We start from the raw sequence: 121896 nt of genomic DNA on the forward strand, positions 1-121896 counted from the left end.
ACCATTTGATTTGTATAGAATTTTCTTTTTCTTTTTGCCAAGATTCATTAAAGCAATTACATGAGATTCTTTAACTAGGTTTGATAATGGACAGTAGAATCCCAAAAGGTATAGTCTATTTCTCCCTCCTACTCTCTTTCTCACTCTCTCTCTCTTTTTTTTTTTCCCTCTAGTGAGCCACCTTAAACTATGCCCTTGAAGTTTGAATTTCTTCCAATTCTTAGTTAGGAAAACTGGCAGGACAGAAAGTAGTGATGACTATTAACTAGCCAGTGCTATTCTTTATTTAGCTGGCATGGAATCAGTATGCTAGCATTATTCCATTTCTCTGGTGCTTCATTTGCAGCATTAAAATGGAGATGCCAAGTATACAGCCTTTGATACTACTCTTCCTAACAGTTTTTAGCTTGATTTTCTGACCTAGCTACTTAGACAATTTTATTTGGAACTGCCCCTATAGTTTTACTTTTAAGACACAGTCTTAAGATATTTAAATGAGAAAAAAGTAAGTTGCTATTGTTTATGCTAGAGATTGTTGCCTTTAGGTAGTGGAAATTCTATATTATTGGTAACTAATCATGGGATGGGACATTGATACATACATACTATACTAGGGATATCAATTTGGTATGTAGCTTTATTTTTTTCTTGTAACCAAGGGATTGATTTATGGTTGGAGGTTGATGTATTTAGAACAGTAAATTATTCAAAGAACTATGTTTTACATCCTGACTTAAAAAAAGAATTCATGCTGGGAAATTTTGAAACTGAAAGTGGCATTAGCTAAATATTTATAACAAGAAATTGTAAGAGGACAATTATTATGTATCAATTAAAAATAAAACTTGAGGCCCTGGGGTTGTGGCTCAGTGGTAGAGTACTCACCTAGCACATGTGAGACTCTGGGCTCGATCCTCAGCACCACATAAAAATAAATAAAATAAAGGTATGGTGTCCAACTACAATGAACTAACTAAATAAATAAAACTTGATCCAGACATGGTGGCAAAGCCCTGTAATCCCAGTGATTTCAGAGGCTGAGATAGGAGGACCACAAGTTTAAGGTCAGCCTAGGAAATTTAGTGAGGCCCTAAGCAATTTAATAAGATCCTTGTCTCAAAATTAAAAATAAATAAATAAATAAAAAAGACTGGGGATGTAGCTCAGTGGTTAAGCACCCCTGGGTTCAATCCCTGTTACAAGTAAGTAAGTAAGTAAATAAGTAAATAAATGAATAAAAACTTGAAACACCCAATCAGGATAAAAAAATTATAAAAGGTAACACTTCAATGGTTTATTATAGACCAGATTCAACTTAAGTTTGGAGAGAAAATACATCAATAAAAGTTTTTTCATAATTAAAAGAGTGCACTGGAATTTAAATTGTTAAAGAGCATGGCAAAGTAAAGCCTATTGATTTATTCAGTAGAGTGACTTCATTGTGAAAATAATTATTAATAAAAATTAATTATTAATAACAAGTAAAATAATTATTCCTATAACTCTTTCTTAGTGTTGATTACTTTATAAAATATCTAATATGAAATAGTAACTACATGGTAATTGATTGCCAAGAAGTCAAATAGCAAAAGTATAAATGACAGGTTTTTGTATAACTTAATGATTCAAGTTATGATATGGGGGTATAAATTAATATATTTGTTATACCAAAGAGATATTTCTTTCAAGATTTGAGTAATCAGCCTGTAATCCCAGCAACTCTGGAGGCTGAGGAAGGAGGATCCCAATTTTGAGGACAGCCTGGACAACTTACTGAGACCCTGTCTCAAAAAGTATAAAGATCTGGGATGTAGCTCAGTGGTAGAATGCTCCAAGTTCATTCCACAGAACCAAAACAAAAATACAAAACAAGATTTGAGTTATGTTTTAACTTAAGAGATAAAAACCATGTGTTTGAACTGCTACAAAATGCCTTCCCATGGGTTCATAAAGATTTAATCACATATAAAAATAACTAAATCCAAATAACTCTGATTATGTAAAAACTCAGTCTTATAAATTGCCATGCTGATAATATACATGAATTTGTGCAAAAAACAACTTTGTGCATCTGTCAGCTAAAATGCCTATATAGTTTCAGAAATGTTATAAAAAGGAATACTTTGAAATCTGATTAATCTTTATTTTTGTAACAAAATATGACACTAAATAGAACACTTCATTGTGAGAATTTTCTTTTTTCTTTTGTTGTGCTAGGGATTGAACCCTGGGACCTTGAGCATGCTAGACAAGTGCTCTATCACTGAGCTACTCCCCTGGCCCTAGTTTTCACGTTTTAATCACTTTTGCTTGAAAACATTGAAGTAAATAGTGATTTTAATATGAAATAATTTTGTATGTTACAAATAATTGCTTAGGAGATTATCAATTTAAGTTAGTCATATGAATTATGCCTAAATTCATAGTAATGGAGAATATTGAAAAATGTATATGTTTGATATATTAAGTTTGATGCCCACAAATCTAACTTTTTTGAAGAGAAATAAATTGTTTTAAGTGTGGAATATGTTTAGAAAATTTGGAAGAAAAATGCTTATCTTGGAGGTAAGACTTTATATTCTACTGGGGAATTATGTAGTGCAAGGATCCGGATTAAAGCAGAAGAATCTGGTTCACCAGTGTTGTCGGGGGAGGAGTTTCAAATGCTGACACAGAACCTGTTGGGAGGACACCCAGCTGTCATTACTCACTGAGTACGCTACTAGTTGACTGGATTGAAAAATGTTTTAGGAGACAACCAATTATAAGCGTAAGTACTTGATATCTAGAAGCACTTGCCAAACTGCTGACTGCCTAATTGTGGAGTTAGGAAAACAATTCTACAGAGGGGGAAAAAAGTGATGGACCTGTCTCCAAGGTTTGTATATTCTGAGATAGATGATATTAGAAGTTCTTAATAGGTTGTTTGCACGATCAGGGAGACACCTGGCCTCTCCTGCCACTGAACCCCCACCCACAGGTGCCCATCCTAGAAATCAGGCAAACTTCTTCGTGTCTCATCTTCTGCAGGTGACCACCTGCATAGGAGATAAGAGAAATGGACTCCTATCTCATGCCGTGACAACTTCCCCAAATAATTTTCGATTTGTCTCTTTTCATGATTTTCTGAAATAACTTATAATACTTTATTAAAAAGAGAATCGGAGGCATGCTGTATTCGCATTTGACGTTCAGCATTCCACGTTTCAATGATTCCCAAGAATCTTAAGATCGAAGCATCAGGCCTGAAATGAGAGATCTCCTTAACCAACAAGATTTTTAATTAACACCGCGCCCCACACACCCACCCACCACACCTCCTCAATCTAAACCCGAGGATTTGGACGAGGTTTCTTTGTCAGGGTGTTCCGAAGACGAGGAAACCACATGCGGGAAATGCGGGTGTCTGCAGTTGCCTCAGTTAAGGGGGCTCCGGGCAAAGAAGGGGCAGTGGGCGTCTTTTCCTCCCTCCCTTTCCATCTTGGAGGCAGGAATCCGAGTGGCGACAGGAGTGGGGCGGTCTGCCTACCAAGGGACACAGAGAACAGACCTCGTGCGTGAGAGGCGCAAGTGGGGAGGACACCCTCGAGGGGACCCCGCGGGTCTCAGCCAAGCGAGCGCGGGTCCGCCCCGATCCCAGGGTGCACCGCGCCCCGCCCCCTCCCCGCTCCACGTCCCGCCTTCCCTTGGCCCAGGCCCCCTCCCTCCCGGCTCCGGGAGGCGGGGACGCGGCGGCGGCTTCTCCAGTCGCGTCTCTCTCACTCACTGGGGAACCCGGCGGTGGCGGCACCTTTCGAGGCAAAGGCGTTCAGACGCGAGCCTGCCGGCTAGCCAGAGGAAGAAGTCGGACACACTGACTGCGAAGCCGACGGACGCACAGACAGCGGATCAGCCAGACGATCTGAGTCGCCTCAAGTTCCGCCATGAGCTGGGGCACGGAGCTGTGGGTGAGTGCGAAAGAGGGGCGCCCCGCACGGTTCCCCAGCTCCCTGGAGGCGCGGGCTGGCGGGCGCCGCTGACCGTCGGCAGCCAGAGCGCGTCGGGCGGTCCCGCTTCAGCGTTGTCGGATGGTGGGAGTCCCGCTCCTCTTTGTGTGTGGCGCTTTCTTCCTTCCTCTGCTGGGGGGTCGAAGGGACGGCCAGACCACTCTCCCGCCTCCGCCGCCGCGGAGGGGCAGCGCCCTGGACGGCCCCGGAGAGGCCCGCGGGCTCCGGCGTCCGCCGCGTTCTTCTCGCGTCCTCTTTCCCTTCCCCGCCTTCACTTTCCGGACGCTTGGCTCCGCGCCTGCTGCTCTCCTCTCCCTTTGTATCTGCCCGCCTGGAGGCGGGGGAGGGGGCCCATTGTCCGGAAGGGGCGCAGTTCGCTGGCGGGGAGGGCGTCCTCTGCGACCCCCAGCCCGGGCTGGTGACTGTGGGGCTGGGGCGGCTCCCTGCGGGGCGGCGCCGCCCAAGCCCCAGGTAGGGGGAGCTGGGCGGCTTTGTTCGGAGCCCGGCCACCGGCCAGCCAGGCCCAGTCCACACACCCATTTTCCCTCTCCGTGCCTTAGTTCTCCTGATCGGCGTACCTTTGGGGGACTCCTACTGGGTTACCCCGGCTTCAGCCCTTGGGCTGCAGCATTGGCTTTTGTGATCTGAATTAGATTGAGTGATCCTTGGGGAATCTAATTTTGTCAAAAGGAGCGCGCGGCCGCTGGGTTGCTTTATTTCCCTTCCGTTCTTTATCCTCTCTCGTCCTCTCTCCTTTTCTTTCTCTTTTCTCCTTGCCTTTCTTGGGCTCTGGAAGCTCCAGACTATGCCCAGTATCTGGCCAAGGTGCAGGTGGAGGGTAATAGGTCTGAGAATTTGTTCCCGACGCTGCCACGGGAGGGTGGAGGTGTGGAGGGCAGTGATTTCTCAGGTGCGGCAGGAGAAACCCACAGCGTGGGGGCGCTGTCCCGAGAGCCGCGCGGCCTCGGCCACTCCCCTTTTTATCCCACCTGTGCATATTTTCCGTGCCTTTTGTTTGCGAAAGTCTCGTGAAATCTCTGCACAGAAAGGGGAGAAATAACTTTCGAGTTATGTAGGTGAACTGTTAGAATGGGAGTGAAAGCAAATCCGATTAATTGAAGAACAAAATGTTTTCTTATTTTTCACGTCTTACAGATAGGGAATTTTTTAACTGAAAGACTTTAGAATGCATCTAATTGAACCCCAATTTAGCGAGCCCAGGAATCTCCTGCAACATGAACTAGTACCTGCCCTGTCTGCAAACACACCACCCAAGAGAAAAATATCGCAGGAGCCTATCTATTCCGTTTCTAAGATAACATTAATTGTTCTAATAATAGGGAGGAATGTACATAAATGAATTATGTAAAATTCAGCTTTTTACATTGATTAGGATCTTAATTATTAATACCTTTTTACTTAGTACGTTCTGATTGATTGCAGTGTCATGAACAGAACTGGATATAGTTTTGTTTCCCATTTTCATAATTAGAAGAGCACCAAGTTACATCCCCAGCCCTTGTTGATTTTTATTTTGAGATATAGTCTCACTAACTTGTCAAGGCTGGTCTGGAATTTGCGATTATCCTGTTTCAGCCTCCCAAGTCATCGTGATCACCCTATGAATTTTTTTTTTTAAAGAATCATTTTTTTTGAGAGAGAGAGAGAGAGAGAGAGAATGAATGAATGAATTTTTAATATTTATTTTTTAGTTCTCGGCAGACACAACATCTTTGTTGGTATGTGGTGCTGAGGATCGAACCCGGGCCGCTCGCATGCCAGGCGAGCGTGCTACCGCTTGAGCCACATCCCCAGCCCACCCTATGAAATTTTTATTTCTACATCCCTTTTTTTTTTTTTTTTGGTACCGGGAGTTGAACCACCCAGGGATGCTTAATCATTGAGCCATATCCCCCAGTCCTTTTCACTTTCTGTGGAGAGAGGGTCTTGCTAAGTTGTTGAGGACCTCCGTAAGTTGCTGAGCCTGGTATAGAACTTGTCATACTTCTGCTTAAGCCTCCTGAGTTGCTGCGATTACAGCCATCATGCCTGGCTCTCTATCATTTTTTCAAAGACATGAAACTGCTGTTGGAATTTAGTTTTGTTCAAAAAATAAAGCAATTATTGTGTGTGGCATACAGAAAGTACAGTGTGTGTATGGTGATATTTATTTCGAAGACTTATGATATTGGCTCTACCTTGATAAAATTTAGTCATTTTGAGGTGATAGCTAAAATGCTTGGCACCAGAACAGATTTCCAGTTTTTTTTTTTTTTTTTAAGAGTTTGGAATACTTGCATTTACATAATGAGGTATTTTTGAAATCTAAACACAAAATTCATTTGTTTCACATACATCTTACACACATAACCTGAAGATAATTTTATACAGTATTTTTACTGTGCCTGTGTTTTGACTGTGACCATCATAGGAAGTCAGGTGTAGAATTTTCCACTTGTGCCAGCACGTTGCAAAAATTTGGGATTTTCAAATTAGCTGTTCTCAACCTGTATTACTTTTGTAACTCCAAAATAGTAACCTACATTGATATGACATTACTATCTGGAATGCCTTCTCTTGACCAATTCCTATTAACTCCCTCTCTCTAGCCTATGCTTTCTGGGTGTATTCTCTTTGTTATGGGACTATCACATTATATTATTATTTTTTTGAAACAGGTCTTGTTATATGCTATGTTGCCTAGCGTGGGTTTTTTTTTTTTTCTTTTGGTAGCCGTTGTTGCACTCAGGGTCATTCAACCACTGAGCCACACTCCCAGCCCTGTTTTGTATTTTATTTAGAGACAGGGTGTTGCTGAGTTCCTTAGGGCCATGGTTGCTGAGTATAGTTTTGAACTCCAGGTCCTCTTGCCTCAGCCTCCTAAACTGCTGGGATTACAGACTCGGGCCACTGCTCCAGGTCCAAGTGGTTTTGAACTACATACAGCCCTGGCTTATTACTTCTTGTATATTCAAAGCTTAGGAAAATAGTCATAGGATAAATATATATATATATATCCTGGGGAGTGATCTCCAGTGCTTTACCATTGAGTCATGCCCCAGCCCTTTCTACTTTTTTTTTTTTTTTGGTGAAACAGGGTCTCACTAAGTTGTTTAGGGCCTTGTTAGATTGCTGAGGTTTGCCTCAAACTTGTGATCTATCTGCTTCAGCATTCTGAGTCCTTGGGATTATAGGCATGCACCACTGTGCCTGTCAATATTTGTTTATATCTTATTTTCCCTTCTGTTGGTTAAAAAAAAAATTGTCCTGTTCAGCATTGTATTGCAGGTAGTGTTGGTATCAATGAAGGAGGGTGAGACTTATCAAGGTACCTGTTTTATATCACCATTCCATTTTGATGAAAATAAGATGGAAACTGGAGAGCTGCCTCTAACAGGTGTTTCCTTTTCTTTGCTTCTTCCAGGGCCACTCGTTTCCACTCCTCTTCCTTGCCTTTCTCTCCTCGCTTCCTTCTTTCTCTCCCTCCTTACCTTTCTTCCTTCTTTCCTTCCTTCTTTCTTGGGGATTGAACCCAGGGATGCTTAACCATTGAGTCACATCTCCAGCCCTTTTTTAAAATGTTTTATTTAGAGACAGGGTGTCACTGAGTTACTAAGCACCTCACTGAATTGCTGAGGCTGGCTTTGAACTCATCCTTCTGTCAGCCTCCTGAGCTGCTGAGATTATAGCCTCCCAAACTGCTGGGATTATAGGCATGTGCCACCTCACCTGGCTGCCTTTTTCTTAAAATACTTGCTCTCTTTTCTCCTTTTTCCAATCTATAAAATGTGTTTGGCTGGAAACTTCAACAACAACAACAAAAACCAAAAAATTGGGTTGGGGATATAGCTCAGTTTGTAGAGTGCTTGCCTTGCATGCACAAGGCAATGGGTTCAATCCCCAGCATCACAAAAACAAAAAAATCAAAAAAATTTTCTACCTGTTTATTTCTGTTTATCAGCCCTTGTTTGTAGATAGAAAACATGGCAAGAGAATAGTATTGGTTTATTAACTGAGTATCTTCTGTATCAGTAGGTAGTATCTAGTAATCTTCAATCTTTAAATTCAGTTTAAGAGCAAAAAAAGATACTTTGGGGTGAATGTAATCATACCTGCAGCATATTAACTGATAGGAAAAAATACATTAAAGTTTTGTTTTATAGGATGCAAAAATTGCCTTATATTTCAGTTCAACTATGTATATCTGACATACCACAAAGATAAAAAAGACCAATGCTTGATTGTTTAACAGATGTTTATTTCTTGCTCATCATAGCCTATGCACTAAACTAGGCTTTGTGGGGGGCATGCTAAAAGATCAGTTGGCTAGCAAGTATGAGCCTCGAATAGCATATAAAGTGAAATAAGACTTTAGAAGTAACCCTGAAACAAGTAGAGAGTGACTAATGGAATTTAAAGCTGTGAAAAATTACTCCATTCTTTGTATGGAAAGCTTTAGGAAGGCTGTATCATTTCACCTGGGTTTGGAAATAAGGAGGGTTATGCATGTGAGAGTTCCTGAGAAGTTCCTAGAGGGCAGAGAGCATGTATTATTCATTGCTTATTCATTGTCTGATTCATTGCTTTCTCCTCAGCTATCAGCATACTGCCTGGCATAAAGCCTGACATTGGTAGGATCTTTAGTACATGTTGGCTGCGCTGACCTCGGTGTAATAGTTAGATTTGACTTGAATTTAAGTGTAGAATGTCTGAAAAGTGATGAAGGGTAGATTGATCTGGCTGAATGCTTGTCTCATGAACCTAGTGTGTGAGAGAGAGAGTGTGTGTAATTAGGTATTAGAATATAATTAACCCGATTTTCAGACCATTTAGACTATTTAAAAATCCACCAAAGGAAATCTTAGTTTGTGTTAGTAGAAGGGATTACCTCTTTCTTCTAATTTCTTTGTTGGAAGGGGAATTCTCTGAGTTTTAGAAGATGTAAGTTGTATTGATATTATCATTTCTGCAAAAATACTGGAAGTATGTTGGTTCTTTTAATAATATGATATGGTTCTGAAATCAGTTGTATTTTTAAAAAAATTTTTCAGAGTTGTAGAGTGACAGAATGCCTTTATTTTATTTGTTTATTTTTTTGTGGTGCTAAGGATCCAACCCCGTGTTTCACATGTGCTCTACCACTGAGCTATAGTCCCAGCCCCCAGTTGTATTTTTTTTTTACTTACATTATTACTGCAACTTGTTTGTATTGTCCTCCCCTCTTATCTGTGACTTATTTTTACTTTTACGTCAATTTAGTTACTAGAATTGTTTCTGAAGATAAAGGGGGTGTATACTGGGAAAAAGCAGTGAGTTTTAATACCCCAGTTTCTTCTTTAATTATTAGTTTGTGAGTTTTCTCATGTAACAAAATGATTCCCAAAGAGAATCTAAATTTCTCATTCCTGCCGCTCAATCCCAAACTACCTCTCCTCCCATCTGTTGCCCACTGCTCTTATAAACTAAATGCTTCAGCTCCATCAATATCTTCCAACCCTCCTTTTATCTCCTCACATCTCTACTTATTCCTGTTTCTCCCTCTGCTTGGTGTACCCCTTCATGATAGAAGGAAAAATGCTTTAAAAACTGGAAATTATGGTCTGGGGATGTGGCTCAAGTGATAATGTGCTTGCTTGGCATGTGTGGGGCACTGGGTTCGATCCTCAGGACCACATATAAATAAAATAAAGATGTTGTGTCCACCGAAAACTAAAAAATAAATAAACTGGAAATTATACTTTGATCATAGACTGTTGGGGTCACAGATAATATAATATTGTAATCTGTACCTTTCATTGTTTTTCTTTTTTTCCTAAAATAAGTTGTGGTAAAACCTATGATTGCTTTTGCATAATTTTCATTGTCTAGTGATTTGAAACTTCTTTCACAGCATAAGGGATGCTGTCAAGCATTGTAAGATAGTATCTGACTGCTTTGTTAATGTGGGATTCAGCACTTAGAATTTGTATGGAAACTAAGAGAAGAATAAGAAGAAAAAATATATTCCTATTATAACCAAAATAAGCAAATTATTTATTAATATTTGTTGTTTAGAGGCAGTTTTTCTTGGGAACTAATTAGGAGATTTAAAAAAATCTCATGGAGGGGCTGGGGTTGTGGCTCAGTGGATAAATAAAATCAAAGTATTGTATCCAGCTACAACAACAAAAAAATCTCATGAGGGATGTGAAATTCTATACTTGTTATAGTTTTAAAAGCATAAATATATGGAGGTAGATTCTCCTACTTTTGGCACACTATTATTTTGTTGTTTTTAGAAGTAAAAGGTATCTGTTGTGTTCCAGCTGTATCCCTACTGTATACTCAATTTTTAGGAAAGGAATTGGCATTCAATCAGCTCTCAAATATTTGTTGACTCAGTGGAAGAATTCAGTGGATCGCTATAACTTTATACTCTTTATGTTTTGAATACTAGGGTAGTTTAGTTTTTTTTCCCTCAAGGTGTACATAGTTAGTCCTCTATGGGTTCTACACATGTGGATTCAACCAACTGTGGATTGAAAATATTCAGGAAAGAAAATTACACTATACAGGAAATATAAAAATTTTTTCTTGTTATTCCTGAAACAATTCAGTATAATAGCTATTTACCTAGCATTTATATTGTATTAGGTATTAATAATAATAATCTAGAGATGAATGAAAGTTTTTGGGAAGATGTGCAGGAGGACATGAATAGGTTATATGCAAATATTAGGCCATTTTATTGGAGGAACTTTAGCATCTGCAGATAGTATCTGTGGGAGGTTCTGGAGCCAGTCTCCTGTGGATTCTGGAAAGGACTGTACCTTTCATGTCTTTGACCTTAGGAGTCATTTTTGTAATCTGGAAATATAACTAGTGACTTTTCATATGAAAAATTTCTCTATTTAGGTCTGGGATTCTCATTTCCTTGACTTATTTTGAGTATAATTTATTAGCTTAAGGAATAACATTTATGGCCCTCTAGATTCTAAAAATTAGAACAGTGAACACCCAGTTGTTTGTTACATACTTTGACTATTGATGGTCAGTATTGATGGTCATGTATAAAAAGGTCAGTGTAAATTGTCTGAGGCTATTAATTGATGAAAGATTGATTTTCAGAGTAAAATATTAAGGTGTCACTGAAATTTTTGGTAAATGTGAATGGTTAGAGGTTATCTTTTTCTAGTATAAATTATAAAAATAAAAATCATTGAAGTAGAATAGCTGTGGTAAATAGCTTAAAAAAAAAAGCCACAGAAACCATTGCTTTCGGGGCAGGGGCGGGTGTGGGCATGGGTTGTACTCCATGTATATATGGCTGGGGTTGTGGCTCAGTGGCAGAGCACTTGCCTAGCCTGTGTGAGGCACTGGGTTCGATTCTCAGCACCACGTATCAGTAAATAAAATAAAGGTCCATTGACAACTAAAAAAAAAAAAAAAAAAAAAGAAAAAAAGAAACGATTGCTTTTGAATCAATCTTCTGGACCAACCTAGATTATAAACTAAATTAACATTCTTTACTATTTGCCAAGGCTGAAAATGATTAATAATAGTTTTCTTTTTTATCTGAAAATTTCTTTATTTTACTGTCATTTTTAAGGTTTCATTAAGGTGTAACATTCCTAAATATGCAAATCTAATATGTACAGCTTACGGATTTTTTTTGAGATCATGTAATTTTATTTTTTTTCTTTTGACATTTTTAATTGATGCATAACTGTACATATTTATGGTAAAATGTTTTCTAACTGTAAAATGACCTTTAGTTTAAGTACTTTTTTTTCAACTTTTCTATTTGTTATTTTTAGATATATATGACCATAAAGCGTATTTTGACATATATACATGAAGTACAACCAATGCCCACACCCGCCCCCTCCCCGAAAGCAATGGTTTCTGTGGATCAATTAAGATCCCATTTTTGTGGTTGTACATAATGTAGAGTTACACTTGTATTTCATATATGAATAAAGGAAAGTTATGTGGGCTGGGGATGTGGCTCAAGCGGTAGCACGCTCGCCTGGCATGCGTGCGACCCGGGTTCGATCCTCAGCACCACATACCAACAAAGACGTTGTGTCCGCCGAGAACTAAAAAATAAATATTAAAAAAAAAATGTGACTCCCAATATTTAAAAAAAAAAAAAAAGGAAAGTTATGTCTGATTTATTCCACTGTCTTTCCCATTCTTATCCCCCCTTATTTCCTTTCATTCTCCTTTGTCTAATCCAATGAAATTCTATTTTTTCTTTGCCTACTCTCCTTAATTGTGGATTAGCATCCACATATCAGAGACAACATTTGGTCTTTGGTTTTTTTGAGATTGGCTTATTTCACTTAGCATGATGTTCTGAGTCTCATCCATTTACTGGCAAATGCCATAATTTCATTCTTTAAAAATATGGAATGCTTCATGAATTTATGTGTTATCTTTGCTCCAGGGCCATGCTAGTTTTCTCTGTGTCGTTCCAATTTTAGTGTACCTGCTATTGAAGTGACCACTTAAGGACTTTTTTTTTTTTTGGTGGTGGTGTTGGGGATTGAATCCAAGGCTTTATGTCTGCGAGGCAAGCACTGTACCAACTGAGCTATATCCCTAGCCCATGGGTTTCTTTTTTCATGTAACTCCCACCAAGATCAAGATACAGAAATTTCCATAGGCTATCTCAATTAAATACCTTTCTCAAAGGTAACAACTATTCTGATTTATATCAGGATGGACTAGATTTTAACTTCATATAAATTATATCACACAATACAAACTCCTGTATGTGACTTCTTCCATTTAACATGATGTTTGTTAGAATCATCTCTCTGATCAGTTGTATATTTTATTGTATTTATAGTGTTTATATTTTCTTTTGCTTGTACTTGGGGTCACTACTAGTCTGGGACTACCTTAAACCAAGTTTAAGACTTGAAATTCTGTTATGTGAATTCTGATTTAATAACCACATAACAGAATTCTATCCCCTTATCTCCTGCTGTGTTATTAAAACTAAGATCTAGTTTTTTGGGATTGGCAAACATCCTAGGAAAGAAGCAGTTTGTGTGCTTTTATATCTTTGTGGATTCTCTCTTTTATTTTACTGTGACCTTGCAATTCCTTATTATTTTGGCTTGTCTTTGCTTTACCTTTTTTGAAGTATATTTTATATAGATTATATTCCAAATTTAATAAAGTGAAATAGTGGTAACTGATCCAAATAACCTAGCTTGCTATGACTGGGAACGGGAAATTCTTATGTTGAATTCAAGATTTTTGCTATTATATTTGTAACATCTAAGCTGATTTTGTTATTTTGTTTTCTGAATGAACGTTTAAAGTACTATCTTCTGCTTGCATTTTGGAGCAATAATATTGCCTTAGTTTGTTATTTAGATCAAAGAAAGTTTTTTTGGGGAAAATGGATATTCATTTGTAAAGGAATAAAATTAGCTCTTCATCTCACACCTTATAGGTTGATTAAAAAAAAATCAACTCAAAATGGATTAAAGACTTAAGTGTAAGACCTGAAACTGAAAAATACTAGAGGAAAACCAGGGGAGAGTGTCATGACATTGGGCCTGGAAAAGATTTTTGTTGCTCAAAAGCACAGGCAACAAAACCAAAAATAGATAAATGGATTTATATCAAAATAACAAGCTTATGCACAGCAAATGAAACATCAAAGTGAAGTAAAAAGCTATGGAATAAGAGAATGTTTGCAAGACAGTTTACTGATATTCAAAATATATAAGAAACTCAACTCAATATCAAATAACCTGATTACAAAATGGGCAAAGGACATGAATAGACATTATTCAAAAGAAGACATACAGGGACTGGGGTATAGCTTAGTGTGGTATAGCACTTGCCTAGCATGTACAAGGCCCTGGGCTCAATCCCAGCACCATTAAAAACAAACATGAGTGGCCAACAGGTATGTGAAAATATTCAACCTCACTAATCATAAGAGAAATGCAAATTAAAACCCAAGAAGATGTCACCTCACATCTGTTAGAATGGCTATTATCAAAAAAAAAAAAAAAAAAAAAAAGAAAGATAAATTTTGATGAAAACTCCAGTACACTATTGTTTGGAATGTAAATTAGTATAGCCATTATGTAAAACAATGTAGAAGTGCCTTAAAGAATTAAAACTAGAACTGCCATATGATCCAACAATCCCACTGCTGGATGTATATTTAAAGCAAATGAAATCAGTATGTTGAAGAGATGTCAATCCTCCCGTGATTATTGTGCATTATTGACAGTAGCTAAGATATGGAATTGCCGTGGTTTCAATGTGTGTGTACCCTCCAGAATTCATGCTGAAACTTCATCCCCTGATGCACCAGTATTAAGTGGGGCCTTCAGAACATGATTTGGCCCTGAAAACTCTGCCTTCGTGGATATGATTAGAACCCTTATAAAAGGGTTTATGGGAGAGAGTTCACCCCTTCCATCCCTTTTTCCCCTTTTACCAAGTGAAGACACAGCAACAAGGTGCCATATTGGAAGCAGAAAACAGTACTCTGCAGATGCTAGTTCTGCTGATTCCTTAATCTTGGATTTCCCAACCTCAGAACTATGAAAAATAAATTTGTTTTTTAATAAATTATCTGGTCTCAGGTATTTTGTTGTAGGGGCACAAGTAGACTAAAACAAGAATCAGCCTAGGTTAAGTATTCATCAATGGATGAACAAATAAAGAAAAATGTATAAATGCAATGGAATACTGTTTAGCCGCCTTTTGAAAAAGGAAATCCTATCATTTGGGTCAGCATGGATGAACCCAGAGGACATTATATAAGCCAGGCACAGAAAATCAAATTCCACATGGTCTCACTTGTGTGTGGAGTGTAAAAAAGTATTAACCTGTAGAAACAGAGAATAAAATGATAGTTACCAGAATCACTGGTGGAGTGGAGAGGTGTTTGTTAAAGGACACAAAATTTCAATTAGGTAGTGTTACAGAAAGCTCCATCCTTATCCCAGATGCCAATCCAACATCAAGGACACAGGTTTTGAGAAAAAGGAAGTTTTATTGCTTTGCTACGAAAGGAGAAATACAGGGGACTTCTCTCCCAGAGGCTGCTATTCTGCCCATCAGGGAAAACGGGGCTTTTAAAGAAGCTATTCAAAGGCTACATTCCATGTGTGGCCTGGCTGGTGGTCCCAGATACACCCTGGTGATGTGTTGAAATTCACTTGTTAATTTGGGGGATAGTCGCTTCCTAGTTCTTCTGGTGACATCTTCCTGTGGATTTTTTTTTCCTTCCCCATACTGGGTATTGAACTCTGGGGCACTTGACCACTGAGCTACATCCCCAGCCCAATTTTGTATTTTTTATTTAGAGACAGGGTCTCACTGAGTTGCTTAGCACCTTGCCATCGCTGAGGCTGGCTTTGAACTTGCAGTCCTCTTGTCTCAGCTTTTCAAGCAGCTGGGATTACAGGTGTGTGCTACCACATCCAGCTTCAAGGTAATCTTGTTTCCTGCCCCCAGGTTATGGAAGGGAGAGAGGTAGAAAAGGAAAAGAAAAATATGTTCCTTTTAAAATAAGTAGCAAGGGCAATTTTTTTTTTTTTTTTGAGTTGCTTAGTGCCTTGCTTTTTGTTGAGGCTGGCTTTGAACTCTGATTTTCCTGTCTCAGCCTGCTGAGCTGCTGGGGTTACAGGCATGGGCCACTGTCCTGGGCAAGGACTATGTTCAAAAGGTAAAGTGGACCACTGTTATAGTAGGAGGGATGAATTTGGGAGATCTATTGTACATCTTGATGACCACAGTTATTAATGTTGTATACTTGAAAAGTGCTCAAAGTAGGTTTTTAAGTGTTCTCACATACAAAAAAATGATATGCGAAGTAATCCATACATTCAATAGTTTAATTTAGCCATCCTACAGTGTTTATATATATTAACATGTTGTAAACCATAAATACACAGATTTTACTTGTCAATTAAGAATAAAAAAAAGTTTCTTGTTTTGTTTAGTTTTCTTACCTTTGCATAATATTCATAACCTCCAAGTTTGCTTTTTTTCTTTATTTTGGTTTCTTTGTTTCTGGTTTGATATTGTTAGATGCTTTCCTTTGATATTTTGTCATTCCCAAACCATGGAAAGACGTCTATCAAGATTAAGGCATACTGAGTTCTGATATGCTCTGCCTATAAGTTTAAGGATTTGGACTGTTTGAAGTTTTTTGATCCCTTTAAGGGATTTGCATGATATTTCTTCCCTACTTCTCTTGCAGTTCTTTTGTGAAAGCCAAGGAGGAGTACATATTCTTTTTGAGGTAAAAGCAAGTTCAGCTGTTGAGATCACATATACCATTGCTGTTTATGGTATTGAGAGCCAAAACTTGATTGTTCTTTTTTCTCCCTCTGATTTCCCTCCTGCTTCCTCTTAGAACTTAGCAGTTTGTTTTATGTAAGAAGTTTGGAAGCATGCTGTCATTGGCGGGAGTTCATGACTCAACACCAGTGCAGTTTGTTTTCAGGTTTGCCTTAGGGTTGCAAGGTGGTAACTGTAGCTCTAACCATGATGTCTATATTTAAGGTGGAGGGGGGAAGAAAAAGGATTATTGACTGTGCCTGTCTCATTATCAGAAGTGCAAAAAGCTCTCCCAGAAACTCCATGATAACCTTCCACTTAGGCCTCATTGTCCAGAGCTGGACTCATTGACACCTGAACAAAATTAGAATTCTGTTAGGAAGAAGGGAAATAGGTGTAAGGTAGTCCAGGGCATAAAATTTATGGTCTCTGTTCTTAAAGAGTTAATGATAGCTTTCTAGAGACATGCGTTATGTTTGAATAATATCATAAATAGGCCGTAAATATAAGTGACAACATGTTTTAGTAGAGATAGGATCTTCAAGTATCTTAGCCCACCTTTGTTTTAAGAAGTCTGTTGATAAGGGCTTGTGTACCATAGTTGGAATCTTTGGACTGCTGGTTTTTTTCTATACTATTCCTTGCTGACATCACCTGCCAGAATGTTTGGGTATTTTGAGCTAGTAAAATCCAGAATTAATGGAGACTTGATTGATCCCAGACCAATAAGGCACTTCAGAAACTGAGGAAAGAGTCTGAAACAAGTCCAGGAATTTATTTTGTATCTATAAAGTTTCCCTAGATATTGAGAACAATAAAGATTTTCTATTATTTAGTCTGGGTTCCTTATTCACCTAGGTATAATTCCAAGCTATAAATTTATCTATAGAGAGTAAGAGGCCATCAGTGTGGAGTTACTGTGACTTGCTTTTCTTTTTTTCTTTAAGTTGATTTTCTGTTTAGAATGGTTTTAGATTTACGTAGAAACTGAGAAGATAGTACAGAGATAAGAGTTTTCTAATGACTTACCTCTGCCCTCTATTATTAATCTTACATTAAAATGGTATATTTGATATAGTTAATCAACAAATATTGATACATTATTAACTAAAAGTTCCAAGTTTATTTAGATTTTCTTAGTTTTTACCTAATTCCCTTTTTCTGTTATACTTTACATATAGTTATTATGTCATCTTAGGTACTTCTTGTCTGGCATTTTCTCAGTTTCCTCGTTTTGATGACCTTGAGAATTTTGAGGAATATTAGGTATATTGTAGGATGTCCTTCCATTGGAATGTATTTGTTTCTTCATGAACATGGGTTATGGGTTTTGAGGAGGAAGACTGAGTACTATTTTTATCACATTATTTTAGGGTATATAATATCATAATTTATCACTGTTGATTTTGATCTTGGTTAACTGACTGAAGTAATGTTTGTCAAGTTTCCACTGTATTCTCTACTGAGATCTTTCTCCTCTCTCCTCCTTCCCCTCTCTTCCCCTCTTCCTCTCTTACCCCTCCACCCTTCTCTTTTCTTTTTCTTCCTCCTTCTGTCCTTCCTTTTCTATACCCTACCTTTATCTTTCCAGGGATACTTTACTACTGAGCTCCATCCCCAGTTCTTCCCACTCCAGTTTTTATACTGTATTCTTTCTTAGGAAGTAACTATGTGAAGACCACATTGGATGAGGGATGTTATTCTGCCCTCCTTTAGGGTAGAGTATGTTTATAATTTGTTTGGAATTTTGCACAAGAGATTTGCCTTTTCTGCTACATTTATTAATTTAATCAATCTTTTTTATACCAGTATGATCTTGTAGATGTTTATTTTTTTATTTTTTTTTATTGGTTGTTCACAACATTACAAAGATCTTGACATATCATATTTCATACATTAGATTGAAGTGGGTTATGAACTCCCAATTTTACCCCAAATGCAGATTGCAGAATCACGTCGGTTACACATCCACAATTTTACATAATGCCCAATTAGTAATTGTTGTATTCTGCTACCTTTCCTATCCCCTACTATCCCCCCTCCCCTCCCCTCCCATCTTCTCTCTCTACCCCATCTACTGTAATTCATTACTCTTCTTGTTTATTTTCCCATTCCCCTCACAACCTCTTATATGTAATTTTGTATAGCAATGAGGGTCTCCCTTCATTTCCATGCAATTTCCCTTTACTTTTCCTTTCCCTCCCATCTCATGACTCTGCTTAATGTTAGTCTTTTCTTCCTGCTCTTCCTCCTTGCTCTGTTCATAGTTGCTCTCATTATATCAAAGAAGACATTAATGTTTATTTTTTGATAATCTTTTATTATTATTTTTTAGTTGTAGTTGGACATAATACCTTTATTTTATTATTTTTATGTGGTATTGAGGATCGAACTCGGTGCCTTGCACGTGCTAGGCAAGTGCTCTGCCTTTGAGGCACAACTCCAGTCCCATTTATTTTTTAAGTTTTGATTTAGTATTTCATTAGTTTTTACATATTTATATTTTAGTTATAAGTGGACACAATATCTTCATTTTTATTTTTATGTGGTGCTGATGATTGAATCTAGTGCCTCATGCATGGTAGGCAAGCGTTCTACCTTTGAGCCACAACCCCAGCCCAATATTTCATTAGTCTTGAGGCTCATGTTGTTTCACACTTGGCTTTTGGAGCTCTTTCAGTTGTCTCCTCTGCCCCTTTAACATACTTTAACGTGTTGTGTGTGTTTAGCATTTTTTTACTTTCTGGGATTACAAGATGCTCCAGATTCTTCTTGTGTATTTCCTGCCTCAGTCCTAGAATTAGCCATTTCTCCATAGAGTCCTGGTTCATTTTATTGGAGAATGGTATTAGAAACCAAGATCTGGGACTCATTACTGCTAGGATGTCATTGCTTTTAGGCCCTTTCTGCTAAAACAAAGAAATATAGTGTATACTTAAGCCTGTGTTTATATACATTTCTATAAATATTTATATATGTAACCATCTGTATCTATATTAAACCTGAGTTCTTACTGATGTCTCTAAATCTAATCTATTACCTCATATTTCCTTCTGACCTTGCTCCTTGATCTGTAAATTTCCTCTCCAACAACTTCCTCTAGCTGTCATCTTTTGTTTATTCATTTCCAGTATACATGTATAGTGATATCAGAGTTGTTAAAGCATACCTCTGTGTTAAACAACTTTATCAGTTAGAATATAGAGATTATGTACATTTCTTTTTATCTTTGGTTTTAGATTCTTCATTAGATCAGCCCCTTTTTTCCATCTCCTTTAGTGAGGTTTTGTATATTTGTGAAATAATTAGATTTTTCTATCAGTTTGCATACTTTTTTTTTTAGGATCCTCTGATTGCCTATATGATTCTTAAAAAATTGCACACATTAAGGTTTATTCTTTATTCTGTGACGTTTTGTAAGTTTTGGCAAATGAATGTAATGTTTCCAACATTCTAATATATATAGAGAGTAGTTTCATCACCTTAAAAAATTCCCTGTGCATCACCTTATACTTACTTTTATGGCCACTATGAAAACAACAAGATATAACACATATTGTTAAGGGTGTGAGGAAGTTGGAATCCTTGTATATTCTTGGTAGGATATAAAATGGTGTAGTGCTGTGGAATACAGTATGGTGGGTTCTCAAAAAATTAAACATATGATCCATCAATACGCTTTTGGTTGTATACCAAAATAATAGATTACGGCTTTTTAAAGAGATATTTGGGCTGGAGTTGTGGCTCAGTGGTAGATCCCTTACTTAGCACGCGTGAGGTACTGGGTTCTGTCCTTAGCACCATATAAAAAATAACAAATTATTATGTCCATCTACAACTAAAAATATTTTAAAAGATAGATCTTTGTATATCCATGTTCATAGCAGCATTCTTCACAATAGCCAGAAGGTAGAGAAGCAACCTAAATATCCCTAGACAAATATGTGAATATGCAAAATGTGTTATATATATCTGTATACACATACACACACACATGTGCACACATACACAATATTATTCAGCCTTAAAAAAGAAGGAAAGTCAGGCTGGGGATGTGGCTCAAGCGTACCTGGCATGCGTGCGGCCGGGTTTGATCCTCAGCACCACATACAAAGATGTTGTGTCTGCTGAGAACTAAAAAATAAATATTAAAATTAAAAAAAGGGAAAGTCTTTTAATATGCTGCAAAACATGATTACACTTAAATGAGGCCTGTAGAGTAGCAATGGGACTTTAATGGGTGTAGAGTTTCAGTTTTGCAAGGTGAAGAGAGTTCTGGAGATGGGTGGTGTGATAGCTGTAGAACAATATGAATGTACCTAATGCCACTGAACTGTATATACATTTAAAAGTGGTTAAGATGGTAAATCTTACGTTTTATGTATTTTACCACAATAAAACCTCCCCTTTTTTTTGCCTTCAAATTCTCTGTGCTTCACCTGTTCATTTCTGTGTTCCCACTGATCTCTTACTGTGACTTGAATCATCCTAGAAAAGATGATATCCATTAGGAGTTATTTCCTATTTCCTCCTCTGCCTTGAGTACAGCCTCAGAAACTGCTAATCTTTTAGTCTCTGTAGATTTACCTGCTTTGGTCATTTCATATTAATGTAATTATAACAATGTGTGGTCTTTGGTGACAGGCATGTTTCAGTTAGTAAACTGTTTTCATGGTTTATCCATGTTGTAGCATTTTACAAGTACTTCATTCTTTTTTTTAAAATTGTTTTTAGTTGTATATGACACAATACCTTTATTTTACGCAGTGCAAAGGATTGAACCAGTGCCTCACATAAGCTAGGCAAACACTCTGCCACTGAGCTACAGCCCCAGCCCCTCATTCTTTTTTAATTACTGAATATTTCATTGTATGCATGTGCACATTTTGTTAATCCATTTATTCAGGTTGTTTTCACCTTTGTTATATGAATAATGCCACTATGAACACCTTTTCCTTGTGTTATCCAGCTTTTTGATTATAGCCATCATAGTTATGAAGTGTTGCCTGATTGTGTTTTGATTTGCATTTAACTGATGACACATGATACTGAGAATTATTTCATGTGCATATTGTCTACTTGTGTCTCTTTAGGTACATGTCTCTTTACTTCTCTGAATTTTTAAATATCAATGTTCACCTTAAATTCTTATGATAGTACCCATATGTGTTAGTAAGATAAAGGCTAATATTGATGGTAGTGGTATTGTATCAAGAAAAAGAAAAATATAATGGGGATGTTAAGTACAGTATTTATATTAGATATTTTCCCTAGACTTGTCAGCCACTCTTTTATGAAGAAGTGTTTCATGTTGGCATAATTTAAGAGATGTTAATTATGCTCTCTTATTTTTTTTTTTTTTTATTTTTGGTACCAGGGATTGAACTCGGGGTCACTTGACCTCTGAGTCACTATTTTGTATTTTATTTAGAGGCAGCGTCTCACTGAGTTGCTTAGCACCTCACAGTTGCTTAGACTCGCTTTGAACTCGTGGTCCTCCTTCCTCAGCCTGAACTGGCCTGGCTGCTTTTACTTTTTTTAAAGAAACCTTTCAGGTAATTGGCGTTCTATTTGGTTTATCTTCTTTGCTTCTGTGTATGATGGCAGCCATTGCTATTGTCTAGGTAGAAAGCTTTCATACTTTGTTAGGTTCAATATGTTGTTTCAGCTGTAGAAAGCCAGGAAAGGTGGAGTTTAGGAAATATTTAAAAATAATAAAAACCTTCAGCATAATTCAAACATCAATTTTATTGTAGATTTTTGTTAATTCTCATAACATATTTTGGCTGTTCTTTGTTCCTATTATTTTAAAATTTTTATTGTAAATATTATTTATTTTTCTTTAAATTTTTTTTTTCAGTTGTACATGGACGCAATGTTTTTATTTTGTTGATTTACTTTTTTTTTTTTTTTTTAATGTGCTGAGGATCGAACTCAGTGCCTCACACAGTGGGAAGCAAGCCCTTTACCGCTGAGCCACACCCCAGCCACCTTGTTTATGATCCAGCAGAATAAAAATAAATAAAAAGCTGACCAAAAGATATACTTGAAATTTAAGAAAAGAAAAAACAAATTAAAAAGCAAAATAATTACAAACACAAATAAAAAATATAGAAAAGGAACTCAAAGTAGATAAAATATATCTAAAAGCTGAAATTAATTAAAGCAATCAACGATAAAGACATTTAAAACATTATAATTAAAATTTTTTTTTCTTTGGTACCAGATTGACCGGGGTGCCCAACCGCTGGGCCACATACCACATCCACAGCCCTTTTTTTTTTTTTTTTTTTTTAATCCTGTTTTTTTGGTTCTAGACTAAGAATAATGACAGTACTATTATTCTTTTTTAGTAATGCAATATTACAAATGCTGCACTGTTATTTTTTCATATATATTGTAAATAGGATGTTAGTTGTTCTGTTAATCAAAGTCATATTATTGTTTTATCTCAATTTTTAAAAAATTTTTTAATATTTATTTTTTTTAGTTCTTGGCGGACACAACATCTTTGTTTGTATGTGGTGCTGAGGATTGAACCCGGGCCGCACGCATGCCAGGCGACCACACATGCCAGGCGAGCTCACTACCACTTGAGCCACATCCCCAGTCCTCAATTTTTTGACTATATTAGTTTTAAGCAACTAGTTCTTTTTTATTTGTTGTAATTCTTTTTTGCTTGGGTGAATTGTTGATTGATTCCTTCTTTTAACTTTGGGTAGTTCAGAAGTTATGATTTATCATGTGGGTTTTATATACTTTAAACAACAGCTCCCTCTCATTTCAGTTGCCTTTGGGTATTTGGCCTGTTTGGCTTGGATATTCTGATTCATTAAGTAGTGGGTATAGGATGAGCAGCTATTTGTAGTTTTGTAAACTTCATTGCTAATTGAAGGTTTGAGAACCATTGTTTGTTTTTTGTGGTCCTAGAGATTGAACCTAGGGCCTTTTGCATGCAAGGCAAGCACTCTACCAACTGAACTATATCCCCAGCCCAAGAGAACCATTGTTTTATATACTTTAGAATCTTTACTAATGTCAAGCTAGCATATCAGAAAACTCCTTAGACTGAGCCAAATTCCATTTCATCTCCTAATAAGTTGATTTTATTAATGCTGATAATAATCTAACAAATTTTTAATACAGTTGATTTTAGTAATACCAATAATAACCTAGTAATTATTGAATATAGTTGATTTTTAGTAATACTAATAATTAATAGTTATTGAAAACTGTATCTGAAACAGTGTATCTCATTTTTGGGGAGTATCTCATTGGTTTTGATAGGTTAAGTATGTTGTCCAAAATTACTTCATATTAAGTGGCAGAGCTTATAAATGCAGAGCCTTTGTTTTTATTATGTCCATTACAGCACGTCGTTGAGTTATTTTCGTTGAGAAGCCAGCCATTAATATATATGCAAAGAGGTCATTAAAAGGTGGCACACATCTATAATCCCAGAGGCTTGGGAGGCTGAGACAGGAGGATGGTGCATTCAAAGCCAGCCTCAGCAAAAGTGACCCTAAGCAACTCAGTGAGACCCTGTCTCTAAATAAAATACAAGATAGGGCTGGGGATGTGGCTCACTGGTTGAGTGCCCTGAGTTTAATCCTGGTAACTCCCCACCCCCATTTTTTTTAATTGGTAAAAGTTCTTAATAATTTGTAAGTTTTACCATAAAGAAGATGCTGAGACTATTGCTCATTGCATTTGTGTTCTCTATGAAACCTGTGAGAGAAATTTCAGCTTTTTTTTTGTACTGGGGATTGAACCCAGAGGTGCTTAACCACTAAGCCACATCCCTAGCCCTTTTTATTTTTTGAAACAGGTTCTTAAGTTGTGGAGGCTGTCCTGGAACTTGAGATCCTTTTGTTTCAGCCTGTCCAGTCTTTGAGATTACAGGCATGTGCCACCATGCCTGGCTTCTTTACATCTTTCTTGTTGTACGGAAATGGTGTTTCTTATGACTGTTTACATTTGCTATTTTGTAGATTCTGGTTCACTGTTAGCAGGTGCATAAGGTTTTTTAAAATCTCCATTTCATTTTTGGATAATCTTAGATGTCTGTGTCTTTTTTCATTTTGCTTGTCTCAAAAATTATTTTATCTTGTTTTTTTCTTTTTTTTTTTTTTTAATATTGACGGGCCTTTATTGTATTTATTTGTATGTGGTGCTGAGAATCAAACCCACTGCCTCACACATACTAGATAAGCGCTCTTCCACTGAGCTATAACCCCAGCCCTTGTTTTATTCTTTATAAGTCAATTTAAAGGAAAATTTTATGTAATTGAGAAGTGATTTTTGAGCCATTTTATGATTCTTGCCAGAAAATTGAAAATTGAATTCAGGGAACAGAGGTGACTATAATTTAGAACATTGTCTACTAAATGTTCTTTTATTTATTTTTATGCCAACTCTGCAAATGATGGTATATGTAAAATGGTATTACAGAAGACAAAACTAATACAGGTTAACTTTTGTTATGCAAAGCTAAACTCGACAAAGTTTTGTGTGATTCCCAAGATGTTTTTTATTTTTGTTTTTGGATCCATATTACCCAGCAATTCTTAACCCTTCTTGGGGGTCATTCATATGTTCAAAACATTTATAGAAAACTTACTTTTGTAGGAAGCACTGTACTTAACACAGGGTATACATTACCAACTCTTGAAGTAATTGCCACGTTGTCTACAATCTTTTACGGAGCTTAGCATATCTTTGAACAGACTAATTGAAGGATGGTTAATGAAGAGACTTTTAAAAATAAATGTGTGAGTCTGATTAATGGAATCAGCAGTACATGGTGTATTATTACCCTCAGAGATACTTAACAGGTGGGGTTGCTGTTACTTAGGCTTTAAGGTCAAGGAAAGGAAACAGTTACTAGGCTCTTAAGAGTAGCTTTGAGAGAGGAAGCCTGGTAGTTTCTATAGTTATCTGACAGAGCCAGAGAAATAAAAACAGTGTCCTCACTTTCATCTTTCTTGTGCTTCCCATTTACCCAACCCAAGGAGTTGTTAGAGGGCAAAGAACCCACTGATGTAGTCAGTATGGGGTCAAGAGAAGTGTTGATGAAAAGTAGAGTGTGATTTTGGAGAAACAGACAGTAAGGACCACAGGCATGGTCTTGCTCAGAAGGAACTTCCCATTCTGCAGAGAAGATAGGTACTGAGTTAAACTATAACAAGTGTGATGAGGGAGGGCTAAGTCCAGAGTGCTAACTGTGGAAACTTAATAATAGATGTACCTAGTTGGAGTCAGAGAATGCGGAACCTTGGGAGGATTCTTCACATATCCTGATTCTTTTGGACACCACCACCACCACCACCACCACTACAACAACAACCAGATTGCTGGTCCCTTCCCCAGAGATTCTGATTTAGGAGGCCTGGGGTTGAGGTGGAGAATATGAATTTTAAAAATCCAAATTGATGATGAAATCATTTCTTAGAATTAATGAGAGGTCGCTATGCCTAGAACATAATGTGCGATGTGAAATGAAGCTAGAGGTATAGTGGGCAGGCCCTTGTAGCGTATTCTTAAAGATTTTAGACTTCATTCTTAGGGGACAAAAGGTCTACATATTACCTAACTACCTCATTCCAGTTCCAGCTTTATCTGCCTCTCCCCACAGCAGTTCACTTTTTCTTTTCTTGCCTTCTTTGTTCTTTTTCTTTTTGCAGTATTTTGGGTTAAACCCAGGGCTGTGCTCTTGCTAGACAATAGCTCTATCACTTCACTACATCCGTAGCACACCACAACAGTTAACATTCTCATTCATAGCTTCTCTTTGATGTCTTGCTCTGAACCTTCTGTTTCCAAGTAGGAGATACATATCTTGGAGGCTGGAGAAGTAAAAGTTAAAAAGTAATGGGCTGGGGTTGTGGTTTGGTGGTAGAATGCTTGCCTAGCATGTGTGAGTTTGATCCTCAGCACCACATAAAGATAAATAAAGATATTGTTAAAAAGTTAAAAAATAGCGATAACAGCACATATGTCTCCTCTGAGGCATAGAATGGTGATTGCATTCTAAGGCTTGGTAATTTCCAGTAGAGGACTAGAGAGTTTCTGCTATTTTGTATTTTCTTAAATGAACATAATATGAAGTAACTTCTACCCATTTAAACTTCTCTAGATACCTAGAATGATATACGTAAAGCCATATATAAGATGTGCAATATATATAGAGTTACAGTTTGAAATAAAAAAAGTAAAACATAACATTTAGAAGCCCTTAAGATTCATCATGCCTATATGTTCTGGTGGTGGTGGTGGGGAGGAACAGTTTTATTATGCAAAATACAATATTACAACAAGTCTATCTTCACTACTCGTGTACATATCACATACATGCAATAAAGAAATACTCTGGGCCAGTCATCACATTAGAAGAAATACTCTGCATAAATTGAAATGTTAGATAAATAAGCAGAAGGCATTATAATTCAAAGTTATTTCTAAAAGATGCAATTTGCGATACATAAAAAATTTTATATAAGAATACTTTCAAAATAACAAAGTAAGCATTATTAACAGCTTTAAGTATTTGAATTATTCTGTTTGTTTATTAAATTATTCTGTTTATTAAATTCTGTTTCATAAGGTTTCCTGCTATTAACTTTAGTTTCTAAGCTGTGAAAATAATTGCTAAATCAGAAACTCTAATTGGTAGTCTTACACATGGAAATGATTAGTTTCTACCTATTAATTCTGTCTTGCTTCCTTACTGAATTCTGTTTGTTCATTTGTTCTTTTTTCACTGGGGATTGAACCCACAGGTGCTTTACCACTGAGCTACATCCCCAGTTTATATATATATATTATTTTTAAAAATATTTATTTTATTTGTTTAAATTGGACACAATAGCTTTATTTATTTATTTTTATGTGGTGCTGAGGATCGAACCCAGGGCCTTGCACGTGCTAGGTGAGTGCTCTGCCACTGAGCCACAAACCCAGCCCCCCAGTTATATTTTAATTTTTCATTTTGAGACATGGTCTTGCTAAGTTGCCCAGGCTGGCCTTGAATTTATGATCTCCCAGCCTGGTTCTGGGTTGCCTGCGGTGGTCTTGAACTCATGGCTCAAATAATCTCCTTTTCAACCTCGAAAGTAGCCAGGACTATAGGCACAGGATACTATTCCTGGCTAAAAATGTATTATTGAAGGTGAATATGAATGTTAGACCATCAATCATAGAACACTTACTATGTTAGTTCATATAATTCTTAAAGTAATTTAAGATACATCTCCATTTTACAGATGAGAAAACTGAGGTAGAAAGGTTAAGTGGAGGTTAAGTGGTTTTCCAAGGTGACACAGGTAATAAATGGTAGGGTTTAGATTTAAATCTAAGAAACCTGAATCCAGAATCACTCTGAATTAGTCACAGTTAAGAAAATTGTACTGTATTGCCTGACATCATTTTGAATTGAAAAGAGCAATCTTTTTTCAACGTGACTAGAGGATGACTAGAAAAGGCATGGAGAGATCAGTTAAGGGGCTACTGCAGTATTCCAAAATAAGTTAATTGTTGCTTGGAAGTAAAGTGATGGCAGGGAGATTCAGACGTAGATGGCTTATTATTATACAGGGTGAGTGTATCCTGGGTGAATAAAAGGAAAATAGATGAATGAATGACTCATGTATAAATGGGACAGTATGCTGTCTCACTACACAGTATTTATAGGGGAAAAACTGCAGAATTATCTGTTGAAATATAAACCAAGAGGCAAATGTCAACCTATTTAGATGTATTTATATTAGTACTAACCAAGGTTTTTATCTTAAATACATGGTAGAAAAAGATGTTAATCTACAAAACAATAGGTTCTGTATGTTCATTCTGCAAACTTCTTGTGCATTTGATGCTGTAAAGCTCTTCTAGCTCTAATTAGGCCTTTTTAAGTATACAAAAAGATATTATAGTATTGTTCCTCACATGGAAGTAAAGGAAGAATGCTCTCTATGTAAGTGAATTAAAAGGAGGAGAACACTCTAAAATTGAGAATCATATTCTTGAACAACAAAGGCAGTTAGGCAGAGAGTAAATATTTTGGTTCTTTTGAACAATTTATATTTCTACTTCAGACATGGATGCTATACTTGTATTATACCTGTATCTTGCATTAATGCATATTATGGTTAAAATATTTTTATCCTAGAAGGCTAAAAGATGTAAGAAGATATTAACTGTTTTTAATACTCTTATCTTTTTGTTTCGTCATCAATTCTAATCCTTTATATAATTTAAATACCTTGACAGATCACCTAATTATTTGATTGTTTGAAATTTTATGTTTTAAAATATCCAGGACACATACAAATTCATTTTGGTTTTAGAATAAGCAAACTGAATTCAGAATTCTCTCAGATAAGTAGTAGGTCATGTGGATAGTTGAGGAATCTAAACTCATGATTTTTGATATATAGAAATGGATATTGAAATAGATATGTGTATTTCTTTGTGCTACCCTAGGTCTGTTCATTGAGAAAGCCTTGGAATAATTACAGATTTCAAATAGCAGCGAGCATACCTAGCATTCAAATCTTGGCTTCTGAATACCTTTATTCACTAAAAGGAACCAAAGTATATTGGAAAAATAGCTGATCTTAGGTTAGTGCAGGGAATGTAAAAGATGAATCTAAAATACAGAATCTTGTGCCAGAAAGTAAGGAAGTGTAGAGTGAATGATGGATACATGTCAAAAACACACACTATCTTAAAGGGCCAACTATGGGCCAATTTGAACCTCAAACTAAATGGTTATAAATGATAATCTATAAAATAGGAACTCATGAGTCCATAGTTACAAAGATTAAATACATAAAAATGGAAATTTTGATTAAGAAATAGATATTTAATAGTCTCAAAGCTAACACAAAGTGAAAAAGTTTTACATTGGAGAAAGTTGGTAGTTAACACCCTATTAGGCAATCAGTATCATCAGTAATGGGACAAATTGAAATCATGTGCTACCATGCTGTGAGAAGACACATCATTTCTGGCCCAAGAAACAGTCTAGATCATGTGGAAGTATCAAATTAAAGTTGGTGATCATTATACAAAATGATTGGCTTATAATCTTCAAAAATGGTAAGGCCATGAAAAAGGCAAGGAAAGACAGAGGAGCTGTTTCACATTGAAGGAGATTAGAGAGCCATGACAATGATTGAAACATTTTAGACTTGGACATTATTAGACCAATTGACAAAACTGAAGTAAGTTGTAGAATTAGGTGGTAGAATTGTATTCATGTTAATTACCCGTTTTTGATAGTTATGTAGAAGATTTTGATTTTTACATAGAAAAAAATCTCTGAGAAATAAAAGTAAATGTGAAGTATAAGAAGTAGAGCAAATACGAAAGATGCTTTATCGTAAGAATTTGGTAATAAAGGAAGCAGAGAAATGGGTCTAGAATGGGGCGCCAGGGAAGGCAGTTTCTGACATGGAAGGTGTTATAGGATCTGTTTGTGAATGAGAAAGGTCTAGAGAAAAGGGAAGATGATGAGGCAGGAGAGGATATAATTTCAGAAGCAATGTACTAGAAAAGGGCAGGAGATTCATTGCCTAAATAAGGGATTGATCTTAGGAGTAAAGATCAATATAACTGAAAAGTAAAGATCAATATAACTGAAAAGAATGCAGAGTATAGGTTGATTAATTTAATTGTGGAAATATGAATGTGTTAGCTTTCCTTTGCTGTGGCACATACACGGGATAATCAACTTAAAGAGGACAAAGAATAGTTTCATGCCTTTAGAGGTTTCAGCCCATGAATGGATGACCCATTACTTCTGGGTGTATAGCAAATTAGTACTCATGGTGGGGGTTGCAGAGCATTGGGAACTGCTCATCTTCTGGCAGTGGGAAGCAAAAATGAGACAAAAAGAGGAAGGGGTCCAAGTCTCAATATCCCTTCAAAGGCACACCCTAAATGACCTAATTTTCTTCCACCAGGCTTCACGGACTTCCACAACCTCTAATAGCACCACCAATTGGCGACCAAGACTTTAACATACAGGATTTGGGAGTCATTTAAAATTCAAACTATGAATATGAGATAATTATCTACAGATGAATTCCATTTTTCCAGTGAAAATAGGATCTGTATTACTAGATGAAGGTGAAGAATGCAGAGGTTTTACCGGAGGTTTCATGAGAAAGAGGAAGTAGCAGATAGGCATTATGAGACAAAGAGTGAACAGACTAGAAACATGTGTAGATCAAAGGGCAACCCAGAAGGCCCTTGAAGAGGTTTATGGTAAAAATTTGCAAATGAGACTTATTAAAATTGATGTGTATTTTTGTCCAGTAAATGATGGTAGCTGGACAAATACATAGTGGGGACTCCATTTTGAAAAGGGGAAAAGAAAAAAGAAGTCAACTGGTTCCTGTAAGAATAGTTAGGGCCTTGTACTTTTGTCATATCTAGTAACAACATATACAGATGTTTAGGGCCATGACAGTTTTTTTCTTTTCATTTCTTTTTTAAATTTTATTTTTTAGTTGTAGATGGACACAGTATCTTTATTTTATTTTTATGTGGTGCTGAGTATTGAACCCAGGGCCTCGCACATGCTAGGTGAGTGCTCTACCACTGAGCCACAACTCCAGCCCAGTTTTTTGCTTTTCATATTATTAATCTTATCTAGTAGCATGTTTATATTAACTTCAAAAAGAGTTGGGATATATGGCACCTTTAAAAAAAAAAAAAAGTTCTTTCAAAGTTTGTTTAAAGCAATCAGGATTTTTGATATGTTGAAGTGTTTGATAACAACTTGTTGTATCACTTATGTGATATTTTCATAGGAATTAAGAAATAATCAATTAAAAAAGTAAAAAAATTCTGTGAAACCAATCAGTACTTGATAAAGTAACATATACCTTTTACAAGTAATACTTCACTTTTTATAAAAACTCAGGCAGATGGAAAGAATAAGACAGAGACTAAGTAATTTGAGGAGGTCTAAGAGCTGGGTAGAGGTAAGATTGGAATTCAAACTCAAATAGTCTGGATCTAATACCTCTGCTGTGCTGTCTACTATGGAGATTGCTGATAGTAAATGTTTAATCCTGTACTAACCATCTGCTAGCCAGGTCCCACAAAATAACAGGTGTAAATGGAAGAAGTACAAACTAATGTAGACATCAATCAAAGAAAAACATTTGGAAAGTAAATCTGCAAAAAATTAGTGTTAACTGTGTTTCAGAGTCAAGTATTAGGAACTTAAAAAAATAATAAATAATACTGTTCTATAGTTTCTGATAATTGAGAAAAAGAACTGTGTTATTACTTACTTTTCTTAATGTTTTGTCTAAGGAAAAGGTTCCTGTGCTGAGATTGTGTCTTCTGCCACAAGACCAGCGCTGGCTTCATGAAAGAAGGTTCAGTTCATAAGTAATTGCTAGGGAGTTTTAAATTAAAGAGACAAGACTCTAATTACCTTTAATACCAGCTCTGAGAGGGCTTCTCCTAGCTCCCGCCTCCAGCCACCTAATGCGGTGGCAAGATTTAGAAGAGACTAGAGAGAGAGAGAGAAAACACCTCAGGGAGTGGGCTTTTATTGGGGAACCAAAACTTCCGGGGGAAAAATCCCATCCAGTGAAGGTTAAGGGAGCAGCATCCCAAGGTCAGGGGCAACAATTGGGTCTTCAGGGCAGTGGCCAGACACTCCTCTGCACGGACAAGCCCTTGGACCTGGGAAAGGGTGGGGAAGGCTCTAACACAGCAGTGTTAAGTGCCTCTCACTCAGCCAGGGAGGTAACTCAAATCTCGTGCTGGGATGGCCTCCCACAGTATGTGATACATTAAACCTATTACCCTATCCTATTTTAAATTATGTATATTTCCCCAAACCCCAGAACCTTTTTCAAGCATGGAAGAAAATATAACTAAAAAAGTTTAAGGCAAAAATTGACTAATCAAAATATATTTAGTGAACATTAATTATGCTCCAATACTGTTGGGAAAAGAGTTGTTTTTTTTTTTTTTTTTTTTTTGAGTGGTGGTGATGGTGCTGGGATTGAACCCAGGGCTTCTGCATGCTAGGCAAGCACTCTTCCAACTGAGATATATCCCCAATTCGCTTTCCCCATACTGTTTAAGTCACTTTCTTAGCTAATCCTTACTAGTTTTAAAATCATTGGCCTTAAAATAAATCACATTATTCATACTGGTATTTGCCACAAAAGTTGGTAAACCCAACTAACCACATTTATTTATGTTCTGGGTCGTACCTGTTAAAACCCCAGGTTTTTGCCTTAATTTCTTCCTGATCATCTTGCCTGTGTCTAATGTTTTAATCCCCTTGGAGAACTGGGGCCCTAGTACCTTTGTCAAATTCTTTGATTCTCCTGGAAAACTATTGTTCTTAGTATACTCCACTTTTTGGTGGGATTCTTACCAAACATATCCAACGAACATTTCACTTGATTTCTCAAAAGTACTTTGTAGGGGCGGATGTTGTGGCTCAGTGGTAGAGTATTTGCCTAGCATGCCTGAGGCACTGGTTTTGATTCCTGGTACCACATTTAAAAGCAAAAATAAAATAAAGGTTAAAAAAAGAAAAAAAAAGTACTTTGTATTGATCAGCTTTGTGTTACTATGATGTAGTACCTGTACACTTAGTTATGAAGGTAGTAAAGAGAAGTTTATTTAGCTCATAGTCTTGGAGGTTCAAATCCCAAATCATCAGGCCCTGATGAGGGCTGTGCATGGATGGCAATGGCAGGAGTGTGTGTTGGAATGAGTGGTCACATTTCCATCCAGGAAGCAAAGTGAGGATGGGCAGCATCCTGTAGTTCCCTTACAGAGAATGTCCCCAATGACCTAACAATAATACCCACTGGAGAACAAATCTTTACCAGTGAACCCTTAAGGGGCACTCAGATGATATTCAAATGATAGCAGATTACTACCTGTAACTTTTGTTACAACAGACATGATTGGACATTATTACTACCAAGAATTGCTTTAATTGTACAAAAGGTTTTATTTATATCATATATTTATTACTGTTATCATCATCCAGCGTCCATAAAGCCCAATTTTACATCAAAAACTTGGCACCTTAGAGATTGAGTCAGTGGGTCTGAGATGAGATTTTTTTTAAAGTATCCTGTGGTGCTTCTTAGCTAAAAGATAAATGTTTGGGAATCTTGATCGACTAAGATTTGGGAATTTTGTCTAAGATATACTTGTGATAGTTATTCTCAAATGTTGGTTGAACAAGAGATGCTTCACCAATATTGCATACAATGAGAAAATAAATATAATATGGTGAAGATTTTAATAATCTAGTAATGATATCGATTTAAAAGACTTTTATTGATAGAGATTGTCTTCCTTTGGTGAGAGGCTGATTGCATTAGTTTATTTTATAGTGATGATGAATGAAGGCAATAATTAGTGTATTTTATTTTTAAAAGGAAAATGTGAAAACAAACACAAGATAACATTTTGAAAAATATTTTTTAAGTTGTAGATGGACACTATACCTTTGTTTTATTGATTTATTTTAAAGTGTTGCTGAGGATTGAACCCAGTGCCTCATATGTGCTAGGCAAGTGTTCTACCACTGAGCTACAACCCCAGACCAAGATCAACATTTTTAATCAGTCCTCAAAATTTTGAAATTGTTTGTTTATGAAATTAAAAAGTCCGAGAATCTCTTGCTGTAGACAATTCAACTGTCAGGTCAAATTACAAACTCAGCCAGTTTTTCTAGGGTTCAGTTCCCCCAGTTTTATTTGGCTGGCCTGTCTTTTTGCTTTCTACACAGATAGCCTCAGAACTATGCCCTAGCAAGTGTACTTGTTCTCAAGTGTCTTTGTACTTTCTTACTGATGACCCTGGGGGCCCTACAAGTTGGGTGTCTCAGGGTCTTTTAATTCTAAAACTTCCTAATTTAAGGAAGCAGCTGATTAAGTCTCCTGAACAAGTTTGCACATAATGTTTCTGATTGTATTTCACATCTTTTAATTAATGTAAGGGCAAATAATAAGGAAAAATAAATCCTGATTACTTTGACCAATGCACTATGTATTAGCCTTACTTGTGTTACCATGGAAACAATGTTGATAAATTCTGTAGGGGAAGGAACATGTAACCAATAAGGAGTTGAAGTTTACCCCCTTTTAAGTGTCCCTTTATAACATATAATCTCAGCATTTCTTTGTGTAGAACAAACTTAAATTTCCATATAAGTAATTAGACTCCAGATGTTCATGTGTGCATTTTTTGTTGTTTTGTTTTTGGCTAAAAGCCACAGGCAGCCATTTGTTGGATACTACTCTCTCATGACCTGTATGGTTGTTGATTTATTTAGGTAACCGGTGGGGGAGGTGAGAGGATAGAGAAAAGACAGACATATAAATAGAGAAAAGGCTGGGTCTAGGCGGTTCAGCCAACCCCTGATGGGGGGAAACTGACACCAGAGCTAGCTCGGTATGTTTTATTAAATAGGTTTAAACATCAAAGGGATTTATTATGAGAAAGTTTCTTCAAGTCCAGCAAAACCAAGGCCATAAGTATGAGCAATCCAGTTATGATTATCAGCTTGCGCCCATAACCTTCTACCTCCCCCCGCCCCCAGCAGTTGGCACTTGAACCTCGAGGACAAGAACTGAATAGCTCTGTGGCTGGCACAGAACCTTCTATTGAACAGGGCACCACCATATATGTGGTGTTAGCTTTTAACTATCTTCTTACTGTTCTCTTTGGACAGTTTTGTTAGTAGCTGGAAAACTCAGAATAGGTATAATGAATGTTATGTTAGGGGCTCTTTTCATTGAAGAGTGCACTTTAGAAAATGTCAAAGGCAATGTTACAATAATCATGTGTGTTTCACATTTTTATGTTTATATTTACCAGTTTTTTTTGTGTGTATAATGTTGATGGACCTTATTATATGTGGTGCTGAGAATTGAACCCACTGCCTCACACATATTAGGCAAGTGTTCTACCACTGAGCTACAACCCAGTCCCATTTTATTTAATTATTGTGGTGCTGGGGATTGAACCCAAGGCCTTGTGCATTCGAGGAAAGCACTCTACCAACTGAACTATATCCCCAGCCCCATTTTATTTATTTATTAAAAAATATTTTGTTTTGGTTGTAGTTAGACACAGTACCTTTATTTTATTTTTATGTGGTGCTGAGGATCGAATACAGTTCCCTGCCTGTGCTAGACGAGTGCTCTACTGCTGAGCCACACCCCAGCGCCCCCACCAGTTTATTTTTTTTATAAGTAATTTTTTTTTAAATGCAGGAGCACTCTGCCACTGAACCATATCCCCAGTCCTTTTAATTTTTTTGTTTTGAGATAGGATCTTGATAAGTTGTCATCTTCTTGCCTCAGTCTCCCAAGTGGCTGGAATTTTAGGTGTGTGCCACTGTGCTGGGCTATGTTTTAATTTTATATTCACACCCACACACATATAATTTTGTGTATATTAATAAAATTTGTTTCAGTTTCATAGATTTTTATAAAAAGGAGTTATTGAGAATTCTCAAAACTTGAAAATATTGAATTAAAGCTAGTATTTTAATTAAAGTACTTTTGAGATTGTCTTCCCTTGGTGAGAAGCTGGTTGTGTAGTTTTTTTTATAAAATGATCGTGAATGCAGGCAATAATTAGTGTATTGTATTTTATTTTTAAAAGGCCTAGTAATGTACTCAGTGATAGAGTACCCTGGGTTCAACCTCACTAAAGTCTGGGTAGGGCAGGGTGAGGATTGCAAAAAAAAAAACTATAAGAAGAAAATGCTCAAATAAATACTGGTATTAACATTAGTATTATATATTATATAAACATTTTTAAAATTTATTAATCATGATTTAATTCTAAATATTAAGATAGTTCAATACTACTTGTGAAAATAAACCATAAAATTCCATATGGGTCAACTCTGCTTATTCCAAAATATAATAGAGCATATAATAGATATAACAAGATTATCTCAATATTTAACTATAATTATATGGTAAGAATAGTATGAGATCATTCCTTGGATTTATTGCCATGAATATATCAACAGTTAATTATCTTTCAGATTACAGCCAGGAAGCCCATTTGCTTTTCTAAATAATAAAGATAGTCTAAAGAGTGTTTACCAAGTGAACTGATTTGAAGTATCAAAACAGGAAAAACTAATTAAAACTTCTGGATCCTTGATTCACCTCTATTAGCTCTGTTACCTTGGGCAAATAGCTTAATCTCTTTGAAGTACCTGCTGGCAATGAAGGTCTATGATTAGATTTAATACTTACATTTACCAAGATTATGAATCTCAAAAATGGGAAAAGGGGCCAGTTGTGGTGACACATGCCTATAATCCAGATTTTTACCGAGGTTGAGGCAGGAGGAATGCAAGTTTGAGGCCACGCTGGGCAAGTTAGTGAGACCCTGCTCAAAATTATAAAACAAATTTAAAAGGCTGGATTACTTGCAGGTGATGGTGGGGAAAGAAAAGGGAAAGGCAGACTGGAGTAAAAAAGAACAAAAACTCAATGGAGAAGAAAGCCAGGAAATCAAAGAGAGATTAGACAAAGGGATGCTTAACTCGGTTCTAGAAAATTTTCATGTTAAAAATATGCAGGCATGTACAGAAAGACTAGCTCTGCTCTTGACTCTGTGTTTTGCTAATTATGTTCTCTGTTTTTTCTTTTTTTTTGAACTGGGGATCCATCCCAGGGTTTCTGTGTTTTCTGGTCTCGGGTTTCAAATGTCAGTTCCATGGGGATGATACAGTAGTCCCTCATTTTCTCTGGTTTTGTTTTCTGTAATTTTAGTTACCCATGGTCAGCTGCAGTTTGAAAATACTAAATGAAAAATTTCAGAAGTAAATAATTACAACTTTTAAATTATGTGCTGTTCTAAGTAGCTGATGAAGTCTTGTGCCATCCTATTCTCTCATCACAGGGCAGAGAGACAAATCATTCTTTTGTTCAGTGTATCCACACTGTATATGTTACCCACCCATAGTTACTTACTGGCTGTTTTGATTATCAAATCGACCATCTCAGTATTGCAGTGCTTATGTTCTGTTAAAGCACAAGGGTAGTAATTTGCTCCACCAGGCATAATGGCGCAAACCTATAATTTCACCTACTCCGGAAGCTGAGGTGAGAGGATTGTGAGTTTGGTGCAGGCTTGCAACTCAGTGAGACCCTGTCTCAAAATAAAAAAGGCGGGGTAAGTACCTTGGTGGCAGAACACTTGGCTGAAGTGGTAATGCTGGCGGTTCAGATATGCTAAAGAGAAGCTCTAAATTGCTTCTTTGAGAGTGAAAAGTTTTGACTTGAGGAAAGGAAAAGAATGGTGTCCTAAGGTTGATAAGATCTACAGTACAAGAAGATATTTTCAGAGAAAGAGACTGAGACCACTTTTACATCATTTTTATTGTGGTATACTGTTGTTTTTATCAATTAAACTTAAGTATGTATTTGTATAAAAAACAGAGTATACATAAGATTTTTTTTAAATTTGATGCTAGGGATTGAACAATTAAGCACAGGCATTTTTTATTTTGATATAGGGTCTTGCTAAGTTGCTGAGGGTCTCCCTAAGTTGCTGAGGCTAGCCTGGAACTTCAGAGTCTCTTGCCTCACCTACTGAAGCATTTGGTATTATCCAAAGCAAGATTTCAGGCATGCATTGGGGGTCTTAGACTGTATTTCTCCCGGGAAAATGGGAGCGGGAGCTGGCTCTATACTATCTTGCTCATTGGTATAAGAGCAGAGGAACCTAGTGGCAGGAAATGGTTCCTGGTGGCAGGTAGCAAGGACAACCATGAAAGCAAATAACCAGAGATTCTGAACAAGGACTAAAGAGTATAACATAAAACTAGATTTACAGTTATTAATCCTAAATTCTAGTCCTGGCTTTACCCCTAACTTATTATTCAAGTTTGAGATCTTTGATATCAGAGCAGTGCTGAATAAGAGAGGCTAATGTGAACAAATGAAATTCAGTAGGATCCCCAAATTAAAAAGAACTATGAAATGAGAGGGTCAGGTGCGAAGATGAATCATCAATGTGGATTATATAGGTATTGTCATAGATTACAGAATTAAGAAAGCCGTTAGATAATACACAGGTGTAGATCTTCATATAACACATATGTTCTGATAGTATGTAAATTTATTTTGGATCAAATTGTTATTATGCTAAAAGTGAACACTATTTTCAAGGACTCTAGAAAATACCTTGTAATTTAACTTTTATGTGAATCCAACTCATTTTTTTTTTGGGGTGCTGGGAATTGAACCCAGGGCCTTGTATGTGCGAGGGAAGCATTTTACCAACTGAGCTATATACCCAGCCCTGATACAACTCTTATAAGTTGAGTTTGCTCAAAGACATATAACCTACAACCTGTATATTGTACGAGCTTGAAATATACTAATTTGACTGTTAAAAATTGTTGATAAGAGGTTGTGATTACTTGATTAATGGTATTGCTCCTCATTGTGTTTTCACTTATATGTTAAGACGACTGCCAAGCTTAGTAGTTATTACTTTGTTGATTTAAATGAATGAATGAATAATAGTCACCAGTGGTTAGTTCTGTTTTAAATGTTTTATTTACACTTCTTGGAGTTTAATATATAGTCCACTAAAAGTCCAAAAAAATAATGTATGAAAACAACATAATATTCTTATGTAGTATTGATGTACTGATGTTTGATCCTATTTGCTATGCCTATTTTAATGCACTGTTGAACCACTGTTTTTGTTGGTATAACCACTGTTTTTGTTGGTTTTGTTTGGAATTTAAGAAATTTGAATAATTTGTATCTTGATGTGTTCATCTAGTTAATAGAATTTCAGATTTAAAAAGGTCACTGTTTTATCATTTCATAATTTTTCAAGAATAATAATAATGGATAAAGTGTAACTATAGCAGAATAATTCCTAATTTAATTCAGAAACTTTCTGAATAAGAATATAAACATGAAAATACAGAAAATGATATAATAGGTGTTGGAATTTCCATTTCAAGATGATGAATCTAAAGGAGATACGAACCAAGCCAAAGTGTTGTTTTGAAATAGAAGCTACAGCTCTGTTAGTAAAAAGTTTTTGGTCCCTGTGAAGGAAATGAAGAATTAGTCAAAAGATTGACTCAAAAGTTATGCAAGAGATGAGGTCACTTGAAGAATAATAAAGCATCAGAAGAAAATATGTGGTGTTAGCTTTTAACTATCTTTTCACTGTTCTCTTTGGACAGTTTGTTAGTAGCTGGAAAACTCAAGAGTAGGTATAATGAATGTTATGTTAGGGGCACTTTTCATTGAAGAGTGTACTTTAGAAAAGGTCAAAGAAAATGTGTGTTTCACATTTTTATATTTGCCATTTTTAGTTGTTGATGGACCTATATGTAATTTATTTATTTATATGTGGTGCTGAGAATTGAACCAGTGCCTCACACATGCTAGGCAAGTGTGTACCACTGAGCCAAAACCCCAACCTCATTTTATTTTTTTATAAGTAATTTATTTTGAATCCAGGAATAGCTACCATTGAACCACATCCCCAGTCCTTTTTATTTTTTTTTTTTTGTTTTCAGACAGGATCTTGATAAGTTGTAATCTTCTTGCCTCAGTCTCCCAAGTAGCTGGGATTTTATGTGTGTACCACTGTTGTGGGCTATATTTTAATTTTCAATATATAGGTGTGTATTCACACACACATGTAATTTTATATATAAATAAAATTTGTTTTAGTTTCATAGATTTTTGTAAAAAGGACTTACTGAGTATTCTCAACTTGAAAATGTTGAATTCAAGCTAGTATTTTAATTCAAAGAAGAAAATGCTCAAATAAATAATGGCGTTAACATTAGTATTTTTTTTTTTTTCTTCAATCCTCACCCTACCCTGCTTAGGCTTTAATGGGGTTGAATCCAAGGCACTCTTATCACTGAGCTACGATCCTAGGCCTATTTTTTATTTTGGGAGGATTTTGCTAAATTGCTGAAGCTGGTCTCAGATTTGCAATTCTTTCTCAATTTCCCAAGTAGCTAGGAATATAGGTGTGGGCCACTGTGCTTGGTGGTGTTTTAATATTAAATGAAATAAATACTTTTGTAGTAGAAACAACATATTCATTGCATATATTCTTTTGCATGTTGATATAGTTTGCAATAAGAAAATATATACTTAAAAAATGCACTGCATAAATTATACTTAGAGTGTTTGGAGAAGAGACCTTCAGTGAATTCAGTTATTTTAGAAGCATACAAAATAAGGGTTCTAAAATTTTTGAAGTTTATTTATTTATTTATTTAATTTTTTTCTTTTTAAAAATTTTTTAAGAAAATTTATTAGAAGAGAAAAAGTTTCTTAAAAATATCAGATATTATACCTTTCATTTTGTTTAAAGAGTATTTCTTTTACCTTTATTTTCACTTAAAGGTTACAAAAATCTCTATATAATATTTTAGCTTTTTCTTTAAAAAGAAGCAGGGGATTTACTCATATCATTGACTGTGAAAAAGTTTTACATATATTCCAGATGTGAAATGAGAAGCCCATTAGATAACATTCATATCTTTCTAAAGAAACAAGATGAAGAAAAGGTTGGCTGTGGGTCATAGGGTATAGAACCAAACTTTACAAATTTAAAAAAAATGTAAATTAAACACACATGATGTTTGGCATTTTTGCAAATCAATTTTTTTTTCTGTCTATCCTATTCTCTACTATCCCCCCTCCCCTCCCCTTTTCTCTCTCTACTCCCTCTACTGTAAATCATTTCTTCCACTTGTATTATCTTGTCTTACCCCTCCTTTATTTAATTTTTTTTAAAGAGGGAGAGAGAGAGAAAATTTTTAAATATTTATTTATTTATTTATTTTAGTTTTTGGCGGACATAACATCTTTGTTTGTATGTGGTGCTGAGGATCGAACCCGGGCCGCACGCATGCCAGGCGAGCGCGCTACCGCTTGAGCCACATCCCCAGCCCCAATTTTTGATATTTAAAACCACCTTGAGGTGGCAGCAGCAGGCACAGTAATACTGAAGTGCAGAAACAGGACTGGAGTTTAGGGAGCTCCAACCAATTTGGACTTGGACTTGACTTCACTAATCAGGATTTCTCCTGGTACTTTGAACTTGGACCTCTGAAGCACAAGGAAATGTAGCTCAGTGACTTGTAATGGGGAGAGTATATGGACAGGTGCTGGGAACCATAGGTACATTACAAGTTCACAGGGTAGAAACTCGGCTAAAAGTACACTTTGCTTCACACACATTAACAATAATCTTCGGCTATATTTTAATACAAAGAACAGAAGAGACAAAGTCCCAAACTGATGACCCAGTCCAAGTAGGAGTGGCTAAGGGTGGGTACTACAGAATTAACACAAAGGCTGTGGATATCCCACATGAGTGATATCTAGGACACTTTGGCAAGAGTTGGCTGTGCCCTAAAAACACTCACATATAAGAGTGGAAGAGTAATTCATCTTTATTGATGAATAAAACTCAATACAGGTAAATAAGATATAGAAAAAACAAGCCACAGTACTGCTTTTTAAGTTTATAATTCACCAGCAATGGACCACAAAGATATTGAAGCAGATGAAATATCAGATAAAGTGTTCAAAAGGATGGTTATAAAAATGATAAATGAATTCCAAAAGGACACAGAAAAAATGAATAAATTAAGGAAGTCAGGACAAGATATGAATGAGAAATTTGAAAAGAAAATAAGAGATATTAAAAAGAACTAAACCAAAATCTTGGAAATGAGAAACAATAAATAAAATGTTAAGTTGAAAGTCTAACATAAGTAGACCACACTACAGACAGAATCACAGCTGTTAGTCAAAGTGGCCCTGAATATTCAGACAATTTTAAAGAAAAAATGGTTATGATGAGCATCTGGGAACATTGAGACCAAATTTAAGAATCATTGAAATTGAAGAGGGTTGTGAGAGATAGGGTAATGGAATGGATAACCTCTTCAGGAAAATGCTAACAAAAAAATTTCCAAACCTTGAGAATAAGATGGACATCCAGACACATAAGAATTCAGGACCCCTGATAGACAAGATAATAAAAAGAACCTCTCTCTGATCCTTTATAATTAAAATGCCTAACACATAGAACAAGGATAGAATTTAAGAGCATCAAGAGAAAAAAAATCTCAGATCGCATTCAGGGGCAAGCCAATCAGAATTACTTGTGATTTTTCAGTACAAACCAAAATCTAGGAAGGCTTGGAATGATGTGTTTCAAATCCTGAACGAAAATAGCTGTCAACCAAGATTGCTCTGTCTAGCAAAGCTGTCCTTGGAAAATGGAAGGATAGGCTGGGGATGTGGCTCAAGCGGTAGCGCACTGGCATGTGTGTGGCCCGGGTTCAATCCTCAGCACCGCATACAAACAAAGATGTTGTGTCTGCCAAAAACTAAAAATAAATATTAAAAATCTCTCTCTCTCTCTCTCTCTCTCTCTCTCTCTCTCTCTCTCTCAAAGAAAATGGAAGGGGAAATAACCTCCCAAGATAAGTGGAAACTATAAGAAGTCATGACTACTAAGTGGGCATTAGGGAACTTAATTAAATACTCCACACAGAAGAAATAAAAAACAAATCCCAGAGCTCACAAATGAACAAATCTTGTTTGAGGAATAGGTAAGCAAATAAGACGGGACCAAAATAAACATGAGAAGTAAATCAAAAAGGGAGGAATAAATAAACATTATCTCTGTAACATCATGGAATGTAAATGGTCTCAATTCTCCAATTAAAAGACATGGGCTACCAGAATGGATTATAAAACAAGACCTAAATGAATATATGTTGTTTGTAAGAGAATCACCTATGGGCAGAGAGCCACAGGCTGAAAGTGAAAGGATGGGAATTGATATACTCTGAATGGAGCCCATAAACAAGCAGGGGTAGCTGCTCTCATATCTGACAAAGCAGAGTAAAAACCAAAATCAGATGTGACAAAGGTTACTTCATACTAGTAAATGGAACAATCCAACAAGAACGTATAAAAGTAGTAAATATTTATCCCCCGAATGAGGGTGCACTACATAAAAGAGACACTACTTGAATGAAAGCCTCAGATAGACCCCAGTACAGTAATACTGGGTGATTTCAACACACTTCTAGTACAAGTTGGTAGGTTATCCAGACATTAACTCTGTAAAGACTCATTGGGTCTGAAAAATATTCTAAATCAATAGATTTAACCAACATCTGTAGAATATTTTATCCTACAATGAGTACACTTTGTTCTCAGTGACCCATATAATATTATCCAAAATAGACCATATTTTAGGCAACAAAGTAACTCTTTGGAAATTCAAAAATTTTTTGATATATATCCTTGCATCTTGTCAAATCATAAAGGAATGAAATTAGAAACTGACACCAAAATACCCCACAGAAAATATATAATGGAGATTGGACAGTACACTTTTTTGGGGGTGGGGTACTGAGGATTGCACTTAACCACTGTGTCACATCCCCAGCCTTAATTTTTATTTTTTAAAATTTATTTTATATTTTATTTTAAGACAGGGTTTTGCTGAGTTGCTTAGGACCTTGCTAAATTTCTGAGGCTGGCTTTGAATTCATGACCTTCTGCCTCAGCCTCCTAAAATGCTGGGATTACAGGCATGTACCACTGTGTCTGACTGAACAGTGTACTTTTGAAGGATGACTTGGTAATAGAAGAAATTAGGAAAGGAATTAATAAATTTTAGGTTCAAATGAGAACAGTGATACAATATAACTATAATTTTTGGGACAGTGAAGACTGTTCTAAGAGGAAAGTTTATAGCTGCCAGTGCTTGTGAAGAAAATTGGAAAGATCTCAAATGAAAAACTTAATGATGTATATCAAAGTCTTTGAAAAATAAGAACAAACCAATTTCAAAAACAGTAGATGAAAGAAAATAATTAAAATCAAAGCCAAAATCAACAAAATTGAGAGTAAAAAAAAAATACACAGAATCAACAAAACAAGATTGTAGGCTCTTAGCAAAACTAACCAAAAGTAGAAGAGAGAAACTCGGTAAATTAGAGATGAAAAAGAAGAAATCACTACAGACATCATAGAAATCCAGAGAATTGTTAGGGACTATTTTTAAAAATTAGACTCTAATAATTTGGAAAACCCAGTAGAAATAAACACATTTCTAGACACACATAAACTGCCAAAGTTGAATCAAAAGAACATAGAAAACCTAAATATATCAATAACTAGCAATGAATAGAGGCACTAATGAAAGTCCCCCAAAAAGAAAAGCCCAGGACCAAATGGATTCTGAGCTGAATTCTACCAGACTATTAAAAAAAGTAATGCTTGTGGTCCTCAAATTATTCCACAAAATAAAAAGGGTGGAGTACTTCCAAATTAATTCTGTGAAGCCAGTATCACCATGATACCAAAACCAGATAAAGACAGACACATCAAGGAAAGAAAACTATGGACCAGTATCCCGGATGAACATAGATGTAAAAATTCTTTTTTTTTTTTTTTTTTTAAGAGAGAGGGGAGAGAGAGAGAGAGGGAGAGAGAATTTTTAGTATTTATTTTTTAGTTCTCGGCAGACACAACATCTTTGTTAGTATGTGGTGCTGAGGATCGAACCCGGGCCACACGCATGCCAGGCGAGTGTGCTACCGCTTGAGCCACATCCCCAGCCCTAAAAATTCTTATTGAATATAATTTGCTAAATATTTTATTAACAGAGTAAGAAGATTGTACATCACAACCAAGTTTGTCTTACCCCAGTAATGCAAGAATGGTTTAACACATGCAAATCAATAAGTGTAATTCATCACATAAATGGAATGAACAGCAAGAATCATTTAGCTCAATAGATGGAGAGCAAGCCTTTAACAAAATTCAGACCTATTCATTGATAAAAACACTGATGAAGCTTGGGAAAGAAGAAGAACCTACCTCAGTATCATAGAGGCTATACAGGAAAATAACCAAAGCCAGCCCACAGGAAGTGGGGAAAAACTGGAAGCGTTTTCTTTAAAAATCTGGAAGAAGACAAAGATGTCCACTTTCACTCTATTTTCTGTCTTTATTCTTTTGCTGAAAAGACTGTCCCTTTATCCCACTTAATGGTTTAGGCATGGTTCTTCAAAATCATTTTATCATATATGGGAGGGTTGATTCTAGGCTTTTTTTTAAAAAAAAATATTTTTTAGTTGTAGGTGGACACAATATCTTTATTTATTTTTACATGATGCTGAGGATTGAACCCAGGGTCTTGCACATGCTAGGCAAGCGCTCTACTGCTGAGCCATAACCCCAGCCCTATTCTAGGCTCTTTTTTTGCCTTGTATAAAATTAATTTGAAAGAATAGCCAAAGCAGGGGCTGAGGTTGTGGCTCAGTGGTAGAGTGCTCGTCTAGCACACGTGATGCCCTGGGTTGGATCCTCAGCACCACATATAAATAAATAAAAATAAATAAATAAAATAAAGGTATTGTGTCAACTACAACTAAAAAATATTAAAAAAAAATAGCCAAATCAATTCTGAGCCAAAAAAGCAATGCTGGACTCAATCTTATTTCAAATCATAACTAAGAGCTCACGTAACAAAGACTGCATATTGCAGGTACTGGCATAAAAACAGACACACAGACCAATGGTACAGAATGGAAGATAGAAATACACATACAGATACAGTCCTCTGATTTTTGACAAGGTACCACAAACTTACACTGGAGAAAAGACAGCCTTTTAAACAAATGGATATCCATATATGTCTGTCTTTATGCCAAAATCCACTTTTGAAATGTGAGCCCTTCGACTTTGTTTTTGTTTCAAGATTGGTGTGTTTGCTGGGTGTGGTGGCACATGCCTATAATTCCAGTGGCTCAGGAGACTGAGGTTCACGAGTTCAAAGTCAGTCTCAGCAAAAAGTTAGGAACTAAGCAACTCAGTGAAATCCCGTCTCTAAATTAAATATAAAATAAGGCTGAGGATGTGGCTCAGTGGTTGAGTGTCCTTGAATTCAATCCCTCATACTCCCCTCCCCCCCCAAAAAAAGATGGGTTTGTTTATCCAAGATCCTTAAGAATCCATATGAGTTTGGGGATGGATTTTTCTTTTCTGGAAAAAAGCATCATTGGGATTCTGCTAAAAATTACACTGAATCTGTAAATCACTTTGCATAATGTTGATATGTCTTTCAAGAATACAAATGTCTTCAAATTTATGTCTTCTTCAATTTCTTTCAGCAGTGTTTTGAAATTTTCAGTGTACAAGTCTTCTATCTTCTGGGTTAAGTTTTTTTCCCAGAGTATTTTACTCTTTTCAGTGATATTACAAATGAATTGTTTTCTTAATTTTCTCTTTGGAATGTTCAGTATCAGTGTATAGAAATGGAACTTTTTTGCATGATAATTCTGTACTTTCAAACTTTGCTGATTTATAAATTCTACGTGTATTTTATGGAATTTTTAGGGCTTCCTGCATGTAAGATCATGGCATACAAAAGATACAATTTCATTTCTTCCTATCCAAAAAGCAAATAACTTTCACTAGCAAATTTACTTTTTTGATTTAGAGTTTTAGCTTATTTTTAATGAGCTAAATACACATACCAATAGAATTCTAACTTTGACTTCAAACACTTTCTTAGCATATATGCATATTGCTACAATATGATAAATAAAAAATTTTACTTGCATTAAATTACAGTATGTTATTTTAAAGTTTGTGAAAATGTTTTTTAGTTTGTATTGTTGGAAAAAGCACAAAAGAAGAGATGGTAAAACTTAACCTTATCCAGCTTGATCCTTAATGGAAATGAGAAGTTGCACATGATCTTGTGCTCCATATTTCCTATGTTGCTCTCTAAAGGACTTCAATTTGCTACTTTCAGAGAATAAGAGCAGGGCAGAGGATGGGAGCAATTATATATATTCTCCTTTGTGTAACCTTCTGTCTTGAGGCTTTGCTGTATTCAGTAATTTTGTGTTTGTTGGCATAATTAGAAGCACCCTATAAAAGCGCCCTTCTGATTTTCAGGGACACAGGTTTAGTTTCTAGATATTTAATTAAATTTAAATAAATTTCAGTTGTATTAATTTGGTTTCTCTGAAAAGTAGCCGTCCAGATGAGATCAAACATTCGAGAAATGAACTAGGAGGAATACCTGTTAGAGGAAATGGAAAAGGGAGCCAGAAGAGGGTAAAAGGGCTATTTAACTGTGATACAAGTCTGACCTTGAAGGAGATAGGAAGGTTGCATAGAAACGTATTAAGCAGCAGTGCAGTTCTAAAGAGAGTTTGGCAAGGCTTCTAGGGAGTCTTTGAGCCAAATTTACTGTCAGAGAAATTCTTTGCACCTGAATTAGCCCTGCTGTGATCACATCATTACTGGAAGCACTCCTTGGGAAGCCTACCAGCAGTGACTCTGGTCAGCTGTGCTCCTTGTGGTTATAAATTATTTTTTATTCTTCTGTGTCATCTATTATGACTTGATAAATTATTGCCTTTAGAAGCAATGGCTCTATCAAGAACTTTATATATCTCTTTATATAATTCATACTTGGTAGATTTGAAAAATTGTATTTTTTTTGTGTTGGCATATATTTGATATTGCTTTAAATTATGAAGGCAAAGAATTTGGATTCTCTTCCCCAATCTCTAATACTTCACCTGTCCTTAACCTCAACTACTGACCTTGCCTCCTATTTTCTAAGAGAATTTCCACATGTTCCTATCACCACATCACATCTACCAAGCAAAGCTATCTAAACCTGAGCCCACTTATTTTAATTTTTTTCTCCTGTCGCTGTAATTGAATGGTTAGTGTGCTTGGCAGAGGCACACTGCTCCAACAGTTCTCCCTTCTTTCTGGATCATTTCCATTAGCATATAGCCATTGTTTCTTTTATCTTAACAACTACTCTTATTTGACCCTACTCTTGTTAACTATCATCCATATCTCTTCTTTCCTTTCAAGCAAAATTCCTTAAAAGTGATGTTTGTATCTCCTCCTTCAACTTAGTCTTCCTAACCTTTTTGAACCCACTTGAGTTAGCTTTTGCCCTCACTACTTCAACAAAACTTCTATTAAATCCGTCAGTGACCTGTATGTTGCTCAATTCAGTGGTCATTTTTTAGTCTTCACCTTTTAGTAGCACTTGACAAAGTGAATCAGTTCCTCCTCTTTGAAATAATAAATTATTCATTTGATTTCTTATGAAGTACATGACAGTATTCTGGTTTTACTTATACCTCACTGGTCCTTTTTTCTTGATATTATTTGCTAGTTCCTCCTCAGTTCCTTGACCTCTAAATGTCTGTGTGCAATAGGACTTAGTTAAGGATATCACATCTGTGGTCATGTTTTTACCATATGTCTTCAGCAGGATCACTTACTTTAATTCTAGATATAGATATTCAGCTTTCTTTTTTTTTTTTAAAGAGAGAGGGGGGAGAGAGAGAGAGAGAGAGAGAATTTTTAATATTTATTTTTTAGTTCTCGGCGGACACAACATCTTTGTTGGTATGTGGTGCTGAGGATCGAACCCAGGCCACACACATGCCAGGCGAGCGTGCTACCGCTTGAGCCACATCCCCAGCCCATATTCAGCTTTCTGTTCAACATAAGACATCTGAAACTTAACCATCTAAAACCAAAACATTTTCTTCCCTCTGCCCAAACTTGAATCCCAAGTTAAAAGTAGCTTCATCCTTCTAGTTCATGACACTGAAATTTGATGTCTTTCTTTCACATCCCATACTTGGAACATCAGAAAATTTTGTTGACACTGCCTTCAGATTATACCCAAACTCTTACCACTTTTCATCACTCTGCTGCTTCCAACCTGAACTAAGCCATCCTCTTGCTCTGGATTATTTCAGTAAACTCCCCAAATGGTCTTCCTTGCTCTGTATTAGTTTTTTTACTACATAGAGTTGAAAGCCATTTACTTAAAAACCTATGTCAGGTCATTTCAGCCTTATGCTCAAAACCCCCCAGTGTATTTCCATCTCACTTGGTGAAAGTCAAAGTACCTGTATTGTAAGATAAAATATGTATCATTGGCATTCTGGTCCTCACATACCTGTGTTTTAATATCAACTACTTTCCCCTGCTGCTTATTCAGCTTCTTGCCTTTCCTGAAATGTATCAAATACATCAGTGTTACCTTCTGATTGCTTCTATTATAGTGATATAGGGAACAAGGTAATTGGCTGAGAATGAGATGGATAAGTGGTGGTGAGAATATATAGAACAGAAGAAGGTATGAGATAGTTGGCTAGGATAAAGGAATAGTTATTAGACTTGGGCTAAGCAGCATTAAAGACCTATTTAATACATACAAATTTCAAAGTATGACCACTTATTCTTTTTCCCTCTCTCCTTCCTTTCCCTCTCTCCCTTCCTTTCTTTCTCTTTCTTCAGCAGCTTGAAGAAAGGATTGGTGAAAAATTGGATATAAGATCAGGGTTTAAATTTGGCAGTGTCAGAGGACAAGGACAGTGAACATATTTGCAAGGAGTGATTATAATGATGACTTGGAATCCAAGATGTGTAAGTGTGGAAATGAAAACAGGAGTAGTTAAGGGATAGTAATAATGTGTGAGATTCCGTGGATTGTGGTTTCTGTGGGGCCAAAATATTATTGGACTGGAATTTTGGAGAAAATGAATTGACAGGGCTATCCATCTAAGAATGAGGTTCTTGAATTATTTTATGGGGGTGGAGTGGGATGGGGTGGGAGGGTCATATTGCAGTTGTTGCTAAACACAATAGAGAGGACAGTGGGAGCTAGTTGATGAGGTAGAATGAAGGAGAGTAGTTAAAAAAAAAAAAAAGTTGTAGGGATCATTTGAAGTCACCATGAGCTTAATTTAAAATTTACTTAAGCAGGTGCCATAGTGCAGGCCTGTAATCCCAGTGGGAGGCTGAAGAGGAGGTGAGTTCAAAGTCAGCCTCAGCAATTTAGCGAGGTGCTAAGCAACTCAGTGAAGACCCTGTCTCTAAATAAAATACAAAACAAGGCTGGGGATGTGGCTCAGTTGCTGAGTTCCCCCGAGTTCAATCCCTGCTACCAAAAATACAAACAAACAAAAAACAAAACTTAAAGAGTTTAAAGGATATCTGATGAGTTTCCCAAATGTACAACTTTTAATCTCTCTTTCAAAAAGCAAGAAAAGAGTGGAGCGCTTGCCTCTCATGTATGAGGCACTGGTTTCAATCCTTAGCACCACATAAAAATAAAGGTATTGTGACTATCTACAACTAAAAAAAAAAAAAAAAAACACAAAACAAAACATATAATATACTTCAGCTTACTTTGAAGTAGATATTGATTGACTTTGAATTGTAACTGGTTTCTCAGCTCCGTGAGATTTAAAGAAAAAGTTTCTGCAGTCCATATGAATTAAGGAGGGAGACAAATCAGTTGTGTTAGATTTTTGCAAATGTTTTCAGTAGTAGTTTGGTATGCAGAAGTGCTGGAGAAACATTGGCAGAAAATCAAGAGCCATAGAATAAGCCCAAACTAGGACAGCAAAATCATTATTCTACTTTTTAGTGAAGGAAGTTGTCTTTAAATGATGGTGTTCTTTGGTTCTTTACCAGAAGTGCTTTTTTTGAGCTTCATTTGGATGCAAGGCTGTATAAAAGTAACTAGAAGAACAAAATTTAAATATTAAATAGTGATTTCTAAAAAACTTTGGACATGTTTTAGCCAGGCATAGTGGCGCATGCTTGGGAGGCCGAGGCAGGAAAATCTGGAGTTCAAAGTCAGCCTCAGCAATGGCAAGGCACCAAGCAATTCAGTGAGACCCTGCTTCTGAATAAAATACAGATGTGGCCCAATGGTTGAGTGCCCCTGAGTTCAATAGCTGCTACCAAAAACAAAACAACACAAGAACACTTTGGACATTTTTTTTTTTTGACAGTTACTTTTTAAGTTACATTAAAGATATTGTATAGATAAAAGTTAAGGATTGAGTAAAGGTAATATTAACTCACATTACTATAATAGTAGAACGTTGGGGCAACACATAATTCATTTGAGTTAAACTACATAGTGTGGCCATTTAAGATTGTGCTGATGCCAGCTTTAGAAAATATTCCTAATATTCCCAAGTAAATACGATAAATATTTTACAAAATCAGAAAGAGAATGACTGAAGGAAACATAATAAGAGCTTTCTTGAGTTTAGCTTTGCAAGAGTAAGATTTAATTTAGGGCACACCACTAATGGAACGATTCATTTCTCAGAAACTCTGGTCAGCAGGAATGTGTTGGAAAATGAAGTGAGAGAAGAAGGTAAAGAAATGAAGAAGTTGGACTCAACTAGTAATCTGAAATAAGAACAGTGCTAAAGGTGGAGAGAATAGGCAAGAGATAATAAAGTGCCCCTTTGGATGACTTAGTAGTCTTTATTTCTAATCCACGAATATTTTCAGAATAACTGCTTATTTTCACTTTTTTAGTTGTCTTTATCCTTTCCCCAACCTTTTCCATAATTGGGTATTTTTTTTTTTTTTTTTTTTTTACTGGCTCATAGTAAACCAGTGGAGACCAGCTGGTATTGCCTTTGAACATATAAGACTTTGATTCTTATATTTTAATTTAAGAACTTTGCACTTTATTTTGTAGAAGTTATTCCTTTTGTAGAAATTATTCCTCCTTTCCCAACCATCTTTTCTGATACTTCTTGTTTTGACCTTTTAATGGAATGACCATTAAAGAAAGGCAGAATGATGTCTTACCAGGAATGTTATAATCAGTTAAAGCTCTGAATATGTGTTTGAATTGGGCAATTTCTAATATTGAGATTTTTGAATTTGTGCTGATTGTTAAAGTTTCCAAGTGACCAACAGATTTTTTTTTTTTCCAGCCTTGCATTTCTTCTCTGGTGAAAGACATACCATTATTCACAACAATTACACATTTGGATACTTAGAATAGAGAACCAGTAGAAACTGTAAGAGGTAATTTAATCCCATCCTATTTTAGTTATTAGCTGTGGACAAGTCAATTAAACATCATCAGTTTCCTTATGTATCAAAATGAAAGATTTTGAACCACTGTTTACTAGTAAACATTAATCACTAAATTTAACTAAATAATGATGTATTACAGTAGTAAGAAAATGATTTTTGGAGTGAAAATATTGGGTGAATTTCTTAATTTCAGAAATCTACTTTTCACATTTGTAAAATGTCCTCACTGTCAGTAAGGTTTTGTGGGTGACATTTGGTAGTATATGTGAAAACACTGTAAATTCCAAAGTACTATACAAATAGAATGATTATTCAGTCAGCAATTCAGTACCTTTTATGCACCAGGTTAAAGTTCATTTTTTTTAATTTCTTTTTTTTTGGTTTAACATTTATTGTTTCTGAGTATATTTAAATCATTCTGAGAAATGAATCTATTCAATTGCTTGATTGAAAACTGGCATCTAACAGTGAAAAATAAACTTTTACATGGTGATCTGATATCAGTGGATTCAGTTAGAGGACCAACTTTATGATCGAGGTTACTTTGCTTCTTTATAATAGATCTTGTGTTTGGAGTTCTGCTTAAAGATGACTCCAGTAAAATATCCATCAAGATTACAGAATTTAAAATAAACATTATTTGAATATTTTAACTTTTCAAGTATGAATTTTGTTTGTATCTCTATTTACTTTGCCTTTTTAGTATTTATATGTGAATGTTGCTAAATTAGTTTGTTTTCTTTCAAAATTTAAAATGTTCAACTTTGAGTGTATATAGTTTGATATTTACATTATTCTTTTTTTAAAAAAATTTATTTTGGTGCTAGGGATTGAACCAACAGGTGCTTTTACTACTGAGCTACATTCTCAGCCCTTTTTAAATTTTATGACAGGGTCTTTTGTTTGTTTGTTTTTAAAATTTTTTGTTTTAGACAGAATACTTTTAATTATTTTTGTGTGGTGCTAAGGATCGAACCCATACTAGGCAAGTGCTTTGCCACTGAGCTCCAGCTCCAGCACCCCTGACTTTAAACTTGTGATCTTCTTATCTCAGCCTCTTAAGTAGCTGGGATTATTAATGTGCACCACTGTACCAGGCTCATATTTATGTAATTTCTTAATACATTGCAGTTGGAAATCCAGATGTTCCATTAAATCAATTAAGCAAAATTTACCTTAAAAAAGAATGTTGTATTTACGTATTATTTTTAATACTTAAATCTGACAACATGAAATATTATTTATAGCCTGTAGATTTACTGAGGTAAAAAGGAAACCCTCACCATATGATTATATGATAATATTTTAATTGTTCTGTTTTAAGACTTGTCTTTTAGAGGTCCTTTCCCCATTGATCCTTTTCTCCCTTGGTTCAGTGGTTGCAAAGCAGAGACTTTGTTTCACTTGTAGACAGACTTATATATATTTTACCTCTTTGCAGTCTTTTAAAGCTTTTTCCTATTTTTTAAAATTGGCTTTTATTTGGGATCTGTTTATATTCAAAGTATTATAAAACTAAAGGCAAATATACTTAACCCAGTCATTGCCTTCTCTTACATTCTCTACTTGTATAGTTAGTTATCCAGTACTATTTTGAACATTTTAAATCAATGTTAACAATTAAGAAGTATGTCCATATATGGCAGTTTTATTTGCTAATAGAAAACTAAATTTAAAATTTTAAAAGAACTGTACCCAAATAGATTTTATAGCTTGTAACTTAACTAAGCTTTAGTAATTGAGAAATAAAAATTGGTTGTGTTTTCTTAATATTTTGATTATTTCACCTTTTATGCAATTTTTATGGTAAAAAACTCTAAAAATACTTTTTGGAGAGGTAATGCATAGATATAGTCCACAGTTCTATTTGGTGGAATTATAGCATAAATGACTTTATAAATGATATTTAGTTTTTTTAAACAGTCTAAATGAGGTCTTACATAGTAAATCCTTCAGGTAATTTAATTTTTCTTTAGAAATATTGAAAGATCATAAAATTGATGTAAGGGATTATTTAATTTGGGAGGTGACATACGGAATTAGGGAGTTTTCTGTATAGGTACCAGAGATGGAAAAACAACAACAAAACAACCACAAAAAAACCAATAAGAGGGGCTGGGGATGTGGCTCAAGTGGTAGCGTGCTCGCCTGGCATGCGTGCGGCCCGGGTTCGATCCTCAGCACCACGTACAAAGATGTTGTGTCCACCGAGAACTAAAAAATAAATATTAAAAAATTCTCTCTCTCTTTCTCCCCTGTCTCTCTCTCTCTTTAAAAAAAAAAAAAACCAATAAGAACACATCAGTAGAGGAGTAGTGGCTTCTACAAGACAGATAAAGGATAACACATTATTTAAAGCAGGAATCTTCAAAGGAGAGCACACAAAATGATCCCATAATATAAGGAGGGAAAAAAAAATCTTAGACATTCTATTTATGTATTATCTGAAAAAAACAAACACTTTACTAGTATTTAGAAGAAACCATGGATTAAAGATAATACATATGATAATGTAAGCACAGGCAAATAAGGAGAAATGGCCAGACTGCTGCTTTTCATTTTAATATTGGAGGAAAATGTAATTTTTTTTTTAACAGAAGAAATACAATGGGCTAGAATAATCAAATGGGCTAGAAGGTGACCATCCCCAAGGAATTCTTGAGATTATTTGAAATATGGCCACTGTTTTTTCCCCTCTCATTTGTTTTTAGATGTACAGTAGACTGTATTTTTATATACATACATGGAGTATGACTTATTCTAATTGAGATACCATTTTTGTTTAATATCTTTATTTTATTTATTTATATGTGGTACTGAAGATCGAACCCAGGTCCTCACACATGGTAGGGGAGTGCTGTACCTCTGAGCCACAACCCCAGCCCTAGGATCCCATTCTTAAACTTGTACATGATGTAGAATTTCACTGGTCATATATTCATATGGTAATATAGGAAATGTATGTCCAATTCATTCTACTGTCTTTCTGATTCATATCCTCTCTCCCTTCCCTTCATTCACCTTTGTCCAGTGAACTTGTATTCTCCCTTCTAATCCAATGAACTTCTGTTCTCCCTTCTCCCCAATCCTCCACTATTGTGTGTTAGCACCCACACATCTGAGAACACTTGGCCTTTGGTTTTTTGGGATTGGTTTATTTCACTTAGCATGATAGTCTCCAGATCCATCCATTTACCAGCAAATGCCATAATTTCATTCTTCTTTATAGATGAGTAATATTCAATTTTGTATATATACTACTTTTTTAATCCATTCATCTGCTGAAGGGTTTGTTTCCTTAGCTATTGTGAATTGAGCTGTTATAAACATTGATGTGGCTGTATAGACTGAGGAGCAGGACAACTGGGTCAAATGGTGGTTCCATTCCAAGTTTTCTGGGGAATCTCCATACTGCTTTTCAGAGTTGTTGCACCAATATGTATTCCCACCAGCAATGTGTGAAGTGTACCTTTTCTCCCACATCCTCACCAATGTTATTGTTACTTGTATTCTTGATAATTGCCATTCTGACTGGAGTGAGATGAAATCTTATTGTAGTTTTAATTTGCATTTCTCTAATGCTAGAGATGTTGAATTTTTTTTTAAAGAGAGAAGAGAGGAGAGAAAGAGAGAGAGAAAGAGAATATTTTAATATTTATTTTTTTTTTAGTTCTCGGCGGACACAACATCTTTGTTTTGCATGTGGTGCTGAGGATCGAACCCGGGCCGCACACATGCCAGGCAAGCACGCTACCGCTTGAGCAACATCCCCAGCCCTGTTGAATGTTTTTTTAATATACCATTTGACCAATCATATTTCTTCTGTGTTATGCCTGTTCAGTTCCTTTGCACTTTTATTGATTGGGTTGTTTTTTTGGTGTTAAGTTTTTTGAGTTCTTTGTATGTTCTGGAGATTAGATGCTCTTTCGGAGGTGCAAATGGCAAAGATTTTCTGCCATTCTCTAGGCTCTCTCTTCACATTCTTGATTGTTTCCTTTGCTATGAGAAAGCTTTTTAGAGGTGCACTCATACATTTCTGATGGCACTGCAAATTGGTGCAACCACTATGGAATGCAGTATGGTGATTCCTTGGAAAACTTGGAAGCAACCACCATTTGACCCAGCGATCTTACTCCTCAGTCTATACCCAAAGGACTTAAAATCAACATATTGTAGTGACACAGCCATATTAATGTTCATAGCAGCTCAATTCACAATGGCTAAACTGTGGAACCAACCTAAATGCCCTTCAACAGATGAATGGATAAAGAATGGTATATATACACAATGGAATATTATTCAGAATTAAAAGAGAATAAATTATGGCATTTGCAGGTAAATGGATGGAGTTAGAGAATATCATGCAAAGTGAAGTAAGTCAATCCCCAAACACCGAAGGCCAGATGTTGTCTTGATAAGTGGATGTTGGTCCATAATGGGGTGTGTGTGGGCTGGGGGCGCAGAGAACGGAGGAATGTTGGGCAAAGGGGAGGGAGGGAATGGGAGGAAGCATGGGGGCAGGAAAGATGGTGTAATGAGATGAACATCATTATGCTAGGTATGTGTATGACTACCTTATGGTGCAACTACATCCTGTATCACCAGAGAAATGAAAAGTTTTGCTCCGTTTGTGTGCAATGAATTGAAATGCATTCTGCTGTCATGTATAACTAATTATAACAAATTAAAAAAAGCTTATTAGTTTTATATTGTTCCATTTAGTCTTTTCTTATAATAACTTTTTATTCTATTTATTTATTTTTATGTGGTGCTGAGGATTGAACCCAGTGCCTCACATGTGCTGGGCAAGCACTGTACCACTGAGCTGCAACCCCAGCCCCCATTTATTGATTCTTGATTTTTTTTTAAAAATTTCTTATGCTTTAGGAGTCTTGTTGAGGAAGTCAGTTCCTAAGCCAACATAATGGAGAGTTGTGCCCACATTTTCTTCTAGTAGTCACAGGGCTTCTGGTCTAATGCCTACCTAGGTCCTTGATCCACTTGAGTTGAGTTTTGTGCAGGGTGAGAGGTAGAGGTTAAATTTCATTCTGCTACATATGGATTTCCAGTTTTCCTAGCACCATTTGTTGAAGAGGCTATCTTTTCTCCAATGTATTCTGTGGCACCTTTGTCTAGTATGAGATAACTGTATTTCTATGGGTTTGTTTCTGTGTCTTATATTCTGTTTCATTGGTCTTCAGGTCTGTTTTGGTGCCAATACCATGCCATTTTTGTTTCTTTAGCTCCATAGTATAATTTAAGTCTGGTATTAGGATGCTTGCTGTTCTCACTAGGATTGCTTTGGCTATTCTGGGACTCTTAGTTTTCCAAATGAATTTCTTGAGTGCCTTTTCTATTTCTGTGAAGAATGTCATTGGAATTTTTATAGGAATTGCATTAAATCTGTATAGCAGTTTTGGTAGTATGGTCATTTTGACAATATTAATTCTGCCTATCCAAGAACATGGGAGATCTTTCCCTCTTCTAAGGTCTTCTTCAATTTCTTTTTTAATAGAGGTCTTTCACCTCTTGATTCCCAAGTATTTTTTTTTGGGGGGGGGGGCGGGGAGTGAGGGTATTGTGAATGGAATTTTCCTGATTGCTCTTTCAGTTGATTTGTCATTGGTGTATAGGAATGCAATTGATTTATGGGTGTTAATTTTATATCCTGCTACTTTGCTGAATTTGTTTGAGTTATACAAGTTTTCTAGTGGAGTTTTTTGGGTCTTGTAAATATAAAATCACGTCATTGGCAAATAGGGATGATTTGAGCTCTTGTTCTAGTTTTTTTTAAATTTTTTTTTTAAGTTGTCAGTGAACATTTTATTTATTTATATGAAGTACTGAGAATCAAACCCAGTGTTTCACACATGCTTAGGCAAGTGTTCTACCACTTCGCTACAGTCCCAGGCCCCTTTTCTAGTTTTTAGAGGGAATGCTTTTAATTTTTCTACATTTGGAATGATACTGGCTTTGGGTTTAATATATATAGCTTTTACAATGTTGAGGTAAGTTCCTACTATCCCTAGTTTTCCCAGTGTTTTGAGCATGAATGTATGCTGGATTTTGTCAAGTGCTTTTTTTGGATATATTAAGACAATCATGTGATTCTTGTCTTTAAGTCTATTGATGTGATGAATTATGTTTATTGATTGCCCTATGTTGAACCAGCCTTGTATTCCTGAGATAAGCCTCACTTGATTGGGTGCACTATCTTTTTAATACATTCTTGAATGTAATTTGCCAGTCCTTTATTATGATTTTTTTTTGTATTTGTGTTCATCAGGGATATTGGTCTGAAGTTTCCTTTTTTTTTTAAATATATTTTTAGTTGTCAATGGATTTTTATTTTTTAATTTATTTATATGTGGTGCTGAGAATCAAACCCAGCGCCTCACATATGCTAGGCAAGCGCTGTACCACTGAACCACCACCCAGCCCTCTAAAGTTTCCTTTTCTTGATGAATCTTTGTCTGGTTTTGGTACTAGCTTCATAAGATGAGTTTGGAAGGATTCCCTCCTTTTTTATGGCATAATTTGAGGAGTATTGGTGTAAGTTCTTCTTTGAATGTCTGATAGAACTCTGCTGAGAATCCGTCTGGTTCCAGGCTTTTCTTTCTTGTTAGTAGTTTGATGATGTCCTCAATTTTATTTCTTGAAATTGACCTGTTTATAATTTCTGTGTTCTTATTCAATTTGGGTAGGTCATATGTTTCTAGAAATTTGTCGATATCTTCAAGATTTTCTATTTTATTTGAGTATAAATTTTCAAAATAGTTTCTGATTATCAGCCTTCAGTAGTGTCAGTTGTGATATTTTCTTTTTCATCATGAATTTTAGTGATTAGGATTTATTTCTCTTTTAGGTTGGCTAAGGGGTTATCAATTTTTATTACTTTTTCAAAGAACAAGTTTTTGTTTCTCTGTGTGTGTGTGTGTGTGTGTGTGTGTGTGTGTGTGTGTGTGTGTGTGTGTGTTTGGAGGAGGGTACCGGGGAGTGAACTTAGGACCACTCAGCCACATCCCCAGCCTTTTTTGTATTTTACTTAGAGACAGAGTCTCATTGAATTGCTTAGTGCCTTTCAGTTGCTGAAGCTAGCTTTGAACTTGTGGTCCTTCTGCCTCAGCCTCCCGAGCTGCTGGGATTACAGGGGTGTGCTACCATGCCTGGCTGTGTGGTTGATTTTTAAAAATTTTTTGTAGTTATTGTTTCGTTGATTTAGGCTCTGATTTTAATTATTTCCCATCTTCTGCTTTTTGTGTTGATCTTTTTTTAGGGCTTTGAAATGTAATGTTATGGTAATTTGGTGACTTTCAGTTGTTTTAATGAATGAGCTCAATGCAGTGAACTGTCCTCTTAGAACTGCCTTTAGAGTGTTCTGGAGATGTTGATGTTTTGTTGCTATTCTCATTTACCTCTTAAGTATGTTTTGATTTTATCCCTGATTTCTTCTGCTATGCATTGGTCATGCAGTAGCCTGTTATTTAGACTCTATGTGTTAGAGTGGCTTCTATATTTTATCATTGATTTCTAATTTCATTCCATTATGATCTGATAGAATACAAGGTATTATCTCTTTTTTGTGTCTGCAATGAGTTGCTTTGTGGCCTGAGATATGGTCTATTTTAGAGAATGATCCATGTGCTTCTGAGAAGAAAGTGTATTTAGTCATTGATGGATGAAATATTCTATAAGTCCAAATGAATTGTATTTTTTAGTTTTATAGCTTTTTAGTTTTTGTTTGGAGGATCTATCCAGTGATGAGCAAAGCATATTAAAGTTACCCAAGATTATTGTGTTTTTGGTCTGTTTGATTCTTGAAATTGATGAGTTTGTTTGTATGTAGATGCTCCATTGTTTGGGGCATAAATATTTGATTATTATATCTTGTTGATATTAAAAACAATGATACGTTTTTACCCATCTTTTTACCTTCAGTCTCTGAATATCTTTGCCCATGAGATGAATATCTTGGAGACAGCATATTATTGGGCCTTGTGTGTTTTTTTTTTCCTTGAGAGAAAGAGAGAGAGAATTTTAAAAATATTTTTCAGTTTTCGGTAGACACAACATCTTTATTTTATTTTTTTGTAGTGCTGAGGATCAAACCCAGCACCCCACACATGCCAAGTGAGTGTGTTACCGCTTGAGCCACAACCCCAGCCCTTGGGCCTTGTTTTTTAATTCCAAACTGCCAGCCTTTGTCTTTTGATTGATGAGTTTAGCCCATTTACATTCAGTGTTACTGTTGAGATTTTTATTCCCTGTCATTTTGATTTATTTATGGTTTTTAATTTGAGTTAGTTAATCCTTTGGTTGACTATTATTTTAATGTAGTTCTTCCTTTTGCTAGTTTTTATTTTTATTTTTCATTTTTTTCTTCATGAAATGTCATGTTGAATATGTTTTATAGTACATGCTTTCTAATTGTGAATTCTTTTAACTTTTGTTTATCATGGAAGGTTTTTATTTCATTGTCAATTCTGAAGCTTAATATTGCTGGGTATAGTATTTTGGTTGGCATCCTTTTTTTTTTTTTTTTTTTTTTCCAGAGCATGGTATTATTGTATTCTAAGACCTCCTCACTTTGAGTGTCTGCTTCAAGAAATCAGTTGAGATCTAGATTGATTTCTTTGTAAATGTGAACTGTCATTTTTCTGTGGTTGCCTTTAAAATTCTGTCCTTGGTCTGTATGTTAGGCATTCTGTAGCAGTGTGTCTTGGTGTCAATCTGTTGTGATTTTGTGTATCTGGAGTACTATGTGCCTCTTGTATTTGATTTTCCATCTCATTCTTCAGGTTTGGGAATGTTCAGATAATATTTCATTGAAAAAAATCATGTATTCCTTTGGTTTGTATTTCTGAGCCTTCATCTATAATGATAAATCTTATATATTTGGTCTTTTCATGGTATCTCATATTTCTTGGAAGTTCTGTGCATGGTTTCTTAATGACTTTTCTCTGTACTCAATATTATTTTTAACATTATATATTTTGTCTTCATTGCCTGAAACTCTTGTCTTCCAAGTGGTCTAGTCTGCTGGTGATGCTTTCCAGTGAAGATTTAATTTGGTTTATCGAATCCTTCATTTTGAGGATTTCTGACTAATTTTATTGAAGTATTCTTTCACTTCTTATGTTTTCTCTGATTTCATTTCTTACATCAACATTTAACTTGTAGATCAGTTTAACCATGAACTTTATGAATTCTATTTCTGACATTCTTTCACTGTGGTGTTGATGGAGGATGTTATTGAGGTATTCTGTATTGTTTGGGATGGTTTGTTTTGCTGCTTATTCATATTGTTTGTCTATCCATCTATCTGGATGAATCTGAAGCTGCAGAGTTTCTGCCTTTCGAGTTCACAGTGGCCCTTTGGGTTACTGGTACGTCACACAGATTGGGGAGGAGCTCATTGATAGCAACAATATCTGCAAACAGTATATAACAGTAGACAGGTATTTAGTTCCTCTTTTGATATCTACAGTGTTAATTGGTACAATATGCAGAAATAGTAGGATCAGCAATTTCCACCAGTAAAAAGAGTATATAATCATGAATTATGTCTTGAATGAAATCAAACAATAAGTGCTACGACTTCTGCCATATTAATTATAGCTGTGACATTGGTGCTAGGGTCAGACGTTATGTCTATCAATTAGTATTAAGAGTTATGAAGGATAGAATTGACTACGAGTCAAGAAGAAGACATGGAAAGGTAGAAAAGCATTTGCAGTTTCAAAGGATGAATGGGGCAAAGTCATTCGTGACTTAGGATATGTTATTAATGAGAAAGAGGAAGAAAAATAAAAGTAAAAATATAAGGGAGGAGAGAGAATGGAACTTGGCTGTCAGGAATAGTAAAAAGAGAGAGGAAGAATAGGAAAATAGAGGAGTGCAAAGACTATACCAAAAAAAAAAAAATCAAAATGTGCTAATCAGAAACTCTAACCCTCAAAATACATAGCATGGGAAAACAACACCTTGGGAAAAAAAGAGGCTAGAAATAAATAGAAACAGACAGACATGTATATGTATAGGTGTCCTTGAATTGGTCAGTATGCATTCAAATAAAATAAAAGCCAAATATAAAGTACCAAAAACATAAAGCAAAGAAAACAACAAGAACAGAAAGAAAAGGAGGAGGGGGTCTTGGTGAAAAGTTAATAAATTAAGGAGTCTTTCCCACTATGGTAGACATAATAGTCAGTGAGCTTATGTGTTTGCTGTGTGCCTAACTGATTATCTTTTCCTTTCTTCTTGAGGTATGAACTGAGTGTGGAAGTATGAGCTGTGTTGATTAATGCTCTGAGGTGCAGGTGGCAAAGATATTCTCCCATTCTATAGGCTCTCTCTTCATGTTCTTGATTGGTTCCTTTGTTGTGAAGAAGCCTAGCTCCATTTCTTTTTTTTTTTTAAACCACATTTTGAGACAGGGTCTCATTAAGTTGCTTAGGGGGTCATGGATTTGCTGAGGCTGGCCTTGAACTTGTGATCCTTCTGTCTCAGCCTCCTAAGCCACAGGGATTACAGATGTATGTAGTTGCACCCGGCACAGTACACTTTTGAATGATGTTTGGATGATAGATGAAATTAGGGGAGAAATTTTAAGAATTTTTTGAAGTTATAGAACATACCAGAACCTCTGTGACACCATAAAGGCAGGTTCTAAGAAGAATGTTTATAGCTATGAGTGCCTACATAGGAAAGTCAGAAAGCTATCTCAAGTAAACAGTCCAATAATGCATCTTGAGACCCTTGAAAAACAAGAACAAACTACTTCCGAAACCCATAAAAGGAAGGAAACGAGTTCAGAGCCCAAATCAATGAAATTTGAGAATTAAAAAAAAGTGCACATGCTCAATGAAATTGGTTCTTTAAAGATTAAACAAAATCTATAAGCCCTTAGCCTAACTAATCAAGTAGAAGAGAGAAACTCAAATAAATAAAATTAGAGATGAAAAAAGAGAAATCACCACAGACACCACAGAAACCCAGAACATCATTAGAGATTATTTTAAAATTTATACACCAATAAATTGAAAAGTCCTGTAAGATAGACACATTTCTAAATATCTATGAATTGCCAAAGTTGAATCAAGAAGATATAGCAAACTTAGACTAATAATTCTCAATGAGATAGAAGCAATAATAAAAAGCTTTCCAACAAAGAAAGCGAGGACCAGGTGGATTCTCAGCTGAATTCTGCCAGACCTTTAAAGAAGAACTAATACTCACGGTCCTTAAGTTATTCCATGAAATAGAAAGGGATAATCACTTCCAAATTCATTCTTTGAAGCCAGTATCACCCTCATAGCAAAACCAGATAGAGACACATGACAGAATATTACAGACCAACCTCCATGAATGTGGATGCAAAAATCCTTAATAAAATATTAGCAAATCATATTCAACAGTATATTAAGAAGCTTATACAGCATGACCAAGTGTGTTTTATCCCAGGGATGTAAGGGTGGTTTAACATATGCAAATCAGTACATATAATTCATTATATAAATAGGATAATGACAAAAATCACTTGGTCATCAAAATAGATGCAGAGAAAGCCTTCAACAAAATTTAGTGCCCATTTATGATAAAAATAATAAAAAATAGTGATCAAAGGAAATTACTTGAACATCATAAAGGCCATGTATTGTAAACCCAAAGCCAATATCATAGGGAATGGAGAAAAACTGGAAGCATTTTCTTTAAAATTTGGAAAAAGACAATGATGTCTACTCTTACCATTCCTATATAAGATAGTACTAGATATTCCAGTTAGAGCAATTAATAGGAAAGGAAGAAACCAAATTATCACTGTTTGCAGTGATACCATATGATCCCCTACTTAAAATTTACTGCTGGTTGTAATAAATTCAGCAGAGTAGCAGGTTACAAAATCAGCATACAAAAGTCAATAGCTTTCTAACTGGGCACAGTGGCACAAGACTGTAATCCCTGTGGCTGGAGAGGCTGAGGCAGGAGGATCATAAGTTCAAAGCCAACTTCAGCAAATGTGAGGCACTAAGGAACTCAATGAGACCCTGTCTCTAAATAAAAATACAAAACAGGGCTGGGGATATGGCTCAGCGGTCAAGTGTCCCTGAGTTCAATCCCTAGTACAAAAAAATCAATAGCTTTCTTATATACAAATAATGAATCTCCTAAGAAAGAAAACAGTCTCATTCACAGAAAAATCCTTGGAATAAATCTAACCAAGGAGATGAAAGATAAAGATCTGTACAATGAAAACTATAGAACATTGAAGAAAGAAATTGGAGACAAGAAATAGAAAGACCCACCCATGATCACAGTTGGACAGAGTTAGTATTATTTAAATACCATACTACCCAAAGCATTGTACAGATCCAATGCAACCCCTATCAAAATACCAGTAACATTCTTTTCAGAATTGGAAAAAAAAACAGTCATAAAATTTATTTAGAAGAATAAAAGACCCGGAATAGCCAAAGCAATTCAAAGCCAAAAAAGCAGTCCTAGAGCCATCACAGTAATTGACTTCAAATTATATTATAGAACTATAGTAATTAAAACTGCATGGTATTGGCATAAAAGTAGACATAGACCAGTGAAACAGAATAGAAGACAGATACAAACACACCCAGGTATAGTCATCTGATCCTTGATGAAGATGCCAAAAACATACTAGAGAAAAGATAGCCTTTTATTAAAATGTGCTGGGAAGATTGATTATTCATATGTAAAGTGAGGGATCTTGTCTCCTACTGTGTATGAAAGTCAACTCAAAATGGATTAAAGACCTACAGTTTAGACCAGAAACTATGCAACTCTAGAAGAGAACAATAGGGTCAACACTCCAACATATAGGTGCAGGCAACAACTTTCTCTGTTGGACCCCTAAAGCTCAGGAAATAATGCCAAGGCTCTATACGAGATAGCAAATTAAAAAGCCCTCTGCACTAAAGGAAGCAATTAATAAAGTAAATAGAGATCCTATAAGAAAATGTTTGCTTGCTACTCTTCTGACAGAAGTTTTAGGGCTGCGAGCAGTGACACGCCTGTAATCCTAGTGGCACAAGAGGCTAAGGCAGGAGGATTGTGAGTTCAAAGCTAGCATGGGCAATTTAGCAAGACCTTTTCTCTAAATTTAAACAAAACAAAAGAGGAGTTAAGTGCCCCAGGGTTCAATCCCTAGTACCACTCCCCAAAAAAGAGAAGTTATGTATCTAGAATATATAAAGTACTCAAAAAACTTAACACCAATAAAAACAAATAACCCAAATAATAAATGGACAAATGAAGAACTACAGATGGATGAGAAATATATGAAAAAATTGTTCAACATTGTTAGCAAGTGGATAAATACAAATTCAGAGTACACCGAGATATTCATCTCACACCAGTTAGAATGGCAGCCCTCAAGATTACAAACAGTAGGGGCTGGAGTAGTGGCTCAGAGGTAGAACGCTCGCCTAGCATGCATGAGGCATCACATAAAAATAAAATAAAGATATTGTGTCCATCTATAACTAAAAAACAATTATTAAAAATTACAAAAAATAATAAGTGCTAGAGGAGATATAGATTTCAAAATTATAAAAAATAGTATATCAATTAATTTATAAATAATCATACATATAATTGAGGCATTTATTTAGTTTGTTTTTTAACATGGGACTTGTAATAAAAAATTTGAAGTTTTTTTCTAAAAGATGAAGAAGTGTTGCCTAGAATTTGATGATAAAACTAATGGGAAGAGGAGCTTTGAAGCAATTTGGAAAAATGAGCAAAGATTGTTTATATTTCAGAGGATTCTCTTTGGAATTGTATTTTGTTGAGAGTTTTTCAGTTTGAAAGAGAATTCCAATTTATGATGGAACATATCATGCAGACAGAATTTACTCAGCAGTTCATTTTCTTGCTGTATTCAAATCTGATTTAGAAGCCAAATAATAATTAGAAAGTGGCTTGGAAGAATAGAATAATAATAATAAACTATGATCAGTTGATGAATTATATCTCTGCTGTTTAGATAGACTCCACTTTTAGTAGAATTTAAAATGATATAGTATGGAAAAAGATAAAATGGAAAGGAGATGATGAATTTGTAAGTAGCAAACATGGTTAAACACCAGGCAATTTTTGACATCTTGGAAATATCAAGGGATAATATTGAAATATATTGTAGACTTTTGGTATGTGTGTGTAAGAGAGTTCTCCAAGTTATCAGTTAATTTGGAGATTATCCTTAAAGGAAGGAAATTGTTTGTGTCTCTGGCTGCAGATGAAAGAAAATATGTTTGAGGATTGAAAGAGTCTTATAGGACAATGATACTGTACAATGTGTTAGTGTCAAGTTTACTGCAGTTTAGAACACTTGACATTGCCACAGTCCTATGAATTGAGTGATGGATGTATACTTTAAGATGCAAAAAAGTTCAAAGACCCTTGAAAAACTTGCCCAACCTGAAATATCCTGTGAATGGCTAATCTTAAAATTTGAACCCAGGTATATATGATTTTATTCAGCTCAACAGTTCTTCATTGAGTGCCTAAGTGGTGCTGAGCATGGTGTTTAGGCCTTGAGAATTCCGAGTTGAATAATAAGTGATTCCTGCCCTCAATATGGCATAGCAAGAACATAAGATAGTAATTTTGGGGATCTTGGGGACCTAGAGAAACCATTTATCCCAGTCAAGAGAGTTTAGGACTGTTTTCTGGACGGGTGTAATGCTTGAGTTGAATCTCAAAGGAAATAAAAATTAATTGCAAAAAAGATGATCAGGGTAGAGTATTGAAACTGGGGTGAACTGTGTTGGTAAAAAAGCATTTTGGAATAAAGTAGCATGACCTTTTGCTTAGAAACCTATTTGTAGGTCTTTTTTTTTAACATTTTTTTTTTAAGTTGTAGGTGTACACAATACCTTTATTTTATTTTTATGTGGTGCTGAGGATTGAACCCAGTGCCTCAAGCATGCTAGGTGAGTGCTCTTTCCTCTGAACCACAACCCCAGCCCCTATTTGTAGGCTTAAAGGGTAATGTTTTTCCTTTTATACCTCATTGTTTGTCTGTACAAATATCAGAAGCTGGTTAAAATATTTGTGCATTAAATTCAGACTTTGTCAGTGCTTTTTCATTTTCCTTCTGTAGGATCAGTTCGACAGCTTAGACAAGCATACACAATGGGGAATTGACTTCTTGGAAAGATATGCCAAATTTGTTAAAGAGAGGATAGAAATTGAACAGAACTATGCAAAACAATTGAGGTAAGTTAATTTATTTTTCAGTTCTTAGAAATGAAATTGTGTGTTAAGTAGATTAATACTATGTAAATATGGTGTTCCATAGCTTAAATTCAATATTTTTTATCAGAATTAGATTGAATTAGATAATTGGTTTGTTTCAATTTTGATTTAATCAAATCATTGCTCAAGGAATATTGGCTGGCTCAATTGTGAATAGTTTTCATTGCAAAAAGATATTTAAAATTCTAAAATCAGGGACTGAATGCCAGCAGGGGGGAGTGTCCTGGATTTTATTCTGTGTTTTGCATTTTTATTCCTCTATAACTTTTTGCTTTTATAATGTATCTAAAGCATTGGACATTTCTTCAGAATTTTTGAGACTTGGAAATTGAGTATATGGTGAGCTGAGTTTCTCTTTTCGGGTATATTTTACTGAGGAAAAATGATTTTGAAATACTTGAATCTAATGTATGAAATATGATATGTCAAGAGCTTTGTAATGTTTTGAACAACCAAAAAAAAAAAAAAAAGAAATGTGTGTTACAAGACAAAGTTTAATTAAAATTTTAGTCTTAAATGCAATTTATCTTAAAATTTTGCTAAAACAGTAAAACCATTAGTGTTAGATCACAATTTAACAGCTTTGCTAGAACTTATTAAATAATAATATTGCTTAAAGTCTGAGGCTAGACTATAGGATTTAACTATAGTGGTTAGAACTCTACAAATTATCAGTGAAAAAAAATTCTAACCTAAACAGGCACACATGACTAAAGAGTCCAGTAACATTTGATTCAGGGAAAAAATTTATCTCCATCTTTTGGCTCTTGTTTGCTTTAGTCTCAGGGTCTATTTTGTACCATTCTTTCTACTCCCTTAACTTCAGATGTTTTACCTTCAGCCCCTACATTCTAGAGAAGAATGATATCAATGCAAATTGATAATGTATAAAACTTCACTGTGGAATAAATAATATTGTTCAGGATAATTAGGACCTCAAAGGTTTCTTGATGGCCATTGTTTTGCTAGAGTAACAGGACTCATAAAATCAAATGACAGATTTGTTTACCTCTATTTGTTTTGAGACTGAAAAGAACCATTATCATTTTCACTTACTGCAAAAAGCAGGATTTGATCACTACTTAATTGAAGTGGCAAGAACTGAGTTATGTTATAAAAAAATATAATTTTTCAATAAGAAAGTGAATTTATTGTTATGTACAGATGCTATAGATTAGTGATTTGCATCTTTTAAGGAATGCAGCACAGTGACTTTCAATAACAGTGATTCTCAAAAGGCCATGATTCTTGGACAATGTTGAGGTACTTGAGTAAGGAAAAGTTAGGAGGTTTATTTAATGAAAGCTCCTATCTGCTCATTCCCTTCCCCCAACATTGAAATTTGTTGCTTTTGATGGATACCTTGTAAATGATTGAATTATCAGCTGCTGTTTATAGTATGTTTTGTTCCAAGGAAAGAGGTTTGCCTTGTTTATTTCCTCCTCTTTAATAGGAAAAATTCTTTTGGTTAACTCCCATTATTTTTGCTACCCAGAGATTAATTTCATATTTAGTAGGAAAAAAGTACTGCTTAGTTAGGCAATTTTTTTTGCTATGTAATAATTTTATTTAGGATATTAAGTGTTACATTTTAAATATATTGCAAGACTTAATATTTTCAGTTAGTTTTTGATGCTCCTGAGATTGTTTTCTTCTTTATTCTTGTGTTCTTGTATTTTGATGGCTTTGGTTTAACTTTTTTGATACTGATTGACTTTTGGAATTGGTTTGAGGATGAGAGTAAATAAAGTACATAACTACATTTGGAGACAGACAATTAATCATGTCCATTTTTATTGATGCTAAATGATGACTTCAAGTCATGTAGTATTTTTTTTTTTTGGTTTACAAAGATATATGAACAACAGAAATTAGTCATTAATATTATCATTGCTATTGTTTTTGCAGTGCCAAGAATGGAACTCAGGCCCTTGTACATGCTAGGGAAACACTCCACCACTAATTTATATACCCAGTCCAATTTTGGGGTTTAGAATACCTTTTTTTATAGAATTGGATCCTATGGAAACTTTTTCATTCAGTTTCCACTAGTCATATTACTCCTTCTTCCTAAGTACATATCTGGATTAGGTGATTTGCTACCTAAATAAATTTTACTTCTTAACTCCAGAATATAATCTCTCCACTAAAATAAAAATGTTACAAGGTGAAGGGATTTTTGTTGGTTCTGTTCTCTCCTTATTTCAGTGATTGGCACAGGGCAGGCATTTTTCTGGTATTCACAATCTAGTACTTAGTGTATCAGCACTATTCTGAGCATTTACCGTACTTACACCTATTAACACATTTCATTTTCCTAAAAACCCAATGAGGTTTCAGTACTGTTTTATAGATTAGGAAACTGAGGTGTACAAAGAGGTTAACAAAGAACTAGCTAGATTCAAATGTGGCTGCTGCATCTCAGCTCTTAATATTGCATTTATTGTCTCACCATAGAGAAAATTAATAGATCTGTGTTGAGAATTATAACACCAATGTCTAGTATATCTGGATTTTTAAAGAGTTATGTTACAGACAATAATTATCTAAAATCTACATAACATATTCTTTCCAACACATCTATTTATAACGTAACACTTATAACTGTATAAATTGAACTATATCCTTTACAAATTTAGGTCTGTGTATTTTCCCATAAGGATATGTAAAAAAGCATTAATAATTTAGAAGTCCTTTCTTTCAAGAAAATGCTTTTCTCATTAGTAAAGTTTCTTTAAACAAACAACACTTTCAAGAAGCCCTACTTATTTTCATTTCCTTCTTAAGGGAAAGATTATACATACTTAGGATTTTTAGACTTTATTTAGAAATTATTTTTTTAATTATGATGAGTTAATATAAATACTTTTTACATTTATTATTTTTAAAACCTGTTAGTAGAGTTAGAGATAGCATAATGTTACTTTAGTTCCTTCTAATTTTTGCCTTTAATATTCTCCTTAACTCTGTTAGGTATTTTTCTCTTGATGATTTAGTAGATAACTACTTTTTCTAGGTATATTTGAAGTGGTCTTCATATAGTTATCATTGGTATGTTTTAGCTGTTGACTTTTTAAAACTTATTTTGTTTTTTGATCATTGATTTCTGTTCCTATTATACTTTTTTGTGTGTCTTGAAGCTCCAATTAATCTCATTTTTTTGTTATACCTAAAAAGATGGCTCTCTTCTTCCCTATCTTAATTATCCACGAGACTACTAACTTAAATTTGCAACAGTTAGGTGGAGTGTCACTTTTGTTTTACATAAACTGGTCTCTTATCTAATCTTCACAAGCATTTGATGATTTTTGTCATCATTGTATTTCTAACAAATGAAGAGTCCATGCCTTATCATAGGCATTCATTGGTACACTTTTGTGGAATGATTCATGAACTTTACCATTTTAATGATAAAGAAACTCAGGCTCATCTATCCTGACAAAAATTGCTGCACATATTTCTGATATTTTAAAATGGTATTTTTAAGATTAAATGATCTAAGCAGAATCTAACATGTAAAACAGAAAGCTCATAATAAAGAAAACAATCACACATATCTATAATCCAAGCTGTTTGAAAGCTGAGGCAGGAATATTGCAAGTTCAAGGCCAGCCTGGGCAACTTAGTGAAATCTTGTCTCAGAATAAAAATTTTAAAAAGGGCTGGGGAAGTAGCTTGGTGTTAGAGCTACTTGCTTAGCATGCATGAGATCCTAGAGGGAAAAAAAGGAAGGAAGGAAGGAAGAAGTGAAGAAGCTGGGCATGGTGGTGTAGGCCTATAATCCAAAAGACTCAGAATGCCGGGGCTGAAGAATTCCAAGTCCTTCTGCTAAAGTGCTATAAATGCTAAAGCAATTTATCAGACTCTGTCTCAAAATAAAAAGGGCTGGAGGTGTGGCTCTGTGGTAGAGGCCAACTGGGTTTAGACTCCACTGCAGAGGGGTAGTGTGGGAGAAAAGAAAAAGAAATTCAAGCCTGTTGTTTGAATATTGTGATAATGAACATTTCAGTAAAGAGGATTTAAAGGCCAAAATCAGGTAGAATATATGTTTTAGTGTCCCCATGTGTATTAATAGGCAAATCAGACAGATTTAACTGCTTATTAAATTTGTTTTATGCAAATATTTTTGAATATTGGGGTATGAAGGTATTATGTAGTTCTCTTATGACTCTAACATAAAGAAAATAAGTTATTAAGTTGCTGAACAAAGTTTCTCTGAAAAGCATAATACTTTGTTTTGTCCAGGGATTGAATCCAAGGATGCTTAATCACTGAGCCATATCCTCAGCCCTTTTATTTTTATTTTATTTTTTTATTTTGAGACAGGGTCTCACTAAGTTGGCTTAGGGCCTCATTAAATTGCTGAGGCTGGCCTGAACTTGTGATCCTCCTGTCTCAGCCTCGTAAGCCACTGAGATTGAAAACTATAATACTTAAATCTGTGGTGGCAATCTCCTTTCTTAGTTTAAATTGAACAGGTATTTTTTCTTTCTTTCCTATCTTTAACACCTGAAAAATATTCTAAAAGATCTGCAGTTTCCTAAAAACTATACTGTTTTGCCCATTATATGCTAAATAATGTTGAATTGTTTGTTGACTTCATTCTTTATATACTGTGGAGCTGATACTTATACCGATAGCCCACATTCAATGTATTTTATGTACACTGGACTCTGGACATGTTGAAAATAAGGTAGAACTAGGGACTGGCTTGTTTTTTTAAAACAAAACCAAAACAAAAAAACCCAATTTATGTACCTTTACATCTATTAAAGTTTATTTGATTTTCTTACCTTAGGTCTTTCATGCATGAATATTTAAGTTCTTTTATTTCTTCTAATTATCTGTCTATTCAGTATCTAACACTGGGAGAGAGAGAAAATTGAGAATGAAACATGTCCCTTTAAACAACATACATAAGAATTTGTTATAATGTATACTACTTTATGGGATCATGACCTTTTTTCAGTGTGTTTTAAAAATTGTGACAAAAGTAGTAACATTAAAATTTACTATATTAATTATTTTAAGTGGATAATTCAGTGATATTAAACACATTCACATCGTTGTACAAGCATCACCTCATGTATCCTCTTAACTCTTCTCATCTTGCAAAACTGAAACTCTTCCCATTAATTAATAAATTCCCATTTCTATCTCCCTTAATGATTGACAGACATCATTTTACCTTCTGTCAATTTGACTACTCCAAGTCCCTTATAGAAGTGGAGCCATATAGTATTTGTGTTTTTATAACTGCTTTGTTTTATTTAGCATAATGTCCTCAATTATGTATGTTGTACCATTTGCTAACATTTTTCATATTGTAGCATTTTTTCTTTTTAAAGGCTAAATAATATTCCATTGTTTGTATATATTACATTTTATTTATCCAAATAAATGTTTATCAATTGATGAAAATTTGTGTTGTTTCACCTTTTGGTTATTGTTATTATTGCTTTCTGTGAAGTAAGGTGTATAGATATCTTTTTAAAATCCTGTTTGCAATTTTCTGAGTATCTACCCAGAAGTAGAGCTGTGGGGTTATACAGTAATTCTATATTAATTGTTTCAGAAATTGCTATACAGTTTTTGATAGTAACTGTACCATTTTACATTACCACCAACAGTGTACAAGGACACCAATATTTTCACATCCTTGCCAACAACATTTGTAATTTTCCGTTTTCATAGTAGTTGTCCTGATGGATATGAAGTGATACCTTATTATGGTTCTTATTTGCATTATCCTTGTGATTAGTGATTTTTGAGCATATTTTTATATGCATATTGGCAACAAGTATGCCTTTGGAGAAATGTTTATGCAAATACTTGCATTTAGTTGGGTTGTTGTTGAGTTTTAGAGGTTCTTTATATATTCTGGATTTTTAACCTCTTGTCAGATTTGTAATTTGCAATTAATTTATTTCATTATTTAGGTCATCTTTCACTGTGTTAATTGTGTTCTTTACACAGAAGTTTTAAATTTCATTGTAATCCATTTTGTCTTTGCCTTTGTTTTTTGTGTCTTATCCTGTAAATCCTAGTTAAATTCAATTTCACGAAGCTTTATCCTATGTTGTTTTCTAAAAGTTTTGTAGTTTAGGTCTCTGATGCAGTTAGAGTGATTACACACAGTATAAGGTGAGGGTTCAGCTTTATTCTTTTTAATGTGGAGTTTTTTTATGTTTAATTTTCTATTCTATGAGAGAAGATTCTTGGCTGTAAGTAATTGGGGGCCCCAGTTGAGCTAATTTAGGACTTTAAACTTATTGGCCCCAAATATAATGTTTTTATTTGTTGATATCTTTTATTCATATTGAATTAAATAAGGGATTGAACACAGTCAAGCTGTTATAGGCTTGGGCTACAGTGAAGTCACAGAAAAAAACATATCTGAAACACAGTCAGAACCCACTTTTATTTTGATGGGTTGGTGGCTTTATTCTTTCAGTGCATCTCGAGACCTTCAGAGTTGCTTCAGCAGAGAATGAGGGAACCACAGAGTTCTAAACCACAGCCTTGAATCCTTCAGCCTGGTGGCTCTCCAGAGCTCTCAGCCATTAAATAGAATTGACCATGTGGTCCTGCTTAACTGCAGTGAAGCTGGGAAATGTGTGAAATAACATGTTATATTTTGTTTTGTTTTATGAAATATGTATACCACAAGCTGTTACAAAAGAAAGAAGAGAATCGATGTAGATAAGTAAAACAAATGTCCACTGCAGCCTGGATGTTTTTTTTAAATGTTTAAAATGTTGACATACAAACATACTGTTGAAGTTTGAAACTTCATTCTTTGAAATATTGTTTGCCAAAGGTTGACTTGTTTTCATTTAAAGGAATTTGTGAATTTGTGCTTTAGAACCATTGACTTTAAAAGTAATTTCTAGAAACCAACCCATTTATGGGTTGAAGACTGTAAGATGATGCTAAGTTAATTAGTTACCTGGTAATTGCTAGATTCTGTGGATATTCTTTGATGAATCAAGTGTCTTCTGAGAGCTGTTTATTCCTGTGCTGGGGATGGAACCCATGGCCTCGCATATACTAGGCATGTACTCCACCACTGAGTTACATCCCTAAGCCCCCTTAAAACTTCTTTTTTTTAAAAAGAAATCCTTTGTCTTCAATGAAGATTTCTCTTAGGGTTTCTGAGTTACTATTTCAATGCTTGGCAATCTTTCATTTTTTATTAAGTACCATACAATAAGTATTAAAATACTTATATAAGTATTAAATACTTATATAAGTATTAAAATACCTAAAGGTTTTCTGGGCTCTGTGTCATAATTACTGAATTCTGTTGTCTTTCAGCCCTGTTACTATAGTACAAAATCAGCCATAGACAATACTTAACTACATGAACAAGAGTGGTTTGTTCCAGTAAAATTTTATTTACAAACATAGGTAGTGGGCCATAGTGTGTTCATTTCTCCCTGACTGCTCATACTTATTGATCTTCTCTCAGTTCTCCTTCCTTCCCTATTATATTTGTGTTCCTAGATAATCTTTAGCCACCTTTTAATTTTGAATTTCTTGAATTGCATCATTCACATTCATTATATTAACTATCTTCAGATTTTAGAATCAGATTTCAGGTGGGTTTTGACTTTGCCTCTTACTAGCTATGTGATCAAGGGTAAGTTAATGTGTCCTAAATCCTGTAAAGTAGGGCTAATAATACCTGCTTATGATTGTTATAAACATAATATACAAAGTGGTCAAGTGTGGTGGTGCATCCTTGTAATCCCAGTAAGTTGGGGGGCTGAGGCAAGAAAATAACAAGTTTGAGGCAATCTATCTCAAAAAAAAAAAAAAAAAAAAACCTAAAAAAAAGGGAAGGCCTTGGGATGTAGCTCAGTGGTAGAGTGCCACAGGGTTTCAAAAAAAAAAAAAAAAAAAAAGGCAGGGGGCCTATAGTGTTTAGTATAAAGATTGACAAATAATAGATGGTAGCTCTTGTTTTTATGGTCTTCATAGATGTTGTCTTTCACACCTGGATCTTGAACCCAGAAATTTATTTAGACTTCCAGTTTTTACTCCATTTCTGTTTTGATCATTTTTACTAAACAGTTCTTTAGTGTCAGTAAAAAGTATTCAACTGCAGGTATTAAGCTTCTCACATAACAAGAAGTTTGGAAGTAGAGGGTTTTATAGAGCTTTAAGATGACAGGACATTTTCATGAATCCCTTGGTTGTCTCCCTCTTTATCTCTGTGAGATATTGCAGTAGCTTTAAGCATCTCATCCTCATGCAGCTGTATCCAAAGGAATAAAAAGGTGAAAAGAAGAAACTTATCTTTGTGTATTGTTTTCCCTTTTTATTACAAAAGCTATTTTTAAAAAGTTGATTAGGAAATAGAATTTATAGGACTTGAACAACTTAAAATGGGAGAAACTTGAGGAAGTATAGGATGATTATCTCATTTTTTACTTAAATGTCTACTATAGGTGGATGGTAGTTCCATTAATATGAGAAAATTATAAGTTTTATAAAAGAAGATAAATTCTGTTTTAGACTTACTGAATTTGAGATCACTGTGGCAGATGGACAGTCTGTCTAATAGCCATTCCTTCTTTTATAGCAGCTGTATTTCACATATCATAAAATTTATCCTTTAAGAATGTACAACGTGTTGTTTTTTAAAGTATATGATATAGTTACGTAATCACCATCACTATTTAATTTTAGAACATTTTACTCGTCCCCAGAAGAAGCCTCGTATCCATTAGCAATTGTTTCCTCCTTCTCCAGGCATGGGCAACCATTAATCTATTTCCCTGTGGATTTTCCTAATTAACTCTTATAGTCATTATTTTCTTCTCATCTTCCCTTTTGAGTTCCCTTTTAAAAAGGACTATCATGCACAATTACTAATTTTCCTTTTGGTTAGCTTAATGCCTGAAATAATGTATAGTAGCTTTGTGATGTCTGGGTAAGTTATGAAATTAATTCATCCACAATAGTGATTTTTTTTTTAGGGTGTTTTAGGTAACCATAATTAAGAACCACTGGTTAGGAGTACTTAGTTAGAGGGCCTTTGCTTTGTCCTCATCTATCTTTCTAACACCCCTGCTTGTTGTTCTCTGGCTTATATTTGATGTTCCACCAATATTAAACCTACTGGTAGTTTTAAATAAATGTCATGCCCGCCTGCTGCACCACACCCTTGTTTCCTTGCCTCTGCTCCTTAGATTTTCTCTGTTTAGAATTCCCCTAGGGTTTTCCAGTTCCCCAATTCTTGTTCATCTCTTTAGGCTTAGTCAAAGAATCAGAAATTTTAGTTTTCTTTCTGGGGAAGCCCCTCTGCACATCCCTTTATTGTTCTCACCATGTAATGCTATATGAGTAAGTAAGTGTGTGTGTGTGTGTGTGTGTGTGTGTGTGTGTGTGTGTGTGTATGTATTATTTCATTTCTCTAGGCCAGTGATTGCTGAACTTTTTATTGCTTATGTGTGAAAAATGAATATGTACCTATACAGTTAATTATAAGTTATATTTGTACTAATGGAGGAATTTTTTAATATTAACAAAGCTTTTTGAAAAAAATACTCATAAGTCTAATAACTGTAAATTTAATCCTGTGTCTTACTTTACAACTAACGAAGTGGTGGGTTTCTTGACGGCAGGAGCTCAATATATGATGATCTGAACTCAGTGTCTTATCTGTTTTTTTTTTTTAACCTACCCCTGTTTGGGTGTAGGTCTTCCTTTTCTGTCATAGTACCCTTTCTATACCTTTACCATTGCCCTTATCATGCTATATATTGTTATTAGTATAAACCTATTTTCCTTCAAAAGAATATCTTTCATATGGGTAAACTTTGATTTCTGATGTACCACAATTGCATGGTACCAATTGTGGAATGAATAAACTGAATTGAATAAGTGGGATGCAGTGGTACAAATCTGAAAGTAATTAAGACAGTGATAACTTTTAGTATTTATTTGAGAAATGTTAGGGCCATTTATTTTTAAAATGCTTATGGTTTAAAGTAGTGCTTCTCAAGTTATTGGTGATAATGGACCAATTTATTTTTAGTTCCCAATACATTTGTGTTCTTACGCTTATATAAAATACAATAAAAATTAAATACTAGGAAAATGACACAAAAAGAGACATATAAAATATAGGCTCTAACTTTTTATTATTATTGTTATTAGATTCAACAGGCATAAAATTACTCTCCAAAGAATCTGTGTACACTCAATAGCTCATGTACCACATTTTAGAAACATGGTATAAAGTACTGTAATAAATACCTTATCTCATTTAATTCTCATAAATCTATGAAGTAGGTACTGTTGACAACATTTTTAGGAAACCAGGGCATAGAGAAATAAATTGCCCAAGATCATATGTACACTATGGAAAATAGCCAGGATTCAAATCCACATAGTCCTGTCTGGCTCCAGCGTCCATGTGCTCGTCTGCCTCTGATTTCATAAAGATGAAATAAGGTAGCATTTTAGTTAAGAATGTTGTGAACAGATATAGATGCAAGAAGAGATAGTTACAAGTCACAGTGTAATGAATTATTTTGCCAGTTAAGGGGTCACAGAATGATTTTCATATAAAAGTTTAGTTGTGGAGTTAAGAGTAAACATCTGCTTTTTACCTTAGTGTTGAAATCCCTGATTTGCAAAACAAAAGAGTGATAATGTTTCTTTTCTGTTATTTGATAACATAATCAAATTGTTATTTTTATACTCATATAAAACAGAAATGAGCTTCCTTTCTACAGTTATCAGTATTATAAGAGCGAAATGTAAGTAAGATCCCATTATTATGTTTGATAGTAGATGATCATATTACTGGTTTCATTGGTTTGTATCATGAAATTGGGAGACTTCTAAAGTATTTTAATTTCAACAACTATATTGTTTTTAAATTTTTAAAAATCTTCCCCCTATAGAAATCTGGTTAAGAAGTATTGTCCCAAACGGTCATCCAAAGATGAAGAGCCAAGGTAAATCATATACCAGTTAATTAATGCACATTAAAAATAAAAAACAACTTGTTTTTATTATTTATTAAAAATGCTGTTATTATTTTAAAAGTTTGTTAGGGGCTGGGGTTGTTGCTCAGTGGTATAGTGCTTGCCTAGCATGCATGAGGCACTGGGTTCATTCCCTAGCACCATATTTAAAAAACAAAACAAAAACAACCAACTAAATAAACAGCATAAAGGTATTGTGAACATCTTCAACTAAAAATATTTTTTAATAAGGTTTTATTTTAATAAGAAAATCAGTGTTCATGAAAGGGGAAACTACTATTTCTCCTATATGGGTAAATACTTTAGTGGGCTTGATCAACAGTTTTCCACTATAGTTTAAGAAGATTTCCAGGTAAACTGAATTAGGGCTCCACTTGAATGATATAGTCTCCAGAAGAGAGAGGGTTTTTTTTTTTTAAAAAATGTATTTTCCCCCTACCTTATTTTGTAGCTGTCAGCTTTTAGATCCTTCCTTTTACTCTTATAGGTAGTAATACAATTTAGCTTGTTGGTTTAAAGGTATAAGGAAAGGGATGAGATTTTAAGGGTAATTTTTGAACCCTGAAAATTTTTTTAGCTTTTGGTCAAAAATGTGGCTACAAAATGTGGAAACAAAAAGATTAGAACTTAACAACTTTGTGTCAAGTTGTCACTTATTAGGATTCTCAGATTTGCTGTTAACAGAGCCCTGTCTGAGCAGTCATCTTTCATCAATAAGAGAATACTCCTTCAAAGTAGATGTATGCTTTTTAATAGTGGTTCTCTTTGTTTCTCTCCTTCCCTCCACACACATTCTTACCCTTATTTTTGACCCTTCTACCCCTCTTTGATGCCAACCAAATGGCTCTTCACTTCCATTCAGGATGTGGGCAGGCATACAGGCAGCTGTCTCCAGAGCTGCTAGCAAAGTTGTTCTATAGATCAGCCATCGAGATGCATTTGAGTGGTATGATTGGCAGGTTCTGTCCTCGAGAGCAAGTGCATCATCTCTGCAACAGGTTCAGCTGCCAAGCCTAGGAATCCAACCAAGTTCATTCCCAAGCTCAGGCCAGTCAGTTGACAACCTAAAGAGATTCCAGTATGCCAAAAGAGTCTGCAGGTAGTATTCTTATTATTTTTTGATCCCAAATATCCCTTTATTTATAAATTAAAGGCTACTTGAAGATATAAAAAAATTGTACAACTTGAGCTTAATGCAGGATTCATTCCATATGGAGTTAATTTTAGAACTAGTAACTTCAGTTTAGGTTGAATATGTTAAAATTTATCAAGTGTTAGGCTCAATCTGTACCATACAAAAAAACATTTATAGTGCAAGTAAAAATATATTCACCACTTTTAATATGTTTTTGCCAGGTTTACCTCGTGCATAGCCTTTTTTAATATCCTTAATGAGTTAAATGACTATGCAGGACAGCGAGAGGTAGTAGCAGAAGAAATGGCGCACCGAGTTTATGGTGAATTAATGAGATATGCTCACGATCTGAAAACTGAAAGAAAGATGGTAATTATTTTTATCCAATTATAATAGTTTTATGAAATATTTTTATAGAAATGTTTTGTTTTTCAAAAAACCCGTTTTCAGCATAAACTGGTTTTCTGTTAAATTTCTTGTAGCTAAAAATTATTGCAAGTTATTCTTGCTCATTTATGATCCTTTTGGAATTAAGACTAAGATTTAGCAAATGATAGTCCATGGAAAAAAATTAGCCTACCATCTATTTTTGTTTTCTAGTTTCCACAAGCTAAGAATGGTTTTTGTATCTTCAGATGGTTAATAAAGAATTAGAATAAATATTTTGTAGCATCTGAAAACTTCATCACATTTAAATTTCAGCATTCGTAAAGTTTCATTGGAATAGACTAATTCATAGTCAATTCAAATTGTCTGTGGCCACTTTTGTACACATTGGCAGAGTTAAGTATTTTAGAAGATACCATGTGGCTTGGAAACCTAAAATATTGTCTGACTTTTTATAAAAAACCTTTGTCTACTCCTATTGAAGACAATCATTATTTTTCTAGATATTATGTGTATTTTAAAGGTTGTATTTAAGTGTTGAAATAATATCCTATAAAGTACATTTTAGAGAGTTTTTCTTTACTCTCTTCATAAGTCTTGATAAAGTTATGTAATTAGTACCTTGGGGGGGAAATAAAGTTAAAAAGCCTTTTGGGCACAATGGAATTTATTTGGTATTTAAAAGTAATTATTTTTGTTTCTTTGTTTTTTTGGTGTGTTTATAATCTTTAGCATCTCCAAGAAGGACGAAAAGCTCAGCAATACCTTGACATGTGTTGGAAACAGATGGATAATGTGAGTTTCACTGTTTTAATTGTTAAAATTTTGTAGACTAGATTACCCCTAATGTCTGTTAGATTTTTACATCTATTTGAGTTTAATATTTCTCAATGCATCACTCATAATTTGTTTATTTTGTTGAACAGTAGCCAATAAAGTATAAATGAGGATGTGAGATCATTTTGTCTTTTTTTCCTATATGTGATTCTCTGTTTTGTATAAACTGTAATCTTCATATCATTGTAAATATTTTGGGAGATTTGCCTGGACTTTGTGTATTTACTATAAAATATTAATAAAGGTAGAAGAAGTAGAGAAGTAGTGCTAGATCTCAGAAGACCGGTTGACTGAGACTGAGGGAACGAAGACTCTGGTTCCACCTTTTTTTTTTTTTTTTTAGCACATTTTCTTCCCGATTGCCTTCAGCAATCTCTTAACTTATTTTATTATTATTATTATTTTTTTTATTGTTGGTCATTCAAAACATTACATAGTTCTTAATATATCATATTTCACAGTTTGATTCAAGTGGGTTATGAACTCCCAATTTTACCCCGTATACAGATTGCTGTATCACATCAGTTACCCTTCCATTGATTTACATATTGCTGTTCTAGTGACTGATGTATTCTGCTGACTATCCTATTCTCTACTATCCCCCCTTCCCTCCCCTCCCCTACCCTCCCCTTTTCTCTCTCTACCCCCTCTACTGTATATCGTTTCTTCCACTTGTATTATCTTGTTTTACCCCTCCTTTCCTCTTATATGTAATTTTGTATAACCCTGAGGATCACCTTCCATTTCCATGCGATTTCCCTTCTCACTCCCTTTCCCTCCCACCTCTCATCCCTGTTTAATGTTAATCATCTTCTCAAGCTCTTTGTCCCTACCCTGTCCTTGGTTACTCCCCTTATATCAAAGGAGTCATTTGGCATTTGTTTTTTAAAGATTGGCTAGCTTCACTTAGCATAATCTGCTTTAATGCCATCCATTTCCCTCCAAATTCTATGATTTTGTCATTTTTTAATGCAGAGTAATACTCCATTGTGTATAAATGCCACATTTTTTTTTATCCATTCATCTATTGAAGGGCATCTAGGTTGGTTCCACAATCTTGCTATCGTGAATTGTGCTGCTATGAACATCAATGTAGCAGTGTCCCTGTAGCATGCTCTTATTAGGTCTTTAGGGAATAGACCGAGAAGGGGAATAGCTGGGTCAAATGGTGGTTCCATTCCCAGCTTACCAAGAAATCTCCATACTGCTTTCCAAATTGGCTGCACCAATTTGCAGTCCCATCAACAATGAACAAGTGTACCCTTTTCCCCCGCATCCTCTCCAGCACTTGTTGTTGTTGGACTTCATGATGGCTGCCAATCTTACTGGAGTGAGATGATATCTTAGGGTGGTTTTGATTTGCATTTCTCTGACTGCTAGCAATGGTGAGCATTTTTTCATGTACTTATTGATTGATTGTATGTCCTCCTCTGAGAAGTGTCTGTTCAGGTCCTTGGCCCATTTATTGATTGGGTTATTTGTTATCTTATTGTCTAATTTTTTTAGTTCTTTGAATACTCTGGATATTAGGGCTCTATCTGAAGTGTGTGGAGTAAAGATTTGTTCCCAGGATGTAGGCTCCCTGTTTATCTCTCTTATTGTTTCTTTTGCTGAGAAAAAACTTTTCAGTTTGAGTAAGTCCCATTTGTTGATTCTAGTTGTTAACTCTTGCGCTATGGGTGTCCTATTGAGGAATTTGGAGCCCGACCCCACAGTATGTAGATCATAACCAACTTTTTCTTCTATCAGATGCCATGTCTCTGATTTAATATCAAGCTCCTTGATCCATTTTGAGTTAACTTTTGTGCATGGCGAGAGAAAGGGATTCAGATTCATTTTGATGCAAATGGATTTCCAGTTTTCCCAGCACCATTTGTTGAAGATGCTATCCTTCCTCCATTGCATGCTTTTAGCCCCTTTATCAAATATAAGATAGTTGTAGTTTTGTGGATTGGTTACTGTGTCCTCTATTCTGTACCATTGGTCCACCCGCCTATTTTGGTACCAGTACCATGCTGTTTTTGTTACTATTGCTCTGTAGTATAGTTTGAAGTCTGGTATTGCTATACCGCCTGATTCACACTTCCTGCTTAGCATTGTTTTTCTATTCTGGGTCTTTTATTATTCCATATGAATTTCATGATTGTTTTATCTAATTCTACAAGAAATGCTGTTGGGATTTTGATTGGCATTGCATTGAACTTATAGAGGACTTTTGGTAATATCGCCATTTTGATGATGTTAGTTATGCCTATCCATGAACAGGGTATATTTTTCCATCTTCTAAGGTCTTCTTCAGTATCTCTCTTTAGGGTTCTGTAGTTTTCATTGTATAAGTCTTTCACCTCTTTTGTTAGGTTGATTCCCAAGTATTTTATTTTTTGGGGGGATATTGTGAATGGAGTAGTTGTCCTCATTTCCGTTTCAGAGGATTTGTCGCTGATATACAGGAATGCATTTGATTTATGCGTGTTGATCTTATATCCTGCCACTTTGCTGAATTCATTTATTAGCTCTAATAGTTTCTTTGTAGACCCTTTTGGGTCTGCTAGGTATAGAATCATGTCATCTGCAAATAGTGATAATTTAAGTTCTTCTTTTCCTATTTTTATGCCTTTAATTTCTTTCGTCTGTCTAATTGCTCTGGCCAGTGTTTCGAGGACTATGTTGAACAGCAGTGGTGAGAGAGGGCATCCCTGTCTTGTTCCAGATCTTAGAGGGAATGCCTTCAATTTTTCTCCATTCAGAATGATGCTGGCCTGTGGCTTGTCGTAGATTGCTTTTACAATGTTGAGGTATGACCCTGTTATCCCTAATTTTTCTAGAGTTTTAAACATAAAGGGATGCTGTACTTTGTCAAATGCTTTTTCTGCATCTATCGAGATGATCATTTGGTTCTTATTTTTAAGTCTATTGATGTGGTGAATCACATTTATTGATTTCCGTATATTAAACCAGCCTTGCATCCCAGAGATGAATCCTACTTGATCATGGTGTATAATTTTTTTGATATGTTTTTGAATCCGATTCGCCAGAATTTTATTGAGGATTTTTGCATCTAGATTCATTAGAGATATTGGTCTGTAGTTTTCTTTCTTTGAAGTGTCTTTGTCTGGTTTGGACATCAGGTGATGTTGGCCTCGTAGAATGTATTTGGAAGTTCTCCCTCTTTTTCTATTTCCTGAAATAGCTTGAAAAGTATTGGTGTTAGTTCCTCTTTAAAGGTTTTGTAAAACTCTGCTGTATACCCATCCGGTCCTCAGCTTTTCTTAGTTGGTAGTCTTTTGATGGTTTCTTCTATTTCCTCTATTGTTATTGGTCTGTTTAGGTTTTAACTTATTTTTAACATATGAAAAAATGAAGAGAGTAAACTAAATTATGTGAGTGTTTCTTTCAGTTAAGTGATTCTGTAAATGCTCTTAATATTGGGCTACTGATAAGTAAATATCATATTATGGGGGAAAGATACTTTAAGGGAAAAATTATGAAAGCATAATAATTTATAAATTTTTCCAAGGTACTCACTAATGTGGTTTTTCTTAAGGTTTCTGATTTACAGTAATTTGAAAAACAAGATGTCTACATGAAACACTATAGCTGACTTACAGTACAGTATTAAATGATGTTTTATAGCATATTTTATTTGATCCTTCAAGTTATCAAGCAGTTTAATCTTTACCAGCATATTTTTATGATGAATGCTATATTTGAGAATTATGCCGAAGGAAGTTCATCATATTAAGTTAATCTGTTTTGTCTGTGGTTGTTAGAAAAAGGACTTTAAGATCAAGATTTTAAAAATTCATGTGTATATTTGTGGTATGTTCTGTTTTTCTTTCCTTTTATGGTTTTTGGTTTGTTTTTGTAGTGCTATAGGTTGAATCCAGGGCCTCATGCTTATTAGCAGGCACTTTACTGTTGAGCTACAGCCATAGCCCCTTTCTTTTGCTTTTAAAAATGCACTTTCAAAGCTTACATTAATTTCTACCATGTAACTGTCACTGATAACAAAAAAATCTATCAACAGTGCTGATTGAGAATTCTTAGATATATTAGTAGTCTATTTTCATTTTTGTTTTGATTTTCTTCCTGATTGCCTTCAGCAAGACGTTTAGGGAGTGTTTTCATTGATTAAATTTTAAACTCCTTTTACTAGCATCCTTAGTGTAATGCTACCTAATGAATGTGTGTGTATGTATAATAGACTCCTACACTCAGTGGATATTGGATCCTTTAAAAAGTTGTGTTAGCATAAATCATTGTTGATAATATTTGCTGACTTGCCTTTAAGACAAGGTTATAGAGGTCATAAATATGAAAGACGCATAAAAAGTATAGGAGAGATATCTTCAAGGCATTCTTTAAATTTGATTATTATTATTATTTTATTATTTTTTTAGGAATATACTATATAAAAGTGATTTTAACCCTCCTTGTGTTTATCAGACATCCGTTACTTGTACAAGGTTTTGGATGAGCAAAAGTGGCTATGGCATGGTTCTTATTTTTGTGGAACCTTCAGTCCAGTAAAGGAAACGGAGAAATTATAATTTGTTTAATACATAGCACCAAGTATAGTATGTTCTGTTTTCTATTTCTGGATCTTTCTGTTTAGTTAAGAAAATGAAGTTGTAGAATTTCTAACCTATTTGATATAATCAAGAGACAAAAAGAACTGGGGAAAATAGGTTGAATTACTGACAATATTGAAAATTGAGGGGAAAAAATTAAAAAGCAATTGTTGACCCTGGAAGAAACAAAATAGGCAGCATTGGAATTTAAGAAAGGACAGAAGAGAGTAGCCCGTGAGAACATCTTGAAGGAATAAGGTTAGAGATTAAGAAAATAAAGTTTCAGAGATGCCAAGTCCATCATTTAGGCGGCTTCTAATAAGAGAGAATACACGTTTATGGAGCAGTTCCAGAGTTGGTCAGTAGTTCATATTGTAACCAAGGCTGCATGTCCTCCCTGTCTGTCCACTTTGTCATCTTAACCACATGGACTCTTCAGCCTTGTTCCTTTATGGTCAACAGTTGATTTAAGCAACCAAACACCATATTCTCTTTGAATGTGCACCCAGAGACATGAGAAAGGGAGCATTTTTTTTTTTTCCAACTGCCCCTTTTTTGTCAGGGAAGTAAAACCTCTAGAAAACCCCCAGCACACTTCCTCTTGGGTGCCTTTGACAAGATTAATTTACATGTCCATGCCTTAGCAGTGGGGAGACTGGGATAGAAGGACAGCTATTTTTGACCTTTGTATTGGAATGTACTTTCTGTCAGGGTAGAGGAGTAGAAGTGACTGTTTTAAGTCTGTCACAAAATGTAATGAACAATCTTTTCTGGAGTACGGTCCTATATTATGATATACTACCTTTCAGGGAAGGTATTTTTAATACTATGGTTGTACTAGTGAATGTTTTGATGTTGTAAGAAATATTATATATTTTTCCACAGATAAGACACTTAATATAAAAAAAAACCTTTTGTATACCAGTAACCTCAGTTTGCACCAAAATTTAGTAGGCCATAGTTACTCAATTTGGAAAAACAGCTCCGAACTGAATTTCAGAGAATTAAATATGGAAATTTAATCAGTTTTCATAGAGAAGTGACATTCTGCTTATTGTGCACAACCAGATGTTTTTATGTGCTTTGGATAAATTGTAGGTATATCATTTGGGGGTCTCATACTAATCAAAACACTAACTAAGGCCTACATTTAAAGAATTTTGTAAAAATTTTTGGAACATATTAATTTGATGTAAATTATAGGTTATGTCATGTTTTAAACTATGTCAAACTGAGCCAAGTATGAAACCTTTTAGCTACAAATTCCTAGATCTAATAGTCATTTTTAAAAATTGTGTTTTAAGAAAGGGGAATCTCTGCCAGGTGTGGGGGCACACCCCTGTAAAGGCTGAGACAGAAGGGCCACAAATTTGGGGTCAGACTTAGCAATTTAGTGAGACTCTGTCTCAAAAAAATAATAAAGGTTGGGAATATAGCTCAGTGGTAAGCACTCCTGGGTTCAACACTAGTACTGCAAAGTAAAGGCAGGAAGGGGATTTGAACTTCTGAAGGACTTGTGAAAGGATTAGTGAAAGATGGTCTAAAAAGATCTCTGCCCACTAACTAAGAAAAAACTTATCTCTGAAAATCAAAGGAGGGGAAGTATTCTGTGAGAAATTTAAACCCTTTGATCTTGTAGTCATGAGGTTTGGGATTCAAGTTTTCACTGTTTATAATGTTTTGGGATCCATAGACTCCAAAACAAAACATTTAAGTGGTTCTACAAAGTAGATTAGGTCAATACAAAATGGTGAGATTTCTTGCTTTCTTTTGAGTACCTCAGAATACAATTAAGCAAGGCATTTATTTTTCAGGCAAGAAATTGGAAGAGGCCTTCTCTGGAGAATCAACCAGCTAGAGGGGAAAAACTAAAACAAAAACTTACTGATATTGATATCAGGTTTTTCCTAAGGAAACTACCTGACTATTTTACCGTAGTGGGAAAGACCATCTGTGTAGAACTTTCAGTTGGCTTTTTAAAAAGAAGCATATAGCCAAAAATCCCCAGGCATTTAAAGGAAATAGCCAAAGTGTACATCAGAGACCCAAACTCTGTAGGAAAAAGAACTTAGAAGAAACGGTGACTATGAAAGGAAGTGAAAATTAAAATACTTAAAACAGATAAGGAAGTCGGCCACGGTTATATGTGCCTGTAATTACAGTAATTCAGGAGGTTGAGGCAAGAGGATCCCAAGTTCCAGGTCAGCCTGGGCAACTTAGTGAGATCCTATCTCAAACAATAAAAAGGGCTGGGATGTAGCTCAGTGGCTGAACACCCCTTAGTTCAATCTCTGCTAACCCCTGCACTCCCATTGCATTCATGAAATAAAGACAAAGTACTATTAAAAAAGGAACTCATTAAAATTAAAAAAATAACTTTATGATAGCAAAGATGTGCAAAACCCTGTAGGAAGAACTACAGGTAAGACTGAAGAAATCTCTCTCAGAAAATAAAGCAGAATGGTAGAGGGTTAAAATGTAGAAGAAAATATAATACATTTAGAGGATTTATCTAGAAAAAAAAACACAGAAAATGGGCAAAAATAAGTCAAGAAAATGTTCTCCAAATTGATAGACATGATTTTCTAAAAAATATTCTATTGTTTGTTTGTTTGTTTATTTGTTTGTTTGTGTTGGGGATTGAACCCAGGGCCTTGTGAATGCAAGGGAAGTACTCTACCAACTGAGCCTATATCCCCAATCTGAGATACATGATTTTTAGGATTTCCTAGCTGCCCAGCACAATGGGTCAATGTCGAAACCTATCTTCACAAAATATCAGAACATAAGGAGAAGAAAATCCCACTCATCAGACAAAAAAAATTATGATTATTATTATTATTAATTAGGAACCAGAATGGGATTAGATAGTCACGCAGGAAACCAGAAAATAGTGGAGTAGTTCTTCTACATTTCTGAAAGAAAACAGTTTCTAAGAAAGAGTTTAGCCTTATTTTATCATTTAAAAGTAATGATAAAGGCATTTTTAGTTATGGAAACTCGAAAAATTATCTCTCATAAACATTTCCAGGAAACTTTTGCTGAATGTACTCTAGTAAATGAGGAAATGATTCTAGAAAGGAGAAAGCATGGAACTTAGGAGATCAGGATAAGAGAGAGGTGCAGGGAATACAGAAGATATGGGGAGGGAAATCCCAAGGAAGCAACTATGTGTTAGTCCTAGCTGACAACCAGTTCAAGCAGTTTGGAAACCTTTGGGAGATATTTAATAAGAGAATAAAATGAATAGGAATCTTAATGTGTTAGAATTAACTGTTGAGACTTAATCAACTGGGGGAAGCATCAGGTTAAATTGAAGCTATATGCTTTGAAAACTAAGCAAATTGTATATATTACATAGCTTAGTTGTGAATAGCTTTTACAAAGTTTTAGTAATTTTGAATTATATAAAAAATTTTTAGAAGATCTAGGTCTGGGATGATAGTATTGCTGGGACACCAGACATAACACAAAGCCACTTTGGAGGTACACTTCTATTTCTCAAGTTATGTTAGTGTCCCACCATGAAAGCAAACACCAAAATGAACCAATAAAGCAAAAAACAACAAACCAAAAAGGAATCTGTTGAAGATGAGCTTACAATAAAAATATATAAAATACATGGTTTTTTAATTGATAGGAGATGAGTTATATAATAAATACCAACTGAATCATGCTTATATTTTTTTTCTTCACAGTCTATAATTAATGTCTGATATTTAAGGCTCACATGTTATAATAAAGGACAATTTTACTTTTAGTGTGCGGTTCTTTTCTACAATACACAGTGGCAACATTTTAAAGTTATTTCTTAAATGAGATAAATCTAATATTCTTAGTGTTAATTTTGATTTCATTTATTTTTTAATAGAGTAAAAAGAAATTTGAAAGAGAATGTAGAGAGGCAGAGAAAGCACAACAGAGCTATGAAAGATTGGATAATGATACTAATGCAACCAAGGCAGATGTTGAAAAGGTAAGAAATAATACACTCTAGCTTTAACATCAAAATAATACTTTTGTATAAAGAAGTCATACTGTTTGTGTCTGTGTTAGAAATTTCTCAAGAAAGATGCTAAATATGAACCTAAAGTAAGTAAATATTATACATATTGGTCTGAGAAGGTAATAAGGTAATATGTTAATTTAGTAAAATGTCTTTGCTGCATTCAAATTACAGAGGAAAGACATTGCTACTGGGTTTCAGTTTCTGTCCTATTCTTAAGCAGGATAAAAGTCCGAGGTATATTGATGGAGTATGTAAAAAGGGTTGAGTAGTGTTCTTTGCCAACTACTCATGATAAAGAAAAAGAAGAAAAAACATGATAATACTATCAGAAATACATAATAGTAGCTTTCCCAAGTAGATTCACTTTGGAAAACTGAACATCTTATTACTGATTTCTGGGCCAGATGTTTTATAGCATAACTTGTTGTTAGAATTAGCCCTGTAATTGCTGCTGCTAAGCTTTCCCCATTTTTTTTTTAAGTTGTAGATGGACACAGTATGTTTATTGATTTATTTTTATGTGGTGCTGAGGATTGAACCCAGTACCTCACATGTGCGAGGCAAGTGCTCTTATCATTGAGCCACAATCCCAGCCCTCCCTTCCCCATTCTCTTTTTTATATTTATTTTTTAGTTGTAGTTGGACACAAAACCTTTATGTATTTATTTTTATGTGATGCTGAGGATCAAATCCAGGGCCTCACACTTGTTAGGCGAGCACTCTACCGCTGAGCCACAATCCCAGCCTCATCCTTCCCCATTCTTATATGCTTTTTATCTTAGTACATTTGACACAATGATAATACTGAAATATTAGGATTTTTGAAATATAAATGAATGCCATTACTTCATATTGTCGTGTATACTGAAGGACCACCTTTAATATATTTTCTCCTTTGAAGTTTCTGATTTCCTAAAGAAACAGAGAGAGAAAAAGGAAGAAGGAAAAGAGGAACAATTTATTTCTACCTTTCATTTTCTTTTCAACTAAAAAAACAAAAACAAAAACCCATAAATTCATATAAATTCTAGGTTACAATTGCCTTACTAGTATAACTCAGGATGTTTCTATATTTTCCACCTTATTTTTAATAACTTATACGTCTAATAATAGTAAGTACCTTGTCATTGGAAATGTACAGTCTCCAGGTAAGTCTGCTCTTGGGTTTTCTACTTTAGCATTTCCTTGTACTGGCTCCACTCATGTCTCTGTTTTAGGTTTCTGAGATATTATACAAAAATATCAAATCTATCTTTTTCATAAAAGCTTTTTAGATATTTATAGTAGATGAACAATCATTTCTTCAACTATTCCACATACGAAGTTGTGTTGAGGTACCTTTTATTATGATTACTTTCCTTTGGATGCCTTTCAGTTTATCAATATCTCACATAAAGTAGTTTTCTGAAATTGAATGATCTGATCAATCCTGCATTTGACAACCTCCCTTGTCTGAGCATTAAATTTATGTTAATATAACATAAATGCATATGGACTTGTGCAGCCATGTTGTTTGGATTGACTCCAATTGAGTTTATGGTTATCTGAAATCCATCCATCTTTTTACATGTGCAGATAAGAATGTCTTTTTCTTAGATACAGCTTATACTGTTAGTATTTTAAATTCATATGTACTTCTTACTAATCATTAGATTTGATCCTGCTATTACGGTTTTCATATTCTGATTTTGATCATCTATATTAATTTCTATTCCAGAATTATGTAATGCACATAATTGATCAGTATGTTATCATTACTTGAAAATATGAGCCACAAAAATTGAAAAAGCACTATTTTTTAAATATTTTTTAGTTATAGGTGGATCTAATATTTTTATTTTACTTTCATGTGGTGCTGAGGATCGAACCTAGTGCCTCACACATGCTAGGTGAGCACTCTACCTCTGAGCCACAACTCTAGCTCTGAAAAAGCACTGTTTTTATGCATGGGAGACTTCTTGCCATTTGACATTAACTCCTTAAGAACTCCATTGACCCATTATCAATATTGCTTGAATTTTTATGTACTGGGCAAGTTTAAAGTTACTTGTTGTATGCACTTTCATTTAGCTTCTTCATTTTGTCTACAGTGATAATTTCAGTGATTAGTCAAACATCCTGAAATTTATATACAACATGTCTACTAGTTTGGCCTCTAATTTAGAATTTCAGTGTTTGCAGTTTCCTTTTTTATGCTCATTTATTTGCAGTTTCTTTAATTATTAAAAAAATAGGGGGCTGGGGCTGTAACTCAGTGGCAGAGCACTTAGCACATGTGAGGCAGTGGGTTTGATCCTTAGCATCACATAAAAATAAAAACAAATAAAATAAAGGTATTGTTCATCTACAACTACAAAAAAAATTTTTTTTTTTAAAGTGGCAGCAGGGGGTGGGGAGTCTATTTGTTTTAGCTCCTAGCCTTGTTCTCCTGTATACCTGCTGGAGCCTCAGTCCCAGATCTTAGGAATAATAGCTAGTGACTTAGAACTGGAGGAATTTCCCTGACAGAACTATGAGGTTGTGTGGGTAGGGAATTTGGAATCCTCTGTCTCACCATGGTTTGTGGTAAAAAGAGAAAGGGGAAGGAGCAAATGAATATGTACTTAGGGTTCCATGTTGGAATTAAAAAACAAATTTATAGAAACACTTTGAGCTATAGTTTTTAGTCTCCATGATACTTATTTATTGGAATTTTTAAGTATATTTTGGATTAAGTGACTCATAAAGGGCTTATCTGAGATCTCAAGTTATTTCCATAGGTTAGTTTGTTTCTGAGTGAAGAAGGTCTAACTATACACAAGTATTAGAAGGTCAGAGACTACCTCTGTAGAATCTGGAATGAGAATAGTGAGATATGTTTACAGTGTGCTCTACAGTTTACAGAGCCCTCCCATGTAAAATGATTCACTCCTTAGAAAACTGAAAAGAAAAAATTAAGCTCAATTCTTACTTTTTTTCCCCCTGTTATTTTAGAACAGTTGAGAAATTTAGATAACCCCCCAGTATGTCTAGAATTAACAATTCCTGTTTATATTCTAATATTTTCATTAATGTAGATAATATTAATTTGGCTTTTTACAAGAAATCAAGAACAAAATCATATCCTACATAAGCATTATTTAAAGAACCTTTGGTTTTGTTGAGATGAAAATCATTATTCAATAGTACATTATTCAGAAATCTCTTTTTGTATTTCTTTTATGTGTATTTGTCCTGTAGAAATTAATGCAGGGCCGCAGGGCCTTACACATTCTAGTCAAGTGCTTTACCTCTGAGTTACATCCCCAGCTTTCCCCCCCCCCCCCTTTTTTTTTGGTCTCTTTAAGTTTTTATTTTTGAGATGGGGTCCTGCTAAGTTGCCCAGACTGGGTTAAACTTGCAATTCTCCTGCCTCAGTGTCTTGAGTAGCTAGGATTGCAGGTGTGAGAAACTGGCCTGCCTTAAAAACAAAAACAATCTACACACATTTTAATCATTATTTACTTCAGCTGTGATTTTAGTTTCATATTTTAATTGGATATAAGTGTATTATAAAGAAATGATTGTTTTATTTTTAACTTTTTTAATAGTCCAAAACACTTTGAAATTAACCTGTTTTCTTGCTCTTCCGATTAAAAATATACTGGTTCAAACTATGTCATTTTATGTTTTCTATGTGGATTTTGTAAGAAGAGACTTCATTTGAACGGATTATTGCAAGGGAAGAGGACTATTACAATAGGAAGAGGGAGGATTTTGCAATTAGGAGACCACTCGGACTATAAAATCTGCAAGCATGTCCTTTAAATTATATCAATAATTTGAAAGAGATCACTTTGTTATTATCTTGATATCAAGTGTTGACTTCTCCACAGATATATGATCTGATTTTAGTATGATTTTTCAGAAAAGTGAATTGTATGATTTCATTGTTGGTGGTAATTGATTGGGACCAATTTACCTTTAGGCTAAACAACAGTTGAACCTGCGTACACATATGGCTGATGAGAATAAAAATGAATATGCAGCACAGTTACAAAACTTTAATGGAGAACAACACAAGCATTTCTACGTAGTGATTCCTCAGATATACAAGGTAAATTTTAGCTATTTGAAGTTAACTGTTTCAGTTTGAAGAGTTAGACTTAAAATGTAAAACTTAAGGTTTTTTTGGACATGTTTCAGAGTGTTGGGGATCAAATCCATAGTTTTATGGAGGCTAGGTAAGCCACTGAGCTACATCCCCAGCCCCAAAACTTAAGATTAGTATGTTTGTAGATTTACTAGTCACCAAAAATGGTGATAAGAGATTTTTTTATGATTACATATTTGAAAAGTAAATTTTTCCTAACTTTTAAAGTATAAATTTTCCTATACATTTCTTATTAGTGTTATAAATAGTCCACAAAACAATGACATTTTGAGATAAATTTTAATACTATATTATTATATATTTTGACTTCACAGGAAGAATTTCTTTGAAGTGTATTGTAATATGTTCACATAGAATTAGAATGTTGTAGCTTTTTGATACCACTCTAGAAACTTTGGCATTAGTACAGGTGGTAGAAATTAATCTTCTAAAAATGTATTCAAGTCTTATAAAATACTAGCCTGGTTTCTGCCTATTTGTTGTTCAGGCTCTGTTAGATCATAATTGTAATTCAGGCCTTGAGCTTGTTTATCAGTTCTGTCCATCATTATTTAATGATAACAGTTGCTACACAGGTAAAGACCCTAGACTTTTCATGAGGATTAAATTAGCCTTTTCTAGATGGAAGAGAAATTAGAGAAAAGGGATTTAGTAAAACTGTCAAATGAGATAATCCCTAGGAGAGCACAGCTTATATGGGAAGAGTGTCAGCCTAACTAGAAGTCAAAGTGGAATTGCACAGGAAACATAGTTAGAGTTGGGTATCAGATTCTGGTCATTTATTCCAAAGCACCAAGCCTACCCGTCATCACTCTGTGATGCTTTTATCCTCTTTATTTTTTGGAAAGAATTTAACTTGGATAAACTACGTTTTGTGTTTCGAAATCTGACATCCTTTTGTTTAGATCTTGCTATGATGCAATCTTGCAACTTTGTGATGCCAGGAGCAATTCTTTTGTGAAAATGCTGGTCTTAAACTCCCAGGCTCTGTGAAGTAATTAAAGAGAGAAATAGTAGTATGGAGTTTGAGAACTTGAGCAGTGCAGCTGCTTATTAGGAAAGAGAAAGGTCAGTGTTGGCAAATAAGACTGTATTTTAAAAAAACCAAAACCTTTTAATTATTGGGCTTCATGTGTTTCAATATATTTCCTGTGGCATTTGATCATGTGCCTTCTTATTTTTCCTTATGTATCCCCAATTCTTTGATAGTTACTCTGAGCTATAGGCTGTGATATGGACTGAGTACCTGTTAGTATGCATTCAACTGTTGGATGCCTAGTCTGACCAGATGTTACTATAATATTCTGAACTAATTTTAAGGAGTTATAAGTCTCAGACTTGTGTATATTATAGGTTAGTTACTTTAAAAAAAAATCATTGCCAGAATTTTGTCTTTGAAGAACTTTCCATGGAAGCAGGAAAAAAAAACAAAACTCATCTGATTAAGGAATTAAAGGAAGGACAGATGGGACAGGAAATAGGTAGCAAGAAAAGGGTACCTTTAGAAGACTGGAAAACCACTGTAACCTGATTTTTTGATGCACTAAAAGCCTTGATTTGTTTGTTTATTGCTTCCTTCCCTCTCCTTCCCCACCCCTCCACTAAGTATTGCTGAACAGAACTTGTTAAAAGATATTAGGATAGAAATTTTTAATTATATTTTTTTGGGGGGTCACTAATTCTTCAAAATAAGAAATTCAGTTTTCCTTAAAAATTTATTTTTATTAGCAACTACAAGAAATGGATGAACGAAGGACTATTAAACTCAGTGAGTGTTACAGAGGATTTGCAGATTCAGAACGCAAAGTTATTCCTATCATTTCAAAATGTTTGGAAGGAATGATTCTTGCAGCAAAATCAGTTGATGAAAGAAGAGTAAGTGCTATATAATTGTCTTTGAATAAATGTATTTGGCTTAAGTATGTAGTTTAATGAAATGGGTTGGGAAAGGAGTAAAGTAATTTGATAGGTATTTTGTTCTAAATTATATTCTATGGAAGAAAGTTATGCAATTTGTTAGGCTTCTTTGGATTCTAAGAATCATTCTAACTGCTAAAATTCTGACTTAAAAAGATGTGTTTTTTTCCCCAAAATTCTTCCTTTCCCCACTAATTTTTTAGTACTGACCCAAGAATATAGCTGTGAATTGTATTACAGTTGTATTATACTGTTAGTCTACTGAAATTTTAGAAAAGAAAGTGGTTAGATTTAGAGTTGCCAGAGTTGGCTTTAACACAAAGAGTTTATACTTAAGCTCAACCAAGAAACATGAGTAAGCTGGGTGTGGTGGCATATGCCTATAATATCACCTACTCAGGAGGCTGAAGCAGTAGGATTGAAAGTTCAAGGCCAACCTCGGCAACTTAGTGAGACCCTATCTCAAAAATAAGAAGGACTTGGGGTATAGCTCAGTGGTAGAGCACTTGCCTAGCATGTGTAAAGCCCTGGTACTTTGTAGTACAATTTCTTGTACTACAAAAGGGAAAAATGATCCATGAGAAAGAGGAAAGAGGGCATTGTGAGTAGAGGAAATGGCTTAATTTACTACCCTTGAGGAAATAAAACCTCATTGCATTGTATCTTGATTGTAGTGTAATTGAATCTAGTATCTGATCATTTCTTAGTAAATGTTGATTAACCAAAAAGCATGATTAGCAGAAATTCAGAGTACAAGGAAAAAAGCAAGAGAAAAGAACTAGGTTTGGAGGATAATCAGATATGTACCCACATATTTTATTGTTCACAGTAAGCCTATCAAACTAGTAGGCATAGTGAGAATCCTTCCTAGCAACTAATAGAATGCTTACATTTAATGAGGAGGATTTTTTTATTTCTTTAATTGGGAATTCCAGTATTTTCATATTACAGGATCCAAAGTTAGTTACTTTCTGTTCTTGCCCTCTGCTTATTTTTACCCTTTAGTGAATTGAGGGCAACATTAATTACAAAAGTAGGAAATGACTTAAATGACTGGCAAAGTATGCTGCTAACAGAAACAGGAAGCAGAAGAACCAGGTATTCTCTTTGAAAATGAGAGTAAGACGTTAGTGAAACATTCACATAGAGATAAGTATGTCTAGAGGGTTATATGGTACTCACATGAATTTTCAAGTTTTAGGTGAACAGTATTAACTTTGTATTTTCATACTTGCTTTTTGCACTCAGTATTATGAGATCTTTCCCCATTGCTCTGCTAATATCCCACAGAATGTATTTAATCTTTCCTCCATTAGATGAATGAGTCTTTTTTTTTAAAACTTTTTTTTTTAAAGCTGTCAGTGGACCTTTATTTTATTTATATGTGGTGCTGAGAATCAAACCCAGGGCCTCACACATGCTAGGGAAGAGCTCTACCACTTAGTCACAAACCTAGCCCAGATAAATGAGTCTTTCTACTCACTTTTTTTTTTTTTTATGGTTAGATGCTTTTTCCTCATTCTAAAGTTCAACTTCTTGTTGACATCCCTTAAAGCAAAGGGTTTTTTTTCCTTTTAAACTTCTTGTAATTTCTACTTGATAATAGCCTCTTTTCTGTGTTCCTTTGGTTAGATCGTCTTAGCTAGCTCACTAGTCATCAGATGAATTTTGAGGGGGAAAGCTACTGAGTGAAAACATTTTATGACTTTTATAAGTTGATAATTTATTTGCAGGTAAGTATATTTTGGATATATTTAGGATTTACTACCAGTTCACAGGAAGACTTTATTCGAATAATTTTAAGTCTTTGATGATTACTATATAATTATTTTTTTAAACTTTTTGTTTCCTTGTACTGATTAAAGTTTTGAAAGTTAATGTATTATGAGCAAATAAGAAGGTTAAAAAAGTTTGTTTTTTTATGGATAGGATTCTCAAATGGTGGTAGACTCCTTCAAGTCTGGCTTTGAACCTCCAGGAGACTTTCCATTTGAAGATTACAGTCAGCATATTTATAGAACCATTTCTGATGGAACTATCAGTGCATCCAAACAGGAGAGTGGGAAAGTGGATGCCAAAACCACAGTAGGAAAGGCCAAGGGCAAATTGTGGCTCTTTGGAAAGAAGCCAAAGGTAAAAGTCATAAAATTCCTATATGCTAATCAGATCTTTTTAGTAGGTCAATTAAACCAATGTAGGTATTGAGTGGATAATAATTTACTATTAATGGAGGGTAAATATTTTCAGTTGGAATGGTTCAGTTAACCTTTCAGTTACAGGAAATTGAAAAAATTATTTCTAGATTTTACATTTGACCACCACTTAATAGTGAATAAGAATTGTTAATATCTCTGAAGTTAAATGCTTTTGAAATTTTATTTCTGTATAGTTTCCATCAGAATTTCTAAGGAAATATGATCTAACTGAAAGATCACAAAAATCACAGTTCTCAATTGGAATGAATGTTTAACCACAGTAATGTTTCAAATTAGAACTTGTAGATTGTACTAATTGTCTCTATCTAATCTGTGAGTTTTTAATGGGAAAAGCTCAGTGTTCTTGAATAATTACAGTTAAAAAAAAATCTCTAGTTAGCTAAGAGAATTTTACTCTTCGTGTTAAAGCCTAGCCTTTTACGTGTTATTTATTTTAGGCAAGTAAACCTAGATTAGCAAATCGAATGGATAATTGCTTTGTCTTTCTTATTTATATATTGATTCTAATAGTGTCATGTCAGTAAGGAGAATAGGTATATGCCTTTAGTCCAATGTGCTGTATTTATTAATGTTTACTTGATTATTTTAATTTATTCCTTTGAGCTTGGTATATAAGTGTAACTAAAATTTAACTCTATGCCTATAAGTATATTTTAAAGCACAATTATAATTAACCCAGGCTTTATTTATGCTCTTAATAATATTGTCCAGTCAAGAAGTTAAGAGGTGAGAACATTTTTTTGTCAGATCAGAGTAGCTAGAAGAGCTTTAAAATGTAAGAAATATTGAAGTTTATTTAAAAGGGTTGAAATAAGGAAGAAATACAAACAGTCTCAGAGGAAAGCTAGTGAATATAATAATTTTCTTTTTGCTTTTTTGTGATAATAATCAGGAATAGTTAATATTATATATATATATGGTATCTTTAGCTATAGATACTGCCTTTTGCCCTATACAGGTTAAGTATAAGCTGCATAGGAATAAATGGTGGCGCTAATATTCTATATATCTAGAATATTGTAGAAGTCAGCAGAGAATTTTATCTAGGTCTTATTATTCTAACATTATAATTTGTGTACTTTTAATTTGTCAGCTTATAAAAATGATCAAGTGAAATGGTATATTTTAAAAGTAAGTTTGACTTTTTAAAAATTATAATTTTGGGCAAAACTGAATTTACTTTCTTATAATATTTTTATAGAAAAATTTATTCAAGGTATATTTTGTGAAAAGTATGTTGCCAAAAATAGAATTTTCATTTAGGAAAAAACTATGCACATTTGGCTTATTGATTCCTTTCTTTATTTCCATATTAGCCACAGTCCCCACCCTTAACCCCTACTAGTTTATTCACATCCAGTACTCCTAATGGGTCCCAGTTTCTCACATTCTCCATTGAGCCCGTGCATTATTGTATGAATGAAATAAAAACAGGGAAGCCCAGAATTCCTTCTTTCAGAAGCCTCAAAAGAGGGGTAAGTTTAATAATGGGTTAAAATGCATGATGGCCTATTGTGTGTGTAGTGTGGCTTTTAATACTCTCCACCCTCATTATAAGGCTCTCTCCTATAAAGACATAGTTTAAAAACACCACAGAATTAAGTATAGCTGCCCTCAAGTTAAAACAACTCCTCTTTATAACATTTGAAATGCTCAACCATAAAAGAATGGTGTTATAAAGAGGGTGCTGGGTACCATCATATTTTAGCTATTTTTTTTTTGTTTATGTGAAATTATATGTTCACCATTGTCTTGTAATGTATTTACATTTTTAAGACTTTCAGTAATTTGTCACTGGAGTTACTGATGTAATAATTTCTCACTAATTCTGACTTTACCTGCCAATTTTATAAAGTAATATATTGTTGACAATAAAATGCCAAGCTTAATTTTAATTGCCCTTTTAGAAACAAAAACACAATTTCCAGTTACTTAATACAAAATAAAGATAGACACATTAAATGTAAAGACTGATTAAAGATCAAATTAATATATTAGAAGGTAACTTTGTAAATTATAAACCCTATAAGAGTACTTAGGTATTATTAAGTAATATGTACATGGAATTTGTTTTACTGATCTAAAAAATAATTTTTATCAGAATTTTCCCTTTATTCTTTTTTAAAATTGGCCAGCCTTTTGACATTTACCTATTCCTAATGATATTCTGCAAATAAAAACTTATAAAATAGTAAAATGCAGATACAGTATTAAATTATTTCTTAGCAACAACTATCTATTACAGATAAATGTATTTCATTTTGTTAGTGAGGCTGGTTTTTTCTTTCCCTTCCTCCTTTCCTTCTTTCTCTCTGCTTCCCTTCTGCATTCTCCCACCTTCCCTCATTTTCCTCTCTCCCTGGCCTCACTTCCTGTCTCCCAGCTTCCTTTCCTTCTTTGCTCACATCTTTCCTCCCAGGGCCTTGTACATGCTAATAAGCATTTGTTCTAACACTGACCTGTTCCTCCACCCCATTATTTTTCTTGTATAATTTATATTTGATTTTTAGGCTGTGCTTTACATATTCATAGCCTATAATTTAGATCACTTATAAAATTTGTGTGGACATTCAAAAACATAGGTATGATAACCCACAGGTGAGAAATAATTTAGTGTCATTAGAAGTACGATCATTAACATTAATATATTAAAGTTGGATTCCTTCCTTTTTTCTTTTTTCTTTTCTTCCCGGTGTTTCTTCCTTTCTGTAGCCCTTTCTGACATCAAATTACATTTTGGTCACTTGTAGAACCAAATATATTATTTATTCAGGGCAAGATTCCATTATTATTTACAGTTTCCATTAAAATAACATAAGAAACCTCACTGTTAGTAATGGAGCAGAAATGTTCCAATGTGTTATTTCCTTTTTCTGACTTCCTTTTTTCTTCCATTGACTTGAACTACTTTACATCTACCTTACCTAATTCTATATGTGGACGATTAGGTAGGTAATTTGTGACATTTTGAAAAGTGCATGTGGAAAAATTTGTATTATACTTATAGGCATGCAGGTTGTCACTTTCAAAAGTTGTTAATCCTTGTTTAAAAGACTTGAAGAAATCTTATTTGGAGTTTCTTTTGCCTGAATTATGAGGGTAACATTGATTCCCATATTACCTCTCTGTGTCAGAGAAATAAAGGATGAGTCCATGAAAGAAATTAGAAATGGGAGAAAAGCTTAAATATATGGCATCTTGATTCTTCCTGAACAGTTTGCAGGTAGATTTTTATAACTGCAGAACTTAAAACTATTTGCTTGATTTTTTTTGTTTTATATTTATATATTGCTTTAAGTAAAAATATTTATACATTGTCTTTATAGAGGCAAAAATCTCTTCTTGGTTTTAGTATTATTTATCATACCAAAGAAGAAAGCAGTATGCAAAACAGAAAATATGACAAGCCAACCAACTAGGGGATTGGAGAGTGGAGCAAGGAGGGAAGTATACTGTAATTTGAGGTTGAGAAATTTCTTTGTTTTATTGGTATTTGTTAGTTTACTAGATATAATTTTGAAAATTAACCATAGAAATGTTTTTACACCACTTAAAAATTTTGTCAATGTACAAAAATGCAAAAGGAAGAAACTAAAGCTTTAATAAGCCAGTTTCTGTGTTTTTACATGGATTGTTCAGTCTGTTAAGCTTACAGTAGGCCTTTAGGTTTCTTAAAGTTAGTGAGTTGTACCATTGAATTCATAAACTCTTGTTTTGAATTCTCTTGAATTTTGTTGTCCTAAATAACTTTTCCTTTAAAAATCATTTTTTAAAAATTTTATTTATTCTTTTCCTCCTTCATCTGCCCTTCAGTACTGGGGTTTCTTTTTAAAAAAAGAAAACTAGTGTTTTTAGTTTTCAGTGTCAGTAAGGATGTGAGAAATATTGATTAATGTTGCTGAGTTCCACAGTGGTACCAATGGATCTTTTCTGAGGGTAAAGATCTGTAATTGCCCTCTGTGACATCAAGTTCTAACCATTAATGGACATTTAGGAACTACACCAAAAGTTGACTGCTTAATATACAAACTAATCATTTTTACCCTCTAACTACTTCACTTGAGCTTTATTTAGTACTCTTTTTAAAATGTAATATTATCTAGCAATAATGAGTTGTTTTTCATCTAAATTATTTATGACAATATAGACTTCCAGAATTATTTTTTAAGATTTAAAATATTCAGATTGCAGTTCTCAAAAGTTTGTTCAATTTAAATTGAAATAAACCTAATTATTTATTTAATTACCCCATTTCCTTTTTAGCTCTTTTGTATGTAGTAAGATGTAATGGATATAAAAATTTCTGGTTTATAGGTATATAATGATTGTGTATGAGAATATAGTTTCTTTGCATTAAACATATTTTACTTTAAAAATACACAAAATATGTTTCTAATATTTTTACAAAGAATTGAAATTCTTATATCCTCACTAAAGCCAGTGTATAAATTTATTTTCACTTGATAATAAAACCAGTTAAAAATGAACACATTAGATTTTTTTTACCTATAATTATCTTAATGTTTTCTCTAAAAGATGTTCTTATAGAAATTAGAAAAACAACTTCATCACTTAGACATTTAGCTGTTGAAAATTATTATAAAAAAGTAAAATACTAAAACAGTTTTGTTTCTTATCCTATATGTAATTTTGTTAATGACATTTAATGAAGACCACAAATCTTTTTTCCTCCTCACCAGTAATTTTGCCATAGCAAAATAAATTGTGTTTTTTCTTTCTTAAAACTACTGACAGGGCTGGGGTTGTGGCTCAGTGGTAAAGTGCTCTCCTAGCACGTACAAGGCCCTGGGTTCCATCCTCAGTACCATACACAATAAATAAAATAAAAGTATTGTGTCCAACTACAACTAAAAAATAAATATTTTAAAAAAACCAAAAAACTACTGACAGTCTAAAGAATGTTAAGCTAAATTCAGAAAGATAATGAATAGCAAACATCTTTTCTTATCTTCATAACCATTAATATGTGGCCAACTCATCAGAGATAAGGGGTAGATATTTTTGCCAGATATTTATTAAAATTAATTTGTGTTTTTTATGTGAAATTTTAGCTGACATCTCACTCTCTTCTCTTAAAACATAGTTTTGCCCATTGCCTTGGCATACACCTGTAATCCCAGCCACTCAGGAGGATGACAAGTTTAAGGTCTGCTTGGGAAACAGCAAGACTCTGGCTCAAAATAAAATTTTTGAAAAGGACTGGGGATGTAGTTCAGTGACAGAATGCTTGTACACAATAGCATGAGTAAGATTCTGAATTCAATCCCCAGTTACACCCCCCCAAAAAAAAAATGAGTTAGAGAATAAGAAAAAATGAAAAGTTTAAGAGTTATTAGCTAAAGTGTAATGAATATGAAGATTAGTTTTGTAAAATTTGCTGCATATTGTGGATCACTTTGTATTTGTGTATGATGGATACTACACCAGTTGCAAAATTCTTTTAACCCTCAGAATATGTTGGTGTGTGTGTGTGTGCTTGAGGGTGGTATTTACATAGCATTAAGAGTACTGTAGTGGGTCTCTTTAGATTGTTTCATATTTTAAAAAGAATAAGTGCTAAAATTGTAGTTATGTTTTTAGTGTTATTTTTAAGCATATGGATTTCAGAATAAAACTGAAAAATAGAAACTATTTTCAAAGTGAAATTCAATCTATATATTTGTGTTTGTTAGGAAACATATATAGTAAACTTCATTATGGATAACTCATTTATTATTGTGGTGATAATGTGTTTTTAAAGTGTCTGTACATTTAAAAAAGCACCTTAAAACTAAAATAAAAATGTTACCCTCACCAAACCATGATATTTTAAAATTTAAATAATCTTTTGAACTATAAAAACCCAGATATGGTGTTTTCTTTAATGCATTGGGCATTCTGTTTTTTAGTTATTTCACATAAGACTTCTTTTTAAATGGCTAATTTTAGATTTTTTATTTTAAGAGCTTAGTATTTTTAAGAATTAAGAGCTATATGAGTAAAATTCACTTAAGTAAAAATTCTCTCTAAAAGAAAATGCATGATTACTGATAGAATGATTACTATTTATTTTTGAGTTTTAGTTAAACTTAGAAAATATCTGCCCATTATCATCAGTGTATGTTTTTTTATTATTTTTTTTTATTTTTGCAAGTAATTTGTTTTTCCAAAATGTGCTTAAAATTTTTTTTCTGGCATAATTGTTTGGATTGTGAAATGTACATGATTTATTTTAATATTATAAAGTATAGGTTATTGCATCTTCTGTATTATAGTTTCATGTGAATAATTTACCATTTCTTTCTGTTTTCCATTGAACTATTCAGTGGTCGGTGAAGATGGTAAGCCTCGTGTGCTGATATATATACTGTGCCAACATTAAGTAATCTCAAAACATTGTTTTGTTTAATTCAAAACAAGTGGTAAAGTACATCCCACATTATCACCTTGTGTTTTTTTTTTTTTTATAATTTAATCCATAGTCCAATATATCCCAGTACCTCTCAGTGTCATAGATTATAAAGCAATGTGGTTAACTGTCATGGACCATTAAGTTCTTAAATGTGATTGGGTGGAGTCCTTGTCATGTTATAGTGAAGAATAAAATTATAGTGAAGAATAAAATTATATTACATATTATTTTAAGGGTTACATGGTAGAGGCTGAATGTGGGATATACTCTTGTAATCCCAGTGATTCAGGAGACTGAGGATTGCAAGTTTGAGGCCAGCCTGAGCAGTTCAGTGAGGTCCTAAAGAACTTAGTGAGACCCTGTATCAAAATAAAAATTGGATGTAGCTCAGTGGTTAAGAACCCCTGGGTTCAATCCGTAATACCCGCCTGCCGCCCCCCCCCCCAAAAAAAAAGAAGGGTTACATGGTAGAGCAAAAATCCATGGTATATGCAGAAGGAAAATTTAGCATAAATTATTTTTCCTAGCATTCTTAAGAAAGGTCATATAAAATTTATTTGTAGTTTATCTTATACACTACACTGTTAGATTTCTCCAAAAAGAAAGAAATTGACATACTAGTTTTATTATGAAGTCAATGCTCTGTTTTTCTATACCACTGAAGGGAAACAGAAATATAAATAATCTAATGTGTGTGTATATGTGTGTGTGTGTGTGTGTGTGTGTGTGTGTGTGTGTGAATTTTCACCATTTCAGATGTTAATGGAACTACATTATGAAGAACTAAATCAAAATTACTGGGAGTTTGTATATGAAACTACAAAATAACTTTTGGAAAATAGACTTTGTTTTTAGACAGTTCAAATTTAACCTTTATAAATTCCCTTATAGTAAGAAAGGTTGTTAAATACCTCACAGGGCTTCTTCACATCCATAAGAAATAGAGTTTATTCTCATATTCTATGTAAGAATGAGTCATAATGTTGAAATGAGATATTAGAAATTTGGGTGCCTAGGCTAGGCACAGTGGCACACACCTGTAATCTCAGCTACTCAGGAGGCTGAGACAGGATGATCGAAAATTTGAGACCAGATTGGACAATTTAATAGAGATTCTGTGCTTCAAATAAAAAAGTGAAAATGGCTGGGGATGTAGTTCAGTAGTAGAGCACCCTTGGGTTCAGCCTGCAGTAACCTAGTGTGTATAAGGTGGGAGGAATGCAGATGCTATAGGTATCTAATGTTAATAAATTTGATCATGAGGTTGATTAAGAATAAGTGGAAATATGGCAGATTTTGCTTGTGGGAAATTATGAGTTTTTAATATCCCCTCCCCCAAAAAGGCCTACTGTAGAATTGTTTTTCTTTTGTATAATACTGTTTTCCCCTTTATGTTAGGGAGAGAATTTTTATTTGTTTGTTTTTGTGGTGCTGGGATTTGAACCCAGGCAAGCACTTTACCACTGAGCATTATGTATTTCTTCATTAAGAAAAATTTCAAGGGGCTGGGGTTGTGGCTCAGAGGTGGAGTGCTTGCCTACCATGCATGAGGTACTGGGTTCGATCCTCAGCATCACATAAAAATAAAATAAAGATATTGTGTCCACCTATAACTAAGAAATAAATATTAAAAAAGAAAAAAATTTCAAGGTTGTCAGAAATATTCTAAAAATGTAAATTAGAAGTTTGTCTTTGGCACTTATATAATAGTTTAAAACATGTACCACAGATTAGAATAAATCTGACAGTTTATGTTGAAAATTAACTACTACATTTAAAAGAACTTTGTATAGGAAATTTTGCCATTCATTTAATTAGATCAGATTTGGTTGCCTGAAGATGTTACAGCTAGTGACTGGTAGATGAAAGCACAAAGGATACTTAGGACGCTCTACTTTTTGTAGGCAAGTTTGCTGAATATCCTTAGTAGGCAGGCCACTGGGGAATGATTCTAGGGATTTTGTTTTTTAATTAAATGTTACATTTGGTCATGATTCACCTTAAAAGTGAGTTTTTTAAAAAGTAACCAGGTCAGTTGCAGTGGCCTTGGGAGGCAGAGACAAGGAGGATCGTGAGTTCAAAGCCAGCCTCAGCAACAGTGAGATGCTAAGCAACTCAGTGAGACCCTGTCTCCAAGTGAAATATAAAATAGGTCTGGGGATGTGTCTTAGTGCTCCTAAGTTCAATCCCTGGTACCCACTGAAAAAGGGCAGGGGGAGAAGCATGTGGTGGCATACACCTGTAGCCCAGCAGCTTGACAGGCTGAAACGGGAGGATCACAAGTTCATAGCCAGCCTCAGCAACCCTTAATAGTTTAGTGGGACCATTTCAAAAATAAAAAATAAGGCCTGGGGATAAAGCTCAGTTGATAGAGTGCTTGCCTTACATGCTCAAAGCTTTGGGTTCAGTCCCCAGCACCACCAATAAATGAATGAATGAATGAATAAATAAATAAATGATGATGATAATAATAATAAATAAAAGTGCTGGGGATGATAGCTTACACCTGTAATCCCAGCCTCACAGGAGACTGAGGTAGGACGATTGCAAATTCAAGGCTAGTCTCTACAACCTAGTGTCTGTCTCAAAATTAAAAATAAATAAATAAAGATGGCTGAGAATGTGGCTCAGTAGTAAGCGCCCCTAGGTTCAGTCCCTGGTACCAAAGGAAAAAAGAAAAGTAAGTGAAGCATTCTTGTGGATGGTAATATAAAGCTACTTGGCATATAAGTGGCCTAAAGAACAAGAATGCATTTCTTCCTCATTTCAGCAAACACTTTAAAAATTAGGCTATATTCATATTCTTACAATAACCATTTTAAAAGAAAAATGGAGAATAATAGTTATCATTAATTTGGGAATTATGTAAACAGTAAGTGTTTACATTAAATGGGTTTAATAGTTGCTAGTATTCTATTGTAATCTCTAATAATGTAACTAAAGTAACAGTGGCTAAAATAACATTTATGAGGGAAAAGACATCATTTAGTACAAAGTGTACACTTAAATACCTGCAGTTTTTATTAAATCGCATAATTTCTTGACTAAGAAAACATCAAAAAAGGAGTTGGGATTGTTCAGTGGTAGAGCGCTTGCTTAGCAGGTGTGAGGCACTGGGTTCGATCCTCAGTACCACATATAAATAAATAAATAAATAAAATAAAGGTATTATGTTTATCTACAACTGAAAATATTTTTTTAAAAATCAAAAAAATTTTAGACACCAAGAATCCTCCTAAAGAACAATTAGATCCTTTCTTTAAATTGTATCTTTCTTCCAGATACAGCTGAAGTGTGTTATTTGATTTTATATAAGGAAAATTCCAAGTATACTCCATATATGAATATAATTGTTATTCATTGGATAGTTCTACCTTTTGCTTTTTAATGATCAGATATGTCTTGATTCTGAAGAATGGTTTAATGAATGTAATCAAAGACTATAATGCAGTATTGAAGTATATTTCATTAATTAGTTGTTTTTATGAGGTAAGTTGCTTACTTAACTCAGTTTTATAAGTTATACATATTTTTAATTTAAACATTTGTAACATCCTAAATATGGCAGTGGGTTTGATTTTAAAAAGTGGTGATGCGCAGTATTTGAAATAACTTGTACAGATAAGAAATGTTATGTGTTTCCATTTTGTTGTTGTTGCTGTAAGAAAATTCATATGTATTCATTTTAACTCTGCCAAGACTTGAAAATATGTGATATTAGTAATTACCAATCATCTGTATTTGGTGATATTTTTACCTATTTTGTTTTATGGTTTTAAAAAATGTCTAAAATGTGAGGCTCTTCAATATAATTGCTTTCATCAATACACACATCTATCTAGATTTGTTTATTTTTTAAAGGGGGCTATTTGAGACATTTGAAATTAAACTTAAAATTGTATATATTCTTACTTCATAGTAAATTTTAAAAATAAATGTCCTGAAAATGTCTTTCATAATGATTTAGGTCTTCTTTTCAGGGGCCAGCGCTAGAAGATTTCAGTCATCTGCCGCCAGAACAGAGACGTAAAAAACTGCAGCAGCGCATTGATGAACTTAACAGGGAACTACAGAAAGAATCAGACCAAAAGTAGTGTTTCTTTAAGTCCTCTCTATCATTATTTCTTTTAGAATCTACTTTGAATGATGTGTATAAGGTTTCAAAATCATAACATCTTATGCTGGGGATTTAGCTCAGTTATATAGTGCTTGCCTAACATGTATAGGGCCTGATTTTGATATCTAGCCACACATCAAAAAGAATAGAACTAGCCATCCTATTTGAATAGTCTTTTGAGAGAAATATATACTTCAAGCAAAAATTTTATGTTTGCCGGGTCATAGATAAAAATGAAGTGTTAGATATTTTCTTTAAGTATCTATTTTTATTAGGTGTTTATAAACATATATACTTATTCCTTCCATAAATTTGTAAAATAGCTTGATTATTCATTTTCAAGAGTAGTTTGACCGGTGCTAACTACCTCTTTACTACCTCAGTTCAACAGCAACCAAAGACTATAATTACTTTGTTGGCTGTAAAACACGTTGGCAGCTGGGTGCAGTGGTGCACACTTGTAACACCAGTGGCTCTGGAGACTGAGACAAGAGGATCGCAAGTTTAAAGTCAGCCTCAGCAACTTGGAGAGGACCTGAGCAACTCAATGAGACTCTGTCTCTAAATGAAAATATTAAAAAGGGATGGAGATGTGGCTCCAATGCTTAAGTGCACTTGGGTTTAATCCCTGGTACCCTCCCCCAAAAATGTTGGTAGACTTACGCTTTAGTTTTTTTATTTTACAAAATTTTCCTTTATTCAGTTTTGAAGAAGTGTACTGGGTTTAATCCCTGGTAACAAAACAAAACAAAACAAAACAAAATGTTGGTAGATATTGCAGTCATTTATAGCTTCATATTCATTCACTTGTACTTTTTTTTTTTTTACAAAGTTTTATTTAATTTTTAAGAAGTGATCATAGAGTTTTTTTTTTTAATGATGAATAAAGGGTGATTACAATGAATTGGTGGCTTACTAAACATAAAAATTGGGACTTAAACTAAAGCATGAGAGATTGAAAATTGAAGTTTTGATGTTGAAAATTGTGTATCAGGAGCCAGGCATGATGGTGCATGCCTGTAATCCCAACATCTTAGGAGGCAGAGGCAGGAGGATTGCAAGTTCAAGGCTAGCCTAAGCAACTTATTGAGACTCTTGTCTCAAAAAGGGATAGAGATATAAAGTGCCCCTGGGTTTGATCCCCAGTTACCCCCATCCCCCCAAAAATTGTGTATCGGGTGTGATACACAAATGAAATTTTACAGTTACAGTCAATTCTTAGTAGCTAATGGTCTATAAAGTCACCATGAGCACTAAATTATCGAATATTAAAACATTGCTCCTTAGGGAAAGGGAGATACAGTGTTAGGTGCCAGGAAACCCTGGTCCAACCTTTTCATTAATAGATACATACATAATCTTGTTTTATATGTTTCTGTCTAAAGACACCTTATTTGATACATACTGTTGATTCATTAACTTTGAATCCTGCCAATGACAATGTAACTCACGCTTACTAAAACTTACATAAGACTTGATTTCTCCATTAGTAACATTACAGCCTTCTTGTGCTGAGGAACACTAGACAACACTTCAACACTATGTGTGGAAACCATTTTAAATACTCATATTACCAACAAAAAGCACAAAAATGTGAAAAATATGGCACTACATAAATAGGAAGCAAAAAGACCACTTGTTCAAAATATGAGAGCAAAAACAAGGTGAAGTATCTCCTTGCATGACCACAGCTGGAAATGTGAATGTACCTCCAGTAACTCAAATATTTCTCTCTCCTGTGCATGTACATGAGTGACCAGGAAAGCACTTTGAATATTAGTTTGGAAATTACAAATAAATTTTAGCAGGTAGGCAAATTTATAAAGGAAACTGAACAATGAACTTAACTATATTAGTATAAAAATTTTAGAATGTTAAAAGTATTTACTTAAACAGTATATAAATAGTCTCTGGAAAATTATAATGTTAGGTCTAATATTTGGTGCTTACCATATATAAAAGCCCGTATGAGGATACAAAAATGGAGAAAACATCGTCCCTAATCCGAAGAGGTTCACACTCTAAGTGGGGAAAGGCAAGACTGACAACTTAATTTTTACCCACGCTGGATTGTGATAGCTGCTAATGAGATACAAACTTTTAAGGGAACTTAGAGGAAATAATGATGAAGTTTTACTAAGGTATTTAGGAAAGACTTTACTGGGGAGAGAGTTGGCTAAGAGAGGGCTGTGGTCTAGGAAATAAATGTTTATGGAAGGATTATTATGTACCAGGTACTGAGCTAGGCGTTTTTTTTTTTTTTTTTTTTTTTTTTTTTTTTTTTTGAGTTTTACATGCAACACATTATTGAATCCTTCAAAATAGCCCTTCGTTGTTGTTCCTGCAGATGAAGAAACTGGATATTAAATAAATACATGTTTTATCTAAGATAACTGGTAAATAACATTGTAACACTAGCCAGCTTGTCTTCAGAGCATTGGAATTGGACCTTAATAGAATAGGATATTGTTACTTGAAGAAAATGAAGAGGGAAAGAAGCATTCAGGAATGTGGGGCAAGGCAAGAATAAAAGCACAGAAATGTGTTCTTGCTGAGCCTCAGAATTCTTTCTAATCTAGGAAAACTGTTGCAAATTATGTAGCATGTAATATCAAAATGAGGGTAAAAAGATGTAAGATGACTTAAGAAAAGGCTTGAATACTTTCTTGTGGAGTGCTGTAGGTATTGGATAATTATATTCTGACTTTTTTTTTTCCCCCTTCCGGTGCTTGGGATTGAACCTAGGGCCTCATGCATGCTAGGCAAGTGCTCTAAGCAACTCTGTATTCTGAAGAAAGGTAATTTAAAGTTATGCGAAGAATAGGAAGGGGATTGTAGATAGGGTCACTAGTTAGGGTACTTTATAACAGTCCCTGTAAGTGATGCCAAGGGCCTAGATTAAGACATGGCATGGAACAGAAAGGAGGAATAAATATGAATCATTTCAGAGCAAAGTAGGGTGGACTTTGTTATACCTGATTGGATATTGGAGAACAGAAAAACAGATTTTAATGCCTTATAGCTCAGGATAGTACTATAGAATTAATTGAAACAGTAAGAAAAATGAATTTGGGACAAAATGACTTTATTTATGTTAATTTTTGAAATATGTGAAAAAATATTGGAAGGGTCCAAATGTGTTTGGAAATATGAATCTAGAACTTGGGAGAGAGAGGACTGAAGATATACATTTGAGAATTTTCTGAAGATAGGTGGTATTAAAACAGTAAGAAATCATCCTCAAAAGAAAAGTGTAGGATGAGATGAGACGAAACCGCTGTCATTTTATGTAACAGACATTTAAAAGTTGAACAAAGAAGGAGAAGGAGGTAATAAGAGAGACTGTAAGAAAGCAAAAGTGAGGAGGAGGGAAAGAAAATGTAACCTCTAGGTCAAGAAGGAAAAGACATGCTAGTCAATAGTGTCAGATGTTAGAGTCAAGGAGCTGTGATTGGGCATAACCTATTGTAGTGTGATTAGAGGAGATTGGTTAAGAGTAGTTGGCAAATGACTGACTGTAGAGGAAAGGAGGCAAATTAAAGATGGCATTCCTATTTCTGGCATAGATGGGTGGGAGGATGGTGATGATGTGTGAATTGAGATAAGGAACACTGGTTGAATAGAGTTGCTGGGTGGGAATACGAGTTTCATTTGGAACAAGATGGATTTAAAATTATTTGAGTATTTTACCAGCTATTTTTTTAAACTTGAATATGTATATTCGATATGTATATTGTATATCTATATAAATATACAAATAGGCATGTGTGTATGTCTATATATACACATACATAATTTCTTTAAGAAAAGAAATGAATTTAGCCTGTTTTGGTATTACAAGTGTTTTAAAAGATCATTTTCATAAATTATTAACTCTATACATTATAAGCTTTATGCAGATTGTCTTTAATCAGGTAATATTTGATTAAACTTTTTAAAGAGATGTGAAACTACTTAAGATTAATTTGTACTTGAGTCTTCAAAGTCAAATGAAACTCTCATTTAAAAGCACTCGAAGCGAATATTTAGTTCTATGATTTCCTTCTCTTTTTCAGAGATGCACTCAACAAAATGAAAGATGTATATGAAAAAAATCCACAAATGGGGGATCCAGGGAGTTTGCAGCCTAAATTAGCAGAGACTATGAATAATATTGACCGTCTAAGAATGGAAATCCATAAGAATGAGGTAAATTTGGTTTTCAGCAGTTGTCTGTTATTTTCATAAGCTTTATTATGGTAGATTGGTTTTTGCTAAAAATTAATGTTCCAGTACCCATATCTAATTTTAGAAATTATGATCTAAAAGTATCATGATGGTATGTAATCTTTAGACTTATGCCTCATTTTAAAAATTTTAAACCTTTATATAAAACTAAGTATTTATGCTATTTTTTTAAATATTTATTTTTTAGGCATAGTTGGACACACTACCTTTATTTAATTTATTTATTTTTATGTGGTGCTAAGGATCGAACCCAAGGCCTCACATATGCTAGGCGGGTGCTATACCACTGAGCTATAGCCCCAGCCCCAATACTTACGCTATTATTTAAAATGATCTAGGGCTGGGGATGTGGCTCAAGTGGTAGCGTGCTCGCCTGGCATGTGTGTGGCCTGTGTTCGACCCTCAGCACCACATACAAACAAAGATGTTGTGTCCTCAGAGAACTAAAAAATAAATATTTAAAAAATAAATAAATAAAATGATCTATAAAGTTCATCACTGACCAAAGTGGACCAAAGATTTCTCATCTCCAAGAATCACATAATTGACCGAGTCTAGTGGCTCATGCCTGTTATCTCTGTGGCTGGGAAGGCTGAGACAAGAGGATCAAGAGTCCAAAGCCAACTTAGTGAGGCCTTAAGCACCTTAGTGAGACCCTGTCTGTAAATAAAATATAAAATGGGTTGAGAATGTGGCTCAGTGGTTAAGTGTCCCTGTATTCAATCCCTGGCACCCCCCCCCCCAAAAAAAATCACATGATTATAAAACCTCAAAGTACATTTTAAATACAGAGTATCTTATGAGTTTTTGAATATAATTTATTGATCTTGGTTATTATTATTTTTTTTTTCCTAAGGCTTGGCTGTCTGAAGTTGAAGGCAAAACAGGTGGGAGAGGAGACAGACGACACAGCAGTGACATAAATCATCTTGTTACACAGGGACGAGAAAGGTCATTAATTTTGCATTTTTATTCATATTTTTTCTGTTTTCCAAACTTTCCTTACCCCTTTGTTCTAAACTTTATATAATTATCTAATTCAATAAGTTTGGCATTTAATAACTTAATTCTCTTGAACCTAAGTAATTTTTTGATCCTTTAACATTAGTTGCAGGTGAAGTATTAAATGGTAGTCTATCATGCATCCATAAATCAGATCTAGAAAGAAAGAAAACTCATGGAGCTATAATCTGGGCCATAGGAACCTTAGGCATGGGAAGATTTCCCTATGATTTAGGTGGAGCTGAGTAACTTTTTTTTTTTTTTTTTAATGGAAGCCCATTGAGAAAAAGTAAAATTATGAAAGGTTTGGGAAACATTTCACTTTCTTTCTCTAACTCAAAGTAAAATAGCTTTTTTTGAGTATAGGAAGTCACACTGAGCTACTTAACTTCTTCTCCTTTGTCCTAATAACAGGCATTTATTACATCTGGGATCTAGAGTATGCCAGACATTGTGCTAAGGGCTTCATGTGCTTTTTGGTCAGTTATTCAGCTGGAGTTGGGTAACTTATGCTAAAGGAAAATTTGGTTAATAACTCGAGGTTTTGTGGAAAAAATGGGGGAGGTATGTATATTATTAGTTTAGATCCGCATTTCCAGCTTGGCATTTTGCCAGATTTTCATGTTCCCATCACTTGTAACATTTCTTCCTTGGTATAATACAGTCACGCACAATTTTTTTTCATAATAAAACAGTCCACAAATTAGGGTTCATGTTAGAGAAAAATTTGAATATTTTGGTTTATTATTTAATCACAGTATAATTTGAACAAGTTCTTTTTAAAAAAATATTTATTTTTTTTTAGGTGTAGATGGACACAACATAATGCCTTTATTTTTATGTGGTGCTGAGGACCGAACCCGGGTCCCATCTGTGCTAGGAGAGTGCTCTACCGCTGAGCCACTATCCCAGCCCCAAGTTCATTTTTAATATTCCCCACATCTCAGTTTACTGAAATATATAATTGAGGTTACAGTACCCATCCTATAGTGTTCTTAGTACTACAGGCAATAATATACATAAAGCATGTAGAAATAAAATACCTTGTAATAGTATGTGCTTCACAAATATTGTGAAATATTAATATTCACAATATGAATATTCACAATTCATGTCTTTAGTATCTCAAGAAAGATCCTCAGGTTAGATACAGTGGTGTATATCTGCAATCCCAGCTACTCAGGAGTCTGAGGCAAGAGGATCAAAAGTTTAAGGCTAGCCTGGGCAACTTAAGGAGACCCTATATCAAAATAAAAATTAGAAAGAAAAAGCCACAGAAAACTTTTTTTTTTTGGGGGGGGGGTGGTATTAGGTAAAACCAGATTGTTCTTTCTGGCATATGTTATATAAGAATGTGTCTTTCAGGCTTGTTGAAAGTGTTGCTAAATCTAATCCTAAAATTTTTCTATTCACTAACAATATTTTAATAAAAACTTTTAAACATTTTTTTGTTGATATAAAATATTTTTAAGAAAAATAAAATGCCTTTGTATTACCTGCTCTTTTGGATTTTCTAAGTTACTAATTTCCCCATTACCATGATTAATTGAAATTAACTTTGTCTTGTTTTAATTAGGAGTCTTTTGACTTGTAAGCAGAATGAATACTCATAATCCACTTAGAGTAAAAATAGGCTTCACTGGATTATTTGAGGGAAAGCCCAGATGATATCCTTAGGTCTTGGTTTCTTCTTACTTCTCAGCTATCCCTTAAGCATTGGCTTCATTTTAGGCTCCATTTGATGATTTTCCCCAAAGCTCTAGGCAGTTTTCTTCCTGGTTCAAAGTGAAAAGGGAGTGAACTTCTCTTCTAGCAGTCCCAAGTAGAGTTCTCTATGTACAGCTGTTTAACCTGATTGAGTTATAGCACTATTGGTAAACTGTTTACTCCCATCAAACAAGTACTATGCTCATCTCCTTTCTGGATCCACAATAGAAATAACTTTTGGGCTGGGTGGATTTCCAGAGAAACTTTAGGTATTTTTCCCCCTTCAAAAGAGGGAGTGATGGATCTGGGATGATGAAAGACAAGTGTCTACTACCTTTTTCCATTTTATCTTTTTTTTTTAATATTTATTTTTTAGTTGTAGTTGGACATGATACTTTTATTTTGTTTTTATGTCTTGCTAAGGATTGAACCCAGTGCTAGGCGAGCACTCTATCACCGAGCCACAACCCAACCCCTCCATTTTATCTTTAGATCCAGTGATAGTGAGGTATACTTAGTGAATATTCCTATGTGCCGAGATCATTATAATCTTTATTTATTTATTTATTTATTAATATTTATTTTTTAGTTATTAGCGGACACTACATCTTTGTTTTGTATGTGGTGCTGAGGATTGAACCTGGGCCACATGCATGTCAGGCGAGCGTGCTACCGCTTGAGCCACATCCCCAGCCCCCGTTATAATCTTTAAATTTTTTTTTTAATTCAAGAAATTCATTTAAGAAAATAGGGCTTAAGAAACCATGTCATCTATATCTAATTTTCTGAACTTATCCTTAGATTGATAAACTTTTATAGATAACAGGTGAAAAGTTCTCATGTTTGTGATACTTGACAGAGATAATTTTATGATTTTTAGTCCTGAGGGAAGTTACACTGATGATGCAAACCAAGAAGTCCGTGGACCACCGCAACAGCATGGTCACCATGAGTTTGATGATGAATTTGAGGATGATGACCCCTTGCCTGCTATTGGACACTGCAAAGCTATCTACCCTTTTGATGGTATGATGTTCTTATTATATTTGGTAAAAGTTAATTAAAAGTCTAAGTGCATTGTGACTTATTTTAGTGTCTTTAGCTGAATAATACATTATCAGAAAATCATAACTCTAGTTCATTAATATGTATACTTGTTTAAATTGTTAATTTTTTCCACACTGGAGTTGAAAGAGAATTACCTATTATTAGCTCCTAATTTCGGTTATTATCTGTCAACTTTGGTTGATAACAGAATATCCCTCCAGAACTTACCAGTCTTTAGGTATACTCAAAATAGTTGAAGCAGCTTGGCATACAGCCCAAACTAGGAAGTAGATGGCTGGTAGATGTCACTTCATGTTCCTTGTAGTTGATAAACATTGAGAGGCAGGTGTAAAGCATAGTTAAATGCTGTCATCATATCCTGATTGCACGCCACCTTTTCAGGTGAGAACTGGAAAGAAAGTGGTAGCTTCTGACAATACCATCTCTTCTATGATAGTTAGAAATAAATTCTGTGAGGGGAGTAAGGCTTTTTGGCTTTCTACCACAGGTTTTTAGTTATCCTTCCTAATTATGGACCCTGAAAAATCCTTGAATTAACAGAAGAGCAGAGTAACACCTTCCTAAATAAGTTGTAAAATGATAGGTGGTGTAAGGTCTTTCTTCACCCACTCATTGTGTTGATTTTGAAATTGAGTAAAGGGGTTGGGAATGTAGTGCAGTGTTCAAGTGCATGCCTATCATATTTGAGGACCTGGGTGTGTGATTCTCAGTATAACTAAAATATAATATAATAACATAATCTCTTTAGTTACTCCTCAATTCTGAGCAAATTATTATATTTGAGAGCTTTCTAATGCATTCTAAGAGTAGGGAAGGATTTTAGCATATATTGAATGAGAATTCTACTTAAGAACACTGTTATTGCTAAGCATATTGGGAATGGTTTAGGGTAGGGAAGAAAGGGAATCCTAAAATTGATGAGGTCTTAAAGTTTGTGCTTTGGGGTTATTCTGCTTCTACCATCACCATAGTTAAATCTCTGTTTTTCTCTGTTCTCTTTAAACTATATCCTTTTTCTTTTCCCACCTTCTCACTGTTTTGTTACTACTTTCCTGAACCATGCCTCATGAATTTTTTATAGCAACACTACTCAAAAGCAGGAAAGAATTACTTCATTTGTTACATAGGGATAATATTAGTCCATCCTCATAGGTTTTTGTGTAGTACAAATGAGAATGTGTGTGAAAGTGTTGGATAAACTACAAAACATTGTAGTAATATTGTTGCTAATGAGAATCAGTGAGCTCATGAGCAGGTATATTGAAATCTAGTAGGATTTCATGTGTTTTGTGTATTGTATTTATAATTTTTATTATAAATTATCACTGTGCTTAAATTATGCTTGTGCTATGAAAACTCATCTAGGTCATAATGAAGGTACTCTGGCAATGAAAGAAGGTGAAGTGCTATACATTATTGAGGAGGACAAAGGTGATGGATGGACAAGAGCCAGGAGACAGAACGGTGAAGAAGGCTACGTTCCGACATCATACATAGATGTAACTCTAGAGAAAAACAGTAAAGGTGCAGTAACTTATATCTAAACTAACCAGGCAGCTTTGTGCTATGTATGACATAAATGAAAACACATTCAACAGGTCAGAAAAAATGAGAAAACCTAAAAGGGCATCCCAATTTATTGTTCACTGTGTGAGCTGAATGCAGGCTGAAGAGATGTGAATATCACCACAAAAAGCTGTTTTTGTGATGCCTTCCTGTTTGAGTAATGTTGGTGTGAAGCTTAATTGATGCCTTTGCTTTATGTCCTGCTTAAGTCTCTGTGAAGGATTTGTGTTTTTCTGCCTTATAAATATAGAATTTGGCTTATTGGGCAGGAATACATAGGTTGATGCTCCTCCATCTGCTTTACTTCAGAAAACACAGTGACTGGTTAATTCACATAAGTAAAACTGCTCTGAAATGCTATAGAAAACTGACTTACGAAAGAGTAGTTTGTTGTAGGTGTTTGAATTTGTAGCTTCAGTATTTAGGGAAAAAAAGTAATAGTTAGAAAATTGGGTAAAATGATAACAATCATTTTAATTTTCCTCTCTATTCTTAATGTTGGTTTCCTAAAGGAAGAAAATAAGCACTTAGTGCATAATCTAAGTAGTGAGCTAATCAAGAAATCTATAAAATGTATGATGTGGTCTAGCTCTCTCTTCTTCTTCTTTTTTTTGTGATACAAGGGATTTAACCCTGGGCCTCTTGCATGCTAGAGTGCATTCACAGTTCTTGCTTTGTTTTATTTTGAGACAGGGTCTCACCAGCGTGCCCAGGCTGGCCTTAAATTTGTGATCCTCCTGTTTCAACCTGCCAAGTAGCTAAGATTACAGGCATGTGCCACCGTGCCCTGCCTAGTCTAGCTCTTATCTGAATAAAACAGTTTTAAGATCTGAAAATATTTTCAGATTTACTGGTAATTTTCAATAATGCACAAAATTCCTTCCAATTAATCTTATACTTGTGTTTTTCATCTTGAAAGTGGTTTGCGGGGAACATCACTTTAGTGATTATTTAGCATTTAGCAGGAAAATAAATATTCTAAATCAGTGAAGATAGAGGAAATCTTGAATGGAGAAGTACTGGCAATCTTTACTTGTAGGAGAGAGAAAACTTTTTTGACTGAGCTGAGGGAAGATATCTGTACTACCATTTATGGCCTCATTTTAGCTAGATCAACAGTTACTAAAATAGATATTTTCCAATTAATTTCAATAAGCATTTGTTGGAAACACTGTACAATTAAGTATTGTGTGTGCTAGTCATGTGATCACACCCTGAATTAATTGTGTGGGTAAGCAAAGAGAGAAAGCAATGAGATGGGTCCTTGATTTTGCTCATATTTCACATTTTCCTGGTGTTTTCAGTGGCTGACTATAAAATGATTTTTAGAGACGTTTGGGGCAGACACTTTAAGCTGAACACCCCTTTTGGTCTTACCAAAGGTCTTCAGTAATTCTTCTTTTCTTTTTCCTCCTGGACTGCAGGTTCCTGAAGAGGGTTTCTGAGGAAATGGGCAAGATGTTGAAGGAGGTTACATGCAGCTGCTTTTGGGGGGAGGGTATTAGAGTTGTCAGGCACAAAGAGTGAGAGAAGCAAGTTGCATGAGTGCATGCAGACATGATTTTTTTTTTTTTTACTAACTTCGTTAGCATTCCATACATTGTTTTAAAAATTTGTTATAATACCAATCCTTAAATTCCTAGTTCACAGTTATTAACATAGAAGAAAGAAAAAAGCCAATAATGGCTGACCCTTTTCCATTTATTTTACTGGCGTGTCCAAATCACAAAGAGTACAGAGCTGTCATAAAAATTTGTCTTATATTTGATTGTCTCAATAAGACTGTCCCTACCCAGCTCTGTTTTAATTGCTTTTTAGACCCATTGTCTGTTAGAATTCTTGCCGTGTGTCACTGTCTGCCTGTGCCATCTCCATGCTTGCTTAACATCCTGTTGCATGTCTAGAGTGATTAGACTTAGATTTTTCAGGCATGTCTTTATAATCCCTTGTTCATGTCAAAGCCTTTGTTTTGTTTTACATTTGTAGTGCAGATCATTTTGTCAAACATCTCCAGCACTAATGTTTCCATCTTAGTATTTGTGTATGCTGCTACAACTTCCCCACTGCAAACATTCCAATTTTGGCATTATGAAGACGTGGTCTGTGAACCTGAAGTATTTATGATAAGAAAAAGAAAACATCTCTGCTCTAGCCTACAGCCCAGTTGAAAGGACTCTTTGAAAAGTGATACATCTTCAGCACCTCAGTCTGGGAAGAATCTATAGTCAGCACTGAAGTCCTGGCATAATAAACACAGAAGATACCACCTCAAGACAAAGGACTGTTGTCAGAAGTCAGCTGCTTCCATTCAAATGCTGCCTTAAACTAGAGTGCCTAAATCTGTTGATTGCCAACACTACCACTACAGTATCCCACAAAGGGCTTTGTGTCAGCTCAGTGTGACCTCCTTTAACTCTGCAGCTCTGCTGCAGCTGCCAATGTAGCCTCGGTAGGTAGCTTTTAGAGCTCTACCATGTACAATGGTGCATCTTCAAATTTATGCATCAAACTAAAGACATGTCTGAAGTCCATTTTACTTAGTGTTTTATGAGAAGTTTTATGAACCTCCCCAATCGTCTTTTAATTTGAGGTTATAATGATCTCATTTGGTTATTGCAATGATAGTCTGTTTCCAAGTGATGCTTTTGTTTGAATCAGATAAAATTTAGTGAAACTTTGTAATGATCTATGTGCACTTTTACTTGTAAAACGGAAATTTCTGTATGTTTATACTTGTAAATATAATTGTCCTTAGTGTCCCTATTGCTCATGTTATCATGCCTCGCATTTGTGATTCTGTTATTGACTTGTACCTGAACTAATTTCTTAGTGATGTTGTACTAGGGAGATGGGTGGGTGGGGAGTTATTTGTACCACTGAAGCTTCATTAATTTGGTTCTTTACTGTTTTGAGGGGAGAAATAACGTGAAATGGTTTGTGTATTATTGGATTTTAAGCAATATTTTAGAAGCTGTGTGACTGTTTTAATAAAATTTTCCCAGTGTTATTTGAATCATACTACCAGTTACACTAAAGCTGAATGACAATTGTGTGAAAGTTAATGCCTTCCTAAGATCAAGTACACCACTGTTACACAGCTGACATAGTGTATTACCTTTGAGGCTAGTAAACTATAAACTTTAGATATTGAATCTCGTTACAGGGTTATTTATATAATGTGACATTATTCAATACTGACGGACTACATGAAGTAGTTTTAAAATCTAGTGCTATTTTTATTTTAAAGGTTAGCAATGAGAAGGAAATGTGATCTGGCTGTGTTTGTCTTCTGTACAAAGCCTGCAGTGCTTATGTTTTTTTGGCTAACAGCCACAGAGGGCAAAGTTTAAGGCTTTCTTGTAAGGACTAACTGTTCTTTTGAAGCTACTGTTTGTTTTTCTAAAAGCAGAATTTGCTTCCGAAGGAGGCAGGTTCCTTCATGTGGAATAGTGCAACCTGTATATGGGTTATTACAATAGGAAAGACATTTGTACTTGCACAGTTTAAATCATTAAATCATTCTTAAATTTTGAACATGTGAATTGTCCAAAAGAAATCTTAAAAATTTTCAGTAATTTTTACTCTTTGTGCACATGTTGATTTCTTAATGGTAAATTGTTTAAGATAGTGTTCTCTGTTGAGAATATTTTCATGGAATAAAACAATCTTTTCATGGTCAGTTAAGTTGTATCTTTCTTTGGTATGTGAACCAACAAGATGTGATGATTTTGTTCTTCAGTGTGCTAAATTTCAAAAAATAAGTTCTTGAAGTTGGGCGACATTTTTGGAAAGCAGTTTCAAAAATTTTATTCTTATTTTCTAGTTTTCTCCAAAGAAAGAATAAATACTACTACTTTAGAGTTATTAAATGCATGTAACAATTTATATTTGTTCAACAGTAGCCACATTGCACAGACTTTGCTTTTATACCATTGTATCCTCTCTCTCTTTACCATCTGTCCCTGGACTGCATAGCTTGATCTAGCCACCACACTTGAACCCGCATTTACTATGCTTCTGCTTGTTTTCAGTCAG

The 121896-nt window shown here is 34.6% G+C and overlaps 2 protein-coding genes and 1 non-coding gene across 9 annotated transcripts; 1 reads left to right on the plus strand and 2 right to left on the minus strand.

Annotated features, from left to right (window-relative positions):
- Positions 1-3113: 3113 nt before the first annotated feature.
- On the minus strand, positions 3114-4900 carry LOC144368138 (uncharacterized). Of its 3 annotated transcripts, none has more exons than XM_078026765.1 (2): positions 3767-4900; positions 3114-3245 (listed from the first exon to the last, which is right to left on the minus strand). In XM_078026765.1, the coding sequence occupies exon 1, from the start codon at positions 4524-4526 to the stop codon at positions 3912-3914; it is 615 nt and encodes a 204-aa protein (XP_077882891.1). In that variant the 5' UTR covers positions 4527-4900; the 3' UTR covers positions 3114-3245; positions 3767-3911. The 3 variants fall into 3 exon arrangements, with proteins under 3 accessions (XP_077882891.1, XP_077882890.1, XP_077882889.1); XM_078026764.1 differs by having other exon boundaries at positions 3551-4900; XM_078026763.1 differs by lacking the exon at positions 3114-3245 and adding an exon at positions 3264-3525.
- Positions 3807-121540, plus strand: Fnbp1l (formin binding protein 1 like). 5 transcript variants are annotated; one of them, XM_040289008.2, is made up of 17 exons: positions 3807-3947; positions 67401-67516; positions 78475-78528; positions 79915-80062; positions 80813-80875; positions 89360-89464; positions 93444-93572; positions 95358-95504; positions 97476-97679; positions 99079-99237; positions 104089-104103; positions 108155-108264; positions 112347-112479; positions 113375-113469; positions 116108-116253; positions 117661-117819; positions 119286-121540. In XM_040289008.2, the coding sequence occupies exons 1-17, from the start codon at positions 3924-3926 to the stop codon at positions 119291-119293; spliced, it is 1815 nt and encodes a 604-aa protein (XP_040144942.1). In that variant the 5' UTR covers positions 3807-3923; the 3' UTR covers positions 119294-121540. The 5 variants fall into 5 exon arrangements, with proteins under 5 accessions (XP_040144942.1, XP_040144940.1, XP_013215188.1 ...); XM_040289006.2 differs by having other exon boundaries at positions 117661-121540; XM_013359734.4 differs by lacking the exons at positions 99079-99237; positions 104089-104103 and having other exon boundaries at positions 117661-121540.
- LOC120891016 (U6 spliceosomal RNA) lies at positions 12369-12471 on the minus strand. Its single transcript, XR_005735455.1, has one exon. It is a non-coding gene; the product is annotated as a U6 spliceosomal RNA (small nuclear RNA).
- Positions 121541-121896: the final 356 nt, after the last annotated feature.

The sequence above is a fragment of the Ictidomys tridecemlineatus genome, chromosome 11 (genome assembly GCF_052094955.1).
Source record: "Ictidomys tridecemlineatus isolate mIctTri1 chromosome 11, mIctTri1.hap1, whole genome shotgun sequence".
Classification (NCBI taxonomy): Eukaryota; Metazoa; Chordata; class Mammalia; order Rodentia; family Sciuridae; genus Ictidomys; species Ictidomys tridecemlineatus.

Bases quoted from the DNA above. Each gene is read 5' to 3' on its own strand.
- Fnbp1l (XM_040289006.2), top strand. From the start codon at position 3,924: ATGAGCTGGGGCACGGAGCTGTGG. The intron at 113,470-116,107 runs GTCATTAATTTT...TATGATTTTTAG, and splicing joins GTTACACAGGGACGAGAAAG to TCCTGAGGGAAGTTACACTG. The intron at 116,254-117,660 runs GTATGATGTTCT...AAACTCATCTAG, and splicing joins AGCTATCTACCCTTTTGATG to GTCATAATGAAGGTACTCTG.
- LOC144368138 (XM_078026765.1), bottom strand. From the start codon at position 4,526: ATGGGTGTGTGGACTGGGCCTGGCTGGCCGGTGGCCGGGCTCCGAACA.